The sequence below is a fragment of the Erythrolamprus reginae genome, chromosome 5 (genome assembly GCF_031021105.1).
Source record: "Erythrolamprus reginae isolate rEryReg1 chromosome 5, rEryReg1.hap1, whole genome shotgun sequence".
Lineage (NCBI taxonomy): Eukaryota > Metazoa > Chordata > Lepidosauria > Squamata > Dipsadidae > Erythrolamprus > Erythrolamprus reginae.
In genome coordinates, this window is record NC_091954.1 from 115,159,504 (window position 1) to 115,302,666 (window position 143,163).

The 143,163-nt window shown below is 44.0% G+C and overlaps 4 protein-coding genes and 1 long non-coding RNA gene across 13 annotated transcripts in view; 3 read left to right on the plus strand and 2 right to left on the minus strand.

Annotated features, from left to right (window-relative positions):
- The window catches only part of NPPC (natriuretic peptide C), a 12,568-nt gene extending 303 nt beyond the window's left edge, over nucleotides 1-12,265 (plus strand). The window contains exons 2-3 of the mRNA XM_070754171.1: nucleotides 1,147-1,564; nucleotides 11,112-12,265. Coding sequence (XP_070610272.1) covers nucleotides 1,147-1,524 — 378 coding nt within the window. The 3' untranslated portion in view covers nucleotides 1,525-1,564; nucleotides 11,112-12,265. The remainder of the gene's footprint in view (nucleotides 1-1,146; nucleotides 1,565-11,111) is intronic.
- Nucleotides 12,266-20,092: 7,827 nt separating this feature from the next.
- Nucleotides 20,093-37,702, minus strand: COPS7B (COP9 signalosome subunit 7B). 7 transcript variants are annotated; one of them, XR_011559259.1, is made up of 9 exons: nucleotides 37,498-37,702; nucleotides 36,321-36,622; nucleotides 33,802-33,978; nucleotides 31,393-31,468; nucleotides 30,236-30,324; nucleotides 27,180-27,382; nucleotides 25,588-25,693; nucleotides 21,252-21,917; nucleotides 20,095-21,123 (listed from the first exon to the last, which is right to left on the minus strand). XR_011559259.1 is itself a non-coding variant. In XM_070753792.1 (8 exons), exons 3-8 carry the CDS (start codon nucleotides 33,961-33,963, stop codon nucleotides 21,756-21,758), a joined length of 798 nt encoding a protein of 265 aa, XP_070609893.1. In that variant the 5' UTR covers nucleotides 33,964-33,978; nucleotides 36,532-36,622; nucleotides 37,498-37,656; the 3' UTR covers nucleotides 20,093-21,755. The 7 variants fall into 7 exon arrangements, 2 of the variants coding, with proteins under 2 accessions (XP_070609893.1, XP_070609891.1); XR_011559261.1 differs by having other exon boundaries at nucleotides 20,096-21,148; nucleotides 21,398-21,917; XR_011559260.1 differs by having other exon boundaries at nucleotides 20,096-21,148; nucleotides 21,388-21,917.
- Nucleotides 37,703-45,503: 7,801 nt separating this feature from the next.
- Nucleotides 45,504-84,889, plus strand: PDE6D (phosphodiesterase 6D). Of its 2 annotated transcripts, none has more exons than XM_070753793.1 (5): nucleotides 45,504-45,829; nucleotides 77,949-78,037; nucleotides 81,036-81,161; nucleotides 82,551-82,656; nucleotides 84,176-84,889. In XM_070753793.1, exons 1-5 carry the CDS (start codon nucleotides 45,762-45,764, stop codon nucleotides 84,255-84,257), a joined length of 471 nt encoding a protein of 156 aa, XP_070609894.1. In that variant the 5' UTR covers nucleotides 45,504-45,761; the 3' UTR covers nucleotides 84,258-84,889. The 2 variants fall into 2 exon arrangements, with proteins under 2 accessions (XP_070609894.1, XP_070609895.1); XM_070753794.1 differs by lacking the exon at nucleotides 45,504-45,829 and adding an exon at nucleotides 76,071-76,150.
- Nucleotides 84,890-87,180: 2,291 nt separating this feature from the next.
- Nucleotides 87,181-97,342, plus strand: LOC139168548 (uncharacterized). The gene is made up of 2 exons (XR_011559309.1): nucleotides 87,181-87,230; nucleotides 97,272-97,342. It is a non-coding gene; the product is annotated as an uncharacterized lncRNA (long non-coding RNA).
- Nucleotides 97,343-103,995: 6,653 nt separating this feature from the next.
- On the minus strand, nucleotides 103,996-124,548 carry PTMA (prothymosin alpha). 2 transcript variants are annotated; one of them, XM_070753796.1, is made up of 5 exons: nucleotides 124,234-124,548; nucleotides 118,714-118,785; nucleotides 117,131-117,221; nucleotides 107,027-107,100; nucleotides 103,996-105,026 (listed from the first exon to the last, which is right to left on the minus strand). In XM_070753796.1, exons 1-5 carry the CDS (start codon nucleotides 124,276-124,278, stop codon nucleotides 104,979-104,981), a joined length of 330 nt encoding a protein of 109 aa, XP_070609897.1. In that variant the 5' UTR covers nucleotides 124,279-124,548; the 3' UTR covers nucleotides 103,996-104,978. The 2 variants fall into 2 exon arrangements, with proteins under 2 accessions (XP_070609897.1, XP_070609896.1); XM_070753795.1 differs by having other exon boundaries at nucleotides 117,125-117,221; nucleotides 124,234-124,518.
- Nucleotides 124,549-143,163: the final 18,615 nt, after the last annotated feature.

The following is a 143,163-nucleotide window of genomic DNA, read 5'->3' on the forward strand; positions in this document are numbered from 1 at the left end:
CGGACTCTCTGGGGGAGGCGTCGTCGGTGGGGCTTTCCCCCCCCCTCCACGGGGCGCTGTGGGTTGCAGGTTGCGCGCGAGGGCGGCGTCGGGGTTTTGGAGAAGCAGAGGGGGGGAGGACTACAGTTCCTATCCTCCCCGGACTCTTTGGGGGACGTTGTCGATGAAGTGGGGGGGACTACAGTTCCTATCGTCCCCGGAATGCTTGGGGGGGCGTCAGTGGGGTGGGTGGAGGACTACAGTTCCTATCGTCCCCGGACTCTTTTGGGGGGAGGGCGTCGGTGGGGGGGGACTACAGTTCTTATCTCCCCTGATTCCTTGCGCGGTGCCGTCGGTGGGGTGGGTGGGGGACTACAGTTCCTATCCTCCCCGGTTGTCGATGAAGTGGGGGGGACTATAGTTCCTATCGTCCCCGGAATGCTTGGGGGGGCGTCAGTGGGGTGGGTGGGGGACTACAGTTCCTATCGTCCCCGGACTCTTGGGGGGAGGGCGTCGGTGGGGGGGACTACAGTTCCTATCTCCCCTGATTCCTTGCGCGGTGCCGTCGGTGGGGTGGGTGGGGGACTACAGTTCCTATCCTCCCCGGACTCTTTGGGGGGGGGCGTCCCCCGCCTCTCCCAGCTCCCCCTCCCCCTCCACGGGGCCGCTCTGGATTTCAGCTTGTGCATGAGGGCGGCGTCGGGTTTTGGACAAGGGGAGGGATGGGGGTGAGGACTACAAATCCTATCGTCCCCGGCCTTAACAATGGAGCTTTGCAGGCCTGCCGGCCGGGGATGCATCACTAGGGAGGGGGGAAACGGATGGCAGGACCTGTCGTCCTTTAGTCTTTCTTTCTTTCTTTCTTTCCTCCCTACCTTCCTCTCTCTCTCCTTCCTTCCCTCCCTCCTTCCTCTTTCTTTCTTGCTTTCATTCCTTCCTTTCTTCCCTTCCTCCCTCTTTCTTTCTTTCCTTCTCTCCTTCTTACTTACTTTCTTTCTTACTCTTTCTTTCTCTCTCTCCTTCCTTCATCTTTCTCTTTTTCTCTCTCTCCCACCCGCCCCGTCTAAGCCGCTTTCCTTGCAAAACTCCGCGCTCCCCCCCCCCCCATCGATCCCAGTCGTCCGGGAGGCTCCGCTGCATGACGGCCGTCGCTTTTTTTTTTTGCAGGCTCCGGCGAGCGGGACGACGGCGTTGCAGCGGGAGCTGACGGAGCAGCCGGAGGGGTCGTCGGGTCCCGCGACTGGAGGCGGCGGCGGGCGCAGCAGCAGCGGCTCCAAGGCGGGCAACGCAGCCCCGACGGCACCGAAGAGCAAAGCGGCGGCGGCAGCGGCAGCCGCGCGGCTGATGCGGGACTTGCGCCCCGACGGCAAGCAGACGCGGGCCGCCTGGGGACGGATGCCGCCCCCCAGGCACCACGCGGGAGGCGGCGGAGGCGGCGGCGGGGGCTCGCGGCGGCAGAAGGAGGTGGCCAAGAAAGGGCTGGGCAAGGGCTGCTTCGGCCTCAAGCTCGACCGCATCGGCTCCATGAGCGGCCTGGGCTGCTGAGGAGCCGTCGAGGGCGGCCCGGAGGCGACACCTGGCGGCGGTAAGTGGCAGCGCGCCTGGCCTCAGTGGCACGGGCAGCACAATGGGTCGATTGGTGGGGGAGTGAGCGAGAGAGAGAGAATAGATAGATGAGAGAGAGGGAGGGAGGGAGGTACATGGATAGATGGATAGATAGATGAAAGATATTAGATACAGAGAGAGAGGGATTAGATTAGGATACATAAATAGATAGGTAGGTATGAGAGACAGAGAGATGAGAGATAAAGATTGGATTACACTAGATGGATGGATGGATGGAGGAGAGATAATGAGAGAGATAGAGAGAGAGAGATAGACAATCTTCTATAATGAGAAATAGATAGATATAGAGATAGGAGATAGATATTAGGTGGGTGGGTGGGTGGATGGATGAGAGGTCGAGATTCAATTTTATATATAAATAAAGAGAGAGCGAGAGATATGATAGATAGAGATGAGAGATAAAAAGTTGATAATAGAGAAAGATAGAGCGATAAAGAGAGAAAGAGAGATAGATGAGAGATAGCTATTAGATTAGATGGATGGATGGATGGATGGATGGATGGATGGATGGATGGATGGATGGGTGTGAGAGATACCTCCAACAACAACACCCGAATCAAAGTCTCATGTTTCACCTTAGACGTGAGGGCTGTTTCTTTGATACTTCTGGTCTGTTTTTGCCACTGAGATAGAGAATTTTTAAAAAATATATTTTTATTAATTTTTTAGCAAGTTTAATATAGACACAACATAAAACAGTGCATAGTGAAAAATGCCCACCACCCCGACGTGTGTGTGTGTCGAGATAGAGAAATTTAGGGAGGTTGGTACCGGTATGTTTTTTTCTTTTTGGGGTGGTGGTGGTGGTACTGAAAAGATTTGTTCGAAATGGTGTAGGTGGGGTTGGACTAGATGACCTGCAAGGTCCCTTCCAACTCTAATAACTGGACACAGCTGAGTATTCTGTCAATGGGATTTCCCCTCCTTCCTGAATCTGTTTTTTTCTGGGTTCGCGCCATATTTACAGGCCGTCCTCGGCTTACGACCACAATGGTGCCCCGAATCTCCGTGGCTAAGCGAGACGGTCCTTAAGTGAGTTTTGCCCCATTTTTTTTGACCTTCTTCGCCACCGTTGTTGAGCAAATTGCCGCGCTTGGGGAGTTGGTTATATGGTTGGTTATTCGATTCTTGTATGTTTAGAAGGTCGCAAAAAGCGGGGAGATCACACAATCCCAGGACGCGGCGACCTTCGTAAATACGAGTCTCGCTTGCCAACCATCCACGTTTTTGATCGCGTGAACTGTGGGGAGCCTGCAGCGGTGGTAAGTGTGAGAAAAATAGAGGACAGAAGGGAAAGGGGGGACACGATCGAAACATTTAAATAGGTTAAAGGGTTAAATAAGGTTCAGGAGGGAAGTGTTTTTAATAGGAAAGTGAACCCAAGAACAAGGGGGCACAATCTGAGGTTAGTTGGGGGAAAGATCAGAAGCAACGTGAGAAAATATTATTTCACTGAAAGAGTAGTAGATGCTTGGAACAAACTTCCAGCAGACGTGGTTGGTAAATCCACAGGAACTGACTCTAAACATGCCTGGGATAAACATAGATCCATCTTAAGATAAAATACAGGAAATAGTATAAGGGCAGACTAGATGGACCAGGAGGTCTTTTTCTGCTGTCAATCTTCTATGTTTCTATGTTTCTAAATGGCTGCAAGTCACTTTTTTCGGTGCAGTTCTAACTTAAACGAACTGTCGTAAACCAAGGACCACCTCCATCTGTGGATTCATTTATTACATTTATTAGCTGCCCGTCTTATTTCGAAAGGACTTATTGGCCCCAATCGTAAAGCAGGGAAGAAAGACAAGCTAAGCAGCTGTGAATTGACCTGGGTTAAGCGTGTTGTGGGAGCAGAGCCAAGGGGAACATTGGTGTCTATCAAAACCATCTGTAGATTTTGAACTAAGTGTTGGTTCCCTTCCTCCCACGTAAAACGAGGCTGCAAATCGTTGTGCAAATGGCTGGGAATGCTGGGAGTTGAAGTCCTGAACCACTAGAAGGGTCCAAGAGGTGGAAGGTGGTGTTTCTCTACCGCAGCGATTTTATTTATTATTTATTTGGATTTGTATGCCGCCCACCTCTCGAGGCTCAAAACCAGAAAATAACACATACAATGTAATATTAAAACCATTTAAAACATTTGAGCTTGGAGCACATTGTTATGTGTTGAGTGAATGTTTCATCATTATTATTATTATTATTATTATTATTATTATTATTATTATTATTATTCAATTTTAAAAAGTACTAAAAAAAATTAAACTTTTAAAAACAATTTAAAACCAACAATTAAAAACAATTAAAACAGTTTTTTAATGCACGGATTAATTTTAAGACGGGTGGACTTCAACTCCCAGAATTCGCGAGCCAGCACAGCGTTCTGACAATCGCAGTCAATAGGGAAGCCAGATTCAAAACTCACTCATTTAACAAGGGCAGTGATTTGCTTAATTCATTTAACGACCGTCTCGTTTAGAGACAGGAATTTGGGGCTCGGTCATGGTCATTAGAATTGCCCCCACCCTCCTTGCCTTTCGTAAGCTCCTTAAAACCCACCTCTGCCACCAGTCATTGGGGAATTGAGATACCCTTTCCCTCTGGGCCTTTACAATTTCATGTGTGGTATGTCTGTATGTATGTTTGGTTTTTTATATTAATGGGTTTTTTAATTATTTTTAGTATTTATTGGATTATTATTGTACAGTACATTGTTTTATTACTGTTGTTAGCCGCCCCGAGTCTCCGGAGAGGGGCGGCATACAAATCCAATCAATCAATCAATCAATAAATAAATAAATAAATAAGTTGAAGCATTAAAAGAGAGCGGTCCCGTTTGATGAATTTCTGCGGTTGGCCGAGTCGCAGGTTTCAAAGACCGACAACCGATTTTTCTCTCTCGGTTGAGTTAACGGAATTGGGAGCAAATTGTCATTTTCGTTCCAATTCTTCATTCGCTGAATAATGCCGCTAAATCCGCCTGTATCATCCTACCAATTTTTTAATTGATTGATTGCATTTACGTACCGCCCTTCACCGTCCGCTTGCAAACCTCATCGAAACAAAGCGGCAAAGCATTCAATACACTGCTCAAAAAAATAAAGGGAACACTGAAATAACACATCCTGGATCTGAATGAATGAAATATTCTCCTTGAATACTTTGTTCTGTACAAAGTTGAATGTGCACAACAGCAGGTGAAATTGACTGTCAATCAGTTTTGCTTCCTAAGTGGACAGTTTGATTTCACAGAAGTTTGATTTACTTGGAGTTATATTGTGTTGTTTAAGTGTTCCTTTTATGGGTTTTTTTTTAGTAATATGGGGCTACCTTTGAAAAGTGTTCGGAAACTTCAGGTCGTGCAGAATGCAGCTGCGAGAACAGTCACGGGCTTTCCCAAATATGCCTTCTCTGGGTCCCGTCAACTAAACAATGCCGCTTGGCGGGACCCAGGGGAAGAGCCTTCTCTGCGGCGGCCCCAGCCCTTTGGAACCAACTCCCCCCAGAGATTAGAATTGCCCCCACCCTCCTTGCCTTTCGTAAGCTTCTTAAAACCCACCTCTGCCGTCAGGCATGGGGGAACTGAGATATTCTTTCCCCCTAGGCCCTTACAATTTACGCATGGTATGTTTGTATGTATGTTTGGTTTTATAATAAGGGGTTTTTAGTTGTTTAGTATTGGATTGTTACATGCTGTTTTTTAATCATTGTTGTTAGCCGCCCCGAGTCTGCGGAGAGGGGCGGCATACAAATCCAATAAATAAAATAAAATAAATATATATATATATTAAAATCAACAGGGATGATTAAGGTTTCTTTTTAATTAAATAATAATAATTTTAATTTCTCCTGTACCTGGTACGGCCAGTATGGAACTTATCAAATTTGATAAGCAACAAACGCCACCAATTTTGCAAACTGGAATTCCCGATTCTCCAAAGACCCTTCTTAAAACGGAGCCCGATAACATTTCTCTCGAGCTGAAAGACTCGGTAAAAACGGCTTCCCGTCCTAGGGGAAGGGACGGAATTTGGGATCCCAGACATGTTTTTCTAGGCAGTGTCTCGGATCCTGAACTCTGCAAAAGGGTTAGTGCAATTTATTTTTTTCACCCCTAAAAAACAAACCACAAATTTGGCAGCCACCTGTTTCTGGGCTAAATGAGGCAGCGGGCATAATTATAGCCGGTTTCATTAGCTTTCTCACCAGCCGGCTGGAAAGGAGTTTATTTGTCCATTTAAAATAAAATACGTATAAATATATACAGACGGATTTGCGAGAGAGCTTTTCGCACATCTGTTGCATAGCGGGGATGGTTCCAGCCCAAACTGGGGGAATGAGAAAACTACAACAAAGAGAATGAAAAATGTCTGATTGGTTGCCTTTATTTTATAAATTGATTTATTTTAAGTGCTTGGATGCTAGGAGGTGCTCCCATCATCCTCAGTTGACGCCTCTGTGCACGATGGGAATTGTGATCTAGAATTTCAAGCAGGACTCCTGCCGTAGGTTCACCTCCACTAAAGTTCCTACTAGGTGGGAGTTTTGAACGCAGCTAGTCCTCACCTTACGACGACAACTGAGCCCAAAATTATTTATTTATTTATTAATTTGTCCAATACACAATACATATGGAAGAGAATAGACATGAAGTAATATATATAAAGATAATATGTAAAACTAGAGAAGATATATGAAAGGAAGAAAATATATATATGAGATAAAGGAAAGACAATTGGACAGGGGACGAAAGGCACACCAGTGCACTTATGTACGCCCCTTGCTGACCTCTTAGGAACCTGGAGAGGTCAATCGTGGATAGTCTAAGGGAGAAATGTTGGTGGTTAGGGATTGACAGTACTGAGTCCGGTAATAAGTTCCACGCTTCGACAACTCGATTGTTAAAGAGTCATATTTTTTACAGTCAAGTTTGGAGCGATTAATATTAAGTTTGAATCTGTTGCGTACTCTTGTGTTGTTGCGGTTGAAGCTGAAGTAGTCATTGACCGGTAATTCCTGTTGCTAAGCTTGTTAAATTAGTTTTCTCCCATTTTTCCCACCTTCCTTTCTTGGTTGGTAAGGGAATCATGAATCTGGCTTTACCCATTGGCTTGGTTGACAGTTACACGAGGGGATCGTATGACCCCCTAATAATGAAACGGTCATAGATACGAATCCGTCACCAAAAATGCCTGAATTTTGACCATGTGGAAGTGTGGGGAAAATGGTCTTTAAGTCCATTGTAACTTCGCTCACTAAATCAACTTTGTAACTTGAGAACCTTTTTAAGGAATCGTCTCTTTCAAGTCTTTATTTCCATGATTTGACCACAAAGTTCACTTCTTTTCAGCTTCTCAATTGCCACGTTTTATTTTTTATTTATTTTTGCTGTTTCTTATAGCCATGCCAAAGCCCTGCGGAAGGCCGGGACAGGTGCTTCTCTTAATCCTCCCTTCCACGGAAATTCTTCGGTCTTTCTGTAGGTCTTAATTAAGTCTTTATTAAAAGGCTGCCGAATATTAATTCTAGGTTGGCAGCTTTGTTTCGCCTTCTCTTTAGCTGCAATTCTCGTTTGGGTATAAATCCCTGGCGAACCAGAATGCTTTAAAAAAAAAAAAAGGAGGTGGGAATGACCTATTGAGCGAATAGCCGGAGGGAAGATCAGCGTAAATTCAGTATTTCTCGAAGACGGGTGGACTTCAACTCCCAGAATTTTGCAGCCAGGTTGGGGAATTCTGGGAGTTAAAGTCCACCCGTCTTTGAGCGTCCAAAGTTGGAAAAAAAAAATCCAGGCATAGGATTTATATACCATTATAAATACCACTTTAGAAGGCCTTGGTAAGGCCACACTTGGAATACTACATTCAATTTTGGTCACCACGATGCAAAAAGGATATTGAGACTCTAGAAAAAGTGCAGAGAAGAGCAAGAAAGAGGATTAGGGGGACTAGAGGCTAAAATACATGAAGAATGGTTGCAGGTACTGGGCATGGCTAGTTTAATGAAAAGAAGGACCAGGGGAGACATGATAGCAGTCTTCCAATATCTCAGGGGCTGCCATAAGGAAGAGGGAATCAAGCTATTCTCCAAAGCACCTGAGAGTAGGACAAGAAGCAATGGGTGGAAACTAAACAAGGAGAGAAGCAACTAAGAACTAAGGAGAAATTTCCTGACAGTCAGAACGGTTGATCAGTGGAATAGCTTGCCTCCAGAAGTTGTGAATGCTCCAACATTGGAAGTTTTTAAGCAGATGTTGGATAACCATCTGTCTGAAACTGTGTATGGTTTCCTGCCTAAGCAGAGGGTTGGACTGGAAGACCTCCAAGGTCCCTTCCAACTCTGTTGTTGTTGTTGTTGTTACTAATATAATGATCAATGATCAATCTGTTAGCATCCTACAGGTAGTCCTCAACCTATAACCACAGCTGAGCCCGACATTTCCATTGTTAAGTGAGACACTTCTCCGGTGAATTTTGCCCTTTTGGATGACCTTTCTTGTTGCAGTTGTTAAGTAAATCACTGCCGGTGTTGAATTAGTAACACAGTTGTTAAGTGAATTGAGCTACCCCATTGACTTGTCTGAAGGTCGTGACCTTGGGACACTGCAACAGTTATAAGTACAAGTCAGTACCACGAAGGTCACAAGTGTGAGACAAAAAGGTTGCACATCCCTTTTTCCCCAGTGCTGTCGTAACTTTGAATGGTCACTAAACGTTGTAAGTCGAGGACTGTGTGTTTCCCAGTTGAAGATTTGGTTCCTTTGGAGAGAAATCCCAAATCCAAGGACACAAGCATCCTTAAATTTAGCCACCAGCAGCCAGACTGATCCTGGGAGCGAATGAATTTGGCCTAGACACCGCTTGTGCACTGTTGTGGTTAGCTCTGGCCCAGCTCCTGCCCCAAGGACTGTGGATGTGGGGGAGACATCCACATGCTGCAGGCCTGTTTTGCCCCCGGTGGAATCTGCTGATGAAGGCTCCTCTGACCAAGAAGACATGAATGACAGGGAGGAGGAGAGTGTGGCAGATAGCTCAGAAGGAGATCAATTATCTAGCTCCTCCTTGGATTCAGAACAAGAGTTAATGATACAGCCATGCATGCGCAGAGCGATGCATAGGCAACAACAACTGAGAGATTATTATCAAAGAAAATGAGGCCACCTGTGGTTGGGTGGGGCTGTGGTCATTAGTGAGGCTGCTATAAAGAGCAGCTTGTGGGTTTGGCCATTGTGGAGGATTATCTGATCCTTGTGTTTTGTGACTGCTTTGCTGACTTCGACCTTTGTGTGCTGATTTTTCCCCGCTTTGAAACTAAACCAGAGCAAAGTGTGTGTCACTTTGTGAAAGAAGAAGGACTGTGAATTGCCTCACAACTGCAAGCTAAGTATCACAGAACTGATAAGGGACTTGTACAAATTACCAGTTTGGTTGGAGACGAGTGCTCTTTGCTATACCAAAAGAGGGCTTGGTTTAAGTGAATTTTCATTATTAAAGAACATTGTTTTGAATTTTCAAACATGTGTGTGTCTGAAATTTGTACCTGTGAATTTTTGGGAGGAGTCTACCAGAGAGCCCGACAGAACATGCACAAAAGGCTGTTTTGTCTACGGAAGGCCCATGTGTGAATTTGGACATTGTTGTGGTTCTTTTCCTGTGTCAGTGGAACTTTTTGAGGAGTCGGGATGGCATTTGTAATTCCTCTCTGGAATTGGATTTTTTAAAACAAGAAACATCTTTGGAAAAATTAGCCATGCTTATGCTCTGAGAGTTGTTGCAGTGGTTGTTTGTCAAAACGAAGGGAAATTGTTAACTTAAAATGCTCACAAGCATTTAATTTAATTTAATTTATTAGATTTGTGAGATGCCCAACTCCTTTATAGAATAGAATAGAATAGAATTCTTTATTGGCCAAGTGTGATTGGCCAATTGGACACACAAGGAATTTGTCTTTGGTGCAGATGCTCTCAGTGAGCACAAAAGAAAAAGAGACATTTGTCAAGAATCATGTGGTACAACACAATGATTGTCATAGGGGTCAAATAAGCAATGAAGAAACAATATTACTAAAAATCTTAAGGATACAAGCAGCAAGATACTGTCATAAGTGGGAGGAAATGTGTGATAGGAATGACGAGAAAAAACTAGTAGTAATGGTAGTGCAGACTTAGTGAATAGTTTGACAGTGTTGAGGGAATTATTTGTTTAGCAGAGTGATGGTGTTCGGGGGGAAACTGCTTTGCTGGCTGAGGAATTCTGGGAGTCAAAGTCCACAAGTCTTAAGTTTTGCCGGCTGAGGAATTCTGGGAATTGAAGTCCACAACACTTAAAGTTGCAAAGGTTGAAGACCCCTGACTTAGATGACCTCCATGGTCCTTTCCAACTCTGTTACAGGTAGTCCTCAACTTACAACAATTCATTTAATGACTGTACAAAGTTACAACCGCCTTGAAAAATGTAACTTACGACCGTTTTCACACTTAAGACCGTTGCAACATTCCCCACAGTCACCTGATGAAAATTCTGATGCTTGGCAGTTGATTCATATTTGCGATCCCCTTTTTGCAAACTTTGGACAAGCAAAATCCACGTGGAAGCCAGATTCGCTTAACCACCACGTCACTAACTGAACAGCTGCAGTGATTCACTTCACAACGGTGGCAAGGAAGGTCATGAAATGGGATTCAATGCATTTAACTAATGTCTTGCTTAGCAACCTAGGCCATAAATTTACTTCTTCGATGGCCAACTCTATGAATGGTGTGCATGTATTGTATATGATTGGGGCTGTCCTTTTTTAGTAACTTTTTTATGGGTTTTTAGTTTTAGATAATGTTTTACTGTAGTCTTAGATAATGTTCGACTTCTTTTTATCGCTTTGTATCTATTTATATTATATTTTTATTGTTGTTGTAAGCCGTCTTGAGTCCTTCGGTATTGGGTGGTATAGAAGTTGAATGAATGAATGAATGAATGAGAATGAACAAACAAATGTAAATTTGGGGCTCAGTTGTGGTTGTCGGCTGAGTTCTATTTGTATTTGGGGGGGGGTCTGTAAAGAAGTGGTGGACAACTTCTTGGGATGTCAATCTATCAGAATAGAGCTGGGAGGGGACCTTTGGAGGTCATCTAGTCCAGCCCCCTGCTCAAGCAGGAGACCCTTATACCTGTGATGGCGAACCTATGGCGCGCATGCCACAGGTGGCACATGGTATTGACAAATCCTTTTCTCTATCACACAAAACTAGAACGAGGGAATGATGATGATGATGATGATGATGATAATAATAATAATGATAATAATAAATGATAATAATAATAATGATAATAATAATAAATGATAATAATAATAAATGATGATGATGATGGTAATAATGATAATAAATGATAATAAATGATAATAAATGATAATAAATGATAATAATAATAATAATAATAATAAAGTTTTGGGGGTGAGGTGATGATCCCCTTGTCAAATCTCATGATGACTCTCTTTTGATGCTTTTCTTCTAGGTTTTTGAAGGGACACCCCACCCCATCCATGGACATTTCTGGACATCCCCTGCAATCACCCAGGCCCCACCAGCGGACCCCAAGGGCCACACCACCTGCCTCCTGTTGGTACGAGGACCTGAAGCTAAACACAGCCATTTTCAGTGGGAGGGGGGCTCAATAGGGTTGGATTGGATTGAGTTTTGCACCCCCCAAATCTTCCTATCTTACCTAACATATACATAGACGCCATATATAGACAGACCAGAAGTCTCCAACCTTGGCAACTTTAAGACTTGTAGACTTCAACTCCCAGAATTCCCCAGCCAGCCGTGTCTGTTTCCTTTTCTCTTCCCACCTAAAGTGGAGAGACCGCAGAGGAAGGGATTGCAAGAGAATAAGCTAGGCTTTTCTGGGGAATTCTGGGAGTTGAAGTTCACAAGTCTCGAAAGTTGCCAAGTTTGGGGACCCCTGATAGAGACGGACAACAACACACCCACTCAAAAACACAAACAACCCCCCCGACACACAAACCCACACTCACAACTTCTTCCCACCCGTGACAAAGGACCGTCTCTGGAGACTGAGAAAAAAAAAACCAGCTGCATTATCGCCATCCCTACTTGCTGTTTGTACATTCGTGTCACGCATAAATGTATTTAAGTTGTAAAAGCTATTTATATATTGTTTATAAAGAGATATTTATAAAAAAAATTATTTATGTAAACGAAACGAAAAGGGGCCGAGCGTTGTAACTTTCCCACCCCACCCTCGCTGGAAGAAGAAGAAAACCCCCATGTACGATTGGTAACTCTGTCTTTTCTGTTTTTAATTGGACTCAAATGTTTCTTTTTCCAACATTAAAAATTGTGGATTTGGAAACAAGGCTTTAGAGAACCACGGAGAGAATCAATGAATTTGTAAAAGAAAAAAGAAGAAGAAGAAGACGATACACGCTAGTTACCAAAGGTTTACACCAGAGGTCTCCGAAATTTGGCAACTTGAAGACTTTGTGGACTTCGACTAGGGTGGCTGGAGAATTCTGGGAGTTGAAGTCCACCAGTTGCCAAGTTGTAAGGCCTCTGGCTTAAAAGGACCTGCTGTTCTGCTTGTCGTTTTTAACCGAAATTTCAACCACCTTTCAAAATGTCCCAATTAAACTCACTAGAACTGGACGCCTGTTTGCCTTTTTTTCTTCTTTCTCACAAGGCTCCTGCTAAGTTCAAGTCCATTTTGTCTTCTGCATCATCTAGCAATTTATCTCGAGAGCTGATGAAGGTTATCCTCTTTCAACACTCTTCTTTAATGGTTGAATCTAAATCTCAAACTGTCAAGGTTCCAGGTGGCATCCAAATTTAAATCAAGAGTCCAAGTCAAAGTATACTGTTCAAAAAAATTAAGGAAACACTCAAATAACACATCCGAGATCTGAAAGAATGGAATATTCTCATTGAATACTTCGTTCTGTACAAAGTTGAATGTGCACAACAGAAGGTGAAATGGATTGTCAATCAGTGCTGCTTCCTGAGTGGACAGTTTGATTTACTTGGAGTTATATTGTGCGGTTTAAGTGTTCCCTATATTTTTTTGAGCAGTGTACTTGCCTCCAGAAGTTGTGAATGCACCAACACTGGATGTTTTTAAGCAGATGTTGGATAACCATCTGTCTGAAGGAGTGTAGGGTTTCCTGCCTAAGCAGGGAGTTGGACTAGAAGACCTCCAAGGTCCCTTCCAACATCATCATCATCATTATTATTATTATTATTATTATTATTATTATTATATAATATGGTAATATGTAATATGGTAAATGATTTAGCTTTACTAGATAAATGGTCAAAGCAATGGAAACTGCAGTTTAATGTTTCCAAATGTAAAATAATGCACTTGGGGAAAAGGAATCCTCAATGTGAGTATTGTATTGGCAGTTCTGTGTTAGCAAATACTTCAGAAGAAAAGGATTTAGGGGTAGTGATTTCTGACAGTCTCTACCGCAGTCAGGCGGTAGGGAAAGCAAGTAGGATGCTTGGCTGCATAGCTAGAGGTATAACAAGCAGGAAGAGGGAGATTATGATCCCGCTATATAGAATGCTGGTGAGACCACATTTGGAGTACTGTGTTCAGTTCTGGAGACCTCACCTACAAAAAGATATTGACAAAATTGAACGGGTCCAAAGACGGGCTACAAGAATGGTGGAAGGTCTTAAGCATAAAACGTATCAGGAAAGACTTCATGAACTCAATCTGTATAGTCTGGAGGACAGAAGGAAAAGGGGGGACATGATCGAAACATTTAAATATATTAAAGGGTTAAATAAGGTCCAGGAGGGAAGTGTTTTTAATAGGAAAGTGAACACAAGAACTAGGGGACACAATCTGAAGTTAGTTGGGGGAAAGATCAAAAGCAACATGAGAAAATATTATTTTACTGAAAGAGTAGTAGATCCTTGGAACAAACTTCCAGCAGACGTGGTAGATGAATCCACAGTCACTGAATTTAAACATGCCTGGGATAAACATATATCCATCCTAAGATAAAATACAGAAAATAGTATAAGGGCAGACTAGATGGACCATGAGGTCTTTTTCTGCCGTCAGACTTCTATGTTTCTATGTTTCTATTATTATTATTCCTCAAAGTTCCAATTTATTGCTGGAGCCATCCTGGCATCTACACTGGGGAACCTGAAACTGAGTTTTCCATCCAGTTGAAAGTTCACATCCCTTGTCCCCCACCCTCACAAACTTTTTATTTGTTTGTTTGTTTTGTCCAATACACAATGAAGGTTATAGAGGATATATACGAGTAGAATGTATCAATGAGACTATAGAAGAGAAAGATAGGAGTAAAATATAACTATAAAATATTCTATGTATATAATTATTATTATTATTATTATTATTAATGTCACTTTTTTCAGAGCTGTTGTAACTTTGAACAGTCACTAAACGAACAGTTGTAAGCTGAGGACTACCTGTATCTAACAACGGGGTATCCCTGCTTGGTAAGAAGTGTGGAGTTGGCGGTAGATTTCCCTGCCAGCGTTGATGTGGGGTGTGGTTTCCTCGTTGGTAGTTCCTGGATTAAGAGTTATTGTTTTTGCCTGATTGATAGTCCGGTGATAATCACCGCTTATCTGGGTGTTGGTTGCTGGAGAGGATGCGTCCTGGTCTTTTCGTTGGCTCCTTTCAATGGTGTGCAAACGTAGTTTATCTCTATGTGCCTACCACACCCCAACCAACACTGGCAGGGCCAGCTACTGTATATTCACGGTAGGGAGCAGCAAACGCAAGCACGTAGGTGATGCTATCTCGTTGGGTGATGAAACATCTGTAAGAATAACAACCAAGCTCGGAGGACACTAAGGATCCTATAGTCCTCCTCCTCCTCTTCCTCCTCCTCTCTACACATGCCACTCCCTTCTAGCATTGATGATGTCACTTAGCTGGGTCATGAAACATTTGCAGGAAAATAATCCAGTTCACATAACTTCAAGAACCCCAGTTTTCTTCCTCCTCTTTCTCCTTCCTCTTCCTCCTCCTCCTTCCTCCTCCTGCTCCTCCACTTCTATGCAAACCCCCACTCCCTTCTAGCATTGATGATGTCACCTAGCTGGGTCATGAAACGTTTGAGGGAAAATAATCAAGCTCAGATAACATCAAGGACCCCAGTTTTCTTCCTCCTCCTCCTCATTCCTCTTCCTTCTCCTCCTCTATGCAAACCCCCACTCCCTTCTAGCACTGATGATGTCACCTAGCTGGGTCATGAAATGTTTGCAGGAAAATAATCCAGCTCAGATAACTTCAAGAACCCCAGTTTTCTTCCTCCTCCTCCTCCTCCTCCTCTTCTATGCAAACCCCCACTCCCTTCTAGCACTGATGATGTCACCTAGCTGGGTCATGAAACGTTTGAGGGAAAATAATCCAGCTCAGATAACATCAAGGACCCCAGTTTTCTTCTTCCTCCTCCTCCTCCTCCTCTTCTATGCAAACCCCCACTCCCTTCTAGCACTGATGATTTTACCTAGCTGGGTCACGAAATGTTTGCAAGAAAGCCACCACATTCAGGACCCCACAGTGTCCTCCTCCTCCTCCACTTCCTCTTCTCTGCAAACCCCACTTCCTTACTACCACTGATAATGTTACCTAGAAAGAAAGAAAGCAAATGAGCTCAGAGCTCAGGATTCAACCCGGAGGCCACAGTTGTCTTGTTATCCGTCTGTTCTTCCATCCAATTTATAGACCCACCAATAGCATTAGCAATAGCACTTAGACTTATATACCACTTCCCAGTGCTTTACAACTCTCTCTAAGTGGCAGCCTCTTGCCCCCAACAATCTGGGTCCTCATTTGACCCACCTCAGGAGGATGGAAGGCTGAGTCAACCTGGAGCCTACTGAGATTCGATCTGACAAACTGCTGGCAGCCGGTGACGAGCGGAAATAGCTTGCAATACTGCACTCTAACCACTGCACCACCAAGCCTCTATATCTCATTCCTCTATCTCATTCAATTGGCTGCTTGCAATGAAAACAGGATTCAAAACAACCAAAAATGACAAAAAACGCTGAGAAAGACCATGCTATCAGATCCTCAGGTTTGATGGCAAAAGCTGGGTTTGGGGGTGAAGTGCCAGGAGGGGTGGGGGGAAAGTCTAATTTTTTTTTTCGGGCAGGAGGGGAGGGTCTCCAATCTGGGCAATTTTTAAGACTTGCGAACTTCAACTCCCAGAATTCCTCAACCAGCTTTTCTCTTAAAGTGGAGAGGCTGCAGAGAAAGGGATAAGAAGAGAGTAAGCAATGCTGGCTGGGGAATTCTGGGAGTTGAAGTCCAAATATCTTCAAGTGGCCAAGGTTGGGAAACACTGCTTTGGAGGACAATTTTTTAGCCAGCAAAGCTGCTGTTAAGAGATAAAGTCCTTGGAGATGGGCAGCATAGAAATCCAATAAATAAAGGGCAGAACTTGACTTCAGATACAAAGCTGGCTGAGGAATTCTGGGAGTTGAAGTCCACAAGTCTTAAAGTTGCCAAGGTTGGAGAACCCAGTTCCAAGTAACCTTTCTACCAGTGTATGACACATTAACAAGGCCACCAGGTTAGCTGCCATCTTTGTTTCTGAATGAAATCAAGTTCTGCCCTTTATCTCTTATCAGCAGCTTCCTTAGGTAAAAATTAAATCCTCAGGGATTTTCTCTACACCAGGTTTTTACACAGCTCCTTATTTTTCCCTACAATCCTGGTGAGGCTTTTTTTCTTTAAAGCTGAAAGATTTTTTGGAAACGACCCCCACCACCACCTCATACCTTTTCTCATAGGAAGATGTTTCTGTCAGGCCGAAGCCATCGTTTGAGTTGGAGTCTTTGGCCTGCCGCAATTCTTTCAGTTTCTTTCATTCTGGTGTTTTTCAAAACAGGCAACTTTTTTAAAATGTGGAGATTTCAACTCCCAGAGCTCCCCAGGCAGCATTGGAAGTCCACACATCGTAAAAACAGGCTAGGGAATTCTGAGAGTCGAAGTCCGCACACCTTAAAAACAGGTTAGGGAATTCTGGGAATTGAAGTCCACAAGTCTTAAAGATGCCAAGGTTGGAGGACCCTGCTCCAAGTAACCTTTTTCTACCACTGTGTGACACATTAACAAGGCAGCAGGTTAGCTGCCATCTTTGTTTCTGAATAAAATCAAATTCTGCCCTTTATATCTTATCAGCAGCTTCCTCAGGTGATCTGCTGAGTTCCCCCCTTTTCAAGAGATAAAATAAATCCTCAGGGATCCTGGTGAGGCTTTTTTTTCTTTAAAGCTAAAAGATTTTTTGGGAAACAACCCCCCCTCCAATACTTTTTCTCACACTGGAGATGTTCCTGTCAGGCCGAAGCCATCGTTTGAGTTGGAGTCTTTGGCCTGCTGCAATTCGTTCAGTTTCTTTCATTCTGGTGTTTTTCAAAACTGGCAACTTTTTAAAAATGTGGAGATTTCAACTCCCAAAGCTCCCCAGCCAGCATTGGAAGTCCACACATCTTAAAAACTGGCTTGGGAATTCTGGGAGTTGAAGTCCACAAGTCTTAAAGTTGCCAATGTTGGAGAACCCAGTTCCAAATAACCTTTCTACAGTGTGTAACACATTAACAAGGCAACCAGGGTAGCTGCCATCTTTGTTTCTGGATGAGGTGATCCTTAGGTGATCTGCTGAGTTCCCCCCTTTTCAAGGGATAAAAATTAAATCCTCAGGGATTTTCTTCACACCAGGTTTTTACACAGCTCCCTATTTTTCCCTGAAATCCTGGTGAGGCTTTTTTTCTTTAAAGCTAAAAGATTTTTCGGAACAGCTCCCCTCTCCCCCCACCATACCTTTTATAACACTGAAGATGTTTCTGTCAGGCCGAAGCCATCGTTTGAGTTGGAGTCTTTGGCCTGCCACAATTCGTTCAGTTTCTTACATTCTGGTGTTTTTCAAAACTGGCAACTTTTTTAAAATATGGAGATTTCAACTCCCAGAGCTCCCCAGGCAGCATTGGAAGTCCACACATCTTAAAAACAGGCTAGGGAATTCTGGGAATTGAAATCTGCACATGTTAAAAACTGACTAGGGAATTCTGGGAGTCGAAGTCCGCACAACTTAAAAATAGGTTAGGGAATTCTGGGAGTTGCAGTCCACACATCTTAAAAACTGGCTTGGGAATTCTGGGAGTCGAAGCCCGCACAACTTAAAAATAGGTTAGGGAATTCTGGGAGTCGAAGTCCACACATCTTAAAAACTGGCTTGGGAATTCTGGGAGTTGAAGTCCGCACATATTAAAAATTGGCTCGGGAATTCTGGGAGTCGAAGTCCGCACATCTTCCAAGCAGCCACGGCTGAGCAACTTTAAACTACAGGATGCGACAGCTCAGGTTTCAGAGTAGTGGTAGCCTCAAGAACCAGGTTTGACCCATTTTCTTCTGTGTTCCCTTATGGGTTTTTTTTAGGGGGGGGGAGAATGTGTGTGTGTGTTTGTGTTAGGTGCCCAAACCTATTCAAACCTCTTGTGCCCACCAGCATCCTTGGGACCGAAGGAGATTGCGCAGGCTGGCGCTCGTGTGTTCGTTGGTTGGTCTCTCTTGCCATATTTGTTAAGCAAATCACTCCTTCCGTTATTAAGTGAGTCCGCCTGCACTACTTATTTTGCTTGTCGCAAGGTCGCAAAAGTGGATCGCGTGACACTCCACCCGCCACCCCGCCCACCCCCGGGCCCACTGGAGAAATTAATTCAGCTTAGCAAGGAAAGCTGTAAATCAGGACGGTCATTAACACTAGCTATCATGTGACCTCCTTGGTTTTATGATGTCTTATGCACTGGTCACTAAGCAAACCCAATACTTATGGCACAACTCCAAAAAACTGACCCACGAAATCCAGGGGTGATTTTCTATTTTTCTTTTTTAGAAACATAGAAGATTGACGTCAGAAAAAGACCTCCTGGTCCATCTGGTCTGCCCTTATACTATTTCCTGTATTTTATCTCAGGGTGGATATATGTCTATCCCAGACATGTTTAAATTCAGTTACTGTGGATATACCAACCACGTCTACTGGAAGTTTGTTCCAAGCATCTACTACTATTTTAGTCAAATAATATTTTCTCACGTGGCTTCTGATTTTCCCCCCAACTAACCTCAGATTGTGCCCCCTTGTCCTTGGGTTTACTTTCCTGTTAAAAATACTTCCCTCCTAAACCTTATTTAACCCTTTCACATATTTAAATGTTTCGATCCTGTCTCCCCTTTCCCTTCTGTCCTCCAGACTATACAGATTGAGTTTATGAAGTCTTTCCTGATACGTTTTATGCTTAAGATTTTCCACCATTCTTGTAGCCCGTTCATTTTTATCAATATCTTTTTGTAGGTGAGGTCTCCAGAACTGGACACAGTATTATTCCAAATGTGGTCTCACCAGCGCTCTATACAGCGGGATCACAATCTCCCTCTTCCTGCTTGTTATACCTCTAGCTATGCAGCCAAGCATTCTACTCGCTTTCCCTACTGCCCGACTGCATTGCTCACCCATTTTGAATCTGTCAGAAATCACTACCCCAAAATCCTTCTCTTCTATCTCTAGATAGATAGATAGATAGATAGATAGATACCGTAGATAGATAGATAGATAGATAGATAGATAGATAGATAGATAGATAGATAGATAGATAGATAGATAATGTTGTCCCAGCTCCTGCCCCAAGGACTGTGGATGTGGGGGAGACATCCACATGCTGCAGGCCTGTTTTGCCCCCGGTGGAATCTTCTGATGAAGGCTCCTCTGACCAAGAAGACATGAGTGACAGGGAGGAGGAGAGTGGGGCAGACAGCTCAGGAGATCAATTATCTAGCTCCTCCTTGGATTCAGAACAAGAGTTAATGATACAGCCACGCATGCGGAGAGCGATGCATAGGCAACAACAATTAAGATTATTATCAAAGAAAATGAGACCACCTGTGGTTGGGTGGGGCTGTGGTCATTAGTGAGGCTGCTATAAAGAGCAGCCTGTGGGTTTGGCCATTGTGGAGGATTATCTGATCCTTGTGTTTCGTGACTGCTTTACTGACTTTGACCTTTTGTGTGCTGATTTTTCCCCGCTTTGAAAGAGCAAAGTGTGTTTCACTTTGTGAAAAAAGAAGGACTGTGAATTGCCTCACAGCTGCAAGCTAAGTATCACAGAACTGATAAGGGACTTGTACAAATTACCAGTTTGGTTGGAGATGAGTGCTCTTTGCTATAACAAAAGAGGGCTTGGTTTAAATGACATTTCATTATAAAGAACATTGTTTTGAATTTTCAAACATGTGTGTGTCTGAAATTTGTACCTGTGAATTTTTGGGAGGAGTCTACCAGAGAGCCCGACAGAACAAGATAGATTAGATAGATAGATAGATAGATAGATAGATAGATAGATAGATAGATAGATAGATAGATAGATAGATAGATAGATAGATTTTGTAGGTGAGGTCTCCAGAACTGAACACAGCATTCCAAATACTTTTTTTTGTTTTTAATACAAAACAATGCTTCTGATGAAAGTCACCTTGCGTGAGTCTGTAACAGATTATCACATTTAAAAAAAAAAGAAATTGAAATGTCCAAACCGTCTTTAAGAAATGTACAGAAGGAGGGGTGGGCGAGAGAGATAAACCGGAAAGGGATTCAAGTTCTGAACCTCCAAATGAAGGCTTTGGGGGTCCAGCGAAGGATGTGTGGGAGTGGGGGGGGAAAGAGGACCTCTTGATTGGATCTCACCCTGGTACCCCAACGGGCCGTCTTCAAAGAGCTGCATCAGGGAGTAAACTGGTAGCACACAACACTGGGAGGGAGGTGGATTGAGACCGAGAGGGGAGAAGAGGGCACTACTCATTGGGCTGCCCTCCCTTCGTGGCTAGGGATGGGTGGGGCAGGTGTCCAAGGTACAGAAGTGGGGCAGGAAAGGAGGTTGAAATAGCAGCTGTTTCCCCACCGGCCCCCTCGTCTCAGCGTCAAAGAAGGGACCCCAGCCGTCGCAGGTAGGCGCACTTGGGCTTCGAGGGAGCGCCAGAAAAGATGGTCGGTAAACATGCCCGGGTGCTTGCCAGCGTGAGGTAGAGTAGGGGGGGTCCCCAATTCCCGGGGCTGCGGACCCCAATTCCCAGGTCTCAGAACTGGGCCAGACGGATTAGCAAGCAAGCTCCATTAGGAGCGGGCAGGATGTAACAGCAGCTTGTGCAAACGGGAGCTGTGGGTTTGCTTGCCCGGATGGAACCGCCCCCCCTCTTTCTTCCTTGCCCCCTCCCCACCCAGCCAGTTTGGAGCCAGAAAAACATGGGGACCACTGAGGTAGAGAGTCGACTTCGAAGATCGAAGGAAGAGGAGCAGCGAAGGCAGGGAAGTCGCACACCCTTAGGGCAGAGGTCTTCAAACTTGGCAACTTTAAGACTTGTGGACTTCAACTCCCAGAATTCTCCAGCCAGCACAGCTGGCTGGAGAATTCTGGGAATTGAAGTCCACAAGTCTTAAAGTTGCCAAGTGTGGGGACCCCTGCTCTAGGGCAGTGTTTCCCAACCTTGGCCACTTGAAGATATCTGGACTTCAACTCCCAGAATTCGCTGGCTGGAGAATTCTGGGAATTGAAGTCCACAAGTCTTAAAGTTGCTAAGTGTGGGGACCCCTGCTCTAGGGCAGTGTTTCCCAACCTTGGCCACTTGAAGATATCTGGACTTCAACTCCCAGAATTCGCTGGCTGGGGAATTCTGGGAGTTGAAGTCCAGATATCTTCAAGTGGCCAAGGTTGGGAGACACTGCCTTAGGGGACTTTGGCCAAAAAATCCAACCAACCCCCCACCATAAAAGCCTCGCCCACGCCAACCTTGCCACCCTGGAAAGTGCTACCAAGGGACACACAACTCCTGGCAGGAAGGACCCCAAAGGTGGGCGCCTCTTCATTCAGCGCCTGGCACCCCACCCCAAATACAGGGTCGCCCCTCCAAAGTCCTTATGCAAAGCTCGGGGGGGGGGGCAGAACGTTAGCAGTGTCAAACTGGCTCGGACGCTGATGGGAGGAGGGGCTGGTGGGGAAAGGGGGGCAGGTCGAGGCCCGGACCCCTTCCTCCGGAGCCACGGAGGGCCCCCAGCAGCCTCCCCTCCACCCCCCGCTGCAGCAGCTCCGGCCACTAGTGGCGACTGGAGACCAGTCCTTTGACCTTGGAGATCTTTTTGGTGGGTTGCCTCTGCTCCGGGTGAGGGCACTCCCGCTCGACCAGCTGCTGGTCCATCTCCTGGGCGGAAGAGGAGGAAGAGGCGGTGGCCTTCAAGGTCTTCTTGATGTTCAGGACCTGGAAGGGAGAGCAAAGGAGAGCAGGGAAGACGGGGAGCAATCCACGTTTCTCTGAAATGGGGACAGCAAACCAGCTCAAGGTTGACTCAGCCCTCCATATTTCTGAGATCGGTAAAATGAGGACCCGGATTGTTGGGGGCAAGAGGCTGACTCTGGAAACAGCTTAGAGAGGGCTGTGAAACACTATGAAGTGGTATATATTGATACATCTGAGTGCTAGAATGGAATAGAATTTTTATTGGCCAAGTGTGATTGGACACACAAGGAATTTGTCTTGGTGCAGATGCTCTCAACGTACATAAAAGAAAAAGACACATTTGTGGTACAACACTTAATGATTGTCATAGGGGTCAAATAAGCAATGAAGAAACAATCAATATTAATAAAAATCTTAGGATACAAGCAACAAGTTACAGTCATACAGTCCTAAGTGGGAGGAAAAGGATGATAGGAATGATGAGAAAAAACTAGTAGAAATAGAATTGCAGATTTAGTAAAAAGTCTGACAGTGTTGAAGGAATTATTTGTTTAGTAGAGTGATGGCGTTCGGGAAAAAACTGTTCTTGTGTTTAGTTGTCTTGGTGTGCAGTGCTCTATAGTGACGTTTTGAGGATAGGAGTTGAAATAGTTTATGTTCAAGATGTGATGGGTCAGTAAATATTTTCATGGGCTTCTTTTTGAATCGTGCAGTATACAGGTTCTCAATGGAAGGCAGGTGGGCAGCAATTGCTTTTTCTGCAGTTCTATTGATATTCTCTGCAGCTAGTTCTCGATTTAGGGTTTACGGAGAGGGGCGGCATACAAATCTAATAAATTATTATTATTATTATTAGGGCCAGTCCCTATTTGAAGTTACAGGCGGTCCTCGACTTACAGTCACAATGGAGCCCAACATTTCTCGTGCTAAATGAGGCAGCTGCCAAGCACATTTCTGCCACATTTTACGCCCTTTCTTGCTACAGCAGTGAAGGGAATCTGTTAATAATGCGGCCGTAATGCAGAATCTGGCTTATCCATTGACTGCTTATCAGACGGCCAACAAGGAGATTATGGGATGCCCCAAATCCCACCCCAGACACTGCAACCGGCATCAATACATGCCGGTTGCCAAGCATTTGAATTCTGACAACATGACCGCAGGGATGCCACCCACAGTGGCAAGTGTTGTAAGTCACTTTTTCTCAGTGTCGTTCGTAACTTTGGTCGTAACTAAACGAGCTGCTGCATAAGCCAAAGACTACCTGTATGGACACCAAGCATGGAAGGTGTTGTGGTTAGCTCTGGCCCAGCTCCTGCCCCAAGGACTGTGGATGTGGGGGAGACATCCACATGCTGCAGGCCTGTTTTGCCCCCGGTGGAATCTGCTGATGAAGGCTCCTCTGACCAAGAAGACATGAGTGACAGGGAGGAGAGTGTGGCAGACAGCTCAGAAGGAGATCAATTATCTAGCTCCTCCTTGGATTCAGAACAAGAGTTAATGATACAGCCACGCATGCGGAGAGGTTATTATCAAAGAAAATGAGGCCACCTGTGGTTGGGTGGGGCTGTGGTCATTAGGGAGGCTGCTATAAATAGCAGCCTGTGGGTTTGGCCATTGTGGAGGATTATCTGATCATTGTGTTTCGTGACTGCTTTACTGACTTTGACCTTTTGTGTGCTGATTTTCCCGCTTTGAAACTAAACCAAAGCAAAGTGTGTGTCACTTTGTGAAAGAAGAAGGACTGTGAATTGCCTCACAGCTGCAAGCTAAGTATCTCAGAACTGATAAGGGACTTGTACAAATTACCAGTTTGATTGGAGACGAGTGCTCTTTGCTATCCCAAAAGAGGGCTTGGTTTAAGTGAATTTTCATTATAAATAACATTGTTTTGAATTCTCAAACGTGTGTGTCTGAAATTTGTACCTGTGAATTTTTGGGAGGAGTCTACCAGAGAGCCCGACAGAACAGAACGAATGGAGAATAAACCAGCCCCCACCAATCCAACACCCCCCCCACACACACACACACAAACAGCAAAGAAAAGCAGCAACACAAGTGTCAAGCCAGAAACAGAAGAACCTGGGTCCATCCATCAGCTTTTGATGTTTAGCAGAGCACACTCCACAATCTCCAACACATGGGCACAGCGCCACCTTCTGGGACAAGATGGAAGGTCTTGTAGTCCAGACTTCTATTTCAGACAAGTGAACTGTTCAGTCTCTTCTTAAAAACCTCCAAGGTGGAGCACCCACAACTTCTGAAGCAACGTCCCTTTCCAAAATAAAATGTTTTTGCAGCCCTTCCCTGCATGAAACCCTACACCAGACAGATGGTTATCCAACATCTGCTTAAAAACTTCCTGTGTTGGAGCATTCACAACCTCTGCAGGCAAGATGTTCCACTGGTTAGTTGTTCCAATTGTCAGGAAATTTCTTAGTTCTAAGTTGCTTCTCTCCTTGTTTAGTTTCCACCCATTGCTTCTTGTTCCACTCTCAGGTGCTTTGGAGAACAGTTTGACTCCCTCTTCTTTGTGGCAACCCCTGAGATACTGGAAGACTGTTATCATGTCTCCCCTGGTCCTTCTTTTCATTAAACCAGCCATGCCCAGTTCCTGCAACCATTCTTCATATTTATTTATTTATTTATTATTTATTTATTTATTTATTTATTTATTAATTAGATTTGTATGCCGCCCCTTTACATAGACTCAGGGTGGCTGTTCTATCCTCCGGGCCCCTAATCATCTTTGTGTATTTATTTATTTATTGGATTTCTATGCTGCTCTTTTCCGAAGACTATTGTCTAATTCTATTAATAGAAACATAGAAGATTGACGGCAGAAAAAGACCTCCTGGTCCATCTAGTCTGCCCTTATACTATTTCCTGCATTTTATCTTAGGATGGATCTATGTTTATCCCAGGCATGTTTAAATTCAGTTCCTGTGGATTGACCAACCCCGTCTGCTGGAAGTTTGTTCCAAGCATCTACTACTCTTTCAGTCAAATAATATTTTCGCACGTTACTTCTAATCTTTCCCCCAACTAACCTCAGATTGTGGCCCCTTGTTCTTGGGTTCACTTTCCTAGAATTCATAGAAGCGATGAGTCAAATTTTCAAAGTATAGGTAGTACTTAACTTGCAACCATCATTGTAAGCCCAAAGTTTCTGTGGCTACGTGGGATAGCCGTTAAGTGAGTTTTGACCCGTTTTGTGACTTTTATTGCCACAGCTGTTACAACAGATTGCTGCAGCTGTTCAGAGTTAGTCCCATGTCACACCAACACTCCGCAGTCTGCATTGGCTGCCGATCAGTTTCCGGTCACAATTCAAAGTGTTGGTTATGTGCTATAAAGCCCTTCATGGCACCGGGCCAGAATATCTCAGGGACCGCCTTCTGCCGCATGAATCCCAGCGACCAGTTAGGTCCCACAGAGTCGGCCTTCTTCGGGTCCCGTCGACTAAACAGTGTCGGTTATATCCCGCTCTACAGCCCTCTCTAAGCGTTTTAGAGAGTCAGCCTCTTGCCCCCAACAATCTGGGTCCTCATTCGACCCACCTGGGAAGGACGGAAGCCTGAGTCAACCTTGAGCCGGTCAGGATCGAACTCCTGGCAGTCAGCAGAGTGAGCCCGCCATGCCGCATTCTAACCACCGCGCCACCCACAGCCCTTATTAAGACGCTTATTACCTCTGTCTCCACCTGTTGTTGGGTTCGGTTGTGGTTCTCCTTGTACTGGTTGGCTCTAACCACCTGTTGCTCGATTCCTATCAGGACGGATTCACACCCGTCACACCTGTGAAGACAAAACTCCCAACTCTCACGGACAGGGAAGAAGGGAGGAGGAGCGGAAAAGCGGCAACACTGCCTAAATCGGGGAGAGAAACACACATACACAAACCCGCACACACAATCTTTTGGGCCTAAGGGATGTTGTACATACTCCTGGTCAGTTGGAGGATGATGAAGAAATTGAGGACTCTGATACAGATAGTGTTTATGAATTAGTGGTGGGCCCGGGGTTACAGGGAGTAGAACAGGTGGGAGGCCAGCCACAGGATGGGGCTATGAGTCCAGAATCTAGCGAGGAAGAATCAGATGTTCAATGGGTCAATCCTAAATACAGAAGGGTCCAAAAACATAAAGAACAGGTGTTTGGAAGAAGATACTAAGGGGAGTGTTGTGGTTAGCTCTGGCCTAGCTCCTGCCCCAAGGACTGTGGATGTGGGGGAGACATCCACATGCTGCAGGCCTGTTTTGCCCCCGGTGGAATCTGATGATGAAGGCTCCTCTGACCAAGAAGACATGAGTGACAGGGAGGAGGAGAGTGGGGCAGACGGTTCAGAAGGAGATCAAGTATCTAGCTCCTCCTTGGATTCAGAACAAGAGTTAATGATACAGCCACGCATGCGGAGAGCGATGCATAGGCAGCAACAAATGAGAGATTATTATCAAAGAAAATGAGGCCACCTGTGGTTGGGTGGGGCTGTGGTGATTAGTGAGGCTGCTATAAAGAGCAGTCTGTGGGTTTGGCCATTGTGGAGGATTATCTGATCCTTGTGTTTCGTGACTGCTTTACTGACTTTGACCTTTTGTGTGCTGATTTTTCCCCGCTTGGAAACTAAACCAGAGCAAAGTGTGTTTCACTTTGTGAAAGAAGAAGCACTGTGAATTGCCTCACAGCTGCAAGCTAAGTATCCCAGAACTGATAAGGGACTTGTACAAATTACCAGTTTGGTTGGAGACCAGGGCTCTTTGCTATCCCAAAAGAGGGTTTGGTTTAAGTGAATTTGCATTATAAAGAACATTGTTTTGAATTTTCAAACGTGTCTGAAATTTGTACCTATGAATTTTTGGGAGGATTCTACCAGAGAGCCCGACAGAACAGGGAGGAATGGGTTAAATACTGTAGTGATGTACTGTATTTGGTACGTCAGGGGGTCAGTGGGGAAGTAGGGTGGAGTTTCAATGTTGTAGGGCTAAAGCAAATGCATTCTGTGCTATTTTACAGTCATTTCTGCTGTCCGTGAATCATGTTGTGAGTAAATAAATCTTGTTAAACGGAGAAGACTGGGAGGAAGGTATGAGGAATGCAATTGAGAAAGATAAGGGGGGAGGAAGAGGAATGTGGCAGAATGAACTGTAGTGAATATGGAAGGGAAGAGAAATAAAAACGGAGTTTCTTGGTTTATGAAATACAGTACTGCATTTAGAAAGAGTTATTTGTAATAGATAAAAGTTCCACCAGAAACCAGAACGAGGGAGGGGAGGGCCGAGCTCACCACTCATTGAGGGTTTTAATGATGCTGCTGATGTCTTTTCTTTGAATGTCCCGCCCGATGCAGAAATCCACTTCCAGCACTTGGTTCCGCTGATCCAGCTTCCCTTGGATGATGTCCGTGTAAACAGCTTCGATGATCAAGTCTTCCAGTTCCCGGAGGTTCCGCATGTCCAGGTCCTTCAGAAGCACCGAATATGGGATGCACTGGAGGAGGAGGAGGAGGCAGAATTAAGGCCACATGAGGTGTAGCAAAAACCCTTGGGAGTCGGGCCTTATATACAGGGTGTCCAGGGGGGAAGCATTTTCAAATTCCCTGATATTTCCATGAAACTTCCCTGTAACTTGCACTCTAGTTAAGGCGCAGTCGTAGATGGCATCATACCAAACGGTTAAGCCGTGGAGAAATATCAGTAGCTGAGGAAGCAAGTTGTTGCCAGAGTTGGGCTCGTTTTTGCTTGACTCTGCCAAGCAGCGCGATCCGTTTTTCTTTTTTACATGATTTTTCATGTAAAAAATCGGACCAGAATACCTTCGGGACCGCCTTCTGCCGCACGAATCCAAGCGACCAATTAGGTCCCACATAGTTGGCCTTCTTCGGGTCCCGTCGACTAAGCAATGCCGTCTGGCGGTACCCAGGGGAAGAGCCTTCTCTGTGGCGGCCGCGGCCCTCCGGAATCAACTCTCCCCGGAGATTAGGACTGCCCCCACCCTCCTTGCCTTTCATAAGCTCCTGAAAACCCACCTATGTCGCCAGGCATGGGGAAATATAACCCTTAGCTATTATGGTTTATGTATGGTTTGTTTGGGTTGTATGATTGCTTTTTATTATAAGGGGTTTTTTAAAACTGTTTTTTAAACATTGGATTTGTACACTGTATATTGTTTGTTGTGAGCTGCTCCAAGTCTTCAGAGAGGGGCAGCATACAAATCTAATAAATAATAATAATAATTATTATTATTATTATTAATAATAATAATAATTATTATTATTATTATTTATTATTATTATTATTATTATTATTATTATTTTCCCTGACTTTAAATGTTTTAATACTTTGTTTTTTCCCTGATTTATTCTGTTTTTTCCACGAATTCCCTGGTATTTCCCTGAACCGCCGATTTCCTTGATAATTCCCTGATTTCCCTGTTTTCCAGATTTGCTGGACACCCTGTATACCATCCGCTAACAGCAGTTCGTTTAGTGACTGGTGAAAGTGATAACAGCACTGGAAAAACCGTGGCTTATCAATTTCAGGCTCGCCTATTATAATTTTAAGCAGTAACACATTTGTGTTTCCCTGACAATAAGACATGTCCCCATAATAAGGCCAATCAGGCTTTTCAGCGCATGTGCTGAAATAAGCCCCCTTCTCAAAATAAGCCCCCCTCCCAACTCCTTTCTAGGAAAAGGGGGGGGGACATACCCCAAGTTTCTGAGTTCCTTGAAATCAATCCACAACAAAAAACTGGATTACAGGAATCTAACGCTGCCTCAAGTCCTCCAACTGCCTTGGAAACTACAACTCCATGCTTGGGTGAAATAAATATTTTGAATTGATAACGTCTGGAGGGGATCGAACTAACAGAGAGACTTCTTTGACAAAATTGAACGGGTCCAAAGACGGGCTACAAAAGTGGTGGAAGGTCTTAAGCATAAAACATATCAGGAAAGACTTAATGAACTCAATCTGTATAGTCTGGAGGACAGAAGGAAAAGGGGGGACATGATCGAAACATTTAAATATGTTCAAGGGTTAAATAAGGTCCAGGAGAGAAATGTTTTTAATAAGAAGAGAGGGGCGGCATACAAATATATATATATATATATAGATAGATAGATAGATAGATAGATAGATAGATAGATAGATAGATAGATAGATAGAAAGAAAGAAAGAAAGAAAGAAAGAAAGAAAGAAAGAAAAGTGAACCCAAGAACAAGAGGGCACAATCTGAAGTTAGTTGGGGGAAAGATCAAAAGCAACGTGAGAAAATATTATTTTACTAAAAGAGTAGTAGATCCTTGGAATAAACTTCCAGCAGACGTGGTTGGTAAATCCACAATAACTGAATTTAAACATGCCTGGGATAAACATAGATCCATCCTAAGATAAAATACAAAAAATAGTATAAGGGCAGACTAGATGGACCATGAGGTCTTTTTCTGCCGTCAGTCTTCTATGTTTCTCCCACTGAGAAGAAGAGAGAAACTGACCAGGCATATCTTGACCTCACATAGCAAGCAATCTATGGCTAGGAAGGAAGGATGATGATGATGATTATTATTATTATTATTATATGCCGCTCTCTCCGAGGACTCCAAGGATGCCAACCAAGCAAGGGGCTTAGGGCTGGTTAGCACCCTGAAGCCCCTCCATTGCCCTTTTAATTTTTAAAATTATTTTATCCTTTTGCCGGGTTTTTTAACTGTAATATTTAAATACGGCTTTTGTGTCTTTTGTAGTTTCATCTATAATGCCCAATCGCTCTATGAAGGAGAAGGTGAGGAAGACAGAAGGAAAGAGAGAATGAGAGAGAGGGGAAAGGAGGGAAAGAAGAAGGGATAGAAAAAGAGAAAGAGATAAAGTAAAGAGAGAGAGAAAGAGACAGAGGAAAGGGGAAGGGGAAACGGGAAAAGAAATCAACAGGCTCATGCCCAAATGCTAGAAAAAGAGAAAGAATGGAAAGAGAAAAAGAAGAGAGAGAAAGAGAGAGAGAGAGGAAAGGAAAGCTAATAGGCCCATGCCCAAATGCTAGAAAAAGAGAAAGAATGGAAAGAGAAAAAGAAGAGAAAGAGAGAGAGAGGAAAGGAAAGCTAATAGGCCCATGCCCAAATGCTAGAAAAAGAGAAAGCTAGAAAAAGAGAAAGACGGGAAAGAGAAAAAGAAGAGAGAGAAAGAGAGAGAGAGAGGAAAGGAAAGCTAATAGCCCATGCCCAAATGCTAGAAAAAGAGAAAGAAGGGAAAGAGAAAAAGAAGAGAGAGAAAGAGAGAGAGAGGAAAGGAAAGCTAATAAACGGGGTTTTTTTGTTTTTTTAAATTGAGCGCATTTCTACTTTACCTTCATTCTGGAAGCTAAGCTGACAATGGTCAAATGCTTCAATTTGTTCTTCTGGGGCCCCGTCAAAGCTGGCAGGTTGTTCTGGTTTGCTGTCCAAGAAATCAAATTTCAGATTAGGGATTAAATTGAATATATTTGGGGGTTAAAAGATCCTTATTGTGTTTCCCCTTAACACCCTGGCAAATGTCAAAGGCTGTCAAACATGAGACCATTTTGGAAGAGAGGGAACACAGATTGTCACATCATTGGGGGTTGTGCATGTCATCTGAATCAGAATCAGAATAGAGCTGGAAGGGACCTTGGACAAGTGACTGTCCAGTCTCTCCTTAAAAACCTCCATCTGCACCTCTATAACTGTCTGGTTTGGTGCTGCAACCCAACAGGACCGACACGGACTTCAGAGGACAATCAGAACTGCAGAAAAAGCAATGGCTGCCAACCTGCCTTCCATTGAGGACCTGTAGACTGCACGAGTCAAAAAGAGGGCGGAGGAAAAATATTTACTGACCCCTCACATCCTGGACACAAACTGTTTCAATTCCTACCCTCAAAACGTCACTACAGAGCACTGCACACCAAGACAACTAGACACAAGAACAGTTTTTTTCCGAACGCCATCACTCTGCTAAACAAATAATTCCCTCAACACTGTCAGACTTTCTACTAAATCTGCACTTCTATTCTACTAGTTTTTCTCATCATTCCTTTCACCCATTTCCTCCCATGTTGACTGTATGACTGTAACGTTGCTTATATCCTAAGATTTTTGTTAATATTGTTTTTTTATTGCTTATTTGACCCCTATGACAATCATTAAGTGTCGTACCACATGATTCTTGACAAATGTATATTTTATTTTATGTACGCTGAGAGCATCTGCACCAAGACAAATTCCTTGTGTGTCCAATCACACTTGGCCGATAAAAATTCTATTCTATTCTATTCTTCTATTCTAAAACAGGGAAACAATTATAAAATCAAGCAAAGGGAAGATGGTTTGTCTAGCAAAGCACAGAAGAAGCGTTAGCATCCGTTAGAGCTTAAAAAAAAAAAGCTTAGTAAAAGCTACACCCAAATTTTCAGCCTCTTTTGGTGGGGAAGGGTGCAGCTTATACTCTGAAAAAAATGGTACTTGCATCAGGTCAAAGGACTCTTACCGACATAATCTGGATAGGTTCCGTAAGCAAATAGATTCAGCAGCTGAAAATAAGCAGCGTTGGGACCTTCCGCAATCTGGAGATGTTAAGAAAAAGGGGGTGAGAAAGAGTTATTCCAGAGCAGAGGTCTTCAAACTTGTCAACTTTAAGACTTGTGGACTTCAACTCCCAGAATTCTCCAGCCACCTACGCTCGTCCCAAAGGTGCATTTTCCCCCAAGAAGCAACTGTACCTTTCTGCTTTTTATTAGAATAACAACATCTGAGTTGGAAGGGGCCTTGGAGGTCTTCTAGTCCAACCCCCTGCCTAGGCAGGAAACTCTACACTACTACTTCAGACAGATGGTTACGCAACATCTTCTTAAAAACTTCTAGTTTGGGAGTATTCACAACTTCTGGAGGCAAGCTGTTCCACTGATTAATTGTTCTGACTGTCAGGAAATTTCTCCTTAATTCTAAGTTGCTTCTCTCTCTGATTAGTTTCCATCCATTGCTTCTTGTCCTACCCTCAGATGCTTTGGAGTATAGCCTGACTCCCTCTTCTTTGTGACAACCCCTGGGATATTGGAAGACTGCTATCCTGTCTCCCCTGGTCCGTCTTTTCATTAAACTAGCCTTGCTCATGTTCTGCCGGGCTCTCTGATAGGAACCTCCCGAAAATTCAAGGGTACAAATTTCAGACACACACACACGTTTGAAATTTCAAAACAATGTTCTTTATCCCAAAATTCAAAATAAACTAAGCACCCTTTTTGTATTGCAAAGAGCACTCATCCCAAAACAACCAGGTAGTCTGTACAATTAACCTTAAGTAGTCATTAAGTACTTAGCTAGCAGCTGTGAAGAAACTTCACACCACTTTTTCTTCCAAGGAAGTGAGACACACACATGTTGCTCTGCTTTGTTTTCAAAGGTGTGAAAAATCAACAAACAAAGTCCAGAAACCAGCAACACAGGATTCCTGACGAACTGCGATCAGATACTCTTCCACAACGGCCAAACCCACACGCTGCTATTTATAGCAGCAGCCCTAATTACTGGAGCCCCACCCAACAACAGGTGGCTGCTCTTATCTCCTGTAATATGTCCTTACTTGGTCTCTTCTACGCATAATTCTGCGCTTGCGTGGGTCCAAAACATCTTCATCCGAATCAATGGAAGATAAGGGAGATTGACTGCCTGGGTTGTGTGCCAAGCCCCCCTCTGCCGAGTCACTCCCACCTTCTTCTTCGTCCGAGGAAACTAAACTGAACTGACTCTGTCGGCAATAACACAGGCCTGTGACATGTTGAAGTTTCCCCTGCATCCACCTCCACATTCCCTGGGGCAGGAGCTGGGCCAGAGCCAACCACAACAGCTCATAATTAAATGGACTCCAGAGGATGATAAATGATAGGAACGCTGTCCATGGGGTCGTGATGGATTGGACACGACTTCGCAACTAACCACCATCAACAACACAGGGCAAGCTACTGTATAAAAACAGGAAGGAAACCTAGGCCTATGCAGCTTGAAAACAAAGGAGGAATCCAGGCGCCGATATTTCAAATCAATCTTTTTATATAGAAAGTCTCATTTATATAAGCCACAGTCATGCATGTGACCTCACCTTGGCAGTTTCTCAGTGAGGGTAATTAAGAGATAACAGTTCTGCTGCTAGACTGCTGCCAAAGATCAAAGCCTATTGCATATTCCTAAGGAGTCTCCAGTTTCACAGACTTACTATTACAGCTTCCCAGCATCTCCGCAGGCAGGGCACTGTTACTCCAAGGATTTTAACAGAGAAATAACCGTTGGCAAACGTAACCTGGCTAAAACCTCAAACATCATCCGACTCCATTGGAAAACGTTGAAACTCTACCCTGAATTACCCATACGCCGCTCTTAAATACATACAGGGAGTGGTCAACGGTTCCCTAGAGTTACAAACTACAGACTACTTCTTTTTCCCATACAAGTATTCTTGTCTTTTTCTTAGTTTTCTAAAGTGGGCATCTAGCAAAGGTTCCTGATCTTCCTCCTCCTCCTCTAAGTTAGACTCTACTGTCACTGGCATATCTGCCACCTCTGGTGGTCCTTCAGGTCTATTTCTCCCTCCCTCTCACTCTCTGCATCAGCTGGCAAGACCACTGGCCCAGGGTACCAAGATGGGCCTGACTCATCCTCCTCAGAATCTAACATTACCAATGTTGGACGAGGAGAATTCACAACAGAAACTCTACACCAGCCAGCCCTAATGGTGTTGCCTAGTTGGGTAATGAAATGTCTGCAAGAAAACCACCAAACTCCGAGAGCACCACGGACTCCACAATTCAACCCCGGGCTACAGATTTTCTTCTAGTGGAATCTTACTGGAACATCTTGCCCTGGCCTAGAAACAAGTGACGAAAGGAACACGTCCAGCACTCACCTCTCGCACGTTAGTTAATTCCAGGAGTTCTCCAAATACGTAAATTCCTGGAGCCTCCAGCACTTGGTTGATGAGGGCAATCAGAGCTGAACCACTGGTGCCTCTGGCTAATAAAATGAACTGCTCCAGGAGATGACAGGCTGGTTTCTGCTCCCCTGCCATCCTCAATTTTTAGCACTGCAAAAACAGAGTGTCAAACTTGCTGTTCAGTGTTCGGTTCAAAAGGGATATGGTGACAAATGAAAACACTTCAGCTTTATTTCATATTTTTAAAAAGTATACAGTGATACATCTACCTACGAATGCCTCTACTTACAAACTTTTCTAGATAAGAACCGGGTGTTCAAGATTTTTTTGCCTCTTCTCAAGAACCATTTTCCACTTACAAACCCGAGCCTCCGAAACTATAACTGGAAAAGGCAGGGAGAAGCCTCCATGGGGCCTCTCTAGGAATCTCCTGGGAGGAAATGGGGCCGGAAAAGGCAGGGAGAAGCCTCTGTGGGGCCTCTTTAGGAATCTCTGGGAGGAAACAGGACCGGAAAAGGCGGGGAGAAGCCTCCATGGGGTCTCTCCCCTGGGAGGAAACAGGGCCTCTGCCCTCCCTCTGGTTTCCCCAATCCCAGCATTATTTGCTTTTACATTGATTCCTATGGGAAAAATTGTTACAAACTGTTCTACTTAAGAACCTGGTCACGGAACGAGTTAAGGTAGAGGTACCACTGTAGTTCTAAAAGAGCAATTAATGTCAAGAGATGCTCAACCCTGAAGGGAGAGGGGTACCAAAGTATACATTTATAAAGACTGGGGAAAGGAAGAGTGACAATATTTATGAATTTCTGTTTTTCCTCTAAAACAAGTTTTCAAAACTACTAGAACAAATATAAAAGCATAAAGATAACAGTCACTACATCAAAGGAACAAAAGCAATACAGGTAATTCTTGACTTATAATCATAACTCAACCCAAAGGTTCCAATGCTAGGTAAGACAATTTAGTGAATTTTGCTCCATTTTACAACTTATTTTCAAGTCAAACAAATCACCGCAGTTAAGTACTGTATTTTTCAGAGTATAAAAGGTACCTTTAAACATCTTCTTAAACACCCAACATCTTCTTAAAAACTTCCAGTGTTGAAGCATTCACAACTTTTGGAGGCAAGTAGTTCCATTGATTAATTTTAGTTCTAAGTGGCTTCTCTCCTTGTTTTCACCCATTGCTTCTTTTTCTATCCTCAGGTGCTTTGGAGAATAGCTTGACTCCCTCTTCTTTGTGGCAACCCCTGAGATATTGGAAGACTACTATCCTGTCTCCCCTGCTCCTTCTTTTCATTAAACTAGCCATGCCCAGTTCCTGCAACTGTTCTTCATATGTTTTGGCCTCCAGTTCCCTAATCATCTTTGTTTCACTTTTCTGCACTCTTTCTAGAGTCTCAACATCCTTTTTACATAGTGGTGTTTTCATTTTGCAACATGGATTCATAGACAATGTCCACAAATGGCAGTAGATGCTGAGCTTTTAAAGTTTACAATACTGGCAGTATGTATCATCGGAAGAGTAAAAACATTTGGCCATATTCTCATCGATGCTTGAGGGACCAACTTACTCCCAACAGTTCTACCCCTCCCATTCAGTTGGACAGCAGGGATAAGCTATTAGAGATTATCTAGCAGGACCCAGGGAATGGTCCTTCTCTGTAGATGTGCTCTCTCTCAAACACTGAAGTTGAACTGTCCAAACTCTATTCCCCTTTCAGAAAGCCTTGAAGACCTGATTGTTTCCCAAGCATCCGGACTAGGATAGTAACTGACCCATGCTATTAGTGAATGACATGTTTGGGAGTCACCGTACTAATCAGCTGAGAATATTTTTAATTGTTTCTACATACAGGTAGTTCTCAATATATGACCACAATTTAGCTCAAAATTTCTGCTGCTAAGCAAGACAGTTGTTAAGTGAACTTTGCCCCATTCAACAGCTTTTCCTGCCACAGTTATTAAGTTAGTAACATGGTTGTAAAGTAAACCTGGTTTCCACATTGATTTTGCCCGTAAAGAGGTCATAAAAGGGGATCACCTGTCCCTGGGACACTGCAACTGTCATAAATACGAGGCCACTGCCTGTTGAAATAGTCACCTCTGTATGTCTGGACTTTGGGAAAAGGTGTTTTGTTTGTTTAAATGGTTACCTGTCCCACCTAAGAACCCTCCCACCTGTGGTTACTGTATTTAAGTTTGGTTTGCTGCCTTCACTTTGTTGGATTTTATCCCCTCTCTTTTCTTTCTTACTGCACACACGAAATATATGCCCACTTGTTTAGAATGTTATTATTGTTAGGAAAGGAACCCTTTTTTTTAAATAGTTACTTTGGTGTTGAACCAGAAAGGTGATGTGTATTTTGTGGGTTTGCTTTTGATTAAAAACTGTTTCACTTTTACAGTGAGATCTTGAATTATTAACACTGCCAGGCTTCCGGTGTTTGATAATACAGTCGGGGGTTCATAAACAAACAATGTCCATACCAGTCAGGGGTTTGCAAAGAAAGCGAGGAGGGTCTCCGCTGGATATTGCAGGTTCAGCGTTTCCGTCCGAGTATCCCAAAAGCAGTTAGCAGTGTGGCTTGACTCCAGCGTGCTCAGAAATACAGGCCAGGAGAAAAGAAATGGACCAGAGCACACAACTGCTTATATCACACCACCTTTGTGTTTAAGGTTGGAACGCACAACTGCTTACCACACAACCTTTGTTTAAGGATGAAATGCACCACTGGTTACCACACACACGACCTGCTGTGTTTAAGGGACTCGGTGGTTGCACATGTTCCCTGCAAGAGGAGAGGAGAGAAGTCAACACAGGGTGTCCAGGGGGAAAGCATTTTGAAATTCCCTGATATTTCCGACATTTTTCTGTAATTGGCACTCTAGTTAAGGCGCGGCCGTAGATGACGTCATACCAAACGGTTAAGCCATGGAGAAATATTGGTAGCTGAAGAAGCAAGTCGTTGCCAGTTATGCTCATTTTTGCTTGACTCTGCCAGGAAGCGCAATCCGTGGTTTGGTTTCTTTACATGATTTCCCCCTGACTTTTAAACATTTTAATACAGTTTGGTTTCCCCCCCTGGTTTATTCCGTTTAATTCATGAATTCCCTGATATTTCCCGAACCACCAATTTCCCTGATAATTCCGTTTTCCAGGTTTGCTGGACACCCTGCAACAGAAGGGCCTGCAAAACTCCAGGAGGCCACCAGGGGGCAGCCACAGCTCAGGAAGCTCTCGTCACTGGCGCCCTCTCGTGGCGGTCTGGGGCTTTGCAGTCTAGAACCGGCATCCCGAGAACGCGGGGACGCCGGCTACCCGGGCTCCTGCTCCTAAGCCCATCATCCCCAGCCACCCAACCGCCCGTTTCTTCTTGAGGCCTGGATTTCAAAACTCGCCTTAGGGCGTCAATTCACACACACCCCTCAAAAAAACCCTACTTGGACTCCAAAACCCATCATTCCCAGCGGGCTGGCCCCGTGGAAGGAGCCATAGAGGCTCCGGAGCGTGAGGAGTATCCTTCAATGGAGCGGCGGCAGCGAAGGCAAACGCCTCCCCGCTTGCTTGTCGGCTCGTACGCAATTCTAGAGGCGCCAACAGGGCCCTCTCCGGCCCTCGAAGTCGCGCCCTTCTCCGTCCCGGGCTCAGGGTGACGGTCTTTACCGGTTAAGGTGCCGTTGTCGCCCGGCTGTGTCTCCGCTTGGTCTCAACCGCGCCTCATGCCGCCATGACAGCCGCCGTGCCCAAACGGGCGCCGCTCGCAGGTGGATCCGACGGTCCGTCCGTTCCCCCGTGTCGTGCCGGAAACTGCTCCTCCGATACAAACGTTCCGCCTGATAAAGTTCCCTCTGAGCCGCTGAAGGGGATTCTGAGGGAAGTGAGAGAACCGCCTTTTGAGGATCCGGAGTCGGCCTCCCATGATGCACCTCGCTTGGACCCTCGCCTTAACTCAATGCTTCTCAAGCTTGGCTGCTTTCAGCCTGGTGGACTTCAACTCCCAGAATTCCCCAGCCAGCAGTTGGATTCAGATCAGTGGTGAAATCCAATATTTTTTTTACCACAGGTTCTATGCCTGTAGCTTGGTGGGTGGTCTCCTCATTCCTTCCCCGCTCCAGGGGAAGGATGCTGTAAAGTCCCCATTCCCTCCATTCCTGGGGGAAGGATACTGCCAAATCCTCATTCCCTCCCACTCTTGAAGGAAGGATACTGCAAAGTCCCCATTCCAGAGTACCTCCGGAACCGCCTGCTACCGCACGAATCCCAGCGACCGATAAGGTCCCACAGAGTTGGTCTTCTCCGGGTCCCGTCGACCAAACAATGTCGTTTGGCGGGCCCCAGGGGAAGAGCCTTCTCTGTGGCAGCCCCGGCCCTCTGGAATCAACTCCCCCTGGAGATTAGAACTGCCCCCACACTCCTTGTCTCTTGAAAATTACTCAAGACCCATCTATACCACCAGGCATGGGGGAGTTGAAACACCTTTCCCCCAGGCTTTTTTATATTTATGTTTGGGTATGTATATGTTGCTTGCTTTTTTCAGTATGATAGGGTTTTATGTGCTTTTTAATATTAGATTTGTTTTCACTGGAATATTGTTTTTATTATTGTTGTGAGCCACCCCGAGTCTTCAGAGAGAGGTGGCATACAAATCTAATAAATTGAATTGAATTGAAATTGAATTCCCTCCCCACTCCAGGGGAAGGATACTGCAAAATCCTCACTTCTCCCCACTCCTGGGGGAAGGATACTGCAAAATCCCCATTGCCTCCTCTTCCTAGGTGAAGGGTATTGCAAAGTCTCCATTCCTTCCCCACTCTGGGGCCAGCCAGAGGTGGCATTTGCTGGTTCTCCGAACCACTCAACATTTCCGCTACCATTCTCCAGAACCTGTCAGAACTTGCTGGATTTCACCCCTGGTTCAAATGCTAATGTCCAGTCCACCCAGCTATTCAAGGACAGGGTGGTTTAGGTTGAAAAAAAAATCAGACATTGGGCCGGTAGGAAGTCTTGATGGACATTTGGACACAACACAATGTGGTGGATATTTTGTTGAGGAAACCAAACCACGGATTGCGCTTCCTGGCAGAGTCAAGCAAAAATGAGCATAACTGGCAACGACTTGCTTCTTCAGCTACCAATATTTCTCCATGGCTTAACCGTTTGGTATGACGTCATCTACGGCCGCGCCTTAACTAGAGTGCCAATTACAGAAAAATGTCGGAAATATCAGGGAATTTCAAAATGCTTTCCCCCTGGACACCCTGTGTTGACTTCTCTCCTCTCCTCTTGCAGGGAACATGTGCAACCACCGAGTCCCTTAAACACAGCAGGTCGTGTGTGTGGTAACCAGTGGTGCATTTCATCCTTAAACAAAGGTTGTGTGGTAAGCAGTTGTGCGTTCCAACCTTAAACACAAAGGTGGTGTGATATAAGCAGTTGTGTGCTCTGGTCCATTTCTTTTCTCCTGGCCTGTATTTCTGAGCACGCTGGAGTCAAGCCACACTGCTAACTGCTTTTGGGATACTCGGACGGAAACGCTGAACCTGCAATATCCAGCGGAGACCCTCCTCGCTTTCTTTGCAAACCCCTGACTGGTATGGACATTGTTTGTTTATGAACCCCCGACTGTATTATCAAACACCGGAAGCCTGGCAGTGTTAATAATTCAAGATCTCACTGTAAAAGTCCAATCTCTTCTTTAAAAATTCCAGTGATGGAGCAGCCACAACATCTGGAGGCAACTTGTTCCAATCGGCTAATTGTTCTAACTCTCATGAAATTCCCCCTTAATTCAAGGTTGCTTCTCTCCTTGGTTAATCTCCATCCATTGCTTCTTGACCTGCCTTCGGGTATTTTGGAGAACAGATTGAATCACAGAGAGAGAGAGAGAGAGAGATACAAGGAATAATGGATGGAAACTGATCAAGGAGAGATTCAACCTAGAAACAAAGCGGAACTTTCTGACAGTGAGAACAATCAACAAATGTGTTGTGGTTGCCTTCAGTCGGGTGGTAGGGAAAGCAAGTAGGATGCTTGGCTGCATAGCTAGAGGTATAACAAGCAAGAAGAGGGAGATTATGATCCCGCTATATAGAGCGCTGGTGAGACCCCATTTGGAATAATACTGTGTCCAGTTCTGGAGACCTCACTTACAAAAAGATATTGACAAAATTGAACGGGTCCAAAGACGGGCTACAAGAATGGTGGAAGGTCTTAAGCATAAAACCTATCAGGAAAGACTTCATGAACTCAATCTGTATAGTCTGGAGGACAGAAGGAAAAGGGGGGACATGATCGAAACATTTAAATAGGTTAAAGGGTTAAATAAGGTCCAGGAGGGAAGTGTTTTTAATAGGAAAGTGAACACAAGAACAAGGGGACACAATCTGAAGTTAGTTGGGGGAAAGATCAAAAGCAACAGGAGAAAATATTATTTGACTGAAAGAGTAGTACTGTAGATCCCTGGAACAAACTTCCAGCAGACATGGTAGATAAATCCACAGTAACTGAATTGAAACATGCCTGGGATAAACATATATCCATACTAAGATACAATACAGAAAATAGTATAAGGGCAGACTAGATGGACCATGAGGTCTTTTTCTGCTGTCAGACTTCTATGTTTCTATGTTTCAGGCCAGCTCCTGTGGCTGGGGTTTTTGATGAAGAGCATTGGGGGTCATCTGTTTACAGAAGACCAGTCTGGTTATGGCACGAGGCAGATACGTCAGACATAGAGGCAGGGAAAGACAGGGAGCAGGAAGAGATAGCAGAGACAGACAGGGAAATGGTTTCAGCCAGCCCTCCAGCCAGAGGTTCCTCGGAATCAGAAAGGGAAGACGTAATGAGTGACCCTATTCTGAATCCTCAGGTGAGGAGAATATTGGGAAGGCAGGAGCAACTGCGCAAGCATAGAAACACCACAGTCACACTGAGGGATGATGATGATGATGATGATTATTATTATTATTATTATTATTTAATAGATTTGTATGACACCCCTCTCTGCAGACTCGGGGTGGCTCACCGCAGTGATAAAACAGTATACAATGACAAATCTAATATTAAGTCTAAAATAACAATTTTACATTAAAAACCTAAAAAAAAACCTTATATAAAAACATACACATACAATATCCCATTTGAATAATGAATCCTGGCAGACACCATACTGAGTATGGATCCTGCTCAGAGTTGACCAATGCTGGCGAGTAAGATCAAAACTTGGCACCTTTTGGGTAGCAATAATACTTATTTTATATATAATAAAACACTTCAGTCTTTCTCAACCTTTGCAAACCGAAGGTGAGCAGACACCAATTCCCAGAATTTCCCCAGCCAATATGCCGAGCAAAAGAAGATTCACCATCACTTGTATAAGGTTTCCTTATTTTTCCTTATTCATTAATCTCTAAGGTCAAGAAACACTGCTCTACAGACCTGTCTATGATTAGATTAGATTATTATTAGAGTTGGAAGGGACCTGATAGGTCATCTAGTCCAACCTCTTGCTCAAACAGGAGTCCCTACATCATTTTGGAAAATGGTTGGCCAATCTCCTCATGAAAGCGATGAAGTTCCCACAACTTCCGAAGACAACTTCTGGTCCATTTTGTTCTGCCTGGCTTCTAGCCACCCAAGAGCAAGGTAATAAATCAAACACACAAATGGGTAACAGTAAAACAAAAAGGGTTCCTTTATGCGGAGAGGGGCGGCATACAAGTCCAATAAATAATAATAATAATAATAATAATAATAATAATAATAATAATATACAGAGGGCTGAATGCCTCCTTGAATGCAAGACCAATGCTGATTTATTAGTCCAGACTCCAGAGGTCAGAGTTACTCACTCAAAGTCCACATGATATGTTCAGGCTTGTGCCAGCAATTCTGAATTATTAGTCCAGAAGGTCAGAAACTACACACTCAAGTCCGCACAGCCTTTCCTGCTTGAGTATCAGAAAGTTCACAGAAATCCAAACCAAAACGAAACCACGCTGCAACATTTCTCTCTTCAAAACGCAAACGATAATCACCCACGCAATGCATTCCAGCCCTCCCTTTTTTATCAGGGTTTCAGCAGCGTCTTTAAATCATGACAGCTGTGTTCTATTTGTTTCTATGCTTGCGCAGTTGCTCCTGCCTTCCCAATATTCTCCTCACCTGAGGATTCAGAATAGGGTCACTCATTACGTCTTCCCTTTCTGATTCCGAGGAACCTCTGGCTGGAGGGCTGGCTGAAACCATTTCCCTGTCTGTCTCTGCTATCTCTTCCTGCTCCCTGTCTTTCCCTGCCTCTATGTCTGACGTATCTGCCTCGTGCCATAACCAGACTGGTCTTCTGTAAACAGATGACCCCCAATGCTCTTCATCAAAAACCCCAGCCACAGGAGCTGGCCTGAAACATAGAAACATAGAAGTCTGACAGCAGAAAAAGACCTCATGGTCCATCTAGTCTGCCCTTATACTATTTTCTGTATTGTATCTTAGTATGGATATATGTTTATCCCAGGCATGTTTCAATTCAGTTACTGTGGATTTATCTACCATGTCTGCTGGAAGTTTGTTCCAGGGATCTACAGTACTACTCTTTCAGTCAAATAATATTTTCTCCTGTTGCTTTTGATCTTTCCCCCAACTAACTTCAGATTGTGTCCCCTTGTTCTTGTGTTCACTTTCCTATTAAAAACACTTCCCTCCTGGACCTTATTTAACCCTTTAACCTATTTAAATGTTTCGATCATGTCCCCCCTTTTCCTTCTGTCCTCCAGACTATACAGATTGAGTTCATGAAGTCTTTCCTGATAGGTTTTATGCTTAAGACCTTCCACCATTCTTGTAGCCCGTCTTTGGACCCGTTCAATTTTGTCAATATCTTTTTGTAAGTGAGGTCTCCAGAACTGGACACAGTATTATTCCAAATGGGGTCTCTCCAGCGCTCTATATAGCGGGATCATAATCTCCCTCTTCTTGCTTGTTATACCTCTAGCTATGCAGCCAAGCATCCTACTTGCTTTCCCTACCACCTGACTGAAGGCAACCACAACACATTTGTTGATTGTTCTCACTGTCAGAAAGTTCCGCTTTGTTTCTAGGTTGAATCTCTCCTTGATCAGTTTCCATCCATTATTCCTTGTATCTCTCTCTCTCTCTCTCTCTCTCTCTCTCTCTCTCTCTCTCTCTCTCTCTCTCTCTCTCTCTCTCTCTCTCTGTGATTCAATCTGTTCTCCAAAATACCCGAAGGCAGGTTAAGAAGCAATGGATGGAGATTAACCAAGGAGAGAAGCAATCTTGAATTAAGGGGGAATTTCATGAGAGTTAGAACAATTAGCCGATTGGAACAAGTTGCCTCCAGATGTTGTGGCTGCTCCATCACTGGAATTTTTAAAGAAGAGATTGGACAATCATTTGTCTGAAATGGTGATGGACAAACTCTTCATAATGAGTTTAATAAAACCACTTATTTCACCCAGCATCTCACTGTTGGAGTTAGGCATCCCTGTGCATTTAAAAAATAAATAAACAAACCTCTGCATTCCAGAACATTAGCTGTTCTCTTAACTTTTAATTAACTTCTGTAGCAACTAGGAATATTATGACATTTACGTCTTCTCAGGTAAACAGGCTGGATTTCTTTGGCTTTTACAAAACAGCAGTAGGTATAAATCCATCACCGTTGATCCGTCTCTCAGAGCCAACAGCAAAATTATCTGCTTTTTGATGGTTCCCCTGAAGTTCTTGACAATGATTTGTTGTTGTAGGGAGGAGTAAAAACAGCAGGAGGCTGCTAAAGCTATTTTCCTAAATTCTATTGTGACATTCAGTTTTCATTTGTTTGTTTCTTTATTTTTTTTTGTCAAGTGTGGCCGTTTTGTTTTAATAATAAGGAACAGGAGCAACAATTTGGAAGCTGGGGGAAATTGCTACCAGAAAATTGATTAAGTAAACAAACCAGGGAGAAGTTAATTATGGGTAAAACACATTAAACAAAGGCAACCCCAGCTAACAATTTTTATTGTTGGGTAATCTTTTGAAGATCACTGTCTTTATTTGGTAATTGTTTTTTTTTTAAGTTTAACCACAATTATTATTCATTTATCAAGCTTATATGCTGCCCATATCACCCAAGGTTACCCTGGGTGACTTACAGATGTTGAATAAAATCCAGGATAAACATTAAAACAATAAATTAGGTCCCACAGAGTTGGCCTTCTCCAGGTCCCATCAACTAGACAATGTCGCTTGGCGGGACCTAGGGGAAGAGCCTTCTCTGTAGCCTACAGAGATCAGCTCCCCCCGGAGATTCGCATTGCCCCCACCCTCCTCGTGGATGGAATTAGGACCAGGTTACTTACGGGACCGTCTCCAGCCTCATGTATCCCAGCGACTGGTCAGAGCCCACAGAGTCCGCCTTCTCCAGGTCCCGTTAGCTAAGCAATGCCTAGGGGAAGGGCCTTCTCTGTGGCAGCTCCGACCCTCTGGAACCAACTCCCCTCGGAGATTCGCACCACCCCCTCTCCTGGCCTTTTGCAAGGCTTTAAAAACTCACCTTTGCCGGCAGGCCTGCGGTCGTTGAGCTCTAACACTCTGCTCCAGCCGTTAGCATGACTGTGGTGTGAATGAATGTGGTTATATGGTTTTATGACTTGAGTGTTTTTAGATAGGTTTTATAATTGGGCTTTAGAATTGTTTTTTGTATTGCTTTTATATGTTGCCAGCGGCCCTGAGTCTCTGGAGAAGGGTGGCATATAAGTCAAATAATTAAATAAGTAAATAAATTTGTCCCACCCACACACCTGTCAGAAATAGGTTTATTTCCAGAGGCAATATTACAATGCAAGCAAATAGTTTGTAACCATAGGAAAGGCTGATGTAAGCCATAATCAGCATGTAATCATGGATTTGCTAATTGTGCTGCAATCTGATTGGCTGTAACCTATATAAGGAGGAAAACCTTTGCAGGGGAGGGGGCGTTGTTAGAGTAGAGAGTGGTTTGTTACAGAGTGGTTTTGTGCTGGGTGGTTTGTAGTTAGTGCTTAGTGGTCGCAATTAGTGCTATTGCTAACATGATGTAAGACGCCCTGAGTCTAAGGAGAAGGGCGGCATAAAAATTGAATGAAATAATAATAATAATAATAATAATAATAATAATAATAATAATTTATTAGATTTGTATGCCGCCCCTCTCCTTAGACTGGGGCGGCTTACATCATGTTAGCAATAGCACTAAATGCAACCACTAAGCATTAACCACTAACTACAAACCACCCAGCAACAACAACAACAATAAAAACAATAACAACCACATAATTGGAAGGGACCTTGAAGGTCTTCTAGTCCAACCCCCTGCTCAGGCAGGAAACCGTACACTGTTTCAGACAAATGATGGTTCCACATCTTAAAAACCAGCGTTGGGGCATTCACAGCTTCTGGAGGCAGAGAAGCCACGCGAGAACAGAAAGCCCGCGCGTGGAAAAGGGTGCAAACGCCCCGCTTGCTCCTGCACTCCCCCACTCTGGACGCCAGGGGGCACGCACTCTTCCCAACAGCCACGGCGTTCTCCCACAAGATTCCACGCTCGACTTCGGCTTTTGCAGAAGATTGTCCCGCGGCGACCTCCGTCCTCCAGCTGTCCGCGGTTGCTGCGAAAAGCGCTGGAAGGAGTGTGCGGGGGGGCGTCCCTTCCATAGCGACCGCTGTGGGGCGTCGCCGCCGTCGCCGCCAAGCCTCTCCTCGCCCCTTTCCGATTGGCTCCGGCTCTTGCCCGTCGGCACCTTCGGCCTTTTGATTGGCTAGCGTGGGGTGGCGGCTCCTCCCCCCCGGGTGGTTAGTTTCAGCTGTGGACAGTGGCGGGCGCAGGAGAATCCGGGCCGGCGAGCTCTGCCATTTCGCCTCACTCCCGTCGCCCAGGGCCGCCCAGCGGGACCATGTCGAGCCAGGAGGAAGAGGAGGAAGAGCAGCAGCGGGCCAAGGAGATCCTGAGGGGATTCAAACTGTATCCGGGCCCTGTCGGGGAGGCGCGCGTGAGGGGCGGCCGGGGAAATACGGTAATGCGGCGGGCGGGGGGGGCGGGTCCACTTTGAGGGGGCGCGTGACAAGAAGAAATACGGTAACTTCACGTTCCATCTATCAAGCTTTGGGGGCGTCCTGCGCGTTTATTGGGTGACTTACGTTAGGACTTTGGCGCGCGGGACGTATAGAGCGATTTAGAGGGCGGGGCTCTTTGGTAAATACGGTAACGAGTGATGAGCAATGGGGGGGGGGGGTCGTTTTATCGTATATATCAGGAAATAGGCAAAGTTGGCTCTTCTATGCCATGTGGGCCTCAACTCCCAGAATTCCTAAGGTAGCCATGCTGGTTCAAGCATTCTGGGAATTGAAGTCCACAGGTCCTTAAGGGCCCAGAACCTAGCCCAGGGATAGGCATAGTTGACTCTTTTATGCCATGTGGACTTCAACTCCCAGAATTCCTGAGCTGGCATGATTGGTTTAGGAATTCTGGGAGTTGAAGTCCCCAAGTCATAGAAGAGCCAACTTTGCCTACCCCTGATATATATTATCAATTAACAGCTTGGGGGGGTCTCTTTTTGGGGGGAGTTTCCCAAATTACAGGCAGTTTTCAACTTACGGCGCTTCGTTTACTGACTGTCACTGGGGGGGAGGAGTTACAGCTCATTTTTCACAAATTGGAGTTTGGAAGGGACCTTCCAAATTTAAAATAAATCCCTTGGGGAAAAGGAATCTTCAATCTGAGTATTGTATTAGCGCTGGTTAATTCCTGGAGGCATCTGTAATATGGCAAATGATTTAGCTTTACTAGATAAGTGGTCAAAGCAATGGAAACTGCAGTTTAATGTTTCCAAATGTAAAATAATGCACTTGGGGAAAAGGAATCCTCAATCTGAGTATTGTATTGACAGTTCTGTGTTAGCAAAAAACTTTAGAAGAGAAGGATTTGGGGTAGTGATTTTCGACAGTCTCAAAATGGGTGAAGAGTGTGGTCAGGCGGTAGGGAAAGCGAGCAGAATGCTTGGCTGCATAGCTAGAAGTATAACAAGCAGGAAGAGGGAGATTGTGATCCCATTGTATAGAGCATTGGTGAAATCACATTTGGAACACTGTGTCCAGTTCTGGAGAGCTCGCCTACAAAAGGGTCCAAAGACGGACTACAAAAATGGTGGAGGGTCTTAAGCATAAAACTTATCAGGAAAGACTTCATGAACTCAATCTGTATAGTCTGGAGGACAGAAGGGAAAGGGGGGACATGATTGAAAAATTGAAATATGTTAAAGGGTTAAATAAGATTCAGGAGAGAAGTGTTTTTAATAGGAAAGTGAACACAAGAATCTGAGGTTAGTTGTGGGAAAGATAAAAAGCAACATGAGAAAATATTATTTGACTGAAAGAGTAGTAGATTCTTGGAACAAACTTCCAGCAGACGTGGTTGGTAAATCCACAGTAACTGAATTTAAACATGCCTGGGATAAATATATATCCAGCCTAAGATAAAATACAGGAAATAGTATAAGGGCAGACTAGATGGACCATGAGGTCTTTTTCTGCCATCAATTTTCTATGTTTCTTGCAGGTCATCTAGTCCAACCCCTCTGTCCAAACAGAAGACCCTTACATCTTTTTTTTTCTTTTTTAAAAAATTTTTCTCCACCACACATCAAATGATTACATTCATATAAACCAGTCGGGACCCCTTTGGAAGTCAAACAACCATTTCACAGGGGTCGCCTAAGACCATAGAAAAGACAAATTTCCTACAAACTAAAGCTTGTATTCTGGTGCCTTGGGACATATTTTTACAATCCGACCAATCAGGCGTTTACAGTGGGGGCGTCCCTCTGACCTTCCTGTTAATCAGCCTAAAGCTTTGTTGGGAGAATTGGTGCTAGACTTATGGTTGGGGGTCACTAAAGCTTGTATTCTGGTGCCTTGGGACATATTTTTACAATCCGACCAATCAGGCGTTTACAGTGGGGGCGTCCCTCTGACCTTCCTGTTAATCAGCCTAAAGCTTTGTTGGGAGAATTGGTGCTAGACTTATGGTTGGGGGTCACCACAACATGAGGAACTGTATTAAGGGGTTGCGACCTTTGAAAGGTTGAGAACCATTGATATAAACCAAACCCTCCCTCCCTTAATTTCTTTCTTCTATGCTGCCCAATCCTGAAAGACTCAGGGCAACTTACAACAATATAAAATACAAAAAACAATTAAAAAGAAGTGAAATATACAATTCTAACTATAAAACCCAGATTAAAACCCGTAATAAACTAAACAGTTTATAAACAGTAATAAGAAATCACCATAGGTATCTTGCTTTGACTTCAATCCAGATCTAAATCATCATTACCATCAATATCTGCAAGTCTGAGCTTCCATTTTCTGTTCTCTCAACCCTCCTTTCCCTTCTCCTCACCCTTTAACTTCCTTAAACTTTCTCCCCCTTCCTTCTCCAACCTCTCCGCCTTCTATCTCTTCCTATCTATCTCTTCCTACCGTTCTACTCCCCTGAGTGAAATCTCTAATTTTAAAAGTAATTTATGGAAACAAACTGGCAGCTTCTTTCTACTATCTTGTCAGCTTGCCAAAGCTTTATTATTACATCATTGTTTTTAATTTGAACTAGAATTTTCTTGGGTATATAAACTTTATCTGTGCTGCCTCTCTACTCCCTACTATTCTTGTCACTTGGGTTAAGGAGACTCTTACATCCACCTCTTATATTGGCTGGAATTTGTCCCCTCTTCCCCAAACTGTACCAGGTGAATGGATAATCTGGGGTCTGTGAGTCAATACTGATTAGTATTTTGTGGCTCGCTTCTCCAGTTATGATCACTGTTAGAACTCTGTTCATAACTCTTGGGTTGGCAATATATTGGCTACAGATGTTGCAGACTGCCACAGGATGGAGCTATAGTTTGTAGCTTATTTCTCTGAGTCACCCTCTCTGTTTCTCTTTGTCTAAGCTACTCACTGTTAATGGCTACTCACTGCAATAGCTCTGCAATCTCTCTGTATTGTAGTCATGTATTGTAGCTAAAATGTGTTTAGGCTTGATATCTTTGTTTACTGATTATGACAGAAAGACTATGTGCTTGATAATATTTGGATTGTTATTCTGCCATTATGTGTATGACTTTAGACTGTTTATCTGATGATGTTATTTCTCAAAGTTAACTTTAAATCAAGTTAGTGTATGTATGCGGCTGAGTAGTTATTCACAACGAACCTCAATCTAAACATTTATTATTATTATTATTATTATTATTATTATTATTAATTAGATTTGTATGCCACCCCGCTCCGAGGACTTGGAGCAGCTCAAAACAAGCAATACAACATACAAATCCAATATTAAAAACAGTTTTAAAACCCTTATTAAAAACAATCATGTGACCCAAACAAACCATACATAAACAAAACAGCCAAGGGGTATATCAATTTCCCCATGCCTGGCGACATAGGTGGGTTTTCAGGAGTTTATGTGTGTTACTGTGCCATGGCAGCCAGAAACGGAGCCCGGGGGCCCATTTTCACTAGCAGAGGGTTGCAGGAGGCCGTGGCAGCAGGAAGTGGAGCCCGGGAGCCTGTTCTCACTAGCAGAGGCACCGCAGGCCGATCCCTCACTGTTTCCACTGTATGGCCCCGTGGGCCAGAGTTAAGCACCCTATGGGCAGGATTTGGCCTGCTGGCCTTAAGTTTGTCACTCCTGATATAGAGGCATGCTATCTTGAGGAAGGCTGCAAGTAGATGTAAGGTCTCATTTGGGAGAGAAGTGAATTCCCAAAAGTGGTCCTGTATTTCCATGACGGGTAGGAACAGCGGGACCTGTTGCCAGGATCCCCGAAGACGGAGTTGAAGTTTGGGGCCTTTGTTTTTTCAGCGTGATCCACCAAGTCAGCCTCGGTGTCAAGGGAGTAACCCTGAGAGTTGGGCAGCTGCATGCATTTTATTAAAATAAAATCTAAACTATTCAAACACTGAGATGCAATATTTTTGGTATGAATCCTGTAATGGCCATTTGGAGAAGCTGTGAGATCAGTTACCGTATTTTTCAGAGTATAAGACGCACCCCATTTCCCCCAAAAGAGGCTGAAAATTTGGATGCGCCTTATACTCTGAACGTAGCTTTTTCAAAGCGTTTTTTCCCACAGCCCTAATGAAGTGCTAACGATCTTCCCAGCTTGCAGGCTTGTTTTCATTGCTACTCCAGATAAGTTTTTTCCAGCCCTAAGTCTTTGCAGGCTTGTTTTCATTGCAGCTCACTCTGGATAAGTTTTTTCCAGCCTAACTTGGAGATAAAATAATATGGTGAAGCTGACCGGACTAAAAATGCTAGCCAGATGTATACCCAGTGTTGTGGTTAGCTCTGGCCCAGCTCCTGCCCCAAGGAATGTGCAGGTGGATGTGGGGGAAACATCCACATGCCGCAGGCCTGTTTTGCTCCCGATGGAATCTGCCGACGAAGCCTTCTCTGACCAAGGAAGCGTGAGTGACAGGGAAGAGGGGAGTTTGGGAGACAGCCCAGGAGGAGATCAGTCATCTGTATCATCCCTAGATTCTGAACAAGAATTAATGACACATCCACGCATGCGTAGAGTGATGCATAGGAGACAACAACTGAAGGATTATTACAAGAGAAAATGAGGCCACCTGTGGTTGTGTGGGGCTGCTGTAATTAGTGCTACAGATAAAAGTGCAGCTTGGTGTTTTAGCCTCATGGCAGTTTATCTGATTCATTGTTTTATTAGGATCATGGTTTTTGTGCTGTTCCAGATTGTGTGTGGACTCTCTGGACTTTAGAATTGGACTCAATTTCCCAGTTATTGGGTGAGCAATTGGATTGCATTTAACCTGTGCCTTGTGTGTACCAGAAAATCCCTTTGACATTTAAAAAGGGAGCTGTTTCTGTTTTTCTGTTTATAAAAACTTTTGGGTTTTCCTTTTATCATGTGGTGTGTGTCTTCCTGGACTAATTACCCTGTAATTACGGGCGGTTGAAACACGCCGGCAGAACACCTAGTAGATAGATCCCCCCCCCTATTTTCCTCCCCCAAAACTAAGGTCCATCTTATAAGCCAACTTATACTCTGAAAAATATGGTACATAAGTTGACTGGATCTGTAGGATTTGCAAAGCTTGTTCCCTTGCCCGCTTATATTCATACTGGAGTTTATTTGTTCTTTATTTGGGATCTCCAGGTTTGGAAAAGGAACAAGGGGAAAATAAGGGTTAATTCTTCTATAAAGGTGAGTTGAGCAAAGCTTAATGGACGGAATCCTGGATTCTCCTTTCTCAAATCTTAGACCGGGGGAATTATGTTTTTTACGCAGTCCAGATTTTGGACCGTTATTCTGTTTTGTTTATAAGCCAGAGTTTTGCAACTTGAAGATATCTGAATTTCAACTCCAGCAAATGCTGACTGGGGGATTCTGGGAGTTGGAGTCCAGATATCTTCAAGTTGGCCAAAGTTGAGGAATGCTGGTTTAAAGCAATAAAGCTTCTGCATTCCAGCTCCAGTTTGTAATTCGATTGCTCTTCCGAATAGGCGCCGGTTTTATTTTTTTCAGTACGTGGGATTGTTCTTTGGTTGTTTATTTCAACGTTGGCTGGGTATGAAGACAGATGCATCCCTAAATAGCCTTTCTCTTTATAGCCTGACTTATCTTGGAGTTCTTTTAGGTTCAGAAAAAGATCCTCGGGGGTTTTTGTTGTTGCTGTTGTTGTTTTTAAAGCGACATCATTATAAAAGTAAATCCTCGACTTGCGGCCACAGAACGGAACCCGGCGTTTACATTGCGAGGTGAGGAATTTGTCAAGTGGACTTTGCCCCATTGGACCCCAGCCTTTCTTGCCCCCATTGTAGAGTGAATTGCTGCCCTCGTGAAGTTAGTAACGGGAGTGTTTAAGCGAATCGATGGCCTCCCTACTCCCCCATTGAGTTTGCTTGTGGGAAGATCACAGCTTTTGTTAAGTATGAGCCAGCTGCCAAACATCTGGATTTTGACCACCTGACCCTGGGGATGCGGAAACGGTTGTAAGTGGGAAAAAAGTAGGTTTCATAAGAAGTTTTTTTCAATGCCGTTGTAACTTTGAATGGTCACTAAATGAACTGTTGTAAGTTGATTATCTTCTTTCCATCCACCCACCCACCCATTTATGGTATCTATCTATCATCTTTCTCTCATCCATTTGCCTGCCAGCCTCTCTCTATCTCCCTATCTCATCTAATTTTCTCTCTCTCATCTATTTATTTATTTATTACATTTGTATGCCACCCCTCTCCGAAGACTCGGGGCAGCTAACAACAATAAAAAAGACAATGTAAACAAATCTAATATTAAAAATAATCTAAAAAACCCCAATTTAAAGAACCACTCATACATACAAGCATCCCATGTATAAATTCTATAAGCCTAGGGGGAAGGGAAATTTCAATTCCCCCATGCCTGACGACAGAGGTGGGTTTTAAGGAGCTTGCGAAAGGCAAGGAGGGTGGGGGCAACTCCGATATCTGGGGGGATCTGGTTCCAGAGGGTTGGGGCCGCCACAGAGAAGGCTCTTCTCTTGGGTCCCGCCAAACGACATTGCTTAGTCCAGTGTTTCCCAACCTTGGCAACTGGAAGATATCTGGACTTCAACTCCCAGAATTCCCCAGCCAGCATTTGCTGGCTGGGGAATTCTGGGAGTTGAAGTCCAAATATCTTCCAGTTGCCAAGGTTGGGAAACACTGGCTTAGTCGACGGGACCCGGAGAAGGCCAACTCAGTGGGACCTAACTGGTCGCTGGGATTTGTGCGGCAGAAGGCGGTCCTGGAGATATTCTGGTCCGATGCCATGAAGGGCTTTATAGGTCATAACCAACACTTTGAATTGTGACCGGAAATTGATCGGCAACCAATGCAGACTGCGGAGTGTTGGTGTAACATGGGCATACCTTGGGAAGCCCATGATTGCTCTCGCAGCTGCATTCTGCACGATCTGAAGTTTTCGAATATTTTTCAAAGGTAGCCCCATGTAGAGAGCATTACAGTAGTCGAACCTCGAGGTGATGACGGCATGAGTGACTGTGAGCAGTGACTCCCGGTCCAGATAGGGCCGCAACTGGTGCACCAGGCGAACCTGGGCAAATGCCCCCCTCGCCACAGCTATCTCTACCCTATCTATCTATCTATCTATCTATCTATCTATCTATCTATCTATCTATCTATCTATCTATCTATCTATCTATCTATCTTTCTATCCATCCATCCATTTATCTGCAAGACCAGCCTAACTATTTAAAAGTCCTTTTTCCTCGTTCAATGAGGGGCCTTGGAAGCCCGTTTTGCAAAGGAAACGGACAGTCCAATTTTGGCTCTCAGATTCCTAGTGCAGTTGCAGAACCTTTTGTTTGGTGGCAGCCCCGAAGAAGGATCAGAGAGGCAAATAAAGAAGATTATAACCTTGAGATCAGGAGCTGGGGAGAGGCGGCGGCACAGGCTAAAATAGTTCACCGCAAGTGTACCACATAATAAGCTTGGCTAGAGTTCAGCGTCAGCATTAGGAACATCGTGCCAGCAAGGTGTGCGCCGCAGAAAACGTGGTGGTCTTCTCTTGTTTCTAGAAGGTAGCTGCTGTAGGCTTCTGAAGTGGAAAACCCACCGTTGTGCCCTACTTGTGGGTTGGAATCTTTTGGAGGGGAATTAGGAAGATCCTCGGTCATTTTACAAGTAGTCCTCGACATTAATGTCCACGACTGAGCCCGACACTTCTGACGTGCAGTGACACACTTGTTAAGTGCAGTTCCTCTCATTTTACGACATTTCTTATTTATTTATTATATATTATTTATTAGATTTCTATGCCGCCCTTCTCACAGCAACTTAGGGCGGTGTACAACATCATAAACAAAACAATATATAAAAGAAATCTAATTTACTGATACAAATTGCTAAAATGTTAAAAAACCCATATACATACATACATACATACATACATACATACATACATACTTACTTACTTACTTACTTACTTACTTACTTACTTACTTACTTACTTACTTATTTATTAGATTTGTATGCCGCCCCTCTCCGTAGACTTGGGGCAGCTCACAGCATACAATGAAACAATTCATAGCAAATCTAATAAATTTAAAAAACTTTTAAAAACCCCATTATTGAAACAGACATACACACAAACATACCATACATAAATTGTATAGGCCTTGGGAAGGGTGCCTCAATTCCCCCATGCCTGATGGCAGATTCATCAGATTCGATCATTCATAATATCGGTGGGTGTTCAGAGCTTTACGAAAAACCAGGAGGAAGGGGGTGGTGTGTATCTCCGGAGGGAGTTCGTTCCAGAGGGCTGGGGCCACCACAGAGAAGGCTCATTTCTTGCCACAATAGCACTTGAGACTTATATGGTGCTTCACAGTGCTTTTACAGCCCTCTGTAAGCTGTTTACAGAGTTAGCCTCTTGCCCCCAACAATCTGGGTCCTCATTTGACCCATCTCGGAAGGACGGAAGGCTGAGTCAACCTTGAGCTGCTTAGTATCAAACGTCTGGCAGTGGGCAGAGTTGCCTGCAATACTGGCTTTTAACCACTATGTCACCACAAAAATGAGGGAGGGAAGCAAGCAAGCCAAAGGGGAGTCCTCGGGGAGGGGTGGCATATAAAACTAATATATAATAATAATGTGACCTGGTTTGCTGCAGCCGTCATGAATACGAGTCACTTGCCAAGCGTCTGAACCTTATAAATATTTACCTGTCCCGATGTAGCTGCCTCTCTGGGATTCCTATATTTTGAAATACCATATTTTTCAGAGTATAAAACAGACTTTTCCCCCCTAAAAGAGGGTGAAAATCTCGGTGCGTCTTATACTCTCACGACAGCCATTTTTGGCCTCCCAAAGCCGCACCCCACGCGAAAACAGATTCGCAGAGGGTTTGGGAGGTGTGCAGAGTACTACTAGGGGGTTGGGGGAGGGCAAAAACACTCCATTTTTGAAAAGAACAGGCAAAAAATGTCCCATTTTTCACAAAACCTGGGTGCGCGGGAGGGTTGGAATGCTTCTGAGGGGCTGGTGGAGGGCAAATACTTTCCCCTACATTCCTCTTCGAAATGTTGGTGTGTCTTGCACACGGGTGGGTCTTATAGTCCAATCTGAGGATAGAACAAGAAGCAATGGGTGGAAATTAAACAAGGAGAGAAGCAACTTAGAACTAAGGAGAAATTTCCTGACAGTCAGAACGGTTGATCAGTGGAACAGCTTGCCTCCAGAAGTTGTGAATGCTCCAACCCTGGAAGTTTTTAAGCAGATGATGGATAACCATCTGTCTGAAGTGGTGTAGGGTTTCCTGCCTAAGCAGGGGGTTGGACTAGAAGACCTCCAAGGTCCCTTCCAACTCTTCTGTTGTTGTTCTTCTTCTTCCTACTACTACTACTACGATGATGATGATGATGATATCCGCCAGGCTTAAAGTAGCCAAGGTTGGAGACCCCTGATCTAGTTCGATAAAGAGCCAGGGTGGTGCAGTGATTAGAGTGCAGCACTGCAGGCTCCTTCAGCTAAACTGCTAGCTGTAGTTCAGCAGTTCAAATCTCACCACCGGCTGAAGGTTGACTCAGCCTTCCACCCTTCCGAGGTGGGTAAAATGCGGACCCAGATTGTTGGGGGCAAGAGGCCGATTCTGTAAACCGCTTAGAGAGAGCTGTAAAAACACTGTGAAGTGGTAGATAAGTCTAAATGCTAATGCTATAATAAAATGCCTACAAGAAAGCCACTAACTCTGAGAGCACCAGAGAACTCACAGTGTAACTCTGAACCACAAATATTGTCTTTTATTGAAAGTAAACCTGTTCTAAGATCACATCAGAAATTAGGTTAATGATTGCTGAGACGTGAAATGCACCAAGGTGCCTTTTCTTTTCTTATGTAAAGAAAGGACAATTATTGTCTTGATTAGACACTTGGCTGGCTAGGGAATTCTGGGAGTTGAAGTCCATGCACCTTTAAAGACTCTGAGATTGAGGACCTGTGGGTTAACCCCCTCACAACGAAGACCTCAAGGAAGAATTTATTATGGTGCTTTCGTGATCTAGACCAGGGGTAAGCAAAGTTGGCTCTTCTATGACATGTGGACTTCAACTCCCAGAATTCCTGAGCTAGCATGATTGGCTCAGGAATTCAACATCTCTCAGCTGTAGCTAGTGAGACCTTTGCCCAGGTTCTCCTGGTGCACAAGTTGTGACCCTGTCTGGACCAGGAGTCTCTTCTCTTGTCACTCATGCCCTTATCACCTCCTGGTTAGACTATTGCAGGGGTAGGCAAAATTGGCTCTTCTGTGACTTGTGGACTTCAACTCCCAGAATCCCTGAACCAATCATGCTAGCTCTGGAATTCTGGGAGCTGAAGTCCACATGCCTCAGAAGAGCCCACTTTGCCTAGCCTTGGACTATTGCAATGCACTCTACATGGGGCGACCCTTGAAAAGCGTTCAGAGACTACAACTGATCCAGAATGCAGCCACGTGAGCTGTTGTGAGTGCGCCTAGGTACACTTACATCCCACCAAATCTCTGGGAGCTGCACTGGCTCACAATCAGTCTCCGGGCACAATTCAAGGTGTTGGTTATCACCTATAAAGTCCTACATGGTGCAAGCCAAAAATCAGCACATGCGCACTGAAACTGAGCTAGAGCAGTGGCTCATGTGCCAGAAGATATGGTTCCGTGTGCCACCTTTGGCAGGTGTGCCATATGTTTGCCATCACGGCTATAGGGTTTCCTGCCAGAGAAGTAGGTTGGACTAGAAGACTTCAAGCTATCTTCCAATTCTGTTGTTCTATTCTATTCTCTCTTCTGTTCAATATTATATTATTGTTCTGTCGGGCTCTCTGGTAGACTCCTCCCAAAAATTCACAGGTACAAATTTCAGACACACACACACGTTTGAAAATTCAAAACAATGTTCTTTATAATGAAAATTCACTTAAACCAAGCCCTCTTTTGGTATAGCAAAGAGCCCTCGTCTCCAAACAAACTGGTAATTGGTACAAGTCCCTTATCAGTTCTGTGATACTTAGCTTGCAGCTGTGAGGCAATTCACAGCCCTTCTTCTTTCACAAAGTGAAACACACTTTGCTCTGGTTTAGTTTCCAAGCGGGGAAAAATCAGCACACAAAAGGTCAAAGTCAGTAAAGCAGTCACGAAACACAACGATCAGATAATCCTCCACAATGGCCAAACCCACAGGCTGCTATTTATAGCAGCCTCACTAATGACCACGGCCCCACCCAACCACAGGTGGCCTCATTTTCTTTGATAATAATCTCTCAGTTGTTGTTGCCTATGCATCGCTCTCCACATGCGTGGCTGTATCATTAACTCTTGTTCTGAATCCAAAGAGGAGCTAGATAATTGATCTCCTGAGCTGTCTGCCCCACTCTCCTCCTCCCTGTCACTCATGTCTTCTAAGTTAACATCTGCAGTGATTCATTTAACAACTATGGCCAATTTTTTTTAATGAAATGGGGGAAAACTCACTTAACAATTGCTTTGCTTGGCAACAGAAATTTTGAGCTCAATCGTGGTCTTAGGCTGAGGACTAGCTGCATGGATGTCAATAGGCCTACCAGAAATTTATCTCCTAATAGTGTAACAAGAGAGTAATTGAGCTGAAGGGTGACACTTTTTCAAGTGAAACTCATGGGAATTCTCTGCAGGGATTTTCCTCCTTTAAACAAACACCGTTTTTCTTTGAAAGGTAAAGGATCCAGTTAGATCTGAATTCAAAGAAGAGCTCAAGCAGGAAGCCTGCATTTTTAATCTGTCTTAAGAGGTCTGCCTTGAAAGTGCCTGGCCAAAGGCACTTTCCGGTTCTTTTTGCTCGGTAATAAATCAGATAAAAAACATTTCCCAAAACATCAGCCCAAACTGGATTAAGCTGCCAATTTCGCATCTCAAGGGCAAACCTGCAGTTGTTCACTCGGGCTGTTCTGCAAAAGAGACTTAACACCAAGAATATCTCCGGACCAGAATATCTCCGGGACCGCCTTCTGCCGCACGAATCCCAGCGACCAGTTGGGTCCCACAGAGTTGGCCTTCTCCGGGTCCCGTCGACTAAACCATGTCGTTTGGCAGGACCCAGGGGAAGAGTCTTCTCTGTGGTGGCCCCTGACCCTCTGGAACCAACTCCCCCCAGAGATCAGAGTTGCCCCCACCCTCCTCGCCTTTTGTAAGCTCCTTAAAACCCACCTCTGTCGTCAGGCATGGGGGAATTGAGATATTCCCTTCCCCCTAGGCCTATAAAATTTATGCATGGTATGTCTGTGTGTATGTTTGGTTTCTTAAATAAGGGTCTTTTAAACTAATTTAAATATTAGAGTTGTTACGTATTGTTGCATTATTGTTGTTAGCCGCCCCGAGCCTACAGAGAGGGGTGGCATACAAATCTAATCAATCAATCAATCAATCCTGGCAAAGATTATAAATGGGGGCAATATCTCAAGGGGGGGGGGAGTTTAGAACTTTTGGCTTCCTGGCAGGCAGAATGGGATATTAAGATAGATTTTATTTCTGCATTCAATTCATGCTGTGATGCTCCGGAGCAGAGGTCTCCAACCTTGGCAACTTGATGAGATGTGGACTTCAAATCCCAGAATTCCTCAGCCATCTATGCTATGCATATGCCTCAGCTGTGCTGGCTGAGGAATTCTGGGAATTGAAGTCCATACCTCATAAAATTGCCGAGGTTGGAGACCTCTGTTCTGGAGCCAACCTATCATATAATGCCTCTTTTGTTGACATTTTTAGCTGTTCGGTTTAATCATCTGTGCTCTCTTTCTTTTCCTAACTACTAAAATCTTCCAACTCCCCTCCTCTCCCATTTTATTGTTTATTTCTCTCATTGCCAAGGAGTAAAATTGGCTTAGTCCTCGACTTACAACACAAATGAGCCCCTCCCCCCCAAAAAAAATTTCTGTGGCCTTAGGGAGACAGAAATTGGGTCATTCTTTTTCAAATGGACCAGGTGTCCACTTGACTCATTTTTGCAGCCTTATTTGAAAAGAAACCATCACAAAGGCAACATATATGATGGGAAAAAATGTGCTCTTTCTAATGAAATAAAAATGAAAATGATTGAAGGTGAGAAAACAGAGAGCTCCGTTTCATCACCTTCACTCCTTTCCATCAGAAGGAGCATGTTTTTTTCTATCGCTCTCTGTGTTCTCACCTTTATTTTGCCATATAAATTTATATAAATTTATATTCCTATTCCAAACAATCCCGATCCACCTAAATCAAGACTACTTTACAAAATTGAATGCAATACTACATTTTATTTATTTGTTTGTTTGTTTGTTTATTTGTCCAATACACAATGCATATTGAGGAGAATAGACATGAAGTATTATATATAAAGAAAAGATATGAAAATAGAGGAGAAGATATATGAAAGGGAGAAAAGATATATATGGGATAAAGAGAGACAATTGGACAGGGGACGAAAGGCACACTGGTGCACTTATGTACGCCCCTTACTGACCTCTAAGGAATCTGGAGAGGTCAATCGTGGAGAGTCTAAGGGAGAAATGTTGGGGGTTAGGGGTTGACACTACCGAGTCCGGTAATGAGTTCCATGCTTTGAGAACTCGATTGCTAAAGTAATATTTTTTATAGTCATGTTTGGAGCGATTAATATTAAGTTTGAATTTGTTGCATGCTCTTGTGTTGTTGTGGTTGAAGCTGAAGTAGTCGTTGACAGGGCAGGACGTTGCAGCATCTGATTTTGTGGGCAATACTTAGATCGTGTTTTAGGTGTCGTAGTTCTAAGCTTTCTAGACCTAGGATTGATATTCTAACCACTAGGCCACCATGCCTCGGTGATACATTTCAGTGGGGTTTTTGTCCTTCTTTTGCAATATTCCTGCTCTTTCAAGTAGTATTTTTCACAGATGAGTAGAAGACCTCCTTAGACTGTAATATCTCTGTCTGGCTATCTACAGCCTATATCTACAGGCCATGTCATGCACAGCCCTTAGAACAAACTGACAGTGAGCTATTTCCATGTTTCTCAAACCTTGGTCACTTTTAAAGAGGTGTGGACTTCAATTCCCCAAAATTCCCCAGTCATTCAAACTTGCTTGCTTGCCACTACCAGAGCAAAAAGCCTCCTGCTGCTGTTCTCTTTCCATCTCCAAGTTGGAAGGAAACCTCCTAAAATTGTCATAATTACATCAGTCCTGGTCGACTTTAAGATTTGTGGACTCCAACTCCCAGAATTCCTCAGCTCTGGAGCCTATAGACTTTGCCGGGGCGGGGGCAGTTGCAGGGGGAATTTGTGCACATGTGCAGGGGAGAGCATTGCATTATGGGTATGGGCACAGGCACCCTTTTGGCACCTGAGCCAAAAAAAAGGTTCACCATCACACGTGTAGAGTTTCCTGCCTAAGAAGGGGGTTGGACTAGAGGACCTCCAAGGTCCCTTCCAACTCTCTTGCTCTGTTCTGTTCCGTCTCCCCGAGCAACAGAAATTTTGTGCCCAATTGCGGTCGTAAATCGAGGATTGCCTGTCGTGATAAAGCAAGCGGATGAATAACGCCTGGGATGATAAACGCAAGCGTGTGGCATGTGGGTAGTGACTTTCCTGCAACAAAGGCGGATTGTGTGGAACCGCTATGTGGGCTGCGGCGTTGCGTTGAGTGGAGGGGATGGAGAACGTCAAAGCAAGGATTTGTCCCTTTGTCAGCAAACTATAGCTGGCTCCTTTGTTTTTCTTTGATGCTTGTCTTGGCCTTGCTCCTCCCTGATCCGAATTCTAATTTTGCTCCTTCGATGCACCAATTGGATGGGAGTCCGCTGGGAAACCTCTTTTAACAGCATAGAAACATAGAAGATTGATGGCAGAAAAAGACCTCCTGGTCCATCTAGTCTGCCCTTATACTATTTCCTGTCTTTTATCTTAGGATGGATTTATCTTAGGATGGATCTATGCTTGGCGGGACCCAGGGGAAGAGCCTTCTCTGTGGCGGCCCCGGCCCTCTGGAACCAACTGCCCCCAGAAATTAGCATTGCCCCCACCCTCCTTGCCTTTCATAAGCTACTTAAAACCCACCTCTGCCGCCAGGCATGGGGGAATTGAGATACTCTTTCCCCTTAGGCTTTTACAATGTTATGCATGGTATGTCTGTATGTATGTTTGGTTTTTATATTAATGGGTTTTTAATCATTTTTAGTATTGGATTATTATTGTACACTGTCTTATTATTGCTGTTAGCCACCCCGAGTCTCCGTAGAGGGGTGGCATACAAATCCAATAAATAATAATAATAATAATGTTTCTCCCAGGCATGTTTAAATTCAGTTCCTGTGGATTTACCAACCACGTCTGCTGGAAGTTTGTTCCAAGCATCTACTACTCTGTTAGTACTACTAACTGCACTCTTCTGTTTTATTCAATTCCTGAATTGCGTGGAGAATTTGATTGAAGGCACTGACTTTAGGGTAAAGGAAGGTCCGCCTTTTGTATATGGGTTGGTCCTTGGCCTATGGCCGCAATTGAGCCCCCAAATGTATGTTGTTCAGTGAGGCATTTGTTCAACTCATGAGTTGTTAAGTGAATCAGTACAGTTGTGACATTAGTAACAGGGTTGTTAAGTGAATCTCCAAACTGAAGAGTTCATGGACCTCAAATCCCAGAATTCCTCAGCCAGCCATGAGGATAAAAAAAATATACCAATAGCATTTAGACTTATATACCACTTCACAGTGCTTTACAGCCCTCTCTAAGTGGTTTACAGCCCCCAACAATTTGGGACTTCATTTTATCGACCTTGGAAGGATGGAAGGCTGAGTCAACCTTGAGCCTACTGAGATTCGATCTGCCAAACTGTTGGCAGCCAGTGATCAGAAGAAGTCGCTTGCAGTACTGCACTCTAACCACTGCACCACCGAGGCTCTTATGTTATAAGATCAGATAAAAATAGAATAGGACAGAATTGGAAGGGACTTTGGAGGTCTTCTAGTCTAACCCCCATTTCAGGCACGAAAGTCTATATCCAGGGGTGTCAATCTTCATTTCATTGAGGGCTGCAATCAGGGTTATGTTTGACCTCAGAGGTGCCGATGTGGAGGTGGCCAGGGGTCGGGGTGATCATGGTGATAGTGGGCATTTGACACCGGCGCAAGATGAGCTTTTCCCAGTCTTCTTTTCCACAGTACTCCCCGGCCTCCAGAATTACTCTGCCGGCCAAACATGGATTGCACGGATGCCCCAGGAGACCCTCGCATGGCCTGTTTTCAGCCTTCTTGGACTCCACTAGCACTCTGCCGGCCAAAAATAGGAGGCGTGGAGGCCTTGTGAAGCTGCTGCAAGGCCAGTTTTAGGCTGCAGAGTGCTGCTGGAGGTTAGGGAGGCTGAAAATGAGGTGCATGGGGGGGGCAGGCATTCCCTCTCCTCCAACCCATTTTAAACATAGAAACATAGAAAATGGACAGCAGAAAAAGACCTCCTGGTCCATCTACTGTTGTACTGTTTGGTCCATCTACCTTGCACTGTTTGGTCCATCTACCTTGTACTGTTTCCTGTATTTTATCTTAGGATGGATATATGTTTATCCCAGGCATGTTTCAATTCAGTTACTGTGGATTTTCCAACCACGTCTGCTGGAAATTTGTTCCAAGCATCTACTACTCCTTTGGTAAAATAATATTTTCTCACATTGCTTCTGATCTTTCCCCCAACTAATCTCAGATTGTGTCCCCTTGTTCTTGTGTTCACTTTCCTATTAAAAACACTTCCCTCCTGAACCTTATTTAAACCTTTCACATATTTAAATATTTTGATCATGTTCCCCCCTTTTCCTTCTGTCCTCCAGGCTATACAGATGGAGTTCATGAAGTCTTTCCTGATCAGTTTTATGCTTAAGACCTTCCACCGTTTTTGTAGCCCGTCTTTGGACCCGTTCAGTTTGATCCATCTCTTTTTGTAGGTGAGGTCTCCAGACCTGAACCACAGTATTCACAATATTTTGGCTGGCAGAAGCACCACGGGATGTTCCCTTAATATTTCCAGGTCAGATTTAAGCACCTCGTGAGCCAGATCCAGCCCACGGACCCCATACCATTTCAGACAAGTGGTTTTCTTTGTTCCCCATTGACTTGGCTCGTCGGAAGGCCATAAAAGCGGATCACATGACCTCTGTCATAAATGCGAGTCAGACCCCAAGCTTCCGAATTTTGATCTCGTGACCCCAGGAATGCTGCAATGGTTGTAAATGTGAAAAATGGCCGTTGTAACTTTGAACAGTCAGTAAGTGAACTTGTTGTAAGTCGAGGACTCCCGGTATATTTTTGTAAGACTCTGATTTAGCAAGGGAAGCTGCTCTGTCTCGATAACTGAGAAAGAGAAAAATTTCCAGCTGAAAGAAGCAAATCTCATCTCCCACTGCACCAATTCGATGTTTTTCTCCTGCCGTGAAGACAGATCCATAGAGGGCCAAACACACATGTATGTCATACCGTTGCCATGATATTAGCATGCTCCCAGCAGGCTGTCAGGGCCTCTGGCCCAGAGGAAGGGTTTCTAGACAGCAAACTGTTCCAGGAGATTTTTTTTACAGGCGATTATTATTATTATTATTATTATTATTAATTGGATTTGGGGCGACTAACAACAGTGACATAATAATATTATTATTATTATTATTATTATTTATTGGACTCGGGACGACTAACAACAGTGACAAAAACAGAATGTAAAAATCCAATACAAAAAACAGCTAAAAACCCTTGTTATAAAACCAATCATACATACAAACATACCATGCAAAAATTGTAGAAGCCTAGGGGGAAAGATTATCTTAGTTCCCCCATGCATGATGGCAGAGGTGGGTTTTGAGAAGCTTGCGAAAGGCAAGGAGGGTGGGGGCTATTCTAATCTCTGGGGGGAGTTGGTTCCAGAGGGCCGGGGCCGCTACAGAGAAGGCTCTTCCCCTGGGCCCCGCCAACCGACAGCGGATCCCAACTTTTCTATGGCTAAGCAAGACAGTTGTTAACTGAGTTTGCCCAGCTGTGAAATCTACTTACTGTATTTTTGGGTGTATAAAGACGCCCCTTAGTTTTGGAGGAGGAAAATAGGGGGGGAAATATGCCTATCAGGTTTTCATCTGGCTAGCGTCCTTAGTGTGGTCAGCTTGAGCACATTGTTTTATCTCCTGGTTAAGGCTGAAAAAAAACTTACTGGGAGTGAGTAGCAATGAAAATAAGCCTGCAAAGATTTAGGGCTGGAAAAAACCTTCGAAGTAGCAATGAAAATAAGCCTGCAAGCCAGGAAGAGCCAGGAAAATCCTTAGTTCCTCCTCAGTGCCTTTGCACATGTGCAGAGGGTTAAAAAAAAAAGAAAATGGCAACATCCGAGCTGGTGGGTGGAGTATTGCGCTGTTGCCGCTACAAGTTCTCCAAACTTCCGGCAGTATGCCTATATCCGGCCGAACTGGTAGCATTTCACCTGCCTGGTTCTGCCTCATTTTAGGACCTTTCTCGCCACAGCGGGGCTGTGAAATGCCAAAGTTGTTAATTATTATTTATTATTTTTATTATTTATTAGATTTGTATGCCGCCCCTCTCCATAGACTCGGGGAGGCTTACAGCAATGATAAAAACAATATATAATAACAAATCTAATAGTTAGAATCTAAAATAACAATAATACACTTAAAAAGTCTAAAAAACAAGAAACCCCAATATATAAAAACATAGATACAGTCATATCATACACAAATAACTACATAGGCAGGGGGAGATGTTTCAGTTCCCCCACGCTTGATGACAGAGGTGGGTTTTAAGGAGTTTATGAAAGGCAAGGAGGATGGGGGCAGTTCTAATCTCTGGAGGGAGCTGATTTCAGAGGGTCGGAGTCACCACAGAGAAGGCTCTTCCCCTGGGTCCCGCCAAATGACATTGATGTTAAGTTGTTAACAGGGTTATTTAAATAAATCCGGCTTCCCCATTCCCTCAGAAGGTCGCAAAAGGAGTTCACACACATGGGGCAAACCTCGCTTAACCAACTCCTAATTTAGCAACACAGAAACTTTGGGCTCAATTGTGGTCGTAAGTCGAGGACTCCCTATAATTACACTACTGGAGCCCAACAAGATCAGTGCAAAAGTCACTAGGCTACACTCGAACACTTTGCAATGCAAGTGCAAGTAGTGCAAGTAGTCCTCAACTTACGACTGCAACGGAGCCCCAAATTTCTGTTGATTCTGCCATTCCCCCTTTAATCCCGGCCATCTCAGCGTTTTCTGGGCTGCCAGAGGAGCCTTTCGGTGGAGCTTATGGAGGCTTTGGCAGCCCAGAGCGAACGGAGCGTTTTCCTTTCTCTGGGCACTTGGAGAGGGAATAAACACTTCGCTGTAGTGACTCCCATGCGCTGCCTCCCATACACCCAGCGCAAGGTTGCCTCCTGGAGCATCAGGGCGCGGAAAGGCAAAAGGGGGCGCTCCCCTCACCTTCTTCCTTCAGCAGCGACTGTCCTCCTCTTCTTCCTCCTCCTCCTCCCACCCAAGTGCCGAGCTTTTATTTCTTTCCTAATCGGTTTGCACGATTATTTGCTTTTACTTTGATTCCTATGGGAAAAAATTGCTTCTACTTAAGAAGGTTTCTACTTAAGAACCTGGTCACGCAACGAATTAAGTTCTTAAGTAGAGATATACCACTTTATAGTATTATAGTTTGTACTAACATAAGTAAATAGTAACATAGAAAAATAGAAGACTGACGGCAGAAAAAGACCTCATGGTCCATCTAGTCTGCCCTTATACTATTTCCTGTATTTTATCTTACAATGGATATATGTTTATCCCAGGCATGTTTAAATTCAGTTACTGTGGATTGACCAACCACGTCTGCTGGAAGTTTGTTCCAAGGATCTACTACTCTTTCAGTCAAATAATATTTTCTCATGTTGCTTTTGATCTTTCCCCCAACTAACTTCAGATTGTGCCCCCTTGTTCTTGTGTTCACTTTCCTATTAAAAACACTTCCCTCCTGGACCTTATTTAACCCTTTAATATATTTAAATGTTTCCATCGTGTCCCCCCTTTTCCTTCTGTCCTCCAGACTATACAGATGGAGTTCATGAAGTCTTTCCTGATACGTTTTATGCTTGAGACCTTCCACCATTCTTGTAGCCCGTCTTTGGACCCGTTCAATTTTGTCAATATCTTTTTGTAGGTGACGCCGCCAGAACTGAACACAGTATTCCAAATGGGGTCTCACCAGCACTCTATATAGCGGGATCATAATCTCCCTCTTCATGCTTGTTATACCTCTAGCTATGCAGCCAAGCATCCTACTTGCTTTTCCTACTGCCTGACCACACTGTTCACCCATTTTGAGACTGTCAGAAATCACTGCCCCTAAATCCTTCTCTTCTGAAGTTTTTGCTAACACAGAAGTGCCAATACAATACTCAGATTGGGGATTCCTTTTCCCCAAGTGCATTATTTTACTTTTGGAATAGTGATAGAAAGGATAAAAAGACAGTAGGACCGGGACGGTAAGCACAATGGTGTGCTTATGCACATCCCTTAGAAACCCCTTAGAAAGGTGGAGAGGTCGACTGTAGATAATGTAAGGGTGAAGATTTTGGAGTTTGGGGAAGAAAACAGAGTCAGGTAGGGAATTCCAGGCGTTGACCCCTCTATTGCTGAAATCTAGTTTGGAGCAATTTTCATTTAGTTTGTGTCTATTACGTGCTCTTGTGTTGTTGTTGTTAAAGGTGAAGTAGTCACTAACGGGGAGCCCATTGTGATGTATGATTTTATGAACAACAGTTAAATCAATTTGTAGGCGACATAGTTGTAAATTTTCTAATCGTAGCATTTGAAGTCTGGTAATTTGTTACGTGAGGAGGAGTGAAGGACTCTTATTGTGAAATATTTCTGGACTCTTTCGATTGTGTCAGTGTCACTTATGCAGTGTGGGTTCCTGTGGCCCTTTTGGTCCTCTGGAGTTGCACTCCGAATAAAAGCAATTAAAGTTGTTGCCGCCACCCAAAGATACATTTTGTGGGTTTCCCAGTTCTGCCTAGGTTTCTCGTTTCTGTGCCAGGCGTTGCAAAATGTGTTGGCTGCAGCTTTGGAAAAAGGCCGGCATTGTGGAGAGGAAATGTTGAGGCACTCGGGAGGGTTAGAAGGGAGCCTGAGTGGGAGGCTGTTCGTGCCACTTAACCAGTGGGTTGCTGGGAAGCTGGAGGGCCCTTGCTGGGGAGTTACTGGTAGATGCACAACGAAAGCAATGAGCCAAGGGAGGAATCGTCAGGGAGGCTGTGGACTTGAGCGAGAGCCGGCTTGATCTGGGAGTTAAGGCACAGATCTAGAAGCCAGGAGATGGTGAGTTATAGTTCCACCTTAGTGGTGAAAGCCAACTGGCGACTTTGGGCCAGCCACCAGGAGATAGGGAGTTCTAGTTCTGCCTTAGCACAAAAGCCAAACAGGTGATTTTGGGCCAACCACCAGGAGACAGGGAATTCTAGTTCCACCTTAAGTAGGTACAAAAACCAACTGGATGACTTTGGGCCCACGGCCAGGAGATGGGGCTTTCTAGTTCCACAAATGCCAAATGGGGGACTTTGGGCCAGCCAGCAGGAGATGGGGAGTTCTAGTTTTGCCTTAGGCACAAAAGCCAACTGGGGGACTTTGGGGCAATGATGACCAAAGAGATGGTGAGTGATAGTCCCACCTTAGGTGTGAAAGCTAATTTAAAGCCAATCATATAGAAATAAGATGGTATAGTGCTGCCTTAGGCACAAAAGCCAACTGGGGGGACTTTGGGCCAGCCACCAGGAGATGGGGAGTTGTAGCTTCTCCTTGGGTGGCTGTGGGCCAACCTCCCCTCCCTCTCTCTCTCAGCACAGCCTACCTCACAGAGTTGTAGTGGCGGTGAAAACAAAAGGAGGAAGGAATATTTGGTACTTTTATTACTTCCAGTTATTATTTAAAAAAAACAATAACAAAAGCAGGATAGAGAAATAAAACAAAACAAAATGAAAATCCATCTCCAAAGGTTCATTTCTACTCTGGAAAAGGTGAAATTTCACCCGTCAGTAACTGGCGAATTGAGATGGGAGTCTGAGGATAGGAAAGCTCATTGCCACCACCCAACCAAACGCGTAATTTTACATCAACTTTTCATATCTAACTCAGAAGTCTAGAGAAATACAGATCTCTGGGCTCCTATGAACATCACCCCCCCCCCCCATTTTGGCACCTCTGCTAGTAAATTTGTAGTACTTATTTATTTCTGTGTTGTGTTAGGTGAGAATGAAGCCATTGGCTCTCGAGGCCCCTGGGTGGAGAGGCTGCCTGGAAAACACAGCCATCTCTTGAGGGATTGAGGAAATGATGAGCCCAAAGGTGCCTTAGAGATGGCAGTTGTTTCGTCTTTCAAAAATAATTCCTTCTCTTATTCCAGAGAAAGCTGCCTTTCGAAATTGGCAGGAATTATTACAAAGGGTTCCTTGCGCCCCCACCCTTTTTTTTTAATAGGAGAAAAAAATTCAGTGGTTCCTAACATGTAAATGCAGAGGTCTTCAAATTTGGCAACTTTTAAGACTTATAATAATAATAATAATAATAATAATAATAATAATAACAACAACAACAACAACAACAACAACACAATTAAATTCAAGGATGAAAAACATAAGGTTCTACATTTAGGCAACAACAACAACAACAACAGGGTTGGAAGGGGCTTTGGAGGTCTTCTAGTCCAACCCCCTGCTTGGGCAGGAAACCCTGCACTACTTCAGACAGATGGTTATCCAACATCTTCTTAAAAACTTCCAGTGTTGGAGCATTCACAACTTCTGGTGGCAAGCTGTTCCACTGACCAACCGTTCTGACAGTGAGGAAATTCCTCCTTAGTTCTAAATTGCTTCTCTCCTTGTTTAGTTTCCACCCATTGCTTCTTGTTTTATCATCAGGTGCTTTGGAAAATAGCTTGACTCCTTCTTCTTTGTGGCAACCCCTGAGATATTGGAACACTGCTATAATAATAATAACAACAGAGTTGGAAAGGGCCTTGGAGGTCTTCTAGTCCAACCCCCTGCTTGGGCAGGAAACCCTGCACTACTTCAGACAGATGGTTATCCAACATCTTCTTAAAAACTTCCAGTGTTGGAGCATTCACAACTTCTGGAGGCAAGCTGTTCCATGGATTTATTGTTCTGACTGTCAGGAAATTTCTCCCTTAGTTATAAGTTGCTTCCCTCTTTGTTTAGTTTCCACCCATTGCTTCTTGTTCTCCCCTCAAGTGCTTTGGAGAATACGTTGACTCCCTCGTCTTGTGGACTTCAGTTCCCAGAATTCCTCAGCCAGCAAAACTTTAAGACTTTTTATTTTTTAAAAAATTATTATTAGAGTTGGAAGGGACCTTGTAGGTCATCTAGTCCAACCCCCTGCTGGTGCAGTAACCTTATGCCACTCCAGACGAATGGCAGTCCAATCTCTGAATTGTATTGGCAGTTCTGTGTTAGCAGAACTGCCAATATCCATCCTAAGATAAAATACAGGAAATAGTATAAGGGCAGACTACACGTGGGCTAGGAGGTCTTTTTCTGCTGTCAATCTTCTATGTTTCTATGTTTCTTGAATGTCTCTAGTGTTGGAGCGTTCACAACCTCCCGTGACCGCTCTCACCGTCATAAAGTTCCTCCTTATTTCCAGGTCCATTAGTTTCCATCCATCATTCTTACTTGTCCGGCCTTCTGGTGCTTTGGAAAAACAGCCTGACACACATACCCCTCTCTGGCAGCCTATTTGTATAGAGTAGAATAGAATAGAATAGAATAGAATAGAATAGAATAGAATTCTTTATTGGCCAAGTGTGATTGGGCACACAAGGAATTTGTCTTTGGTGCAGATGCTCTCAGTGTACATAAAAGAAAAGATGCATTTGTCAAGGTTCATGAGGTAAAAAACACTTAACGATTGTCATAGGGATCAAATAAGCAATGAAGAAATATTCAATATTAATAATTAGGATACAAGCAGCAAGTTACAGTCATACAGTCCTAAGTGGGAGGGAAAGTATGATAGGAATGATGAGAAAAAACTAGTAGAAATAGAAGTGCAGGCTTAGTAAAACGTTTGACAATGTTGAGGGAATTATTTGTTTAGCAGAGTGATTTTATAGACTGTGGACTTCAACTCCCAGAATCCTCCTCCAGACTTCTGTTGCTGGGCCGGAGGCAGCCTTTGGGATGGCACGCCCTCGACCAATCCGCTTGAGGATGGAGCCGGCCTATTTGAATAACCGCCGGGATCCGCCCCCTGCAGCTCTCTCCCGCCAGATCTGATTCCATCCTCGGAGAGGATAGTCGTGGTTGGACTCCCTGCGTTCTCTCTCTCTCTCTCTCAGGCCTCCTTTCCAACTTTCCAATCTTTTCCCTCCCCCTAAAAACACAATAGCCCTTTTCAGGGCTTTCGGCTAGGTCGGATTTCCTGCAAGGCCGGCTGTCCTTTGCAAACGGGCTCCCATTGATCTTCGCGGGACTGGGAGCGAGCGAGTAAAGAAAGGCAAGAAAGCTACGCTGGGGACCCCCCCTCCTCGCCCCCCATTCCTCCTCCTCTTAACCAGGCTGCAGCCAGCCAAGAAAGGGAAGCGACGTTCCAAAAAGCAGCAAAGCGGCGGCAAGAGCTTTTAGAAACAAGCCCCACCTAAGTTGGCTCGATCTAGCAGTGCAGCCACGAGTTGGAGACCCCCGTTGCAGATCTCAGGCATTGTTTCCTTAACCTACGTGATAGTACAAGGGGGAGGCCATCTTGGGTCACCTTTTTGGGGAGGGCCCCACCCAGCATTCCAAACTCCACCCAGCCTAAAATGGCAGACGGGGCCTCCCATCCATCTAAGCCTGGCAGCCAAAGATACCCAGCAAGCAAACAGAGCGCTGCACCCCGGGCTGCTTCCCTCCAGCATCCTGCTGCTCAGTCCCCTTTCGATATAGCTAAATTCCAGGGCTTGGTGAGTGCAGCCTATGCAGCCGGCTTGAAGGCCTCCTTGGGAGAAAGGAGCTCGGCTTCGGCCTCCCGGGCACCTCCATCCATGGCCAAGCCCAGGGCCACCTCTAAGCGAAAGCCACCGGTCAGCACTCCCGATGGCTACTGGAGCAGAACCAGTTCTGAGGACGATTCCTCTTCCTCAGAGGAGGAGGAGGAGGAGGAAGAAGAGGAGGACTCCCTACCCAGTGACGCCAATGAGGAAGGCGAATCCAGTTCTAACTCATCCAACGATGAAGACCAACCGTCCATAACCTACCAATTCCAACCTGCCTTGTTCAGGTCATTATTATCCAGGGCCTGCCAAGCGGCTGGTTTCCCGCTTCCCCCTTCCTCAACTCTTCCCCAACGTCGGGTCAACCTACTTTCCATGGTGGTCAAGCCAGAAATGGCTGTCGTTCCCGTTCCCCAAATGTTTATAGACGCGGTGGTAAGCCAGTGGAACTCCCCTGCCTCGGGACCCCACGTTTCTAAGCGGGACAAAAAGTTATTTAATGTGGATAGTGATCTGTCAAATTTGCTTTTGGTGGCAGAAGCTGAAATCCCGATCCTAGCCTTGCGTTCGTCCATGCCGATGCAGGGTGAAGGGAACGAGGCCCTGAAACCGACCAACAGGCGCATCGACCAGGCCTTGATTAGTGCTCACGAGTCCCACGCATGGGCCATAAAGGCTTCTTGCGCCTCCTCCTTTTTTGCTCGCTCGGCACTCGTATGGCTCCAGAGACTACAGAAGCACATCCCCTCCACCAACGCGAGAGCCCAACAGGATCTCAAGAAAGTCTCTGCGGCGCTGCAACTTGTGGCGGACTCCACCCTACAGACTGTGCGCTTCGCCGCCCAGGGCATAGGCGCCACAGTGGTGGCCAGGCGCCTGCTCTGGCTAAAACCGTGGCAGGCGGACTCGCGCAGCAAGTGGAGGTTGGCTTCGGGGCCCTTCAAGGGAGGATCCCTTTTTGGCGAATTACTAGATCCTCTGGTGGTGGAGAACAGAGACAAGCGGAAGGTTCTCCCAGTGTTGACCCGGAAGAGGTTTCGCAGATCCTCGCCTTACGGCCAGGGCTTCTCCCAGTCGCCAGATTGGTATTATCCTCAGCGTAGACAACGCAGGCGATCACCGGGACCATTTCGGGGCAGGTTTTATCGTAGGGGGAGATGGTAGTTGGCTACGCTAGGAGGCAAGTTGGCCAAGTTTTGTATATGTTTTTTTTTTATTTTTCTCCAGCGTAGATCACATATTTACATCCACATGAACCAAACATAAACAATCCCACAAACCCATCACAAATGTCATCTGCCAATCTGGATTTCTATCTTCCATCACTCAGCTTTCCTTTCGCTCGTTCTCTCTTTTTCTTCCCCTTCCTTCTCTATCTTCTCCACTCTCTTTCTCCTACCGTCCTACATCCTCTCCTTCTTTCTTAACCCTTCCCTCAGTGCAGGGGTGGATTGCTCCTACGGCTACTACTGGTGTGCTATGTCCACAACTTTGAGTGTCTTGGTGCACATCTGTGTGTCCCAGTATGTTTTTTTCCTTCTGCGCATGGGAGGGGACGCGCACAGGATTTCGGCGATTTTTTTACCTCTTCATGCGTGGAAGCAAGAAAATCGCCAAAATCTCACATGTGCGTCCTCTCACAAGATTTTGCTTCATGTGCAGAAGCAAAAACACACTGGGGCACACACGCAAGACACCCGAAGCTGCGCACACAGCTCAATTTTTGCTACCGGCATGGCGTTCTTTACCGCAGTGTTTCCGAACCTTGGCCACTTGAAGATATCTGGACTTCAACTCCCAGAATTCCCCAGCCAGCATTCGCTGGCTGGGGAATTCTGGGAGTTGAAGTCCAGATATCTTCAAGTGGCCAAGGTTGGGAAACATTGCTTTACCGTTACGGTAGAAACCCACTACTGCCTGAGTGAACTGTCTGCAATACTGAAATTCTTTTATTGTAACAGATTGGTAGTTTCTTTATCTTGTCATCATCTTGCCAAAGATTTTACTGTTAAATCATTAATTAAAATTGTCTTGGATATATAACTTTAATCCGTGCTGCCTCCCCACTATTTTCGTCACCTGGGTTAAAAATAATATTTCTAATCCCCTCTTTCTTTTTAATATTAGCTCAATCTTTTTCCCTACTTCAGTTTGTTGTCTAACCACAAGTAAAAATTCATCCATATTTTAAAATATTCAGAGTTTTCTTGATCGCTAATCTTCATTGTCAATCAATTCATTTCTGCGCAATTTAATATCTTCTTTATCACTTCCTCTTCAATCGGTAACTTCAATTTCCATTTTGGGCACATGCTATTCGTGCCGCAGTCACTACATGAATAATCAAATATATTTATTCTTTTTAAAAATATCTTTGACAAAATTCCCAGTAGAAATGTCTCTGGTTTTCGCTTGAGTTTTTGGCCCAACATCTCTTCCAACCATGTTTTAATCATAGTCCAGTATTCTTTGTCTTCCGTGCAAGTCCACCATATGTGATAGAAAGAACCTGGGTTTTGCTTATGTTTCCAACATTTCCTTTTCCCCCCCTTCCCAACTTTATATACATCTTTATTGGAGCAGCCATACTACCCATCAATGATAGTTGAAGATTTCTCCATTTTTCCAAATCTTTCTCAATCTGTTTTTTAAGTTTTAAGTAATTATCTTCCTTAAGTGTTGACACCTTGCTGTAAGTCAGATCCCCAAATACCTAATTTTTTTCGCTGTCTGGACATGTAAACTTTCAGTTAAAGGTCTTTTTTGTGTGTGTCTCAGTATTTTTGACTAACATTTTTGTTTGCTCTTTGTTGATTTTTAGCCCAGCCATCTCCATATACTTCCATTTGTCTAATCAGCTCTGCTCCTGACTTTTGAGGGTCTTCTAATATAAATACTAGTTCCATCATCATCATTCTTTCATCTAGAAACTTCTTTCATTTTTCTGGTATTTTTGGCAAATCTATTTTTTGCAAATACTGTTGTATGTTCTTAATGTCTATTTTTTTCCTGTTTACAAAGTTCACTACAGTAAGTTCCATATTATCTTTTTTATCATCTTGGAAATGTGTATCACCATCCTCATCCTCTAATTGTTTAATCCATTTCCTATCTCTTTAATGTTATATGCTAACCATCTTTCCGGTTTATTTGCTTGTTCAAAAAATTTTTCAACAAGCAAATAAAATAGTTGGCCAAGTTTTAGCCGGCCTGGGGGAACTCCACGCAAGATGCTTGGGTACGGCAGACCATGTTCAGAGGGCCTTTTTCTGGACTTCATTTCCCCACCCCCAAAATTCTTTCTTCGATGTTCAATTTCTCAAATTCCATCCAAACGTCTCCTGACGAAAGAGGCAATCAAATCATCTAGTCTCCATCAAGGCCATCCAATCAGTACAATTGAGAGGTTCTATTCCATTCTATTTCTGGTTTCCAAGTCATTCGGGGTGGAGAGCAATCCTAGATCTTAACAAATTAAATCGTTGCTTAGCTTACAAAAAAAAAATTGAGATGCATTCCCTTTCCTGCCTTCTAGCCCTAATTCAGAGGTAGGCAAAGTTGGCTCTTCTATGAGTTGTGGACTTCAACTCCCAGAATTCCTGAGCCAATCATGCTAGCTCAGGAATTCTGGGAGTTGAAGTCCACAAGTCATAGAAGAGCCAACTTTGCCTATCCCTGCCCTAATTCATCGGGGCAATTTCATGGCATCCTTGGACTTAAACTCCCAGAATTCTGGCTGGGGAATTCTGGGAGTTGAAGTCCAGATAGCTTCAAGTTGCCAAGGTTGGGAAACACTGATCTAGATCACTTCAGGCAGATCACACCTCAGGGATTTGCAGCACCCAGGGCAGATTGGCTCAGCTGAGTCCGGGTGGATCAAGCAGAGTGGCAGCTCCTTCCATCTCTTCCTCCAGATCTCTCTGCGCATAGGACCACCACCACCACCCCTTACATGCTAGGACAAGGAGATGATTCTAATTATTGCAGGTGTCCCATCGCCTTTCCACCAAACACATCTCTTCAGTTACGTGGAAGACCTTTTGCCACTTTCCAAGGTATTGCAATTCCTTAAACACGGACTTAATGGGCCTAGCTCCTAACACCCTTCATCAGTTTCAACATGCGATCAGTGCAAATCTCCATCTCAATTCCCGCCATTCATTGTTTCCTCAAAGGGGCGACCAACCTGTGGCCTCCAACGATCCATCACTATGCTACATGGAAACACTTGTGTCCTGACGTCCCTTATGGGAGCTCCCTATGGACCCTTTCGGGAGGCCCTCCTGAAATACTGGTCTATAAAGATGGCCTTCCTCGTCAGCTCTGCCTGTGAGGGGTGATCTCGGCGTCTTCCAACTGGATAATGTGACTCAGGCTCGACCCCTCTGTCATTCCGGAGGTGAACTCGGTCTTCCACCATTCCCAGGAGCTCATCCTCCCTTCTGCGCTCATCCAGCCCATCCTTCGGAACGGCGTTGACATACGCTGGACATGCACAGGGCTCTCGAGATTGGCCTAGAGCGCACCAAGGACTCCAAGAAGACGGAAGCTCTTTTGTAGGTTTTCACCCTCGTTCGTTGGGACCATAGGGCGCTGGATCCGAGGCGACATCACGAAGACGTACGTATTGGCTCTCCCCCCACTCCAGCGAGCATCACAGCATGTTCGACCAGGAGCGCAGCCGCTTGGACTTCCACAAGCGTCTCAGAAGCCACTTTGGCTCATTCCTTTCAGGTCATTTGGCATTACAAAACTTGACTCGTACCCATCAGCAGACGCAGCCTTTGGAAGGAGAGTTTTACAGCAAGTACTGGACACTCATTAGAGAAGTCCCGTTCCATTCCAAGATGGAGAATAGGCGTTGGAATCAACCTTTGGCCCCACCTTCAACTTCTCTTTCTTTAGGGCAGTGTTTCCCAACAATGGCAACTTGAAGCGAATGCTGGCTGGAGAATTCTGGGAGTTGAAGTCCAGATATCTTCAAGTTGCCACGGTTGGGAAACACTGCTTTAGGGTACCTTACTCTTTCCTTGTTTATCTGGCACTTAGCCCACAGGTAAGGGAGTCCACTCAGTTGTCTCTTAATCACTGAGTTGCCACGCTCGAGTCTAGTCTTCGGATCCGTCAGATCTGGGGGTTTGCAAGGTGGATCCCGCTGGTTATTGAAATAGACTGACTTTATCCTCAAGCTGATTGGTCGAGGACATCCCATCCTGAAGGCTGGTTCCACTGGCTGAGAAGAGGTGTCTCAGGTAATTTATTTGTTTATTTTGATAACCTACATCTTCCAAGCTTCTTTCTTTCCTTTCCCTGGCTGCCTTAGCACAAAAGCCAACCAGGTGATTTTGGGCCAACCACCAGGAGATTGCAGCCTCACCTGTGTCCTTTGGTTTACGTCAGGTCTGGTGTCTGACACCCACAGTTAGAAAGACGTGGATCCCTCACTCATTAATTCTGAATTGGGAAGGGTGGATCGCATTGTTTATTATTTAATTGACCCACGTGGTGCAAAACCCTTACATGAAAATAGTTTGCTTATCTGATTCTGCCAGAGGTGAAACGTTATTATAGGACAGTGATGGCGAACCTTTTTCTCCTCGGGTGCCAAAAGAGCATGCTTGTGCGCTATCGTGCGTGTGTGAGTGCCCACACCCATATTTTGATGCCTGGGGAGGGCAAAAACAACTCCAACACGCCCCCCCCCCAAGGCCCTCTGGAGGCTGGAAATGGCCTGTTTCCCAACTTCTGGTGGGCCCCGTAGGCTCATATTTCACTCTCTCCAGGCTCGAAAGGCTTCCCTGGAGCCAGGGGAGCATAGAAACACCCTCCCCCATCCTCTTGGCGGTCTCTGGAAGCCAAAAATGCACTCCCAGAGTTTCTGAGAGAGCCGAAAATCAGCTGGCTTGGACACATGCACGTTGGAGCTGAGTTAGGGCAATGGCTTGCATGCCAGCAGATATGGCTCCCTGTGGCACCCGTGCCATAGGTTCTCTATCACAGTGTTTTTCAACCAGTGTGCCGTGGCACACTAGTATGCCGTGAGACATTGTCAGGTGTGCCACGAAGAAGGAAGCTCAGGTTCCGGTCTCGCAACTTTTTGCTGAGAGAGAGAGAGAGAAAGAAAGAGAGAGAACAAGAGTGAGGAGAGAGAGAAAGAAAAGAGAGAAAGAGAAAGCAAGAGAGAGAGAAAGCAAGAGAGAAAGAAAATGAGAGGAAGAGAGAGAGAGATGAGTAAAAAGGGGAGGAAAAAAGAGAAATGAGAAAATGATTGAGACAGAGAATGAGAGGAAAGAGAGAAAAACAAAAGAGAGAGAGAAGTGACTGTTGATTTAAAGCATATGATAAAAAGCACCCAAAGAATAAGAGAGGAACCCCCCCCCCCAGCCCTCACCTGTTTTTGGAAATGGTTCAAGAGTGTATACACACACACACACACACACAAAAGGGTGGGGAGGAGACAGGGATGGAAAAAGAGAGGAGAGTGTCATTTTGTGTCATTTTGTGTCATTTTGGTTGGTGGTGTGCCCCAGGATTTTGTAAATGTAAAAAATGTGTCGCGGCTCAAAAAAGGTTGAAAATCACTGTTCTATCACTGTTATAGGAAGCAATTGTATAAGGTAGAAACCTGGTTTTGCTTTTTAATTCTGGCTGATGGAATGGAATGGAATATTGTCACTTTGAATGTACACTAATCGGCATACGTTAAAATGAAATTATATTGCATATAGGTACTGAGAGCATTCAGTTGGGGGAAAAGGGAACTGAATGCAGAATTTTGCTGTTTCCAGATCTATTCTTTGGACCTCAAATAGCTGTTTCTGCTCGCACTGGAGAGCTGGGCTGGTTTCTCTTGATACTGGCAGATGGGTTTTTATAGGCTCATCCCAATTTTGTAGCTTCCCCAACCTATTGCTGATTGAAGCCACCTTGCCTTGTGTCACTTGGACATCACCCTCGTTTCCACGTCCTGGGAGAATTCGACCCCAGGGCTACAGCTCAGGAACGCATTTCCTTTTTTTACATTTCCCTCCTTAATCCTTGCACAAACAGAAATTGGATGAATCTCCGAGATGCAGAAACTGGGAAGATTCTCTGGCAAGGAACGGAAGACCTCTCGGTCCCCGGAGTAGAGCATGAAGGTAATGGTATGTGTGTGGGGGGGGTGTTTGCGTGGAGTTTCTGGGGCCGGGTTTCTCAAACTCAAGGGAATATCAATTCCCAGGGTGTTGTGGACAGCATAGGCCTACCGTCTTTGGCGTTACCGGTGTGCCTTCCGATGCTGGAGGGGTGCGCGGATGTCCGGTGGGTGCATATACACCCATTGGCGCGAGATTTGGCTGCTGCACACATGCGCAAGCTAAATCCTACATGAAGATGCGTGCGTGAGCGAGATTTTGGCGATTTTCACTGATATTTTTGGTTCTGCACATGCACAGAAGCAAAAAAAACGGTGAAAACTGCCAAAATCTCACTCGTGCGAGCATCTTTGCACAATAGGGAAAGCGGGGGTAGGGAAAGCAAGTAGGATGCTTGGCTGCATAGCTGGAGGTCTAACAAGCAGGAATAAGGAGATTGGGATCCCGCTGTATAGAGCACTGGTGAGACCACATTTGGAATACTGTGTCCAGTTCTAGAGACCTCACCTACAAAAAGATATTGACAAAATTGAACGGGTCCAAAGACGGGCTACAAGAATGGTGGAAGGTCTTAAGCATCAAACGTATCAGGAAAGACTTCATGGACTCCATCTGTATAGTCTGGAGGACAGAAGGAAAAGGGGGGACATGATCAAAACATTTAAATATGTCAAAGGGTTAAATAAGGTTCAGGAGGGAAGTGTTTTTAATAGGAAAGTGAACACAAGAACAAGGGGACACAATCTGAAGTTAGTTGGGGGAAAGATCAAAAGCAACATGAGAAAATATTATTTTACTGAAAGAGTAGTAGATGCTTGGAACAAATTTCCAGCAGACATGGTTGGTAAATCCACAGTAACTGAATTTAAACATGCCTGGGATAAACATACATCCACCCTAAGATAAAATACAAAAAATAGTATAAGGGAAGACTAGATGGATCATGAGGTCTTTTTCTGCCGTCAGTCTTCTATGTTTCTATATTTCACTTGCTGCACCTGCGCAGAAGCCAAATCTCACATGGGGCATGCGTGCATCCCAAAGAACGCTACTGGAACGTAGCACCTTAGCGTTCCGGTAGTAGGCCATCACTGGTTGTGGCCCTCCAACAACCAGTGGAACTGGTAGCAGATGACAGTGAGGAAGTTGGGGAGCAACATGGGCTAGTCCTGGAGTCTGGGGAAAGCTCTGAAGAGTGCTCTGCACCAGAGCCAGGGCTGTCTGACAGTTATCAGCTGCCTTCGGAGTCAGACATCAGTGGGGCAGACCCCAATTTCTGCCCCCCTCCATCCCGCAGAAAATGGCCCCAAAAGGAGAGACTCCCTGCAGCAACGCAAGTGTTTATTGCACATATCCAGTGCAATGGGGGTGTTGGTGGGGGCTGATTTAGTGCAATATAAAAAAAACGCAAATAATTTTTCTGTGAACCACCAAAATGTCCTCGCGGACCACCAATTGGTGACCACTGAACTAAGAGATCTTTTGTCCTGTTATTTAAGGCCAGTGGCTTTGGATCTTTTGGGCTCCAGGTGAGAATTTCTGGAAATCTAAAGTTAGCCAGAGACCATTGGTCTGACATCAGGCATGTCCCTGGAAGGCATAACCATGCAACTGTGTCCCACTTACTTTGGCCACATCATGCAGGGGGATTAACTGGATGAAGCTATTATGAGGGGCCCTGGGTGGTCCCTGAGCCTGCTTGAATTCTTGGAGAGGTTTCATGAGCCAAACTAGATCATCAGTGCCAGGAGAATGAATGCAAGTTCCCTTCCCTCCTAGCCCTGATGGTATTACCTAGTTTGGGTCATGAAACGTTTGAAAGAACTCAATAGCATTTAGACTTGTATATCACTTTACACTGCTTTACAGCCCTCTCTAAGTGGTTTACAGGAACTAGGCCGCCAGAGGCTATCAAAGCTGACACCAGCCAAACTCAAAGCCCTCAGGCCGGATCTGGAAACAGCAAAGGACCAGCCTGCGATGCCTCTGCCGGCGAAAATGGAGTTTGGGGAGGCTGTGCATGCACACCCACCCACACGGCTCCATTTTTGCTGGCAGAAAGTTAGAAAAACAGACTAAAAACAAAAGGAGAAATGTTTCCCCTTTTACAGTTGAGCATGCAAGAAGGGACAGGAAAGAAGAAGAAAGGCAAAGAGATAAGCCAAAGAAAAGGAAAGATGGGAAGAGAGTAAGGAAGGAAAAAAGAGAAGAGGGGAAGGAAGAAAAGAAAGAAAGATAATGAGAATGAGGGAAGATCTGAGACAGTGGGTTATAAATCCTGTTGCTACCAATTCTCCCCCGCGCTGCTTCTGCAGTGACCTCAGGAATAGAAATAGAATAGAACAGGGTGTCCAGCAAACCTGGAAAATCAGGAAATTGTCAGAAATCGGCGGTTTGGGAAATATCAAGGAATTTGTGAAAAAAGAAATAAATTAGGAGAAAAAACTATTTAAATATTTAAAAGTCCGGGGGAAATCATGTAAAAAACAAAAACGGATTGCGCTGCCTGGCAGAGTCAAGCAAAAATGAGCATAACTGTGGCAACAACTTGCTTCCTCGGCTACCGATATTTCTCCACGGTTTAGCCATTTGTTATGATGTCATGTACAACCGCGCCTTAGCTAGATTGCAAGTTGCAGGGAAATATCAGGGAATTTCAAAATGCTTTCCTCCCCTCTCTCTTCCCCCCCCCCCCCCGCCCCGTGGACACCCTGATACAATAGATTTCTTTATTGGCCAAGTGTGAGACAAGGAATGTGTCTCTACCATATTCATTTCAGCATTTTTAGTCTGGCTACCCACGGGTTGTTTTTCTTACTTGCCTAGGAGGACAGGTGAGCAATTGCGTCATACGGCAGGTGTGACCACCTCTACTTTTTTACAATTTTTCAGAAGTGCCTCTTGGCTTATGCTGATATCTGAGCACCTTTATCCACAGCAGACTAAGTCTTATTATTTGGAATATTAACACCCTTTCTTTCTTCATTCTCTCTTTTCTCAGCTCGAGTTCCTAAGAAGATCCTGAAATGCAAGGCTGTGTCTCGGGAGCTAAATTTTTCCTCCACGGAGCAGATGGAAAAATTCCGCCTGGAACAGAAAGTTTATTTCAAGGGACAGTGTCTAGAAGGTGCAGTTTTACTCTCCTAGGGAGATCTAGCCTGGGTTTTCACCAGGGAGGAGGAACGAGAGAAGGAGGGAGGGAGGAGAGACCAGGGACAGAGACAGACAGACAGAGACAGGAAAGCATGCAGCAGAAAGAATTAACATTTTTCCTCCCTATCAGAAGTCAGCGCCAATAATTTATTTATTTTATTAAATTGGCTTATTTATTTCGTATATGACATCTACAGAGGTCGTTGATATAAAAATTTATTTTAAATTAAGTGTCAGCAAATGGGTGTGTTTGTGTAGGATTCATTCATTCATTCAAATACTGTGTTCAGTTCCGGAGACCTCACCTACAAAAAGATATGGATAAAATTGAACGGGTCCAAAGACGGGCTACAAGAATGGTGGAAGGTCTTAAGCATAAAACTTACCAGGAAAGACTTAATGAACTCAATCTGTCTAGTCTGGAAGACAGAAGGAAAAGGGGGGACATGATCGAAACATTTAAATATGTGAAAGGGTTAAATAAGGTCCAGGAGGGAAGTGTTTTGAATAGGAAAGTGAACACAAGAACAAGGGGGCACAATCTGAGGTTAGTTGGGAAGATCAGAAGCAACGTGAGAAAATATTTGACTGAAAGAGTCGTAGATGCTTGGAACAAACTTCCAGCAGACGTGGTTGGTCAATCCACAGTAACTGAATTGAAACATGCTTGGGATAAACGTAGGTCCATCCTAGGATAAAATACAGTAAATAGTATAAGGGCAGACTAGATGGACCATGAGGTCTTTTTCTGCCATCGATCTTCTATGTTTTTATTAATGTATGAGGTCTGGTTATTTGAAATACTACTCATATCTCTGGAATATTAGCTTGATATCTGTCGGCAGAAGAAGACCTTCTGGTCCATCTAGTCTGCCCTTATACTATTTCCTGTATTTTATCTTAGGATGGATATATGTTTATCCCAGGCATGTTTAAATTCAGTTGCTGTGGATTTACCAACCACGTCTGCTGGAAGTTTGTTCCAAGCATCTACTACTCTTTCAGTCAAATAATATTTTCTCACATTGCTTCTGATCTTTCCCCCAACTAACCTCAGATTGTGGCCCCTTGTTCTTGGGTTCACTTTCCTATTAAAAACACTTCCTCCTGAACCTTATTTAACCCTTTAACGTATTTAAATGCTTTGGTCATGTCCCCCCTTCCCCTTCTGTCCCCCAGACTATACAAATTGAGTTCATTAAGTCTTTCCTGATAGGTGTTATGCTTAAGACTGCAACACCAGCTCTTAAAGCAGCAGTTTGCTAATTCCTTTAGTCATACATTGCTGGCTTAGGTTATATATTGTGAAACCCAACTAGTTATACACACAGTACTAACACTCACCAAAACCTTGTTTTTACAGAGTGGTTCTTTGAGTTTGGCTTTGTTATCCCAAATTCCACCAACACCTGGCAATCTTTGATAGAAGCAGCTCCCGAATCGCAAATGATGCCAGCTAATGTTCTCACGTGAGTGATTTGCAATGTCGCATTCACACAACCCCAAAGTGACTTCCCAGAACACGGAGAGATCCCAATTCAGATGTTGAGCTAGTCTTGTCCTTTGGCTGTAGTCATCTAAAAGCTGAATCCTATCGGGGTGAAGTTTGCAGGGCAGCCCTTAATTTTCAGATTATTATTTTTATTATTTATTAATCCGTGGGTGAGCTTCACCTATTTTTGTTTTTATTTCATTTTTTAATTGAGGTTATCGTATATAAAATTACTAATGGAAATAAAGATAATAGAAAAATGAAAAGGAAGGAAGAGTGAAGATAGAAAAATAATAATTGGCTTCTAACTTTTTGCAAGGCAGTAAAATACAGAATTAAATTATAGCCTTAGCTTTTCGCTTGGCTTATGTTTGAGGTTGGCTCCTTCCGCCTTGAAATGATCAATTCTTTATCATTTGGAGGCTGACTGGCCAACCTCCACAAACCCCGGGCTCCAGCAAGTCATTTGAGCTGTTCATTCGTTTGTTCGTTCACTTTCTATAGACACCCATCTCAACCAATGATTCAGTGCTTAAAGTTATAAAAACAATAAATTTTAAAAAACCGTTTAAAACAGCAAAAATATCAAAAATAAATAGAGACAGCAGCTGAAATAATTAACTATATAGCAATTTGGTGTAGTGGTTAAAGTGCAGGTTTAGAAACAGGTGTCTCTGAGTTACAGTCCCGCCTTAAACATGTAAGCCAACTGGGAGATTTTGGACCCATCACCAGGCAGCTGTGAGTTCTAGTCCCACCTTAGTTATGAAAGCAGGCTCGTTGAATTTGGGCCAATCACCAGGTAGCTGTGAGTTCTAGTCCCGCCTTGGGCATGAAAGCAGGCTGGGTGACTTTTGACCCATCACCAGGTAGCTGTGAGTACTAGTCCCGCCTTAGTTATTAAAGCAGGCTGGGTGACTTTGGACCCATCACCAGGTAGCTGTGAGTTCTAGTCCCACCTTAGGCATGAAAGCAAGCTCAATGAATTCGGGCCAATCACCAGGTAGCTGTGAGTTTAGTCTCGCCTCGGACATGAAAGCAGGCTGGGTGAGTTTGGAGCCATCACCAGGTAGCTGTGAGTTCTAGTCCCAGCTTATGCCAACTGGGTAACTTTGGACCCATCAACTGGTGGTTACGAATTCTAGTCCTGCCTGAGGCGTGAAAGCCAACAGGGTGACTTTGGACCCATCACCAGGTAGCTGTGAGTTCTAGTCCCACTTCAGACATGAAAGCAGGCTGAGTGACTTTGAGCCAGTCATTCTCCCTCTGTCCCACCCACACCACAGGATTGTGGCGATGGTGAAAATAAAGAGGAAAGAGGGAGAATTTTCCACCTTGAGTTATCCATAAAGTAATCAAGGCAAGATAAAAATAAAAGAAAACAGTAAAGCCCCCAGCGCATTCAGGGCCCACTGCCCAGTTTTTTCGAAACCTCAAACGCCTCTCTTCTGCCAATTTTGCATTATTATTTTTTCTTCCTTTTCTCCCTTCCGCAGTGGGAACGTGATCATAGAAACCAAGTTTTTCGACGACGACCTCCTCGTCAGCACTTCCAGAGTAAGACTGTTCTACGTTTGAGAGAAGGCCGGGGCAGGGCTCGGGCCTGGCTTAGTTCCTCCCCAACCCCTGATCCCCCCCCTGGGGGCCGAAATCCTCAGTTTCTTCCCCAAGGCGTGTCCAGTGACGGAAGACTTTATTTTTAGGAGGTCTGGGGACATGACAAGCCTCGTGCCCTTCAACTCATCCTTCTCTCACCCTCCTGCCCTGGACAGCTGCAAACACCTTGTAGCCATCTGCTCGGATATTTGGAAAGCGGGGTGGGGAAAAAGGATTTTTTTGGGGGGGGACACCCCTAAATAGCAAGAAGGATCAAGATTGTAAGTGGGACTTAGAGGGGTTTGGGGGTGATCTTTCTATGTCTGAACTTAGTCACCTTCCTGGCAGGCTGCCTGTCCATTCCTTCTCTTCATTATCTCTCTTTATTTGTTTGAAGTTTCCACCCTTTCGGCTCCCCCTTATTTCTCTCTCTTATTTTTTTTTCTCTCTCTCCACTTTTTTTAAAATTCCGACTCTCCTTTCTCTCAAATTTAACTGGTCCAGACTCATTTTTTTCTTCCGCTGTCCCATTTCCCTTCAACTTGTAAAATAGACTGCAATATTCTTTACATAATGTAATTAAAAAATAAATTTCTGATTGAAAAGCAAACAAACGCTCCTGTTTTGTCTTGTTTTTTGCTCAAGAGTTCATTCTGTGGGTACCATTTTTTCCAGGGGGGTGAGTGTGTGGAAATAAGCACAAAACGATCCTGGTGATTGGACTGCCATTTGTCGGGTGGTGGTGGTGTAGGGTCTCCTGCTTGAACAGGGGGTTGGACTAGATGACCTACAAGGTCCCTTCCAATTCAAATAAATGTTTGTCAATAAAAATCCCAGTATAAACATCCTATTCTGGTCGGAGCAGAATACTACAATGGCCCCGGGTCTGCCAGTGAAGCCATGTTTTTAAGGCCTTCTAGAAGGCCAGGAAGGTGGGGACGGTGCGGATCTTCAGGGATAGTTGCTTCCATAGAACCGGAGCTGCCACAGAGAAGGCCCTCCCCTGCAGTCCCACCAATCAACACTGTTCGGTTGACGGGACTGGAGAAGACCAATTTTGTGGGCTCTAATCAGCCACTGGGATATATGAGACAGAAGACGATCCCGTAAATAATCTGGTCCTTTCTCCCAATGGGAGAAACTTTGGGTACACAATTGGCAAATTACTAAGTAACGTTTAAAGAAAATCAACTAAAGATATTTTATTGATTGCATTTACCATATAAGAGATTGTCAAAAATGTACCAGAGTATTCAACCAAAATGTTGGAAATGCAAAGATGAAATTGGCACATATAGAAACAGTGTGGTAAGACGGTAGGAAAAGCAAGTAGAATGCTTGGCTGCATAGCTAGAGGTATAACAAGCAGGAAGAGGGAGATTGTGATCCCGCTGTATAGAGCGCTGGTAAGACCATATTTGGAATACTGTGTTCAGTTCTGGAGACCTCAGCTACAAAAAGATTGACAAAATTGAACGGGTCCAAAGACGGGCTACAAGAATGGTGGAAGGTCTTAAGCATAAAACTTATCAGGAAAGACTTATAGTCTGGAGGTCAGAAGGGAAAGGGGGGACATGATCGAAGCATTTAAATATGTTAAAGGGTTAAATGAAGTTCAGGAGAGAAGTCTTTTTAATAGGAAAGTGAATACAAGAACAAGGTCACAATCTGAGGATAGTTGGGGGAAAGATCAGAAGCAACATGAGAAAATATTTTAATGAAAGAGTAGTAGATTCTTGGAACAAACTTCCACCAGACGTGGCTGGTAAATCCACAGGAACCGAATGTAAACATGCCTGGGATAAACAGATCCATCCTAAGATAAAATACATGAAATAGTATAAGGGGCAGACTAAATGGACCATGAGGTCTTTTTCTGCCGTCAATCTATGTTTCTATGCAATATTTGATCATACGTATTCTAACGGCAATAAGAATAGCACAACGATGGAAGGACAAAGAAATTCCAAAAGAAGAAGAGACAATTTTTAAAAATCCAGTGCGCTGAAATGGATATGATGAGATTGAAAGGACAAGCAAGAAACAGAATATTGAAACAGGTCTATGATTGGTTGGATAGAAGATTAAGGATTAAATATATTATAAATAAGTAAATACTGAAGTTAATAAATAGCTATAATTGGCTACATAGCAAAATTGTAATTTATTATTAGAATGCTAAGCATATAAGAACAAAAGAGAAAGTTTTAGTAACAAGCACATGTTTCTTTTGCATGAAAAGGAATGTAAAAGTTTTTTTCTGGAAATGTCTGATAGGAGAGGAGCTCCTATGTGTGTTGTATGTCTTGGTGTTTTGTTTTAATAAAATTAAAATGAAAATAAAATAATAATAATCTGGTCCTTTATCACCATCCCCCGGCTTCAGTAGGCCTCCCTGAAGCCTGAGGAGATCCAAAATGGCTGAAAAGATGGCCGAAAATCAGCTGGAGCTGACATAGGGCGACGCCTCACGTTTCCCTCAGATTTGTCTCTGTTTGCCACGGGTCACTATGACTGGTATAGGGTCTCCTGCTTGAGCAAGGGGTTGGGCTAGAGCAGTGTTTTTCAACCAGTGTGCCACGGCACACTAATGTGCCGTGAGACATGGTCAGGTGTGGCGTGGGGAAATTAAACATGGGTCCCCAAACTATGGCCCGCATGCCAGATACGGCCCACCTCCGGCCCACCACCAGCCGCCTCCAACTGAACATAAACATTCCCCTCACAATCCCTCCAGCTATCAGCAACAGGAAGAGTGGAGGCACAGGGAACGCTCACTGACCAATCCCCTTCTAGGATTCATCCCGACCACTAGCGATGAACCAATAGCAGGCCACCTCTCATCCACACCCAGGAAGGTAGTTGGCCGATCTTCCTTTGGACAGTTTTTGGTTATCTGTTGCCAAGGAGTTCCCCATTTTGTGTTCATCAAAACAGGCCCAGGTTTCACTCTAAGTGAGTATAAATACATTTAGAAACTATATTATTAACTATATGTATAATATGTACTGTGTTAGAGTGTCATTTTGTGTCATTTTGGTTGGTGGTGTGCCCCAGGAATTTGTAAATGTAAAAAAATGGGCCGTGGCTCAAAAAAGGTTGAAAATCGCTGGGCTAGAGGGCCTCGAAGGTCCCTTCCAACACTTATTCTCTCAGTCCACACAGCCCACCAGCTCTTCCTTAGAGATAATAGACTAGACTTTCAATCCTGGGCCTAGAAAGTTTAGAACTAAGACGCCTTAAACAAGATCTAAGTATTGCCCACAAGATCAACGTTCTGCCTGTTGGCGACTACTTCAGCTTCAACCACAACAACGCAAGAGCACACAACAGATTTAAACTTAATATTAACTGCTCCAAACTTGACTGTAAAAAATATGACTTCAGTAACCGAGTTGTCGAAGCGTGGAACTCATTACCGGACTCCATAGTGTCATCTCCAAACCCCCAACACTTTACCCTTAGATTATCCACGGTTGACCTCTCCAGATTCCTAAGAGGTCAGTAAGGGGCGAGTACAAGTGCAGTAGAGTGCCTTCCGTCCCCTGTCCTATTGCTCTCCTATATCTCCTATACCTTTCTTCTATTCCTATATCTCTTCTATTATTTCAGTGATATGTTCTATTCCTATATCTTCTTTTCTATTATTTCTTAAATATATTTTACTATGAGTATCTCCTCTATAACCTTCATCATGTATTTTACTATGTGTATATAGATATATACCCACTAAAACCCTCATTGTGTATTGGACAAAATAAATAAATAAATAAAAAATTAAATAAATAAATAAATAAAATAAATCCTGGCAATTTGGATGGAGGCCGTTATCATGCTGCATTATCTGATGGCTGGAATCTTAAGCGACCAAAATGTTCAACAAACAAAGAAGTTCTGTTATTCCTGAGGTAATGTTCTGGAATTTTTCCAACTGTGGCCCTTTAGGTTCTTAAAAAAATCATATGGTGAGTATATTTTGGGTGTTTTTGAGAATGTCCGGCCTAGAGGTGGAGCTCTTGCCTCAGGCGGTGGTGAGTTCAATCCCAGGTAGGGGCAGATGTAGGATCTCCTACAGCCGCCCCCCCCGCGCCTTCCAAGAGGGACGCCCCCACTTTGAGAAGCACCGCACTATACAGTTTATACAGTAGTCCCTCGCTATACCGCGCTTCACCTACTGCGGCTTCACTTCATCGCGGGTTTCTGAGGAAGTCGATCGGCAGATTTAAACAGCCCGCCGAACTCGATCAGCAGGTTTAAAAAATATATATATGTTCTGTCTGGGTTTTCCCAGACCTCCACACCCACTGAAAAAACAGCCAGACACTCTGGTAAAATCCAAAAGTATTTTATAGCAGGAAAAAATAAGCACAAAGGAAAACCTGTCTTCACAGCAGACAGGTTACAATACGTTACAACAGGGTCCTGATGTCCAGTCAATTTCACAAGCTTCTTGCTGGCACCCCCCCCCCAAGGTTTCAATAGTCCAAGGCACAAACCAGGATTGTAGCCACCAAAGTTCACAGACAGGTCTCACGAATCTCCAAGATAAAACTCCACAAGCCAGGAAGGGTGGGGCCGCCTTTTATCCTTTCCCAAGCACCACACCCAAACCCAGCTGTGACCTCTAATGCTGGAAATACCTAGCCAATTGAGTTCGTCTCTGATGAGCTCTCCTTTGTCGCATATCTATGATGTCATGAGCATCTTCCCCCAGGGAATCCAGGCTGCTTGCTGGGGAGAGCTCCCCCTGGTGGAACTCTGGCTGTCCTTCTTCTTCAGCCTGGGATTCCGCTTCCTCGTCAGTCTGCACCTCCTGGTCCTCAGCCTCTCCCTCTGAGCTGGAAGCCGACAGCAAATCAGCCATTCCCGGAGGGGTCCCAGGCTGAACCACAACAATATATATATCTAAAATTGTAAATACTGTATTTAAATACTGTATCTAAAATAAATACTGTGTGGGAAGGGTTTATAAACACTTAAAACAATGAAAACTTACCAAACAATTACAATATAAATACTTAAATAAGTACTGTCAGTCGATAAATTCCCCATCGCGGATTTCACCTATCGCAGCCAGGTCTGGAACGTAACACCAGCGATAGGTGAGGGACTACTGTACATGGTATGTTTGCTTTTAATAATGGGGTTTTTAGATTATTAGATTTGTTTTTACATTGTCTTTGTTATTGTTGTGAGCCGCCCCGAGTCTACGGAGAGGGGCAGCATACAAATCTAATAGATAGATAGATAGATAGATAGATAGATAGATAGATAGATAGATAGATAGATAGATAGATAGATAGATAGATAGATAATAAATAAATTTCCTTTCCAAACCTGTGGAAGAAATCAGGAGTGGCACCTAACAGGCTGGGGGGGGGGGGGCTGCAGTTCACAAAATGTGCGACTTCCATAGTATGAAAAGAAACATAGAAACATAGGTCCATCTAGTCTGCCCTTATACTATTTCTTGTATTTTATCTTAGGATGGATATATGTTATTATACCAGGGCATGTTTAAATTCAGTTACTGTGGATTGACCAACCATGTCTGCTGGAAGTGTGTTCCAAGCATCTACTACTCTTTCAGTAAAGTAATATTTTCTCACGTTGCTTCTGATCTTTCTTCCAATTAACCTCAGATTGTGCCCCCTTGTCCTTGTGTTCACTTTCCTATTAAAAACACTTCCCTCCTGAAACTTATTTAACCCTTTAACATATTTAAATGTTTCAATCGTGTTCGTGTCCCCCATTTCCCTTCTGTCCTCCATACTAGACAGATTGAGTTCATGAAGTCTGATCAGTTTTATGCTTAAGACCTTCCACCATTTTTGTAGCCTGTCTTTGGACCCATTCAATTTGATCAATATCTTTTTGTAGGTGAGGTCTCCAGAACTGGACACAGTGTTCCAAATGGGGTCTCACCAGCAATCTATACAGAGGGACCACAATCTGCTTGTTATACCTCTAGCTATGCAGCCAAGCATTCTACTTGCTTTCCCTATCACCTGACCGCATTGTTCACCCATTTTGAGACTGTCAGAAATCACTACCCCTAAATCCTTCTGAAGTTTTTGCTAGCACAGAACTGCCAATACAATACTCAGATTCTTTTTCCCCAAGTGCATTATTTTACATTTGGAAGCATTAAACTGCAGTTTCCATTGCATTGACCACTTATCTAGTAAAGCTAAATCATTTGCCATATTATAAACGCCTCCAGGAATATCAACCCTATTGCACACTTTAGAGTCATCGGCAAATAGGCAAACCTTCCCTACCAAACCTTCCCCTATGTCACTCACAAAGATAGAAGGTGCTCCAGAAAGGATGTTCTGAAGTTTAGTCCCTTTCAGGATGCAATTTGTCAGGCTCTAGAGCAGCGTTTTCTCAACCTTGACAAGTTGAAGATGGGCAGACTTCAACTCCCAGGATTCTGAATAGACCAGGTGTGTCACACTCCATTTCATTGAGGACCGCATGAGGGTTATGTTTCACTTTGGTGTCCCCAGTGGGTGTGGCCAACTCAACATCACTCGTATCCAAGGCCCTTGTGGTGGCCTAAGCGCTGGTGGACCTTCCGATCTCCGTTTTCACTAGCAGAGGATTGCAGGAGGCTGTCACAACCGAAAATGGGGCTCGGGAGGGCAATGCACGACCCTCCCGAGCTCCATTTTCATTGGCAGAGGCACTGAGGGCCACCCCTTTGCTGTTTCCAGGGAGGTCCTGCAGGCCAGATCTAAGAACCGGGTAGGCTAGATCTGGCCCCTAGGCCTTGAGTTTGACACTCCTGTAGTAGGCCAGGGAGAAGATCAATGGAGGGACGAGCGACCAGCCAAAACAATAAACCAGCCAACAAAATCCTCCATGTCAGACCTTCACTATTATGGCCACTAGATGGCAACAAAACACAACAGTTCTTTCAAAGAGAAGCAAAATTCTAAACCTCCCTTGAAAAATGTGCTGACTTCAATTCCCAGAATTCCACAGTCAGCCTTGAAGGAGTGGGGTGCTGGCTGGGGAATTCTGTGACTTGAAGTCCCCACATCTTCAAGTAGCCGAATTTGAGAAATACAGTATGGGCCACCCAAGAAATGATTGCCTGAGTGGCATTTGGTACCCTTGTCCCTCAGTTGTTTGACTCAAAGAGTGCCGAAAGTTCATTAACACGGTGGCACTCAGGTTTATAAACTGCACAGGGAGAAAGGAAAAGGAAAAGGGAGGATGGAGAGAGGGAGAAATGAACAAGGGAGAAAAAGAAGGAGGGAGGGAGAAACAGAGAAAAAGAAAAAGAAAGAAAGAGAGATAGGAAGGAAGGAAGGAAGAGAAAGAAAGAAAGAGATAGATAGATAGATAGATAGATAGATAGATAGATAGATAGATAGACAGACAGAGAGACAGACAGACAGATATAAAGAAAGAAAAGAGGGAGGGAGAGAATAAAAGAAAATAAAAAAGAAGAGAGAATAAAAAAGACAAAGAAAAAGATGAAAAAGGAAAAAGGAAAGAAGGAAGGAAGGAAAGAAAGGGAGGGAGGGAAGGGAGGGAAAGCAGAAAAAGAAAAGAGAAAATAAAATAAAAATATTGCACGAACAGGTGTGATGACATGTCTATGGTGAAAGCCCCATATCAACAAAACCTGCCGTTAGCAGGATAAATTCCGGCAATTGATTTATCAATTTGATTTTTATCCTGCCTTTATTATCATTGGTAGAAATAAACTCAAGGTGGCAGATGTGGTTAATACGAGGGAGGGAAGGAGGGAAGATGCTTGTGCCAGTTCCTCAAAAGCCCCAACCAGATTTACTACCAATTCCTGCCACGCGCTAAAGGTTTTCATCCTATTTTTTCCATCTCAAGTTGCAGAAAACCTTGCATTTTGCTGGCAAATTTTGGTGCTCCATTTAGAGGTTCGGTCCAAATGGTAGTTGACTGTTGCCTTTTTTAAGGAGCAGCTTTGGTTTCCTGCCCCGGCCCCCGCCTCCCCCCATTATTGCAGCCAAGGGTCATTTTGCTCCAGACATCGTCTAATCAAATCTAACCTAATTTGATTTGCAAAATGCTTCCTCCCTTTCATTTGTAACTCAAAAACCCCCACAAAACCCCAGCAGATTTCAAGCATTTTATCACCGGCCTCCGTTCATCCTATTTTTTTCCTCTTTAAGATCCAGCTGTGATCAACCCAACTATGCAAATAATTGTCATCACAACCCAAACAGGAAATGAACAGGGATGGAAAAAATATATGTGTATAAAGGCCTGGAAATTACACCAGTAACAGAACGGCTCCAAAGATATTGATCAGTCGGCTGGGAAGTTGATTCTTCTTGTCTTCTGTGAATTGACATCTGTGCGTCTATGGGGAGTAGTGGAGGGATCCAAAAAACAGTGAAGGGGATTCTGGTTTCGGATAAAGAAGTTTTGCTTTTGGGTCTGATGGATGTGTCAAGATTAGCAATCCATATAAGATTAAAAAGAAGAATGTAAGCATACTAATGCTGAACTATGGGGTGTGAACTGCAACCTGATTGGGCCAGAGCATTATAAGATGCAAATGAACTTTACCATTCTTTTTGTCTGCTGTTGAATCTGTCCTTGATAAGTTTCCATCCATTATTCTTTCTCTGGCCTTTAGGTGCCTTGGACAATAGCTTTGACACCCTCCCCTCCTTTCCGGGGCAACCCCTCAAATATTGGAAGATGCTATTCTGTCTCCCCTGGTCTTTCTCTTCACTAGACTCTAGTCATGCCTGGTTTGTCAAATCGCTCATCATATTTATTTATTTATTTTATTTATTTTATTTATTTTATTTATTTTATTTATTTTATTTATTTTATTTATTTTATTTATTTTATTTATTTTATTTATTTTATTTATTTTATTTATTTTATTTATTTTATTTATTTTATTTATTTTATTTATTTTATTTATTTTATTTATTTTATTTTAGTTATTTTAGTTATTTTAGTTATTTTAGTTATTTTAGTTATTTTAGTTATTTTATTTTAGTTATTTTAGTTATTTTAGTTATTTTAGTTATTTTAGTTATTTTAGTTATTTTAGTTATTTTAGTTATTTTAGTTATTTTATTTAGTTATTTATTTTAGTTATTTATTTTAGTTATTTATTTTAGTTATTTAATATTATTTTATTTATTTTATTTATTTTATTTATTTTATTTAATTTATCTATCTATCTATCTATCTATCTATCTATTTATTTATTTATTTAGGACAGGGACGGTAGCTTATGCACGCCCCTTACAGACCTCTTAGAAAAGGGGAGAGGTCGATTGTAGACAATCTAAGGTTAAAAGTTTTGGGGTTTGGGGAAGAAACCACAGAGTCAGGTAGTGAATTCCAGGCGTTGATCACTCTCTTGCTGAAGTCATATTTTCTGCAGTCTAATTTGGAGCAGTTTATTTAGTTTGAATCTATTACATGCTCGTTTATTGTTGTGGTTGAGGATGAAATAGTCATTAACAGGAAGGACATTTCGGTATATGATTTTTGAACTACAGTTAGATCAGTTTGGAGGCGATGTAGTTGTAAATTGCCCTATTTCAGTATTTCAAGTCTGGTGGAATAGGGTATTTTATTGTGGGAGGAGGAGTGAAGGACTCTTCTCGTGAAATATTTCTAGACTCTCTCAATTGTATTTATGTCTGATATGCAATACAGATTCCAGATAGATAAGCTGTATTCCAGAATTGGTCTGACCAATATTTGGATGCTCTGGTTAGCAGTTTGTTGTAACCAGAGAAGAAGCTACGTAAGATTAGATTGACAACTCTTAATGCTTTTTTGGCAATGTTTATCCTCAAGTCCCCTAATGCTCTTGGTTGCTCTTCTTTGTACTAATCATATCTAAAGTAATCAAGGAGAGAACCAACCTAGAAGTAAGGAGAAATTTTTGACAGTTAAAAAAATATTAACTAATAATTAAGATGATTATTAGTTAATCGAAACATTTAAATATATTAAAGGGTTAAATAAGGTCCAGGAGGGAAGTGTTTTTAATAGGAAAGTGAACACAAGAACAAGGGGACACAATCTGAGGTTAGTTGGGGGAAAGATCAAAAGCAACATGAGAAAATATTATTTTACTGAAAGAGTAGTAGATCCTTGGAACAAACTTCCAGCAGACGTGGTAGATAAATCCACGGTAACTGAATTTAAACATGCCTGGGATAAACATATATCCATCCTAAGATAAAATACAGAAAATAGTATAAGGGCAGACTAGATGGACCATGGGGTCTTTTTCTGCCGTCAGACTTCTATGTTTCTATGATTTATGGGACCGTCTTCTGCTTCAAACTTTTCATCGACTGATCAGATCCCACAGAATTGGCCTCTTCTGGGTCCCGTCGGCTAAACAATGTTGGCAGGTGGGACTGCGGGGCAGGGCCTTCTATGTGGTGGCTCTGGCTCTCTAAAACCAACTTCCCCCGGAGATTCTCACCATCCCCACCTTTCTGGCCTTCTACAAGGCCTTAAAAACATGGCTTCACCGGCAGTGCCTGGTCCATTGAGCCATAACATACAACTCCGGCCCGAAGTGGTGAATGATTGATGGATGAATGTTTTTAATTTGGGAGGTTTTATTCAGTGTATACTGTTTTATTCTGGAGATGGGTGACTTATACATAGAATAAATTGATTTGAATTGATATGTTCTATTACTATATCTTCTTTTCTATTCTTTCTTAGATATATTTTACTATGAGTATCTCCTCTATAACCTTCATCATGTATTTTACTATTTGTATACCCACTAAAAACTTCATTGTGTATTGGACACAATAAATAAATAGATAGATAGATAGATAGATAGATAGATAGATAGATAGATAGATAGATAGATAGATAGATAGATAGATAGATAGATAGATAGATAGATAGATAGATAGATAGATAGATAGATAGAATTAGCCAGTGGAACAAATTGCCTCCAGAGGTTGTGGGTTCTCCATCACTGGAGTTTTATTTTTGAGAAGAGATTAGATAACTCTTTGACTGAAATAGTATTTCAATTAAATACAGTCTTATGGAGCAGGGGGTTGAACTAGATGACCTCTAGGTCTCTTCCAACCCTGTTATTCTGTTATTATTATTCTCTATGGCAGCCCTTTAAGTACAGGAAGACAGCTATCAGGGCCTCCTTAAGCCTTTTCTTTGTTAGCATTAAGGAGCATTATTAAATTAACACTGCAATTTTTGCATATGGATCATTGAGATCTTCAAAAGGTTGACAATTGCAATTTAAGGAGCCAGACTCTGTTGGAACCTGTAATCCTCTCCTGATCCTTATCCTAGATCATCCTTGATTATTTCCCTACACCCATCAGGTGCAAGAAAACCAAGACATAGTGCTTGACCTTTGGAATAGCTGCCTGATCCAACCCAGACTGCCCCTCCAGAATTGAATTTTGAATTTGGTACCTTAATTTTTGCCCTTTCCTTGGAAGTTTTAAACCTGTGTTTTAATGCTGGTTTTAATTTATGCTTTTATTCGGTGTATTGATATGGTTTTGTTCACAAATGTACAGCTTCACAACCATTTTTAATAATATACATTATTCTTTTTTTTATTTATTTATTAGGTGTATATATATACAGCTCAAAAAAATAAGGGGAACACTTAAAAAACACAACATAACTCCAAACAAATCAAACTTCTGTGAAATCAAACTGTCCACTTAGGAAGCAACACTGATGGACAATCAATTTCACCTGCTGTTGTGCACATTCAACTTTGTACAGAACAAAGTATTCAATCAGAATATTTCATTCATTCAGATCCAGGATGAGTTCTTTGAGGGTTCCTTTTATTTATTTTTTTTGAATAGTGTACATTAAAAAGAAAAAAAGAAAAAAGACAAACAAACAAACATTCCTTTAACACAAGAATTTTCATTTGTAATTGCTCAATCGCTTATAAATCTTTATGTAAATATATTTAAATAAAAGACATTCAACCTTATTGTCAACCATCTTGTTGACTCTTATATCATACGACCTATCGATATTATATAAATAATATACATTATGCTTTAACATTCATATTAATTTATGTATTGTTGTGGTTAGCTCTGGCCCAGCTCCTGCCCCAAGGAATGTGGAGGTGGATGTGGGGGAGACATCCACATGCTGCAGGCCTGTTTTGCTCCCAGTAGAATCTGCCCACAAAGCCTCCTCTAACTAAGGCAAGCGTGAGTGACAGGGAAGAAGGGGAGTTTGGCAGACAGCCCAGGAGGAGATCAGTCATCTGTATCATTCCTGGATTCTGAACAAGAATTAATGACACATCCATGCATGCGTAGAGTGATGCATAGGAGACAACAACTGAAGGATTATTACAAGAGAAAATGAGGCCACCTGTGGTTGGGTGGGGCTGCTGTAATTAGTGCTAACAGATAGAAGCTGAAACCTGGTGTTTTAGCCTCATGGCAATTTATCTGATTCATTGCTTCGTCAAGATCGTGGTTTTTGCTGTTCAGGATTGTGGGTGTGGACTTTCTGGGACTTTAGAATTGGACTCAATTTCCCAGTTATTGGGTGAGCAATTGGGATTGCATTTAACCTGTGCCTTGTGTGTACCAGAAAATCCCTTTGACATTTAAAAAGGGAGATGTTTCTGTTTTTTCTGTATATAAAAACTTTTGGGTTTTCCTTTTATCATGTGGTGTGTGTCGTCCTGGACTAATTACCCTGCAATTGGGGGGGGGGGAATTACTAAAAAAGTAGTTTTGTTACAGTATTGTAAACTTTAGGTGAGATGGATGGTGCAGAAATTTAATAAAGTAAACAAATGAGATGCAAAACTGAACTTCTGTAGATTTATTGAGGCGTTACACGCTTCATTGAAATTTTGAGTGTTTGGTTTTTTAACTGTTCTGCTGGCGTGTCACAACCACCAGAGCTAACCACAACATTTAACCTTGCCTTTTTTTAAAACTTTACTACTTGTGGATATTTTCATTATATTTATAGACTACTCACCATGGAAGTTACAAGTTCACATGCGACAGATGTCATATCTGTACGATATTGCCCAGGTATAATTTTTATTGATACTTTTAAGTGGAATGAAACAAGGTAACACAAACAACAGCAGCAGCAGCAGCAACAACAACAACAATAATAATCAATTTATTAGATTTTGTATGCCGCCCTTCTCCAAAGACTCGGGGCGGCTCACAACATAGGAAGGAAGAAGAAGGAATGGGGGTGGGGGAAGGAAGGGAAGGTGCAAGGAAAAGGAAGAGAAAGATAACGGAAAAAAGAGAGAAAAACATTTAAAAATTTGTAATTATAAATATATTCTAACCTCTCTCACTGAATTAACATCAATATTATTATTGTTCTTTCTATAATCTCTCCTGTCTACTCATCGAAGCCAGAAGTTCATTTTTTAAATTATTATGCAAATAATTCATAGAGGTTTAAATAAATAAAGATAAATAATGCTTTTTTCTTTAATCAAAGAAGTTGGTTTATCCAGCTCAGCAAATTCTAGCAATTTCACCAACCATTAGAAGGAGGCAGTGCCAAATCTTTCCATCTCTGTGCATAGAGTAATCTTATGGCTGCAATGAACACACAGAAATAATTTCCTGTAGCTTTTTCCAACTTTTTATCCATTAATCCTAAAAGGAAAGAAACTAATATTTTTCAATTGATTATTGATCTTGAAGAACGGAGGAGTCTTGATTATATGTACTCCTTGACGTATGCCCACAACCCTGTGGGCACGACTTATTTTGTGGGTGTGGCTTGCTGGTCATGTGACCAAGTAGGAGTGGCTTGCTGGCCATGTGACCAGGGGGTGGCTTAAAGCTCATGTGACCGGGTGGGAGTGGCTCACCGACCAAGATAAGTTTTCAAATAGGTGCTTGGACTCTTTTTCAGTGGATTAAGTCCCATTACTTGAATAGCCACGAAAAGGACAAATGACAGCATCATTTGTTGAGGAGCACAGGAACATTTGAAGGTTTTGTATCGAATCCGCAAGGTTCGTATGATAACAGATTAGGCAAGTAGCTCAATTTTCTTTCATTGCTATAAAGGTTCAGTTCTAGATAAGGATTAAACTGATTAAAGTGCTTATTGGGTAAAAACATACTATTTAATTATTTCCTATTTTAAAAGTAATTAAGGATCACACTAAGGTGCTAGAGAAGGAAGGACAAGAAAAAAACTATTAAGTATTCCATAAATAATGCGTAAACTTAGTACCCCCACTGTGTCCCCCTCCCCATGGGGGCAGCAGCCCATTTCTGCAGGCAGCACAAGGAAGCCTCAAATTGGCAGAAAGATCAAACAGGATTCTTGGAACATTTTGAAGATCTATTTTGTCCAGTCTGTGGTTGGTCTGCCTTACAAACTGTTTTGTCCCTTCTCAGCCACCAGAGGGCGCCGTGGATTTATAAATGTAGCAACTTCCAGGGTATTTTTAAACATAGGTAGTCCTCGACTTAGAACGGTTCTTTCAGTGCCCACAGAGCTGGAAAAAAAAGTGCCTTACGATTGTTTTTCAGACTTACAACCCTTGCAGCATCCCCAGGGTCACGTGAGCAAAATTGGAGTCCTTAGCCTCTGACTTCTATTTATGGTGGTTGCATTGCACTGGGCTCACGTGATTCCCTTTTGCAACCATCTGGTAAGCAAAGTCAAGGGGGAGAAGCCAGATTCGCTTAGCGACCGTGATCACAACAATGATTCGCTTAACGGCTGCGGCAAGGAAGGTTGTAATATAACACAAAGCTCACTTTACGAATGCATCGCTTAGCGACAGAAATTTTAGACTCAATTGTGGTAGTCATGGAAGAATAATTGCCTGGGGGCTCAGCATCTCTCCGAACTGAAAGGAACTTTGGATCTCTGGGTTGGCAGAATTGGCCATTCATTGAACTGGGCTGTGGCTGAAAGTATTAGGGGTTTAGCTTGGAATCTCTTCTGAAATTTTCTGGAAGCTATTGTTATGACAGTGCCGTCAGGCGGAAGGAAAAGCGAGTAGAATGCTTGGCTGCATAGCTAGAGGTATAACAAGCAGGAAGAGGGAGATTGTGATCGCACTGTATAGAGCGCTGGTGAGACCCAATTTGGAATAATATTGTGTCCAGTTCTGGAGACCTCACCTACAAAAAGAGATGGATCAAATTGAACGGGTCCAAAGACGGTCTACAAAAATGGTGGAAGGTCTTAAGTATAAAACGTATCAGGAAAGACTTCATGAGGACAGAAGGAAAGGGGGGAAACATTTAAATATGTTAAAGGGTTAAATAAGGTTCAGGAGGGAAGTGTTTTTAATAGGAAAGTGAACCCAAGAACAAGGGGGCACAATCTGAAGTTAATTGGGGGAAAGATTAGAAGTAACGTGAGAAAATATGATTTGACTGAAAGAGTAGCAGATGCTTGGAACAAACTTCCAGCAGATGTGGTTGGTAAATCCACAGGAACTGAATTGAAACATGCCTGAGATAAACATAGATCCATCCTAAGATAAAATACAGGAAATAGTATAAGGGCAGACTAGATGGACCAGGAGGTCTTTTTCTGCCGTCAATCTGCTATGTTTCTATGGTTCTTATAGAAAGGAACTCTCTCTTTTCAGTTTCTATATATCGTGTTTCCCTAAAAATAAGACCCTTATTTTGCTTAAATAAAGCAAACTATTGGCTGGGGAAGGCCGCTCTAATTTAACTTAATTTCATTTATTTGACTTCTATCACTTTATATGTCATTTATATTTATATGACTTTATATTTACTGTATATGACTTCCATGCCGTCTAACCCCAATGGGGATGCAGCTTACAACAACAAATAGTACATACAATAAACAAATCAAGTAATTATTAATAATAGAAAAACCCATAATAAACCCTAAACCCACATATAGAAACATAACAGAGATTGACGGCAGAAAAAGAACTCCTGGTCCATCTAGTCTGCCCTTCTACTATTTCCTGTATTTTATCTTAGGATGGATATATGTTTATCCCAGGCATCTGCTGGAAGTTTGTTCCAAGCATCTACTACTCTTTCAGTAAAACAATAATTTATTTATTTATTTGATTTGTATGCCGCCCCTCTCTGTAGACTCTTGCTTCTGATCTTTCCCCCAACTCAGATTGTGTCCCCTTGTTCTTGTGTTCACTTTCCTATTAAAAACACTTCCCTCCTGGACCTTATTTAACCCTTTAACATATTTAAATGCTTCGATCATGTCCCCCCTTTCCCTTCTGTCCTCCAAACTAGGCAGATTGAGTACATTGAGTCTTTCTTGATAAGTTTTATGCTTGTTTTTTGCCACTTGCTTTGAATTTTGGTAGCCAAAATACATTCCTTTGTTCTAATTTGTGTTTTTCAACAAACCCCATTGTACCCTAGACTATTTCATTTCAAAACCCTGTGTTGGAGCCTTAATTGGAAGTTAATTGCTGCTCATTTGCCGTGTTAGACCGAACAGGTGAGAGAGCAAGAACTATTGTTAATTGCATTTCTTTGTAACTTCTACTGGCTGCCAGCGAAGATTAATTAGCAGCTGACATTTTTGCAAGACAGGATCACTTTTGGATTTGTGTGTGTGTCTCCACTGCTAAGCCAGTTATTAGCGGGGGTTCACCGATAAAACTAAGTTTGTTCAAACGACTTGTTTTGATCAGTTCGTAACTGGGAGCAAAACAGTAACCTGGTTGTTAAGTGAATCTGGCTGCCCCATTGATTCCGCTGTTTCGAAGGTTGCAAAAGGGGATCATGTGACACCCTCCCCCCAAGGACGCTGCAGCCCGTCATAAATATGGTGAAGCATCTGAATTTTGATCACATGTCATGGGGGAAGCCTCAAAGTTGCCACTATGAAAGCAGCCCCCTATCCGGGTTTTTTTTCAGGACTATTGCAACTTTATTTGAATGTTCACTAAATGAACAGTTGTAAGTCCAGGACTATCTATATTGCTAGCTTGGTTCCTTGCTGAATTCGGTGGAATCAGTTAAAACGGAATTCTTAAAAGTCTTAAAAGCATATTGACTTTTCTATCACCGGGGTAGAAACTTAAAGAAAATCTTTTATTTTCATTCTTTTGGAAGGAGGATGTGTATATGTGTGTGTATCACACAAACACACTCACCTCTTTTGCAAAGTTTGGGAATACCCAGCTTGATAGTTCCTGCAAAACACCCCCACACAGGCACCAATGAGTTTGGGCTGCAAACCTAACAAAACATTTTCATTCTTTTGATGGGGGCGTGTAGATCTGTGTATCGCACAAACACACCTACTCCCTTTTTTTGCAAAGTTTGGGAGTGCCCAGTTTGATGTTTAAATAAATGTAAGAAAATAAATGCGTTTTTTTTTTAAAGTGATATTTACAATTGTGCTGTTTTGTTTGGAAGGTTTGATTTAATAGAAAGATACACCTGGTATGTAACGCAAAAGATTTAGGGCAAATTAATTTAGGGGTTTTCCTCCTTCCAGGTTTGCGTGTGTGCTAATCTAGAGGCCAATAATATATGTATTATAAAATAATAATTCATTTTTGTGTTTCCCTTTTATAATCCATAAAAGATAAATTAACCCAAATTAGGAACACAAATAAAAAACCAACCCTATAAAACTCAGGCGTTTGCTGTTGATGTAGTATTTTTCTTAGAAGAACCCATAGAATCAACTTTATGATTATTAAAGGAAATATAAATATTTGGAAGAGTGGCTGGATTAAAAATTAACAAAGAAAAATATTAACAAAAAAATTGTTCCGAAAGTCAGAATAAGGAATTGTCACAGAAAATAGGTTTACAAATAATAATTTTTAAAAATGTATTTTTCATATAAGCCACCCAGGGTCCTTTGAAGTTGAGGGCATAGAAATAAAATAAATAATTAAATTAAATGTTTCTCCCCCCACACGCACACAAATGGATTTGCACCAGTAACTTGCTCCTGGAGTCTCTGTGTGTATTTGTGTTGTTGTTGTGTGTACACACCATCCAGATGTCTCTAGGATGCACATTTCTATAGCGCTCTCTCTTTCCTCCTGCCCTATATCTTAAGCCATTCTCAGCTGGGGACTTGTCCTAGTTAAAGTTTCCAGCCCCCCCCCCCCCCCAACATTTACTTGGAGTTACATGCCAATTACATTTATTCTGATTTTTCGTAAGGCTAAGTGGAATATGGCAGGCATCAGTTGCATGGAGTTGGAAAATCTGGGACATTTGTAGGAAGAATCCGGGATTCACTCCTTTGCTCGCAATAAAATACCTTAATTCCACCAATTAAGAATAACATTTAAATGTTAAAGGGTTAAATAAGGTCCAGGAGGGAAGTGTTTTTAATAGGAAAGTGAACTCAAGAACAAGGGGGCACAATCTGAAGTTAATTGGGGGAAAGATAAAAAACAACATGAGAAAATATTATTTTACTGAAAGAGTAGTAGATCCTTGGAACAAACATCCAGCAGACGTGGTTGGTTAATCCACAGTAACTGAATTTAAACATGCCTGGGATAAACATATATCCATTGTAAGATAAAATACAGAAAATAGTAGAAGGGCAGACTAGATGGACCATGAGGTCTTTTTCTGCCATCAGACTTTTATGTTTCTAATAAGGCATTTTATCCAATCCGGTATCTAATCCAATACTGGGATTAGACAATTTACAACTACGCTGCCTCCGATCTGATTATTATTTGGATTTCTTTCCCGCCCCTCTCCAAGGACTAACTGCAGTTCATAAAATCATACACCAAACTGTCCTTCCTGTTAGTGACTTCACCTTCAACCACAGCAATACATGAGCATGTAAAATTCAAACTCCATGTAAACCACTCCAAATTTGATAAGTTCTATTACCTCGTCTATGTCATTAATGAAGAAGAGGCTAAGATGGAGCACTGTGGCATCCCATGTAGTTCTTTCCATGCGGATGGGATACCATTAAGGTCTTACTCATTGAGTAGTTTTGTCAGCCAGCTACAAATCTACCTGCTGCTGCCTATTCCATTTTTCTAGCTTTTACCAAGTATTGTGGTCTACTTTGTCAAATGCCTTACAGAAATCTAAGCGTGCTAAGTCCACAGCATTTCACTGGTCTAATTTAGTGACTTTATTGAAGAATGAAATGCTTGGTTTGGCATGATGTGCTTTAAACAAATCTACACTAGTTTATTTGCTTCTAGTTGTTAGCAGATGTTTTTCTTTTCAAGGATCTTTCCGGGCTACAATCACCCTGAAAAGCCACTTCGAATCATTTTTCACACCTACCATTGTGTGAAACTCTGATCGTGTGGTTTGCATTCAGATGCTTGACAACTGACTCACATTTATGATGGCTAGTGTCCCAGGAATGATGTGGTCCTATTTTGCAACCTTCGGATGAGCCAAGTCAAAGGGGAATTCGCTTAACAGCCCCGTTACTAACTTACCAACAGCACCAATTCACTCAACAATAGCGGCAGGAAAGGTCATGAAACGGAGCAAAACTCAACTGTCCCATTTAGCAACAGGAATGTTGGGTTCAATTGTGGTCTTTAAGTCGAGGACTCCCTATACCACAACAAATCTAAGGGTTTTTTCCTTCACACTTTATACAGTATAGGAAAAGTATCTGGCAAATCCTTAAGCTGAGGAAGTATATATATATATACTTATTTATTTTTGTGGGCAGTTGGGGGTGATTAAAAAAAAAACTACACAGCAATTGTGCAACCAGCTTTGTTAGAACAACTCAGCAAAATAAAATTCCGGTTTATTGTTGGACAATATCGTTTTCACACATACATCAAACAGGCCAAAAAAAAAAAATTAACAGCAACTCCTTAAGACAAAAATAAAAGAATGAAAAGGGAAAAAAACCCCTTTTAATCTTTGGCCTTGCCATCTCATACAAACCCACTACTTTATGGTACAGGTAAAAAGTACATACACAAAAAAAGAAAACGTGTTACTGGAATGCTCATCATAAAACCTTGGATATTTTTTTTTTTTGCATTTTTGAAACTATTTTTTTTTTACAAGATCTTTACTTTTTAAATTTTTCTTCTCCTTTTTTTTGAGATCATGGTTTTTTTGGGACACGGTCACACCACAAGTAAAGTCGAGATTTATTATTATTTTTGATTCGTTTATAGGAACAAAGGAAGAAAAAAAGAAAAAAAAAGAAAGGAAGAACAAAGCACACTTCAAAAGCCCCCCCATTTTGGTCAATCGGAGATCGCGTTAAAAATGGCTGACCTCATCACAATATGTACAAAAATATAAAATGTAAATAAAAAATACAAACAAATTCTCCTTTTAAAGTTACTTTTAGGAAAGCAAGCTGGGCCTTGAAGTTTCCAGTGGGGAGGGCAAGAGGGAGGGGCAGAGACTGGACCGCCCCCCCCACGACGGGGAAGGGAGGGGAGGTGTTCGGGTCGGGATTTTATTTTTTTTTACAAGTTGGGGGGAAAATGGCAGCTCTACCTTGCTCGGTTTTTACTGGGGTGGATTTTTTTTGTTTGCTCTACTTTATGACGGTGACCATTAGCAACAAGGGGACGTAAATTATTTTTTTGTTGTTTTTTGTCACAGGAAGTTTTTTTTCTCAAAGGTGAAAAGCAGGTCACGCTGGCCTAAATTTTTTTTTAAAAAATTCTTTCCTCTTATTTTTTTTAAGTTTAAAAAAAAAGTTGGTTTTCTTCTTTTATTATTCTACTCCCTAGTCGTCTTCGTCAGTTTTCTGCTTCTTCGGATCGACGTCGTCGTCCTGTGGAAGGAAGGCGGAAAGGGTCAGAGGTCAGACCACTAGTTATACTGTAATACTTGTGCGCGCATGCTGTGCTGTATTTGGAACAAGAGCCAGGGTGGCGCAGTGGTTCCAGTGCAGCACTGCAGGCTACTTCAGCTAATTGCTAGCTGTAGTTTCAGCAGTTCAAATCCCACCACCGGCTCAAGGTAGACTCAGCCTTCCGTCCTTCCAAGGTGGGTAAAATGAGGACCCAGATTATTATTATTATTTATTAGACTGGTATGCCGCCCCTCTCCGGAGACTCGGAGCAGCTCACAACAAAAACAACGTGACAAATCCAATATATTAAAAGACATCTAAAAACTCATTATTAAAACCATGCAACACAATCATACCATACATAAACAATAAGCCCCCAGGGTATTTTAATTTCCCCATGCCTGACGACATAGGTGGGTCTTCAATAGCTTACGAAAGGCAAGGAGGGTGGGGGTGGTTCTGATCTCTGGGGCGAGTTGATTCCAGAAGGCCGGGGCCGCCACAGAGAAGGCTTTTCCTCTGGGGCCCGCTAGACACTCTGTGGGACCTTATCGGTTGCTGGGATTCGTGCTTCAGAAGATAGCTCCGAAGGTATCCTGGTCCGATGCGATGTAGGGATTTATAGGTCATTACCAACACTTTGAATTGTGACCGGAAGCTAATCAGCAGCCAGTGCAGGCCGCAGTGTTGATTATATGTCGGCAAATCTAGGAAGCCCCACGATGGTTCTCGTGGCCGCATTCTGCATGATCTGAAGTTTCTGATCACTCTTCAAAGGAAGCCCCATGTAGAGATTGTTGGGGGCAAATATGCTGATTCCGTAAATCCGCTTTAGAGGGCTGTACAAGCTCCGTGAAGCGGTATATAAGTCTAAATGCTATTGCTAAAAAAAATGGAAGGATGCTTTGTGATTCCCACAATGGACAAACGGCTGCAAAATTCAATGGGGTGTTAGCAGAATTGGCTAAATTTGACCGCTTTGATTAAACAACACAGTTTTGTTTCTACTTGGAAACCAATTCTGCGCTTCTGGGCTCGAGATGGGGGAAAAAACTATATGAAAACTTTTGATTTTGCTGATTGGATAGGTTAGGTGCTATAGAAAATGGCCGGGATAGTTATGTAAAATTTGAAGTTTATGTTGTTAATCTTATTGCAGCTACACCAAATTAGTCAGAAGTGATCCCCCCCCTCTCTCCTTTTTCTACCCTACACTTCCCCCTCTTTTCATTTGCAGAGCCTCAATGGCGCAGTGGTTAGAGTGCAGAACTGCAAGCACTTCGGAGAGGGGCGGCATATAAATCTAATAAATTATTATTATTACTTCTGCCAATCACTGGCTACCAGCAGTTTGGCAGATCGAATCTCAGTAGGCTCCAGGTTGACTCAGCCTTCTGTCCTTGCAAGGTTGGTAAAATGAGGGCCCAGATTGTTGGGGGCAAGAGGCCGACTCTCTTTAGTCCTCTAAACCGCTTAGAGGGCTGTAAAAGCACTGTGAAGCGGCATATAAGTCTAAATGACACTGCTATTTCTGCATTTTACATTTTTTTGGTATTATTTCCTTCGTAATTCTGCAATTTTACATTTCTGTTATGTTGTCTTTATAGGGTGTCCAGGGGGAAAGCATTTTGAAATTCCGAAATTTCCTTGTAACTTGTGATCTAGTTAAGGCCGTGGTCGTAGATGACGGCTAAGCCGTGGAGAAATATCGGTAGCTGAGGAAGCAAGTTGTTGCCACACTGTTATGCTCATTTTTTCTTGACTGCTAGTGCAATCCATTTTTGTTTTTTTACATGATTTTCCCAATTTTTTTAACATTTTAATAGTTTGTTTTTTTCCTCTAATTTATTCAGTTTTTTTCACGAATTCCCCGATATTTCCCGAACTGCTAATTTTCCTAATAATTCCGATTTTCCTTTTTCCAGGTTTCCTGGACACCCTGTCTTTATTATTTCTGCATTCTATTACTGCCGCCTCACCTCATCGTCCTCAGCTGCCCGCTTGCTGGTGGGACCTTCAGTCTCGTCATCTTCATCCCCATCTTCTTCTTCACCTATAGAGGAAGGAAGGACAGCTTGAGAAAGGAGCTCCCAGGGCCCAAAACAAAGTTTCCTTGCCTATTTCCAAGGCTGATCTTGGCTTTTTCCCCAGCCAGTGTCCATCAAAGCAGGTTGGCAGGGTGTCCATGGGGGAAAGCATTTTGAAATTCCCTGATATTTCCCTGGCACTTGCGATCTAGTTAAGGCGTGGCCATAGATGACATTGTACCAAACAGCTAAGCCGTGGAGAAATATCCATAGCTTAGGAAGCAAGTTGTTGCCAGTTATGCTGTTTTAGACACATAGAAGATTGACGGCAGAAAAAGACCTTACGGTCCATCTAGTCTGCCCTTGTACTGTTTCCTGTATTTTATCTTAGGATGCATCTATGTTTATCCCAGGCATGTTTTCATTCAGTGACTGTGGATTGACCAACCACGTCTGCTGGATGTTTGTTCCAAGCATCTACTACTCTTTCAGTGAAATATTTTCTCATGTTGCTTCTGAACTTTTCCCCAACTAACCTCAGATTGTGCCCCCTTGTCCTTATGTTCACTTTCCTATTAAAAACACTTCCCTCCTGAACCTTATTTAACCCTTTAACACATGTAAATGTTTCGATCCTGTCCCCCCTTTTCCTTCTGTCCTCCAGACTATACAGATTGAGTCCATGAAGTCTTTCCTGATACGTTTTATGCTTAAGACCTTCCATCATTCTTTTAGCCCTTCTTTGGACCTGTTCAATTTTATCCATCTTTTTGTAGGTGAGGTCTCACTATTTGAATGAATTAATTAATGCTACACAAACACACACATTTGCCGACACTTTATTTAAATTAATTTTTTATACCAATGACCTTTGTAGATGGCATGCACCAAATAATAATTAAGACTATTTAATAAATGAATTGCTGCTGACTTCTGATGGGGAAGAAAAATGTTAATTCTTTCTGCTGCATGCTTTCCTGTCTCTGTCTGTCTGTGTCTGATTCTTCTCCCCCTTTTCTCCTGCCTGGTGAAAACCCAGGGCAGATAATAATAATAATAAATTAGATTTGTATGCTGCCCTCTCCGAAGACTCCCTAGGAGGATAAAACCGTTTTTTTAATTTCATGAACTCCCTGACAATTCCCTGATTTCCAGGTTTGCTGGACACCCTGGGTTTGAGGTCCACCTCCCCCAAAGAAGAGAGGGACCGATTGATCTAAACCAGCATCCTGTTTCCCGTCCTCGGACCAAACCAGTTGGCTACAGGATGCTGCAAAGCTTGTGGAAGGGAGTCCTTCCTGGGAAGAGTCTCCAGAGATTTCCGTTCAGAAGCAGGGGGGAAAAAAACCATTAAAAATATGTGTTGCTTCCAGGCAAACGTTAAAAACCAAGCAGGACTTCCGATCTGATAGCTGTGTTAGTGTGTTTAATGTGTGTGCCAAACCACTGCCAGCCTTCCCCAGTACCGTTCCTTTCCAAATACAGCTGGTCCTCGTGCTACAACCACTAAAATTTCCATTGCTAAGCGAGGTCGCATGAATATCGCTGCAGTTGTTCAGTTTTTAAGTGACAACTGTTGCAAAGTTCCTCTCTGGCTTCCCCTGTGGACTTTTTGCTTGTCGGAAGGTCACCACAAAGGGGAATAGCGTAATACACACATCCCGGTGGGAGGTTGCAGCCATTGTAAATACAACCCAGTTGGCCAGGGCATTTGAATTCTGGTCACGTGACCTTGGAGGATGCTGCAATTTAATTTAATTGATTTATAAGCCACCCAATTCCTTGTCTGGGCGGCGATGGTTTTAAGTGTGGAAAGTTCACATGTGTCGTCGTAACTTTGAATGGTCACTAAACAAGACTGTTGTAAGCTAAGGACCAAGTGTGCACACAAGCACAATATTTTTTTTACAAAAAAAAAATAAGGCTGTGTGTGGTGATAGGAAATTGTTGTTGAAAGTTCATCTGTTGATTTCCACCATACGTGGAATTGTGACTCAATTAATGTGTAGTATTCCTTGTGTAGGCCCCAATGTCACCTGAAGCTGCACATGAGTGCTTGGTTCACATTATGCGGTTAGCATATGTTAGCATGAGTTTTGCTCAGGCTTTGCAATTACGGACTTCTGGGGAGGCCTGGAAAGTTCAGGGAAACTTCATGTTCTCAGCAACAGACAAGTGTTGTATGAGATCATGAGAAGGGATGGGAGTACTCGCTGGTACCTTTAGACAAATTCCTTTGCCTGGGTTTCTCACCGGTTTCCTGTAAACTCCTATCATATACCCACAGCCTTATCTATGGCATGCTTATGAATCACAGCCTCGTGGACAAACAAATGGAAACACGTTGCAGCTCTTCTGTGGAATCCAGATTGGTGAAGCTCCCTTCAAACAGTTTTTGTGGAAACTGGGTTCTGTACGTGTCTATTGAGCTCTGCAGTGATTTAGGAGCTGTGGTCTTGCGATCCGCTCTAACCATTCGCTTTAGAGTCCGAACGGTCTTTCTCAGACAACTTCGACTTTCGACCAGACCTGTGCTTGGCTGAGGACGTTTTCCCTTCTCTTTCAAAAGCAGTCGTGACTTTTGAGACATGACCTCTTGAAACGCCAAACGTTCGGGCACTTTCTATGACACGAGCGCCTGTCATTCAAGCACCAACAATTTGGCCTCTTTGAAAGTCTGAGAGGTCTGCCATTTCTAGAAGGTTATAACCAATTTCTTTAAATTTCTGTAAAAAAAGGTAGTTTGAAAAAACGTATCAAATAAGAGAATTAAAAAAAACATTAAAATATGTCAAGTTTTGATTGATTTGAACACGTTTAAACATTATGGTGCCAAAAAGGTGTTTCCATTTTTTTGTCCACCCCATGTGTATTAGCTGGATTAGGACATAGAAAACAGAAAATTATAAAAGGTTGCTGTGTGAAATTAGTTAGGATAAGTTTCTGCTTTTGGCTTTCTCCACTAATAATGATCTTCGTCTGTCTTTTAATTTTTCACAACATAACATTAACGTTCATTCTTTGGAAAGAGGATGTTGGGTACGAATTAAGCTACTAGGCGTTGGAGAGGGAACCTCTGCTCCTTTCAAGAGCCGCAGGGAGGGGGCCTCCTGATGGGAAAGGCAGGCGGTCGGATGGAGGCCTTGCCAACCGAGGCAGCCCGGCTTGGCCAAACCCACATTATTTCTGCCTCTCTTCTCCACCATAAGCCGCTCTTTAATGAGGGAGGAGAGCCAGGACTCCGGCTACGTTGGGGCACACAAGCTTTCCAATTATCCTGCCTCGGGATTCTCCCGTTTCAGAGAGGGAGAGGGAGGGAGGAATGGAGGGAGAGTGAAAGAGAAGGGAGGGAGAGAGGAAGACAAGGAGGGAGAATTGAGAGGAAGATAGGAGAGAAAACAGAAGAGAGGAAGGACAGAGAGAGAGAGAGAGAGAGAGAGAGAAAAGGAGGAGAGGAAAACACGAGAGAACACAGAAGAGAGGAAGGTGGAAGAGAGGAAAGAAAAGAGAAAAAGACAGGAAGGGGAGGAAGAAGATGGGAGAGGACTGGGGCAGGAGAGGAGAAAAAGATAGAGAAAAGGGGAGAAGACAAAAAGGAAGAGGAAGACAGAAAGGAGAGGCAGCGGAGAGAAGGAACGAGCGGGCAGAGAGAAGAAAAACTAGAGGAAAAAAGAGAGGAAGGAGAGAAAAATAAGAGAGTAGAAATGGAACTGAGGACCACTTGATTCAGGAAAGGGTGGAAAAAAACAAACAAACAAGAGGCACCCAATCAAATTGAGAAGAAGAGTTTCCAAGCCACGGAGCTGGGGGGGGGGGGGGGGGGAGAGATGATGGTGTGTGTGTGTGTGTGTGTGTGTTTCTTTAAGGCTCTTGGGATTTAAATAAATGGGCTCGGCTGACCTTTCCCAGCAGAGGGCCAATAATCTGGCTTAAGTGCCACTGGGATCTGCAAGAGATTAGGGTCACCTGAGAATACCTCCCCCACCCCCCCTACAAGATTAGCTTCTCCAATTTCTTGGCACGCAAAGCCCATCCCCGAGAGGGAGGGGGGAGCAGCCGCTCAGACCCACCGAAGGGGGAAATGCATCCTCTACGGCTTCCTGGTCCTTCCTCCTCCTCCATCAGCGGGCAGGGTATCCACGGCAACCGTCCCCACCCGGCAACCGAGATGCTGGATATAAACAACAGCTGGGAGATGCCAGAGGACTTAATGGCGCTTTGGATCCTAGCCAGGCGGGTCTTTTTTTCTGAGCCCGCCTTGACGGATGGCAGGTTTGGCTTAAGTGGGTCTGGCAGTTGGCATTTTTTATGGGCATCGTCCAGTTGGCATTAAAGCCGGGATGGGGCAGCCAAGCCAGGGGGGAGAAAACCCCCCAGCAAGTTTAGGCATTCGGAGCTCCGAATATTTGCTGCTTTTCCAACTTGTGGCATCCAGGAAGGAGTCTTTCCCGCCTCCGTGACAATAGGGATGTAGTCCTTGACTTACAACGGTTGACTTAGTGACCGTTTGAAGTGACGACACCATTGAACATGGACTTAAGTTATGACGCCACTGAATGTGGACCATTTTTCATGCTTTCAAACTTTGCAGCATCTGCAACGGGAGCTTGGCGATGGACTCGTATTTATAATCCCCTTTTGCGACCTCTGGAACAAGCCAGGAGCTGTATTCGCTTAACGACCAGGGGACTTAACTTTCAAGAAACGCAGACATTCACTTAACCTCCGTGGCAAGATAGGTGATAAACAAGGGTTGTTTCACTCAGTGACGGAAATTCTGAGCTTTCCGATTATAGGCGTTAAGTCGAGGCCTGCCTGTGGGGGAAATGCCATTTTCCCCTTGGTGCAAAAGGCTATAAGAGTTGCCACTCAGGAAAAGGGCAGCTTTGTTTATTCCATAATGGGGATAAAGAACCTTCTTTATTTTTCAGAGTATAAGTTGCATCATTTCCTCACTAAAAGAGGCTGCAAATTTGGGTGCATTTTTTTTTTTCAGAGCTTTTTTACCCAGCCCTAATGAGGTGCGAATGATTTTTCCACTGCTACTCTAAAAAAGTTCTTTTATTTATTTATTATTTATTACTTGGATTTGTATGCCGCCCCTCTCCGAAGACTCGGGGCGGCTCACAACATGTAGAAACAAATCATTCCCGCCCTAAATCTTTGCAGGCTTGTTTTTTTTGCTACTCCCTCTGAATAAAGGGCTTTTTTCCACCCTAAGTCTTTGCAGGCTTTTTTTCATTGCTTATCACTCCAAAGAATGTTTTTTTATCAGCCCAGCTTGCAGTCTTTTTCATTGCTACTCCCTCTAAAGTTTTTTTCCCAGCCCTAAGTCTTTGCAGGCTTTTTTTTCATTGCTACTCTCTCCAAAGTTTTTTCCCAGCCCTAAGTCTTTGCAGGCTTTTTTTTCATTGCTACTCCCTCTAAAGTTTTTTTTCCAGCCCTAAGTCTTTGCAGGCTTATTTTCATTGCTACTCCCTCTAAAGTTTTTTTCCCAGCCCTAAGTCTTTGCAGGCTTTTTTTTCATTGCTACTCTCTCCAAAGTTTTTTTCCAGCCCTAAGTCTTTGCAGGCTTTTTTTTCATTGCTACTCCCTCTAAAGTTTTTTTTCCAGCCCTAAGTCTTTGCAGGCTTTTTTTCATTGCTACTCTCTCCAAAGTTTTTTTCCAGCCCTAAGTCTTTCCAGGCTTTTTTTTCATTGCTACTCTCTCCAAAGTTTTTTTCCAGCCCTAAGTCTTTGCAGGCTTTTTTTTCATTGCTACTCCCTCTAAAGTTTTTTTTCTAGCCCTAAGTCTTTGCAGGCTTATTTTCATTGCTACTCCCTCTAAAGTTTTTTTCCAGCCCTAAGTCTTTGCAGGCTTTTTTTTCATTGCTACTCCCTCTAAAGTTTTTTTTCTAGCCCTAAGTCTTTGCAGGCTTATTTTCATTGCTACTCTCTCCAAAGTTTTTTTCCAGCCCTAAGTCTTTGCAGGCTTTTTTTTCATTGCTACTCCCTCTAAAGTTTTTTTTCCAGCCCTAAGTCTTTGCAGGCTTTTTTTTCATTGCTACTCCCTCTAAAGTTTTTTTTCTAGCCCTAAGTCTTTGCAGGCTTTTTTCATTGCTACTTTCTCCAAAGTTTTTTTCCAGCCCTAAGTCTTTGCAGGCTTTTTTCATTGCTACTTTCTCCAAATAAGGTTTTTTCCAGCCCTAACCAGTGGATAAAATAACATGCTGAAGCTGACCAGACTAAGGACGCTAGGCAGATGAATACCTGGGTAGGCAGATTTTCCCCCTTATTTCCTCCACCGAAAACTAAGGTGCCGTCTTATACTCTGAAAACGATGGTATTTTTATTTTTTTATTTTACTTTTTCCAAACCATGAAGATGATTTAAGCCAGTGTTTCCCAACCTTTTTGGAACTGCAGCACATTTTTCATATTTTCAAAATCCTGGGGAACATTGAGGGGGGGGGGGGCGCTAAAAAAAGTTTGGACAAAAAAATCTCTCTTCCTCCCTTTCGCTCTATTTCTCTCTCCCTCCCTTTCTCTCTCCATCCCTCTTTCTTTCTCTCTTCCTTCCTCTCTTTCTGTCTCCTCCTTCCTCTCTCATCTCTCTTTCCTTCCTCTCCCTCCCTTTCTCTCTTTCCTTTCTCTCCCTTTCTGTCTATCCTTTCTATCTCTCATCCCTTTTCCCTCTTTCATTCCCTTTCTCTCCCTCCCTTTCTCTCATTCCTTTCTCTCCCTCTTTCCTTTCTATCTCTCTTTCTTTTTCTCCCTCCTTCATATCTTCTTTCTCTCCCCCCTTCCTCCCTCTTTCCTTTCTCCCCTCCTTCCTCCCTCTTTCCTTTCTCCCCCTCCCTTTCTCTTCCTTTTTCTCTATCCTTTCTACTTCTTACTCTTTCTTTCTCTCCCTCCTTCATTCAATTTTCTCTCCCTCCCTTTCTCTCTCTTTCCTTTCTCTCCCTCCCTTGTTCTCCCCTGGGGCTGCCTGTGCCTGCCCTGCACCACCCAACACGGACGGACAGCCCCCGGTCGTCGGTTCGTGCCCCCCCCCAAACGGAGGGAGATCAGCCACTGGAGGGAAATCGGGCTGGCGGGGGCGGTGAATCCACCTCCCCACCCGGGTGGAGGGAGATCGGGCTGGCGAGGGCGGTGGATCCGCGTCCCCAGGCGCGCAGAGGGAAATCGGGCAGGTGGCCGTGGCTCCCTGCGCGCCCCTGGAAAAGGGTGCACGGGGGGGCATTTTGGGGTGCGTTGGCGTGCACAGCCTACAGGGAACGGTGCCCGGGGCCGCTGCAGCCAGCAGCCTGTTTCCGCTGCCAGTGCCCTCCCGCCGGGCCCCAAAGGACACTTGCCGCCGACGCCAGGGAAGGCGGGAAAAAGGCGCGAAGAATGAAGCTCTCCTTCTTCCTGCCTTCCTTCTTTGGGGCCCAGCAGGAGAGCGCCAGAAACCGCGGCATCGGGCAGGAGCCGAGAGGTCGGAGGCACTGGCAGCGCCCCGCCCAGCTGGAGCTGTCGCGGCACACTAGTGTGCCGCGGCACACCGGTTGGGAAACGCTGATTTAAGCCAAAACACCCCAAAATGAAAATTGTAAATTGCCGGGAGAATTCTGGCTAATCTCAACTGGGTCCGTTTTCCTCACCTGCACCAGGCCAGGAATAGCAAATCGGCAAGAACGGGCCTGCCATTATCTTACTGGCAAAAAAATCCCACCCAATTTAGCAATTACGGATAAGTCCTTGACTTGCAACCGTTCCTTCAGTGACCGCTTCCCAAGTTACAACAGGGACTTTATGACTGGTTTTCTTGCTTATGTTGGTTGTAGCAACCTTAGGGGCGTGTGTGTCACACGATCAAAATTCAGCCGATTGGCAGCTGGCTCCAATTTATGACAGTCGTATCCTGGGGGTCATCTGATCTACTTTTATGACCTTCCGACAAGCAAAGTCCATGGGGAAAGCCAGATTTGCTTAACAATGGAGCGACTCATTTAATAACGCCGGCAATTTGCTTAGGAACCGGGTTGCGGATTTTACAAACTGCAGCATTCCACTTAATGTCGGCAAATGAAATGTGGCAAAGAGTCACTGAACAAATGTCTCGCTTAGCAAATGGAAAAATTTGGGCTCAATTGTGGTTGTAAGTTGAGACCTAGTGGATCTAGACCTAGTGGATCTCTTACTAGGCCAAGAGCTTTCTCGGCAGTAGTGCCCATTTGCCAAAGCCTCTGAGCCATTTGCCAAAGCCTCTGATAAATTGGAGAAGCCTGACCGAAGTTCAACCGACATTGTTAGTATATAGACATAACCTACTTGGGTATTGACCTACAGTAGATAACTATGTTAGTTTGTATAAATGTAAAGACTGTACCTTTAAGGAAATATTACTGGTTGGCCATAAGAGGGCGCCAACACCGTTCCCTTTGGAGGGAGTTACTTTGTTAGAGATATATTTTGCTGTGAGCTGTATTCTTGCTGTGTGCGTAGTTTGTAAACTATTAGAATATATTTGTAACTAATAATAGTCTGAGTCATTGTCTGGCTAATCCACATTTTTCCTACACCACAACTCTGCTTAATGTGTGTTGAAGGTTTCGTACCGAGACATACTAACAGACGTCACTTTAGCTGCTCTTTTCTAGATTTTTTTCAGTGGGGAAAACTTGTTCTTCTATTTAACACAGATTGCCTTGGCTCCTGAACGGCTCTAGCCAGAACGGCATTTTTCATTTTTTGCTTTTTATTGATCTTAAATTGTATCTGCTTTTTATTTGCACTGTAATTTTAACTGGTTTTAACTGATCAGAACATTTTTAAGGACAGGGGTCCCCAAACATGGCAACTTTTAAGACTCGTCGACTTCAACTCCCAGAATTCTCCAGCCATTATAGTTTACTCTCTTATAATCCCTTCTTCTGCAATCATCCCATTTTAGGTGGTAAGAGAAAAGGAAACGGGACACTGCTGGCTGGCTGGTGAATTCTGGGAGTTGAAGTCCACAAGTCTTTAGTTTGCTTGAGTTTGAAGACCTCTGGATTAAGGCACCAGGCTAGAAATGGGGAGATGGGGAGTCCCAGTTCTGCTCTATGCATGAAGGCTGGCTGGGTGACTTTTGGACCAATCCCCAGGAGATGGAGTTCCAGCTCTGAGTTATCCTGAAAGGCAGTTGGGCAACTTTAGGCCAATCATCATCATCGAGATAATAAATTCCCTACTCTCTCTATTCACATGAAAGCCAATTTGGATTGACGTGGAGCCAATTACCAGGCGCCGGGGAGTTCTAGTCCCACCTTAGGCAGGAGAGCCAGCCGGGCCTAGCCATTCTCTCAACCTACCTAGGTTTGTTGTAGGAAAACAGGAGGAAACGGAAGAAGGTATGTGTCATTTATGAAGATAATAAAAGGTGGGACCCAAAGTTGCTTTTTCAAGAGGCAACTGGACTTTCTGGGGAGAAAAAAGCACCTCTGGGTCAAATCATGAGTTGGATGACTGAGAATCTTCGTAGACAATAAAGGTGGGATAAATAAAATAAAAACTGGTTTATTTTTTCCTGCAGAGATGGGATTCCTGGTTGGAATAAAAACGCTGCTGGTTTTGAAAGAGATGGGAGACATAAGCCTCCAATTTAACCCTGGGTAGCCTCAACCTTACTTCTAACTTTAATTCTAATTTAAAATTTAATTTTGGACTTTTTATCTTTTAGCTGGAATGAAGAAATATAGTTTTAAAAAGTACGCCCAGTTTAAAGAGGTGAGAGATTTCAATGAACAGTTGCTTTTAATTCCACTCTCCCCCCACGCCTGGAGACTTCTGCGAATTCCAGATCCAGGTTTTGCACACACACAACTAAATGTTATTCTAAATGTTAAAAAATTGACAAGTTCCTCGGGTGCTCTATGCAAAAGGGCCACCAGCGGGAGCCGGCCCAATCCACACAGGTAGCAAGCAAGGTCAGCCTCAATCTTCTTCGGGACCAGGCACCCTTCCATTCTGGGTGAACTACATTTCCCAAGAAGAGACCAAAACAAACAAAAAAGGGGGGAAAGGGGGGTGGGTAGGAGAGGGAATTTACCATCACCTTCTTCTTCATCCTCCTCTTCGTCGCCGACCTCTTCCTCTTCGTCGTCTACTTCGTTGTCCGCCTCCTGCTCGCCATTCTCCTCGTTCGCCTTGGCGGAAATGAAACACACTTAAAAATAAACAAAAAAACTGGGAGCTTACCAATTCCCCCCACTACCACCCACCACTTCAACCGATTCCCTGGCACTTATAGAACCACAGCCTGTAACAAAGGCATCCCTGTTGGATGTAACACAGCTGTGACAAAAGTCAAGAGTTGACGTTTACAACAGGGGTCTCCAACCTTGGCCACTTAAAGCCGGGCAGACTTCAACTCCCAGGATTCCTCAGCCGGCAAAGCTTACTCTCTTGTAATCCCTTCCTCTGCAATCTCTCCACTTTAGGTGGGAAGAGAAAGGGAAACAGCATTTTTCATTTTTTGCTTTTTACTCATCTTAACTGTATCTGCTTTTTATTTGCGCTGTAATTTTAACTGGTTTTTAACAGATCAAAACTTTAGGACAGGGGTCCCCAAACTTAGCAACTTTTAAGACTTGTGGACTTCAACTCCCAGAATTCTCCAGCCGGCATAGCCTACTCTCTTGTGCTCCCTTCCTCTGCAATCTCTCCACTTTAGGTGGGAAGAGAAAAGGAAACGGCTGGCTGGGGAATTCTGGGTGTTGAAGTCCGCCAGGCTTAAAGTTGCCAAGGTTGGAGACCCCTGACTTACATGGCAGTTTTCGGACACTAAAAGGGGAGGACTAAGATTTCTAAGAGGCCCCACCCTCACCCTAGGTTTCTGTAATACACCTGCTTATTACACCTCAACTGTTGTTGTATTGCAGTAGCCAAACAACCTATTGCATGTCACTACATCCAATGGCTGGTTTGGGAATTCTGGGAGTTGAAGTCCACAAGTCAACAATTAGGGCCATCATAAAAATGGCTGAGGAATTCTGGGAGTTGAAAGTCCACCACATTGTTGAGTGACACACTACTTTATATCCCCCTACGATCGATAAACTAATTTGAAATATGGACCGGCGTTCCTTCCTTACAGGAAAAAGAACTTTAATATCCTGGTAAAATCAGATTCACAGAATAACAAGAGTTGTGGGAGGGACCTTAAGAGGTCTTCAGGTCCAACCCTGTGTTCAAGCAGGAGACCCTACAACCATTACTGTCCAGTCTCTTCTTTAAAAAATCTTCCAGTTAATTGTCCCCAGTGCTAGGGAGTTTCTTAGTTCCAGGTTGCTTCTCTCCTTGATTTAATTTCCATCCCATTTCTTCTTATCCTGCCTTCAGATACTTGGGAGAATATGTTGACAAATGCCCCCCCTCGGTCTTCTTTGTGGCAGCCCCTCAAATACTGGGACGCGTCTATCATGTCCCAGCATCTAAGAGTTTTTAAGAGTCCCAGTATTTAAGAGTTTAACCAAGCAGAATTTCCCATAATTCAGATTAAACTCTTTTAACGAACTTTAGACCAACTATCTGCTTCTCCAACTCTCTCTACCAGGGCTGATTATTCTATTATTTCATGTTCCTGTCAAACCACCAGCACCCCCAATTTTTTTTTCATCCCAGCCAAGAGATACTTACAGCGTTGCCATTAGCAGGGGCATCCCTGCCGTTCTCCGTTTCTTCCACAACTTCCTTCTTTTCTTTCAAATCCTTAAAAGGGGCAAAAAAAAAGCAGAATGAGTCATTGAGATTCTGGGACCTGATTGGTGCAGATTCCCAGGCAGGGAGAATGACGGACAGCTCTTCCCTCCCTGCCCCCATCTTTTTTTTTGGGGGGGGGGGAGACCATAAACACAACACAACAACTTACTACTACATAGGAACAATACTACTACTTGTAAACAATAAGTAGCAGTAAACAATAAGCAGTAATAACACAAGACTACTTATAAACAATAACAAGAGCTAGAAGGGACCTTGGAGGTCATGTAGTCCAGCCCACTGCTTGTTGCAGGAGACCTGTACTTGGGGATTCGAACCGCTGAACTGCCATTCTTTCTGATTGGCAAGCTCACAGCATCTTAAGCCACCTAGTTTCGGCTTTCTGTAAAGCCCCCAATTTCACTCAATACAGCAAACACGCAGCGCCCCCCCAGACTCAAAACTCTTTCCCAAGGCAAAAGTGTGTTTGTTATTTATTAATTTATTTATCAATTTATTAATTTAATCTATACGCCACCCAACTCCCAGAGGACTAGTGTGTTTTTATTCATGTTTATCTTTATTTTTAAAGAGCTCTTCTCCCTTCTCTGCTTCTTCCCTCCCTGCAAACAGAGGGTGCAAAAAAAAAAAAAAATCCTTGGCAAGAGGCAGCCGTGCCCTGCCACTAAACAACTACCACAACCCCACTCCCAAACCCCTACCCGCCTTGGCATTGTTGTGTCTTGACAAAACACCTCCCAGCATCCCCACCGGAAAAAAGAGGAGGGAGCCCTCGTAACAAACACAATTCAGCCAGCACACTCCCCGGTCTTGCCTGCAGAGGGAAAAACAAAAGTACCGGAGGCGGAGGGGTTTTGGCAAGGGCTGCCTTTTTACGCCGTCCATTTCTCTGGCACTCTCCACGGAGCTGAGCCATAAATTCTCTTCCCGCAGACGATTAAGACCAGCGTTTGTGTTTGTTTCTCTCGCAGAACTGGAGAGCGGCTTTCTTAAAACCTCTCAGGCCATCACCCGACAGCTTCCGGGCAAACCCGATTAGCCGCTTTCGGACCACGCTCAGCCCCCTCCAAAATGAAAAACTTAGATCTTAGCTGCCGTGTGCCTCAAAACCGTGGCCAAACCGTGGGATCAGAGATCAGGAATTGGCTTTTTTTAAAAGACACAAGCCTAACTGTTCTTTGCAGCTTTTTTTGGCCATCTCTACAGTTATTTATTTATTAGATTTGTATGCCGCCTCTCTCAAAACTCCAGGCGGATCACAGGATACAATATAAAATAGTGAATACAAAACAAGTCTAATTAATTTAAAAACTATGTAAGCCAAAAACCCAATGCAGTGGTACCTCTACTTAAGAACTTAATTCGTTCCCTGACCAGGTACTTAAGTAGAAAAGCTTGTAAGTAGAAGCAAATTTTTCCCATATGAATCAATGTAAAAGCAAATAATGCGTGCAAACCCATTAGGAAAGAAATAAAAGCTCAGAATTTGGGTGGGAGGAGGAGGAAGAGGAGGAGGACAGTCGATGCCCGGAGCGAAGGGAGCGTTTATTTTCTCTGGGAGAAGTTTATTCCCTCTCCAAACGTCCAGAGAAAGGAAAATGCTTCGTTCACTCTGGGTTCTTAAGTAGAAGCAATTTTTCCCATAGGAATCAATGTAAAAGCAAATAATGCGTGCAAACCCATTTGGAAAGAAATAAAAGCTCGGAGTTTGGTTGGGAGGAGGAGGAGGAAGAAGAAGAGGAGGAGGAGAGCGTTTATTTTCTCTGGGTGCTGGCAGAGGTTTATTCCTTCTCCAAGCGCCCAGAGAAAGGAAAACACTCTGTTCGCTCTGGACAGCCAAAGCCTCCTTAAGTGCCACCGAAAGGCTCCTCTGGCAGCCCAGAAAAGCCTGAGATGGCTGGGATTAAAGGGGGAATGGCAGGAAACTGTTCGGGCCTTTGTGCCCCTCAAATTTCCTGGGAATTCTTTCCAGGCTCGGGTTCTTAAGTAGAAAATGGTTCTTAAGAAGAGGCAAAAAATCTTGAACACCCGGTTCTTATCTAGAAAAGTTCTTAAGTAGAGGTACCACTGAGTATACTAAAATCAATCAACCAAATTCAATCGCAACCATATATCCCATTTATTTTGCAAAAATAGTTGCAAAAGCTGGGTTGATTTGTGGCAGCCCTTCCAAATTTTAAAATTCCTAGATATCCCTTCTTTAAAAGGCAACCGGCTTGCTCTGCGATAGGAAAGCAGCAAAATTCGTCAGAAAAAGGAACCTAAATTTCCTAAATTTGAACTTTTGACTGTAGGGTCAAAGAAAGGGTGAGTTTATCCCAAGCTAAAGCTGGTTTTTTTTTTAATGCCTGCCGCCTCCAATGCCATTCTCCAAGATCACAAGCACGGGGTTATTTTTCACCTCCTTTTCCCTAGACAGTCTCCTAGAAAAAAAAAATCACCCACCACAGCCTCCAGCTTACAAGCAACAACATGTTGGAAGTCAAATGTTTACGTCTTTGACAGATCCTGATAAGAGTCCCTTGTAATTATAAGCCCAGTAATAAAAGCTGTTTACTGATTTTAAGACCAGCCACAACAAGGAGAAGGATGAGGCTAAAAGCAAAGGCCTTCAAACTTGGCAACTTTTAAGACTTGTGGACTTTTAACTCCCAGAATTCTGGGAATTGAAATCCACAAGTCTTAAAAGTTGCCAAGTTTCCTGGCTGGAGAATTCTGGGAATTGAAACCCAAGTCTTAAACTTGCCAAGTTTGGGGACCTCCTGCCCTAAAGTTTTGACCTAGGCAAGGGGAAAGGAGCTGCAATGCCTATTGCTAATAAAGAGAACACAAAAACAAAGCCAAGGTCCTGCGTTTGTGTATATCTTAGGGGCAGCATGTTTTATTAATAGCCCCATCAATACAACAGCCTTGTTTTAGAAGAATGTCATTTACTAACAGGAAGAATACAGGCAATAAAACAGGAGCCATAACACAGAGAAATCCCTGCAGCTTTCAGCCAAAACAAAAATCCACACAAAGCCAAATGCACTGATGCACCCATTCTTTAAGTGCTTCTGTCCCTCATTCTTAATTAGGCAAATGTGTGTGTGTGTCTTTTATTTTGGCTCTGCTTTGCAAAGGCCCATTAAAAAAAACAATTTAAAAAAAATCAAGCCCGCAGTAACAATATCCTCCTTCCTGCAGGGGGCGCAAGAGCCGGGAAGGGGAAAAGGCCTCCCAGCGGCCAGGCGGGCAAACAAGGCCACGCGCTCTGGGCCAATTCAAACCTGCGCGCCACACTTGGCGCCACTTCGATTGGCCAGCCGGCCCCGACCTCCCGAGGCACGCCGGGGCGCGTAGTTCTTGGGGAGCGGGGGAGCTCGGTCGCTAATAGGGAGCGAACTACGACTCCCAGGAGGCGCCGCGGCGGAGAAGGCGAGCGGTAGGGAGAGAAGGCGGCACGTGGTGGTGGGGCGGCTTTGGCTTTTGGCGCTCGCTTGGCTGTTTACTGCGGCCGCAGACAGCCGGGGGCGGCGCTGGAGAGGAGGAGAGGAGCCGCCGCCCGCCTGGGAAATCAATCTCAAGCTCCCCCCCCGCACCGCCCGCCCCATGCATTTTAATGGCCAGATGCCGGGAGCGGGGGCGCAAAAGCAGCACAAGGCGCAAAAGCAGCGCAAGGCTTTCCCAGGGCTGGAAATAAGCTGGAGGGGGTGGTGGTCATTATCTACCACCACCACCAAAGGGGAGATCCTCGAGGGAATCCCTGCTTCCCCCCCCGCCAAGATCCATCTCCGCAGGTAGCCCCCCCCTCCCGCTTTTTTGCAACCTGCCCCAACAGTGACCCCTTTTTGCGGGAACACAAAAGCGCCCCCCCTCGTCCCCCCCTTCTAGGACAAGGGTCGATCCCCGCGATCGGGGAAGAAGGGGGGCTTCCCGACCAGAACCGGAATCGCGGAGGGGAAACCCCCACTCCCACGCCGCCCTTCTCTCTGCCCGGCATCCCCAAGCGGCGGTCCTCCCCCCCAAAGGACAAGCCCCCCCCACTCGAGACAGAACGCCGGCGGTTTGCTACATTGTATCCGCCGCCCGCGAAAGTGAAAGGGCCCGGCGCGTGGGGGGGGAGAGAATAGGGACGCGCTTTCCCTTTCGGGGGGGGGGTGTAGGAGGAAAGGGGCTCCCCGCAAAATGCCGCGCAGCATCGGCCCGGTTGGCTTCTGCGCAGCCCGGATTCCCGTCCGTGCGCGCCCCCCCCCCCCCCGCAATCCAATCCGCCTTCCGACGTGTCTCGCATCGCTGCTGCTCCTTCCCAACCCCGCAACGTCGGAACTCCGGGGGGTGGAAGCGGCTTTGGTTGAAAGGGGGGTGGGGGGTGCACGACGACGGGCGCCAAGGCAAACGGGGTTAGGGGCCATTTGAGTTCAAAGAAAGGGGGGGAGGCACCCCAACTTTGGGAAGGCTGCTTTGAAAACCTCCCCTCTTCCGACTCCCGGTTCAGCCGTCGGGGCTACTTGGTGGGAAGGAAGGAAGGGGGGGCATTTTGCCCGGGGCGCAAACCGAGGAGTGTCCGAGTTCAAAGGCGCCCGCGATGCGCTCCGCCTGCTGGAAACAAAAGAAGCGCGCCGGACGGGGGTCTCCCGGGCTGCCCGATGCGACGGCCGCCCAGAGCACTTGGCCAAGGGGGCTCCGCTCCTTCCTCTGCCAAACAGCTTCCCCCTTTGCATCTCGGGCCAAGCGGGGTCGCCCGGTAGTTTCCGCGCAATTAGCTCCAGCCGATTAGGCTAACGAGGGGGACGCGCACAGACACGCACCGCGCAGGCAGGTAGCGAGGGAAGGAAGCGAGCGAGCCGGGGGCAGCCCAGCCGGAGCTCCACTTCAGGTGCCGGCGGAAAAGCCCGGCAGCCAAGCCGGCGTCTTGCGATCGCCGCCTGCCCGCTTCGCCCGGCTCCTGCGGGTCACTTCGGGGGCTCTTCCTCCCTCGGGGCGCAAATAAAAAAACCCCCAGCCCTGGAAGTTCGCCGCGTCTGTCAACGCTTCTCTTCCCCTTCCAAGCGCCCGATCGCAGCCTGGCAAAGCCGGTGCAGACGGGGATAAAAAACACCCCCCCCCCTAAAAAAGCCCGGGGCGCCACGCGCAACCACCTGCCTGCGTTCGCGGGGGGAAGATCCCCGCTCGCCGCCAAGGATGCCGAGGCCGCCCGGGAGAGGTCAAAGCAAGCCGGGCCCGGCGGGCGCCCTGGAGCCGCCGGCAAACAAAGGAATAAAAAAGGAGGAAGCCGAGCGCGGGGAAGAAGCGAAAGCGCCAATTTGCACAACTCGCAAAAGCGCGTGGAAAGATCACAAACACACACACACACACAAAAGCCGCGCGGGATCTGCACGCGGGGCTGGGAGGGAAAAAAGCGCCTCTTTGCAAAGCAGCAGCCGCCCGATCCGGGGCGCGGGACCCCAGGCTTACCTTGGCGGAGATCTCGGAGCTGGTGTCCACGGCTGTGTCTGACATGGCTGGCGGGAAGGCGGAGGAGGAGGGGAGTCGTGCGCTAGTAAAGCCCGCAGCTGGACCCAAAAAATTTAAAATAAAAAAAGGCGCCGGGAAAGATCCGAGGGCGCGTACGCGGCTGTGCAAAAAAAGGCTGGAGGACGAGAAGGAGGAAGAGCGGAGCCCCCGCGACGACAGCGCAGCTCGAACAACCCGGCGGCGGGGAAGGTGCAAACAGGAACAATGCAAAGATGGCTTTGGATGCCAGTGAAGGGCTCACGCGGTGCCGCCGCCTCTTATATAGGGGAGTGGGCGGCGCGCGCCCTCCCCTCGCCGGCCCCGATTGGGCGGCCCGGGATGAAGCCGAGCGCGCCCATTGGGCGAGGGGAGCGAACAATGGGGGCAAGGACTCTTTGACGAGCCGTCCAAGGGGGCCCGAGGCGCCCCTCCCACCCCGCGCAAAAAAAAAATTATTAAAAGACGGGAGGCGGGGCTTCGCAAAACCCCCGCGCGCGCGGGAGGGAGGAGAGCTGCCCCCGCTCCTCTTGCAATCGACGGGAGGGGGTTGTTTCCAAGCGCGCATGCGCAAAGGCGAGGGTATTGTTGGCTCGCAGACGGAGCGGACCGTTCGGTCAAGGTCGAGTTGGTGCGTGTATGTCTATGTACGTGGGCCATCTCCGGATCGGCTCTGACCCGTCTTGGTTGCAAAAGGCTCCGTTTGCACGCTTATAAATCGCACCCCCCCCTCGTCGCCCACCAGGGTCCGCGATCCTCTGTGCGGCCCCGTCGGGGATGCGCGCGCGCCGTCCGCTCGCAGACTTTCTCCTGTCTCCCTTTTTTTCCCTCAGCGCATGCGCACTGGCAGACAAGGATGGGGGCGGGGGGACACAAAGGAGAAGGAGCCCAGCGCGCGCTTTGCCCGACGGGCGTCCGGCGAGTGTTCCAAGCACGTGGGAACGCGCTCAGTTTGCGTGTATTCAAGGCGGCACGGGGAAAAGGGGTGTAACTCGCTCCTGCACGCTTCTTTTGCAAGACAAAGGGAGCCCGGATTCGGCGAGCCGCTTTTTCCGGCTTCGCAAAGCACCCCCCCCCAAAAGCCCTTGCACGCGTTTTTTCTCCCCGCCGTCGAGGAATCTAACCGAGTAAAGCTGGCGGGACCGTTCTTCTACCCCCCCTCCATCACTTTCTGCAAAAGCGACCTGATCGTTAAAACGCTTGCAATTGCACCTTTGCAAAAAAGGGGGTAGGGGACATTGCACAGCAGCCCCCCCCCCCGGGGGGGGGGGAAAGCCCTTGCGAAGCTTGAACACGCGTTTTTCCCCCTGCCGTCGGCGGAACGGCTTCTCTCTTTCCCCCCCACCCCGGTCGTTAAAACCCTTGTATTTGCACTCTTGCAAGCGCCCTCCCCTCCATTCAAAGCTACGACGGTTTGCAACCCCCCCCCCCAAAAAAAATCTCCGTCATGGTCGCTTGCAAAGTTGGGTGGTTTGCAAAGCGGGGTGGGGGGGTAAGCATTTCGGGGAGGGCCTCCTCCCCTCTATTTTGCCCGTCTGTTTCCCCCCCCCCCCAAAAAATGTTCCACACGGGCGAAAATGTGCTCGCTTTCCCCCCCCCCCCTCCTTCCCCAGCTTTCAATAATAACCAATGAAGACAGAAGAAAAGGGCAAAGACTTGCCACACTTAAGATGGCGCCGGCCACCTCTGCTCGGGATGCCAGTCGGTGTCGTCGCGCAGCCGAGCCGCCTAACGGGTCGCTTCTCGCGGAGACGCCGCCTTTGCGGACACTAAATCCCTTTCCCGGTGTCCCCGTTCGGCGACGGCCGCTCGGACCGGCCGTAGAGCCTCACCCGGCCTCGAAGCCGCACTCAACATGGCCGCCGCGCTCGTCCGTTTCTGGCTCACGGAAGGCGGGACATGGGACTCCGGCGGTTCTCATTCGCCGGGAGGGCCGAGCGAACACAATCTTGACGCTTTGCGGCGGGTCATTGGACGTCGCGGCTGTCATTCGTGATTTAAAAGCGCGGGGGAAAACCGGGAGACCGGATAAGGGCTTTCTCGATGGAACGGAGTCGCCTTGGCGGAAAGTGCCTGGCCGGCGCGCAGCTGCCCGCCATCGCCGAAGTCGCATTTTAAACATAGGTGACTTTAAAAATGCGGCGCGGAATTAAGGAGCTGGAGTTGCAAAGCCCGCGTGGTTGATTCGCGGTATTTTCTGTTGCCACTTTATTTATTTATTTATTTAAATTATTTATTCGTTTTCTTCGGAAAAGGTCCGGCTGAGACTTTTTTTGCAGGCTTTCTGATTTTGCAAAAGTTTGCCAAAAAAGTTCCACCTGTAAAGTCCCGGAAGATCACTGGACGCTCCTGAGTTGTTGATGTGTATTAATTGCTTATTTGTACCCGGGCGATTGATATGGGTTGTACTTTAGGATTATTGACGAATTTAACTTTTATTTTATGTGCACTGAGAGCATCTGCACCAAACACAATTTCCTTGTGTGTCCAATCAACTTGGACAAGAAAGAATTCTATTTTATTTTTATTCTAATTCTACTCTATGATATATGATTGGTTATTTGTATCCAGGATATCATTAAGTATAGTACCCCGTGATTATTGACAAAAGTCTCTTTTATGTATACTGGGAGCATATACAGCAAAAAAAAATTCCTTGTGTCCAATCAAACTTGGCCAATAAATAATTCTATTCTATGATTGCTTATTTATACCTCATGACAATCATTGTTTTACCCCATGATTCTTGACAAATGTATATTTTCTTTTATGAACACTGAGAGCATATGCACCAATGACAAATTCCTTGTGTGTCCAATCACACTTGGCCAATAAAGAATTCGATTCTATTTCTATTCTATAATATGATTGCTTGTTTGTACCCTATGGCAATCATTAAGTGTTGTACCTCCTGATTCCTGACAAATGTACTGTATATTTTCTTTTATGTACACTGAGAGTATACGCACCATGAAAAATTCATTGTGTGTCCAATCACACTTGGCCAATAAAAAATTCTACTCCTGTTCTGTTCTGCTTATTTGTACCAATGGGACAATCATTACGTTTTGTACCTCCTGATGCTTGACAAATGTTTTTTTTTAATGTACAATGAGAGCATATGCACTAAGACAAATTCCTTGTGTGTCCAATCACACTTGGCCAATCAAGAATTCTCTTATAATGTTTCCCTGCAGTGTAGGATCCCTTGGAGCACACAAGACCTTAAAATGGGAAGGGCCCCTGAAGGCCACCAATCCCACCCCCCAAACCTTTTCTTGCTGCAGGCCACTATCTGAAAGGAAGCAGCCTACAAAGCATGGCAGAGCATTGTAGTGATAGTCCTCAATTTAAGTCTGTTTAGTGACTGCTCAAAGTTACAGATGGCACTGAAAAATGGGAGCATTTTTTATAGTTATGACCTGTGTGGTATCCTCATGATACTTGGCAACGGATTCATATTTGTGACCTTTGTTGTGTTCCAGGGTAAACTGATCCCCTTTTGCAACAAAAGTAAAGTCAACTGGGAAGCCAGATTCACTTAACAACCGATTTACTTAACAGCTGTGATAAGAAAAGTCACAAAATAGAGCAGAATTCACTTAATTGCCGTCTCGCTTAAGCAATGGAAATTTTGCCCTCGGTTGCGTTTGTAAGTTGAGGACTGCTTTGACCGTAAACTTGGGTTTGTCTCAGATTGGTCTAACACCTGGCAACTCCAAATATCAACCAACAAATGCTCTACCCTCCACATCGGCAAAAAGAATCCAAACCTCATATATAAACTGAATAAACAAAATCTCACAGCCAACCCACACTCAGTAAAAGACCTTGGAATACTAATATCAAATGATCTAAGTGCCAAAGCCCACTGCAACAATATCGCCAAAAAGGCTTCTAGAGTTGTTAGCCTGAGCCTACGCAGCTTCTGCTCCGGCAATCTCACACTACTCACCAGAGCCTACAAAACTTTTGTCAGACCCATCCTAGAATACAGCTCATCTGTCTGGAACCCATACCACATCTCGGACATCAACACTCTTGAAAATGTCCAAAGATATTTCACCAGACGAGCCCTTCACTCCTCCACTCGAAACAGAATGCCCTACGAAAGCAGACTATCAATCCTAGGTCTAGAAAGCTTAGAACTACGACGCCTAAAACACGATCTAAGTATTGCCCACAAAATCATATGCTGCAACGTCCTGCCTGTCAATGATTACTTCAGCTTCAACCGCAACAACACAAGAGCACGCAACAGATTCAAACTTAATATTAATCGCTCCAAACTTGACTGTAAAAAATATGACTTCAGCAATCGAGTTGTCGAAGCGTGGAACTCATTACCGGACTCAGTAGTGTCAACCCCTAACCCCCAACATTTCTCCCTTAGACTATCCATGATTGACCTCTCCAGGTTCCTAAGAGGTCAGTAAGGGGCGTACATAAGTGCACTAGCCTGCCTTTCATCCCCTGTCCTTTACATCTCCACCCCATGCCCAGTCAACGAAGCGGTGGAAGTGATGTGCCGGTGCCTGGAGGCTGTTGGGGCCTGGATGGGTGTCAACAGACTCAAACTCAACCCGGATAAGACGGAGTGGCTGAGGGTTTTGCCTCCAAAGGACAATCCCACCTGTCCGTCCATTACCCTGGGGGGGGGAATTATTGACCCCCTCAGAGAGGGTCCGCAACTTGGGCGTCCTCCTCGATCCACAGCTCACATTAGAAAACCATCTCAGCTGTGGCGAGGGGGGCGTTTGCCCAGGTTCGCCTGGTGCACCAGTTGCGGCCCTATCTGGACCGTGACTCATTGCTCACAGTCACTCATGCCCTCATCACCTCGAGGTTCGACTACTGTAATGCTCTCTACATGGGGCTACCTTTGAAAAGTGTTCGGAAAGTTCAGATCGTGCAAAATGCAGCTGCAAGAGCAGTCATGGGCTTACCTAGGTATGCCCATGTTTCACCATCACTCCGCAGTCTGCATTGGCTGCCGATCAATTTCCGGTCACAATTCAAAGTGTTGGTTATGACCTTTAAAGCCCTTCATGGCATTGTACCAGAATATCTCCAAGACCGCCTCCTGCCGCACGAATCCCAGCGACCGATTAGGTCCCACAGAGTGGACCTTCTCCAGGTCCCGTCAACTAAACAATGTCGGTTGGCGGGCCCCAGGGGAAGAGCCTTCTCTGTGGCGGCACCGGCTCTCTGGAACCAACTCCCCCTGGAGATTAGAACTGCCCCTACTCTCCTTGCCTTCCGTAAACTCCTTAAAACCCACCTTTGCCGTCAGGCATGGGGGAATTGAAACATCTCCCCCTGGGCATGTTTAATTTATACATGGTATGCTTGTGTGTGTGTCTGTTAGTTTATGGGTTTTTTAAAATCTCTAAATATTTTAATTAATTGCATTATTTATGATTTGTTTCACTTGTTGTGAGCCGCCCCGAGTCTTCGGAGAGGGGCGGCATACAAATCCAAATAATAAATAAAATAAATAAATAAATAAATTGTCTCTCCTTATCTCATATCTCATATATCTTTTCTTCCTTTCATATATATTCTCCTCTACTTTTATATCTTTTCTTTATATATAATACTTTATGTCTATCCTCTTCAATATGTATTGTGTATTGGACAAAATAAACAAACAAACAAATAAATAAATAAATGTCATGGGAACTTAGCCATTATCTCAGTTGTTGTGTGAATCAAATGTGTCAAACTTTAAAGGTGTTTGGATATCTCATATGTTGTTTAAGTATAATGTGTGGGAGAGTTTTTAAAAAGTCACAAATGATTGACGTCCCACAGATGTGGTGGGATACGCATAAGAAGAGATGGAGCTTCGATCACTGGGGAACAATTTGTAACACAATTTCTGTTGAGTTTTATTTTTGAGCTTTCTTATAGTTAATTAGGCATGCTGGTTTCAAAACTGTAATTAGTTTTCTTCTACCACGTCAAGTTTTTTCTCTACCCCTTATGGAAATGTGAGCATTCTAAGTTGCAACACAAGCATCAAATTGCATTTTTTTTACATAGCCATCTTGTAACTTCCCCAAAAATCTTGGTGAGCAGGGTGAGCGATTCCGCCAAGATTTGAAGGTCATGGAGGCACAGGATCAAGGCCGATGGGATGCACATACAGTGGCTGACTATTGTTGCAGCATCAAGCGAGAACGTCCACAGATTAAACACTCTAGAAAAAGCTATAAGCAATTTTTTTTACTTTAATATGTATAATTACCGTTCGATTAAAAAAACCCAACTATTTGTATGAACACAATTTAACTTTCAGGAACTATTATAGTCTTCGTATGAATAAAATTATTCTTCGTATTTTGTAAGTTTTTACTTTACTTTCTTTTATATGCACAATTTATATGCACGAGTCTTCGGACAGGGGCGGCATACAAATCTAATAAATTATTATTATTGTTGTTATTGTTATTATTAGTAGTATTAGTAGTAGTAGTATTAATATTATTATTAATTTGTATGACTTTTGAGGGCATCCTGTAGCTTTAAAAGTTGACGTGATAGACAAAAACTGTGGTTATTTTTGCATCCAGAGGCCAAAAGTTAGTTGAAAACAAGTCACAGATTTAAGGCAACGGAATTGCTGTTCCCCAGTGAAATGGTGTAGGATTTCCTGCCTAAGAAGGAGGTTGGACTAGAAGACCTCCAAGGTCCCTTCCAACTCTGTTATTCTATTCTATTCTTGAGGGTGTGCATTATGTTACTACTTTAGTCTTTACAAAGGGACAGAGTCATGAGATTTTTCAATCTTGATCATTTTAAGAGATGTGGACTTCAACTCCCAGAATTCCCCAGCCAGCTATGCTGGCTAGGGAATTCTGGGAGTTGAAGTCCACACTTCATAAAGATAATAAGGTTTAAAAACACTAATTCAGGTTTAAAGGTGCTATTGGAATCCATAAACTGGATCAATCCAGTAACTAAATTAGGTACATTACTCCAAAAAGGGGAAAACATTTCCTTCTTTCTCAAGAACAGAGCTTTTTAAAACAATAAATAAATCTCGGGCCTTTACAAGTAGATGCAGCTCCTACAGCCAATTTTTAAAGCAGCCAATCTATACCTTCTATAGATTTTAAAGCAGCCAATCTATAGCTGTACACATTAACTCTACCCGGTATTTATTTCCAGATTTTTAAAATTTCCCCCCTCTCTTATTCCTGCAGACCCAGCAAACGTCAGTGACTTATTTTTGAGCAAGCCGGTTGCAAACTTGGCAAAAACCTTCATGCGCGCACCTAGCAGAGCCAATAAATTTGACTGTGTTTCTGCAAAAGGGGCCAGGTTGAGATCTTAGGGGTAGGATTGTAAATTAACTAACCTTAGCAACCCTAAAACAAGGAGGAAGGTTTGTTGCTTATGTTAAAAGAGAAAAGCCAGGGGCTACGTTCACACAACACCCCTAACCGAGGCCTAGCAGAGGCGTTGCCCTGATGTAAGTTCATTTAAGGTCAGGTCAAACTTTTTTTTTTTAACTGCTTTTTAAACTCCTTCTTTTTTCCCAGCCACATGTGAGAGTGGTTTGGCCTGCAAAACACGAATTTTTTAAGGACAGACATGCGTGTCTTTAATTCATGTGAAAAGCAACCAGGCCTCAAAGATTCAGATGGTCTTTTCCAGCAAAGGACTCCACTTACTTTTTCCTATCGGTATGGGATCCCAAGGCCGGCGTGGGCATGCGCTTGCCCGATACATGTGTGTGCGCCCCAATGTGAGATTTTGCTTCTGCGCATGTGACTGAAGTGAAAATGTCCAAAGATATTTCACCAGAAGAGCCCTTCACTCCTCCCCTCGAAACAGAATATCCTATGAAAATAGACTAACAATCCTGGGCCTAGAAAGCCTAGAACTACGGCACCTAAAACACGATTTGAATATTGCCCACAAGATCATATGCTGCAATGTCCTACCGGTCAATGACTACTTCAGCTTCAATCACAACAACACACGAGCACACAACAGATACAAACTCAAAGTGAACCGCTCCAAACTTGACTGTAAAAAATATGATTTCAACAATCGAGTTATCAAAGCGTGGAACTCATTGCCGGACTCAATTGTGTCAACCCCTAACCCCCAACATTTCTCCCTTAGACTCTCCACGATTGACCTCTCCAGGTTCCTAAGAGGCCAGTAAGGGGCGTACATAAGTGCACTGGTGTGCCTTTCGTCCCCTGTCCAATTGTCTTTCCTTTCTCTCACTTATCATATATATTCTCTTCCTTTCATATATCCTCTCCTCTAAGTTCACTTTACCCTTATATATATTACCACATGTCTATTTTTCTTCCTATGTATTTGTGTATTGGACAAATGAATAAAAGAAATAAAAATAAATAATGCCTCCCCCTCGCCCACCTCGCCTCTTCCAGTTGTGCTGGCGGTGTGTCTGTCTCGCCCATCCCCAGTGAGTTGCCACACATCTAGAGTGTCTCCATTTGTGGACAGCAAAAAATCCTCCAGTCTGAATTTGTTTAGTCCTTCATCCTTCTTAACCCTCATTTCACCTAAAACCTGGGTTAGGAGGTGATGCGAGTTTCCCCTGGCAACACATCTGACATTAACCTAGATATAAATCTGGATTTTCCCACTGACACGGCTTGTCCGAAGACAACTGGGAAGATTCCCAGGTCATCACAGGATTCTGTAACCAGTCGTTAAATGCGAAGATTGATCACAAGCCACCCTTATAACTCTGAAAGGTCACTAAACAAATGGAGCACTAACCTACAGATCAAACGTTAGTTGCAAAAATAGAAGAAATGAAAGTAATAATGGAAAAAACATAACAGAATATTGATTGATTGATTGATTGATTGGATTTATCTGCACTACTATTACTACTAGTCATTACTACTAGTTTTTTTTATCATTCTTATCACCCATCTCCTCCCACTTATGACTGTATGACTTTAACTTGTTGCTTGTATCCTTAAGATCTGCGGAGAGGGGCGGCATATAAATCCAATAAATAAATAAATAAATCTTTATTAATATTGATTGTTTCCTGATTGCTTATTTGACCCCTATGGCAATCATTAAGCGTTGCCCCTCATGATTCTTGACAAATGTATATTTTGTTTTATGTACATTGAGAGCATCTGCACCAAAGACAAATTCCTTGTGTGTCCAATCACACTTGCCCCACAATGAATTCTTTTCTCTTCTCTTCTCTTCTCTTACGAGACCGCCTTCTGCGGCACGAATCCCAGCAGCTGATTAGGTCCCAGAGAGTTGGCCTTCTCCAGGTTCCGTCGACAAAACAATGCCGTCTGGTGGGACCCAGGGGAAGAGCCTTCTCTGTGGCGGCCCCAGCCCTCTGGAATCAACTCCCCCCAGGGATTCGAACTGCCCCTACCCTCCTTGCCATCCGTAAAATGTTGAAGACTCACCTTTGCCGCCAGGCGTGGGTGGATTAATCCCCCCCTCCTTTTTTCGCTGACCTTTATTATTTATTTATTTATTTATTTATTTATTCAATTTTTATGCCGCCCTTCTCCTTAGACTCAGGGCGGCTTACAACATGTTAGCAATAGCACTTTTTAAACAGAGCTAGACTATTGCCCCCACAATCCGGGTCCTCATTTGACCCACCTCGGAAGGATGGAAGGCTGAGTCAACCTTGAGCCGGTGATGAGATTTGAACCGCTGACCTTCAGATCTACAAGTCAGCTTCAGTGGCCTGCAGTACAGCACTCTACCAGCTGCGCCACCCCGGCTCATGTTTGTGTTCAGTCAGACTGAGTGTGTATAATTGTGTAGCAGATAAGTTTTTATAACAATGTATTTTAAATTAGTTTTTAAAAGTTTTTAACATTAGATTTGTATTTATATTGTATTGCTGTTATGTTGTGAGCCGCTCAAAGTCTTCAGAGAGGGGCGGCATACAAATCTAATAAATTATTATTATTATTATTATTATTATTATTAATATTATTATTATTCTTTCTTTATCTTTATCTTTATTTAGATTTGTATGCCGCCCCTCTCCGCATTATTATTATTCTATTCTATTTTATTCTATTTTATTCTATTTGGCTTTATTTCGGACCGATTCTAGCTACGGAACATGCGTGGATGCCAAATTGCATGCGGGGACATGTAAAACCTCGCGATGCAAACCAGTGGTGATGGTAAGTGGAACTTACCCCTGGCCCACGACTAACACGGCCACTGGTGAGACCGAACCATAACCACGTTGCAGAAAAAGCCAAGAGGGGCCTCCTCTGCTGCCAGTGTCGGCTGAGCTAGTCAGAACTGGCTGCCATCGGTCTGATTTTTTCAAAGCAATCCACATGAGTCACGGCAAACACTTTGTAAAAAAAAAATAATACCCAGCTCCTGGAAATTAAAAAACGTTCTTCAAGACAGGAGTCACCCCAAAAGCTCCGGTTTCCCAGAAGCTGCTGAGACATGTTGTTCTCTCTCGCGTTGCCAAATAAGAAATCGGCCTAGCGGGGTTGGGGCGCTTCTGTGTTTCCCAAACCCCTCCGAGGCTTTCCAAAGCGGTGAAACCAGATCGGCAGCTGCGGAGATGTCAGGTTGCCACCTTTCCACCTTTCGCTCTGTTCCTGGGAGATTCAACAGTAGCCGGCATGTGGATCCAGCAGTGTACGGTGGCTACCGGGTTTCCTCCAGCGGGAGAGGAGAAACCTTGAGGCTTTCACACAACCGCTTTAACCCAGGTCAGGGAAAGTTTGGAAACAGCATTCAATTGGTGGGGAATTTCAGCCTTTTGAGGATCAATCACGGAGAGGAAAGGAAGGAGGAACGGTCAAGAAATATAAAGAGGCCTTGAGCTTATTTTTTTTTTAAATTTGAACATAAATCATACAAATGTAATACATATAAATCCAAAAAAACCAAAAAAAACGGGGAATACAAATACAGTGGTACCTCTACTTAAGAGCTTAATTCATTCCGTGACCAAGTTCTTAAGTAGAAACGTTCTTAAGTAGAAGCAATTTTTCCCATAGGAATCAATGTAAAAGCAAATAATGTGTGCAAACCCATTAGGAAAGAAATAAAAGCTTGGAATTTGGGTGGGAGGAGGAGGAGGAAGAAGAGGAGGAGGAGGACAGCTGCTGCGGAAGGAAGAAGGTGATGTGAGCATCCCCTTTTGTCTTTCCGCGCCCCGACACTCCGGGAGGTAACCTCGGCAAAGTGGTGTACGTATTCCTTCTCCAAGCCACTAAGGAAAGGAAAACGCTCCGTTTGCTCTGGGCTGCCAAAGCCTCCTTACACGCCACCGAAAGGCTCCTCTGGCAGCCCAGAAAAACCCATGATGGCCAGGATTAAAGGGGGAATGGCAGGAAACTGGCCGGGCCTTCGTGCCGCTCTCAGATTTCCTGGGAATTTTTTCCAGGCTCAGGTTTTTAAACAGAAAATGGTTCTTAAGAAAAGGCCAAAAATCTTGAACACCTGGTTCTTATCTAGATACATTCTTAAGTAGAGGCATTCTTAGGTAGAGGTACCACTGTAAATCCAAATAAGAAAAAAAGGGGGGAGGGACACAAATATTACAGTGCACACAAACCCTGGCAACCATTTTTATTATTTCTATTTCTTCTTCTATAACAGTGATGGCAAACCTTCTTCGGTTCATGTGCCAAAATGGAGAACAGCATGGTCGGGGGGGGGCATGCGCGTGCATGCCCACACCCATAATTCCATGTGCCCCTGCGCCTATATGTGTGATACACACGTACACACACCTCGCTCCCAGCACGCAATGCCACGGCCATTTTTCGCTCTCCCCACGCTTCAGAACCTTCTAGAAGCGTGTGGAGAGGGTGAAAATGGCCTTCCCTCCTCCTGGATGCCCCCTGGAGGCCAGAAATGGCCCATTTCCCAACTTGGAACAGGCCATTTCTGGCCTCCAGAGGGCCTCCAGGGGGTGAAGAAGGCTGTTTTTGCCGTCCTCAGGCTCCTAGAAAGGCACTGAATCCTGGGAAGAGGGGAAAATGGGCCTTCTCCACCCTCTCTGGAGGCTGGAAGCAGATGTGTGGAAACCAAAACTCACCGAAATCTCTCTCACGTGCATTTCACCTCGTTCGATTTTGCTTCTGCGCATGTGCAGAAAGCAAAAAATGTGAAAAATTGAAGAAAAAAGATGGCGGTGCCCATAGGACTGCCACCAAACCGGTCATGTGCAAATTGCACTATCTGGCGGCTGCCTACTGGTGCGCAGTCCGCTACCGCACGCACGTTATATATTCCAATTGTACCCTTATCCCCTCCCAAACAACATATATTCTTCAGTTGGTTTATTCCCTTTGCCTTCCACCAGCCCTGTTATAAAATCCCTCCATAGTTCACTATAGAGCTTAATTCGTTCTGTGACCAGGTTCTTAAGCAGAAAAGTTTGTAAGAAGAAGCAATTTTTCCCATAGGAATCAATGTAAAAGCAAATAATGTGTGCGATTGGGGAAACCACAGGGAGGGTGGAGGCCTTGTTTCCTCCCAGGAGATTCCTAGAGAGGCCCCACGAAGGCTTCTCCCCGCCTTTCCCAGCCCTGTTTCCTCCCAGGAGATTTCTAGAGAGGCCACATGGAGGCTTCTCCCCGCCTTTTCAGGCCATTTCCTCCCAGGAGATTCCTAGAGAGGCCCCACGGAGGCTTCTCCCCACCTTTTCTGGGAGTCCAGAAGTCACCAAAGGGCCATAGTTCCCCATGCTGGCCGATGAATTCTGGGAGTTGAGGTCCACAAGTCATCAAGCTGCCATGTTTGGGAAACACTGGATTCGAATCCATCCACACCTTCGCTTGTACATTGACGCTGTCCTCTCAAAACAGTCCTGCAATTTTTCCTTACAAGGTTCCAAAATCTGCTAAGTTGAGAGATAAAATTATTCTGAGCCTCAAATGTTGTTGTAGTTGTGCTGCATTCCAAATTTTGTTTCTGGTTGTCCGTCCAAAAGTCGAAAGGCTTCTAAACAATGTCAAAATCGCCATGTGTTAAAGCCCTTGGAAAGCTTAGCAGCCCTTCAACCAATAACTCTGCCTCAAACCCTCGTTCTGCATTCATTTCTTCATCCCGGCTTCTGGCCGCTGGAAAAATTTAATCACCATGGCCTCAGTCTCATAGAGACTGCTGAACCCTCTTTCTTTAAACAGGTGGGAGCAACATTGACCCCGACAATTCTGTTGCTAACTGAAACGTTGGTTCAGTATATGTTGTCACAGTTGTTAAGTAAACCACTGCAGATGTAAACGGTCGTTTAGTGAATTTGGGTTCCTCATTGACTTTGCTTGTCAGAAGGTCACAAAATAGACTAGACTAGAGACTAGAATAGACTAGACTAGAATGATAGACAGAATAGAATAGAAAGATAGAATAGAATAGAATAGAATAGACTGGAATAGAATAGAATAAAATAGACTGGAATAGAATAGACTGGAATAGAATAGAATAGACTGGAATAGAATAGACTAGAGTAGACTGGAATAGAATAGTATAGAATAGAATAGAATAGACTGGAATAGAATAGAATAGACTGGAATAGAATAGACTGGAATAGAATAGAATAGACTGGAATAGAATAGAATGGAATGGAATAGACTGAAATAGAATAGACTAGAATAGACTGGAATAGAATAGACTAGAATAGACTGGAATAGAATAGAATAGAATAGACTGGAATAGAATAGAATAGACTGGAATAGAATAGAATAGACTGGAACAGAATAGACTGGAATAGAATAGAATAGAATAGACTGGAATAGAATAGACTGGGAATAGAATAGAATAGAATTCTTTATTGGCCAAGTGCGATTGCGCACACAAGGAATTTGTCTTTGGTGTAGATGCTCTCAGTGTACATAAAAGAAAAAGATACATTTGTCATGAATCAGGAGGCACAACACTTAATGATTGTCATAGGGGTCAAATAAGCAATGAAGAAACAATCCATATTAATAAAAGTCTTAAGGATACAAGCAACAAGTGATAGTCATACAGTCATAAGTGGGAGGAGATGGGGGATAGGAATGAGAGAAAAAACTAGTAGTAATAGTAGTGCAGACTTAGTAAATAGTTTGACAGGGAATTATTTGTTTAGCAGAGTGATGGCGTTCAGGGAAAAAACCTGTCCTTGTGTCTTGTCTTGGTGTGCAGTGCTTGTAGCAACGTTTTGAGGGTCAGAGTTGAAACAGTTTGTATCCAGGAAGCGAGGGGTCAGTCAATATTTTCACGGCCCTCTTTTTGACTTGTGCAGTCTACAGGTCCTCAATGAAAGGCATTTTTTTTCTGCAGTTCTGATTCTCCTCTGAAGTCCGTGTCGGTCCTGTTGGGTTGCAGCACCAAACCAGACAGTGATAGAGATGCAGATGACAGACTCAATGATTCCTCTGTAGAACTGGATCAGCAGCTCCTGGGGCAGTTTGAGCTTCCTGAGCTGCCGCAGTAAGAACATTCTTTGTTGTGCTTTTTTGATGACGTTTTTGATGTTAGGTGACCCTTTTAGGTCTTGAGATATGGTCGAACCTAGAAATTTGAAGGTCTCAACTGTTGATACTGTGCTGTCTAGTATTGTGAGAGGTGATAGGATGGGAGGGTTTCTCCTAAAGTCTACCACCATTTCGGCAGTTTTGAGTGTGTTTAGTTCTAAAAGAGGTTCACATGACCTCAGGATATTACAATCATCATAAATATGGGTCAGTTGCTGTTGTGGCCCATTTGTGTCGTGCTCAGCTGATTGCAGATTTGGAGGATCGAGAGACGGGTGTGGGTTGGTATTCTAGGCTAGTGGACTTGGCACCCGAGTCTGATAGCGAGGAGGTTGGAGAGGATGTTGAATCAGAGGCAGAAAGCCAACCAGGGCCTGTTGCACCTCCAGAGGTGACTCGGGAGAAGAAGAAGAGCCTCTTCTTGACGCCAGAGTATGTAGGACTATTAGAAGGCAGGAATGGTTGAACAGGAAGAGATCTCTGTGTTAGATCTCTGGAACACTTGGTCACGCCTGTTGGCTCCTTAAGGGTGAGTTTCATAACAAGGGATTGAGGAAGTCAACATTCAAATATGAGAGATGGACGATCGGATCGTGCTTGTGGTCTATTTCTGTGATTTACAAATGAAGAAACTGAAAACTGTGTCTTTAGGCTTCCTGCCAATTCAGCGTGAGTCATGTTAATTAGAGACTGGATCAAAGAAAACTATTTGGAGAGTTTTGGCTTTCTGCCCGAGACTTTAATTAGCAGCCACTACAGCAACAGACTAATTTATCACTTTTGCTGATATATTTTACACAGTTTTTGCTAGTAAACTACTATTAGAAATTACATGCTTAAAACTTGTCAAATCTGTGTATGTGGATCTATTTTGAGGGCTTATCGCAGGAAAAAACAGTTGCCAGGCCTCTGATTTTGATCATGTGACTATGGGGATGCGACAACAGTCGTAAGCATAGAAAACTGTCATAAGTCCCTTTGTTTAGTGCCATTGTAACTTCAAGCTGTTGTAAGTTAAAGGCTATCTGTATTTTACCCACACCTCAGTGATGGGCTGCCAAACGTTTTCCTGCCACACTGTGGGCGTGGCTTATTTTGTGGGTGTGGACCAGGTGGGAGTGGCTTGACAATCATGTGACCGGGGTTGGCTTAAAGTTCATGTGACTGGGTGGGAGTAGCTTACCGACCAAAATAATTTTTCAAATAGGCGCTTGGACTCTTTCTCAGTTGATGAAGACACATCATTTGAATAACCATAAAAAGGACAAATGATGGACAGCATTATTGGCTGAAGAGCACAGAAACATTTGAAGGTTTTGTACGGAATCCACAAGGTTCCTTATGATAACAGATTAGGCAAGTAGCTCAATTTTCTTTCCTTGCTATAAAAGTTCAGATCTAGATAATGATTAAAATGATTAAGGAAATTATGGATAAAAACATACTATTTAATTATTTCCTTTTTAAAAAGTAATTAAGGATCATACTTGTTGTGGTTAGCTCTGGCCCAGCTCCTGCCCCAAGGACTGTGGATGTGGGGGAGACATCCACATGCTGCAGGCCTGTTTTGCCCCCGGTGGAATCTGCTGATGAAAGCTCCTCTGACCAAGACATGAGTGACAGGGAGGAGGAGAGTGGGGCAGACAGCTCAGAAGGAGATCAATTATCTATCTCCTCCTTGGATTCAGAACCAGAGTTAATGATACAGCCACGCATGTGGAGAGCGATGCATAGGCAGCAACAACTGAGAGATTATTATCAAATAAAATGAGGCCACCTGTGGTTGGGTGAGGCTGTGGTCATTAGTGAGGCTGCTATAAATAGCAGCCTGTGGGTTTGGCCATTGTGGAGAATTATCTGATCATTGTGTTTCGTGACTGCTTTACTGACTTTGACCTTTTGTGTGCTGATTTTTCCCCGCTTTGAAACTAAACCAGAGCAAAGTGTGTTTCACTTTGTGAAAGAAGAAGGACTGTGAATTGCCTCACAGCTGCAAGCTAAGTATCACAGAACTGATAAGGGACTTGTACAAATTACCAGTTTGTTTGGAGACCAGTGCTCTTTGCTATACCAAAAGAGGGCTTGGTTTAAGTGAATTTTCATTATAAAGAACATTGTTTTGAATTTTCAAACGTTTGTGTCTCTGAAATTTGTACCTGTGAATTTTTGGAAGGATTCTACCAGAGAGCCCAACAGAACAATACTAAGGTACTAGAGAAGAAACGACAATAAAAAAACTATTAAACATTCAATAAATAGTGCATAAACTTACTATCCCCACTGTGTCCCCCTCCCCGTGGGGGCAGCAGCCCATTACTTTGATGAACTGACTGACCAGGGAAAACTCTGATTAAAAGACACTGAATTAACCTGAGTTATAAAGGCCTGTGCAGAAAGGGTGAGTTTTACATGTAGAAACATCTTGGCAAAGGGGGAAAAGGGCAGAAATTCAAATATGCAGCTGTTTTTACTCAAAATAAGGCACTCCCTCTGTTCCTGCTTACCTCAGGATCCTAAAAATAAAACTTAAAAAGATCTGCATAGAGCTGGATGGGTTTACCCATTAAGCGCTCAGTGCTTTGGAAGTAACCAGGTTTCCGCATTAAACCAATATTTAAACCGGTTGAAGATGTGTGGATTTCAACTCCCAGAATTCCCTAGCCAGAGGAAGGAGGAGAAAGGCAGAGGGGAAAAAAATCCAGGAAACTTTTGGTCTTCCAGCACTGTGTTTCTTAATCTTAGCATATTTAAGATATGCGGACTTCAACTCCCAGACTCCCCCAGTTGGCCATGTTGGATGGGGAATTCTGGGAGTTGAAGTCCACACAGATTCAAGGTACTTTAAACTCTTTGCTAGCCAGGTAGGGTTGGATTCACAGAACACTTTTTGTAGGTGAGACCTCACCCACAAAAAGATATTGACAACATTGAACGGGTCCAAAGACGGGCTACAAGAATGGTGGAAGGTCATAAAGGAAAGACTTAATGAACTCAATCTGTACAGTCTGGAGGACAGAAGGAAAAGGGGGGACATGATGGAAACATTTAAATATGTTAAAGGGTTCAATAAGATTCAGTAGGGAAGTGTTTTTAATAGGAAAGTGAACACAAGAACAAGGGGACACAATCTGAGGTTAGTTGGGGGTAAGATCAAAAGCAACATGAGAAAATATTATTTTACTGAAAGAGTAGTAGATCCTTGGAACAAACTTCCAGCAGACATGGTTGGTAAATCCACGGTCACTGAATTTAAACATGCCTGGGATAAACATAGATCCATCCTAAGATAAAATACACAAAATAGTATAAGGGCAGAACAGATGGACCATGAGGTCTTTTTCTGTTGTCCATCTTCTATGTTTCTATGTTTCTAAAACGCTAAAGTCTTTTTATTTGTTTGTTTGTATGTTTGTTTTGTCAAGTACCTATTGGTGGTATACAAAGATATAACAAGGTTTATATACATGATACTAGTAAAAGAGAACCATTAGGGCAGGGGACGGAAGGCACGCTGGTGCACTTATGCACGCCCCTTACTTAAGAATCAGGAGGGGTCAACAGTGGATAGTCTAAGGGTAAAGTTTTGACAGGGTTAGGTGATGATACCACAGAGTCAGGTAGTGAGTTCCATGCATCAACTACTCGGTTACTAAAGTCGTATTTCCTGCAGTCGTGTTTGGAGCGGTTTACTTTAAGTTTTAAGTAATAGTAATAACCTCACCTACAAAAAGATATTGATCAAATTGAACGGGTCCAAAGACGGGCTACAAAAATGGTGCAAGGTCTTAAGCGTAAAACTTATCAGGAAAGACTTCATGAACTCAATCTGTCTAGTCTGGAGGACAGAAGGAAAAGGGGAGACACGATCGAAACATTTAAATATGTTAAATAAGGTTCAGGAAGGAAGTGTTATCAGAAAGTGAACACAAGAACAAGGGAGCACAATCTGAAGTTAGTTGGCGGAAAGATCAGAAGCAACGTGAGAAAATATTATTTGACTGAAAGAGTAGTAGATGCTTGGAACAAACTTCCAGCAGACGCGGTCGGTAAATCTACAGGAACAGAATTTAAACTATGCCTGGGATAAACATATATCCATCCTAAGATAAAACACAGGAAATATATATAAGGGCAGACTAGATGGTCCAGGAGGTCTTTTTCTGCCGTCAATCTTCTATGTTTTTATGTTTCTATATATCAGTGTTTCCCAACCTTGGCAACTTGAAGATATCTGGACTTCAACTCCCAGAATTCCCCAGCCAGCATTTGCTGGCTGGGGAATTCTGGGAGTTGAAGTCCAAGTATCTTCATGTTGCCAAGGTTGGGAAACACTGTTCTTTATCAAGTTTAGTACATGGTATGAATGCCTTCCATGAGATTTTAACTGTGGTCGAGTGTTGCGTGA

Excerpts from the sequence above, each read along its gene's own strand:
- COPS7B (XM_070753792.1), bottom strand. The coding sequence starts at position 33,963 with ATGGCAGGGGAGCAGAAACCAGCCTGTCATCTCCTGGAGCAGTTCATT. Across the intron at positions 27,383-30,235 it reads GCTTAGCTTCCAGAATGAAG|TGCATCCCATATTCGGTGCT; the intron begins GTAAAGTAGAAA and ends CTCCTCCTCCAG. Across the intron at positions 21,918-25,587 it reads AACAACAGGTGGAGACAGAG|GTCCTGAACATCAAGAAGAC; the intron begins GTAATAAGCGTC and ends TCTCCCTTCCAG.
- PDE6D (XM_070753793.1), top strand. The coding sequence starts at position 45,762 with ATGTCGAGCCAGGAGGAAGAGGAGGAAGAGCAGCAGCGGGCCAAGGAG. Across the intron at positions 45,830-77,948 it reads ATCCTGAGGGGATTCAAACT|AAATTGGATGAATCTCCGAG; the intron begins GTATCCGGGCCC and ends TTGCACAAACAG. Across the intron at positions 81,162-82,550 it reads CAAGGGACAGTGTCTAGAAG|AGTGGTTCTTTGAGTTTGGC; the intron begins GTGCAGTTTTAC and ends TTGTTTTTACAG.
- PTMA (XM_070753795.1), bottom strand. The coding sequence starts at position 124,278 with ATGTCAGACACAGCCGTGGACACCAGCTCCGAGATCTCCGCCAAG. Across the intron at positions 118,786-124,233 it reads GCTCCGAGATCTCCGCCAAG|GATTTGAAAGAAAAGAAGGA; the intron begins GTAAGCCTGGGG and ends GCCCCTTTTAAG. Across the intron at positions 105,027-107,026 it reads GGGCAGCTGAGGACGATGAG|GACGACGACGTCGATCCGAA; the intron begins GTGAGGCGGCAG and ends TTCCTTCCACAG.